This window comes from Gobius niger (genome assembly GCF_951799975.1).
Source record: "Gobius niger genome assembly, chromosome: 7".
Classification (NCBI taxonomy): domain Eukaryota; kingdom Metazoa; phylum Chordata; class Actinopteri; order Gobiiformes; family Gobiidae; genus Gobius; species Gobius niger.
In genome coordinates, this window is record NC_136858.1 from 16022473 (window position 1) to 16144368 (window position 121896).

General features: G+C 41.1%; 1 protein-coding gene across 1 annotated transcript; it reads left to right on the plus strand.

Annotated features, from left to right (window-relative positions):
• Positions 1-23641: 23641 nt before the first annotated feature.
• Positions 23642-120310, plus strand: LOC306965779 (VPS10 domain-containing receptor SorCS3-like). Its single transcript, XM_079560330.1, has 27 exons — positions 23642-24472; positions 58733-58800; positions 74008-74107; positions 75410-75568; positions 75688-75761; positions 80421-80485; positions 82577-82695; positions 84956-85045; positions 85294-85473; positions 87970-88116; positions 90386-90488; positions 92472-92548; positions 92644-92735; positions 93292-93399; positions 95359-95476; positions 96720-96853; positions 97776-97889; positions 98148-98319; positions 99948-100134; positions 102140-102273; positions 103734-103857; positions 104013-104125; positions 105334-105468; positions 106453-106552; positions 109752-109857; positions 110359-110663; positions 119942-120310. The coding sequence occupies exons 1-27, from the start codon at positions 23870-23872 to the stop codon at positions 120004-120006; spliced, it is 3792 nt and encodes a 1263-aa protein (XP_079416456.1). The 5' UTR covers positions 23642-23869; the 3' UTR covers positions 120007-120310.
• Positions 120311-121896: the final 1586 nt, after the last annotated feature.

Genomic DNA, 121896 nt, shown 5'->3' on the forward strand with positions numbered 1-121896 from the left:
AAAAATACTGAAAATAGTAACAATACATCAAACTCTCAGAGCAACACAAATATATCCAAAGACACTCACCTTATGTGGATTAATGAGAAATAAAACAGGAAAGGTCCTGTTTTCTGCTGTTTCTGCTGATGATGCACTGAGGCTGGTCAACACTTCTCTTTTGAATTCAAAACAGTTCAGAGCAACCTGATTGGCTCCTTCTGTACATGTGACATATGACCTGAGCCAATCACGGGCAGCATAGGTTACAGCTTAGTTTTGTCAGTTACGATTACTAGACAGTCAAGTTCCCGTTACAGGGGGGCAGTAGAGGACACTGGGGAGGTTAGTGAGAGTTACTAAAACCATGTACTGGATAAAGAGAAAAGCAAGTCAAGCCAATGTCAAGCCAATATTATTCAAAACGGGCAAATCCTAGTAAGTGGGACAGAATCTTATAATGGATACTTTAGAATGAGCGTGAGCACAACAGGACGACAACTAATCATTACTGGCATCATGTAAAGTTAGTAATTACTGGCAAAACCCTGTTTTTGGAGCAGAAACATGTTGCTGTAAAATGGAAAAGCAATTAATCATAATTTTCTCTTGAAAATGTACCTCTTACATGGAATAGAGGGTTAATGCTGAAAATTTCAGGTCTCTTAGTAATTATAACACTTTATTTCATGTTGCGACCTTAGTTGGAATTTACAGTGCACTAGCGCATCTTTGTGCAATCTTTGAATCTTCTCCAGTTGCCAGTTTGTCGGCAGCTCCCAAAAAGTTCCTCCTGAGATCCTACGTGTCCGGGAAATGCTTTCCTCACCTCTGGATCTCTTGCTCAGCTTAATACTCTCATCGCAGTGAAAACACTCGCATTTTTAAAAAATATATACATTTATTGAAATAGCTACGCAACATAGGGGAGCAAGAGGAAAGGTGGATGAGATTGGCTTATGGGGAGATCGCTCGAAAAACAGGTGTGAGACTACTGGATATTTGGTTTCAGCTGTTTTCTAACCAACAAAGTGCAAGATAATGATAAAGATGTGTTTGACATTATTAGCAAATAACAAACAAACAAACAAACAAAATAACTGCATAATACCCCGTCTTTAAATATAGATGAGCTTAGTGGAAATTCTTACGTGTGTGGGCTGGCACTTTGGGGGGCAATGACTACTGCAATGACTATATGCTAACTTTGTCTAAGTTGTGAGCTGTTACTTCATGTATAAAGTTTATAACAGGACTTCTTCTTTCTGTTTTTGCCAAAATCTCATAAGTAACCTAAATGTTGAAATACTTCACTGGTTTCCAACAGAAGAAAGAACATAACCATTATTTCCTTCCCGGCGCAATAACAGTTATTTAATGTTGCGTTCGGGTAATGTGTTCTCGAGGCTGTGATTGTGCCACCTATTCCTATTTGCTCTCACTTATCTTAATGAAATAGCCACTAGCCGCCTGTGCACTCCCGATAAATGCACGCTATATTTGTCCGCTATTCGCCAGTTGTCCATCATCTCTGGACGGACGCTAAAGGTCACACAACAGAACTGAAAAACCCTGTATATTGCAAGAAATTTCCAACAAAGTTATTTCTGTCATTTGTTCAAGGTCAGCGACTGTTCATTTGAGGAGTAGACGAGGGCCACCCCAATGCACCATTAGTTTTCCCTGTCTCTCTGCCGATGAGAAAATGCATTTTAATATGGGAATTTTTGCAGCTGGTTCAGTCAGGCCTTCAGGACCTTAGAAGGACAATGCTTAGTGGGCTTCGTCATTCAACCATACAATGCCAGCGCAGTGGTTTTCTTTGTCCATTTCATTGCATCATGGATAGCAGCTTTGTGGAATTATGCCATTGCTTAAAGGGTTATTTATTTAAATAAAGGGTTATTTAAGCATCTGAACTCCACCACAGCTAAGTGTCTCCATTGTCAGGTTTTATGTCTGTCCGGTTACAGCCATGAATGTGTAACAACTCAAATGCAGATGACATTTTCACCCAGCTTTGACTTTTATTTCACCAGGATAGTCCCACTGAGTGGAGTCCTGGGCCCAGATGGGACACTATTGTACATATTGTTTTTGGCTGCGGAAACCGGAGCACCTGGAGGAAATATTTTGTCACTTGTGTCAGCTGCCCCAGGCTTGTTTTGACAGAAACAACATCTCATATTGACTGAATTGCAAGTAAATCGCACTCATTGACAAGCTGAGAGATAAGACAAAGTTCTTGAGTAGTCTATCAAAAAAAGACTGCGCTGTCCTGCATTTGACTGTTTCATTGCTCAATTTTCCCACGGTACAGATGTTGTTAAATTGTTCATTAATTTAATCTGCTACCATACTACATGCACTCTCTGTAGGAAACTGTGATATTCTAGTGAACTGCAAGTTAATTTAAGTTAAATACATTTTTAACAGTGTATTGTTTTCAGGAGCGGGTAAATGAGATTTTAAAAAAAATACCTTTTATGAGCATGTACCAGTGTACTGTAGAAAGGTCGTCTGGCATCTATGTTTGATGTATGAAATTAACTGGCTTCACAGATAATTCAAATAGTAAGAATATAAAGACAATATATGAAGAGGCAATACTTCATTATTACTTATTTCTCTGATACAATTGTAACAAAAGAATCCGATCCATACTAGTGCATGACAAGGAGAGACTGATTTGGTTTTCACGCATTCGGGCATCCTAAATAATGTCCTGTCTATCATGAGTTCAGCTCAGTTCGTTTCATTGTCAATTCATGTAAATCACAAATAATCTTAATAATGTTGCTATCAAATTCGTGGCAAAGTGTGTACATCTCCGACTCGGATACTTCCACCTCTGTTTTCTTGTAGTTGTTGAGATCTGGAGCACACCACATCCGCATATCTTTTCATTGAGCGCTTTGTTTGCATAAAAAAAAAAAACACACAACAATTTGTGTGTTTTTTTAAAAAAAAAAAAATGTTTTTGTCACATGCAAGTTTGCCCCACACTCTTTGACACTGGGCTAGAGTGGGACCATCAATATTAGGGAGCTTGACAGTGTTTAACTCACAGTGGGGGAAATTGTTTGTCGTTTGTCCTGCGAGCTCTTTATAAAAGTGCTTGCAGGACCTATCAGGCGGTGTTCTTATAAAGAAGAGGAGAGCGAAGAGGAAGCAGCATGTGCTTGTTGTAGTTAGCGTCTTTGTAGCGCTGACACCCCCTGTTTTCTCTAAGCGAAGCCCTCAGGCAACCGGCAAAAGCACTTGTGCACTGTGGTCTGTACGCAAGATTCCAACTTTGTCTTAAGCAGCGCTGTTGTTGCGCCAGGTGGAAGAACGGGCCCATAGTGTTGCTGAACCTAGACATGATCAACAGCAATGAATCCAGGTGGTTGAAGCAGTGATGCAGCGAAGACTCTGGCAGTGCTAGTAATACAACCAACCATTACTTATTAGTCCAGATTTGGTGGAAGCAGAGTCTTTCTGTCAGTAAATCCTCACAGGCCTATCCATCTGTGAATGACTCATGCACCTCCCTGTCCACTGCTAACTTCCCTCTCGTTCTCCTCTCTCATTTATCTCAATTGGAGCCCAAACTGACCCGAGTTTCATAATTAGCTGTCTGGTCCAGTCTGGCCTTCTAGGCGTGGGAAAGCAGACCTCCAGCACACTTCGGAACTTTTCTTGTAGACCTTTAACGTGCATGGTTCTTACAATAACTTACGATTACTTTTACTATAACTGTTGTAGAACTCATGTAGTATGTACTGCCTTGATTCTGAAGAATAGCCCCATTCCCAGTTCCCTGTAACAAATTAATGAACAATCAATCAATGTAGGAGGGATGGTCATTTTTATTATTAAGATTCTTGTCTCATTATACTACCTTTGTGAGCCTGAATGGTTTTATGGCAATTTAATTGTAATACATATAATGCACATGAAAGGAAAGCAATGCTCCGTGAATTGTTAAATTTATGAGCACTTGCGTGTAATAAATCCAACCTCTTCTTCAGAAATAGAGAGCGCTTTAAAATATGTTATTAGCCTGTCATTGTGTCATTCTCGTTTCCAGGACATTTCCTCCATTGTACAAGAGATGAGAGAGTTAACGTAGTGTTCACAGGAAGCCGCTCAACATGGACTCAAAACCTGCTGTAAAATAAAAACTTAAATTGACTGGGTAAGTGTTGTGTTCTGTATGGCAGAACTTTTCATACTTACATATAGGAAGATTAACAAAACGAAAGCAAAGCAAAGCTTAGGAATATACTGTTGATAGGGCTGTGTAACTTGAGAAAGCCAATAACCATTTTATTCAGTTTTGGGATTCAAAAATGCAAAAAAAAGAAAATCATTAAAACAAAAATCTACTTGTCAACATTAGAGGTTTTCCAAGTAACCGTAAATTATAGCTATGCACATCACTGCAAATATGTTATTGTTTGGTCCTAAGATAAGATAAGATAAGATAAGATAATCCTTTATTGATCTCACAAAGGAGAAATTTACTTGTTACAGTCGGTGTTCAAGAAGATCACTCAGAGTTAATAAAGTGCAGCTGATACAGAGTACAGATTATAGATAGATACAGATTATTGCACATGTTACTTTACAGTCTTATTGTACAGTCTGACAGCAGTGGGGATGAAGGCTTTGCGGTAGCGCTCCGTCCTGCACTGAGGGTGTCTCAGTCTGCCACTGAGAGAGCTGCACAGCTCTTCTACAGTCCTGTGCAGTGGGTGGGAGGTGTTGTCCATGATGGAGGTGAGCTTGGCTAACACCCTCCTGTCCCTCACCTCCTCCACAGAGTCCAGGGCAGCCCAGGACGGAGCTGGCCCTCCTGACCAGCTTGTTCAGTCTGTTCTTGTCCCGCTCTGTGCTGCCCGGGGCCCAGCACACAGCAGCGTAGTGGAGAGCAGAGGCTACCACAGAGTCATCAAAAGTCCTGAGCAGAGGCCTGCTCACTCCGAACGACCTCAGTCTCCTCAGAAGGTGGAGGCGACTTTGGCCCTTCTTGTACAGGGCGTTGGTGTTGTGGGACCAGTCCAGTTTATTGTTGAACTGAACACCCAGGTACTTGAAACTGTCCACCTCCTCAATGTCCTCCCCCTGGATGTTCAGCGGTGTGTGCGGTAGTGGCTTCCTCGTGAAGTCTAGAGATGGGATATTCAAGTTGTCACCTATACTGGGGTGTTAAGGTGACAGATGACGACTTGAAAACCTATTCATTCACAGTTTTACAAAACTGCTGCAGTTCGGCGAGATTCAGGGGGTGTACTCACTTATTTCTCCCTGTCCTGAATCATTACGGCCATTAAAAATATGATAGAATGTAAATGTCCGTGGTATTAGTTCAAGAAGACAGTGTTTAATCATTCTTGTAAGTTTAATAAAGATCAGACAACATTTTATGTCCAATTTAGGCAGAAATGTGAGAAATTCAATGTACTCACTTTTTCCTCCCACTGTAACTTGTTTTGGTCTCATAACAACATTGTCTTGTATAACAGATGCAATGGATTTCATGGAATAAGATGGAGAACATGCTTAACAGCATTCATTGGGAGAGTTTAGTGTCATGAGATTTTATTTGAGACATTCTGTAGCCTACTGCACATTAAAAGAATCGTTTTAGAATCTATAATAATTACAGTGGAGCTGAGCCACACTAAGTGATAGCTTTGATTTGACAGAGCAGGCGCAGCCCCCAACAATCAGTGGATTGAGAGTAATTAAATTTTCATGTTGTTGCCGTTGGAGTGTCATATGGCCTCACCAACTGTGCAGCGGACCTGTGAAAATAGATCCGCACGCTCCAGCTGTCAATCAAATATTTTACATCCCGATAATAAAGGCATGCTCAGATGTGAAGACAGGAAGTAATGCCAAGTCTGAACAGAATATCAACTGCTAACAAAAGACCATGGATTTGCGCTTCTTAATTTCAACTCAATTCAACTTCACTGATTCAGCCACAATGTTCTTAAAACATATATATATATATAAGTATAACAGTGATAATACATTCTGAATGTAAGCGTGAAGAAGAAACAGTTGTATATTTCATGCCCTTTTACACAACCCAAAGGTGACACAGAATAGACAGCCCTTTTTTTTAAACCTGTAAAAACATTTTTACTTGGCCACTAGCATTGGCTGATTTTATTTTATTACTTTAGGTGATTCAATCATAGTTTCTGTCCCAGCCTTGATTAGTTGCAGTTAGCATAAGCACACTGTTGTTAGCATAAGCACACTGCTGTTAGCATAAGCACGCTGTTAGCATAAGCACACTGCCGTTAGCATAAGCACACTGCCGTTAGCATCAGCATGCTGTTGCTAGCTGCGGCATTTTGCGCAGTGATCAAAAATACAATGAATGAATGAATAGTTTATTATTGTGTCTTGCGTACGCACTGTATGCCCAGCTTTAATGGGCTTATAAAACACCAATAACACCAACGAAAGGACCAGATGCCAGACAGTAGGCACAATGTACGATACATAAACTTATTTGAATAAACAAGTCTCCTGCCTCATCCAGGTTATACAAACAAAAGTAGCCAATTTAAACACATTAGAATCAAACACCCATTTCATCTTGTCGTCATCACTGATCCAAAACATTTCAGGCTTTTGTACAAACAATTCACCAAACAATGCATTTCTATTGTACCGTGGACGATATAACACAAAATGAGTTTCACTTTCGACCTCTCCTAACTCACATAATCTACAGAGTCTATCCTCTTCAGGAGTCTGAGTGAACCTGCCAGTTTCTAAGGCCAGGAGAAGGATGCCAGTTCGCAGTTGAGCCATCAAAGATCTTTGGTTCCTTATCAGGTTTGCCTTTACATACAACTCTGTTTCAAATACATCTTTAATTTGTAAGTAAGTCCTTAGCTTTGGCTTCTCCATAATCCCAGTCAACCATTTGTGTTCAAAGTTTGACATTAAATTGGAAAACTGATGGTTTTAGCACTACAGGACAAATTATTCTTCAATACATACTGGAGTTGTGCATCAGCAAAGACAGTCCGGAGCTTTGCAGCCCAGGGACACTTATTATTACTCCATAGAAAGACTTCTTTTGTTACTCTACTTTCAGGCAGGTTAATGAGTCGATTCCACAGTCTCACCATTTCACATTTCCTTGGGACTGATCCAGGAACCCAGCCCATATCACCCTGCGCTGCCAGCACTGGGACAAACTTATGAACCCCCAAGAAGCAGCGGATTGCACGGTTTTCTACAGCATCCAAGGCAGGGCTCAATTGCAGACAATTGCAGAGGTTAAAACTAACTCGGCGCTTAAATTTTCCGGGCTCTGCGCTTCAAAATGACATTTCCATATTGACTGAGGTTTAGTGAAACTTGTATTTAACGAGTTTCTAGGGACCTCTTTCAGTCCCGAAGATATCGGCTTTTTCGGTGCTAGATCGGCCGATAGCCAAGATTGCAAAAAAGTCGGCAGGCCGATGTATCGGTCGTCCTCTAGTTGTGACATGAAGTGTGGCTTACACCTTATGTATCGCTATTTATATTTAGCTTTTATGTTCGCTGCCGTCAGTCTACTCTAAGGCCACTACAATAGTATCTTAAAAGCATCTTCGAGTGCCGTTCGGCTACATAAAACTGATCCATGACCATGATTGATATTATTCTATTCACTCTGCAACAAAACATTTACTCTTATATTCATTGAAAATGCTGCCCAAGCCTTTCACTAAACTGTTTCTTATTGAGCGTAATCCCGAGTTTTGCAGAACCACTTTCTGTCAGCGAAGCGAGTAAAGTTTGCACTGAGCCACGCGAGGATACGCCAGCTTGAGCGCGGCTATTTACGTTTTCATTTGTCCTGGCGCATTTTTTTTCGCACATATTTTTGCACAGTCCCAGTGACTTCTCATTTCTCTAATTCTCCCCACGCCGCTTCAACAATATATCTTGATATCTGCCGGTGCGTGGAGCGGCTTTTGACAGATTGAAACCGAAATCATTTCTCACATCACGCCACGCTGGCCAGTGTAGATTTTTGATTAACAGCTGTAATCGAACCTGAGCCCCTCTCTTTCTGAGCCATTTCCCCTCAGCTGTCCGAAAATGAGGGAATGGAAAAAGAATAGAAGAAGAAGAAAAAAAAAACATGGTAGATTTGGAGCTGTGTGTCAGACTTCAAAAGGGGGCCAAGCGGTGAGAAAAGTGCAAGCGGAGACACACACGCACACACAGAGAAAGAGGGTGGGGCGGGGGCGATCCGGGGCTGGGATTGCACTTGAAAGCCAGTCAGATTCAGAGAGGACGAACACAAAGGATGTGGTTAGGTGGCCGGTGGGAGAAAATATAGATGTCAGTTGTCAAAATCGATGCTTCAGTTTAAGGATAGCCTAATTGCAGAATAATAGGAATACATGTCTGAGAGAATAACAAAAGTATTTAATGCATGTACCACTATCACAACTCTATAAACACTACTTACTCCGAGGTGAGAGAAGTTATAACGTTATCTCTGAATGTTTGAAGGTCCATTATGAAACTTTCTGTCTCTATGATGCTCCAGTATCAGTTGTTTGTAGAGTTTCTGGTAGGTTTTCACTGCTGCCGGACCCTCTCACCAGAAAACCTACAGAACAATTGATCCTGGGGCGTTGTAGAGGCCACTGTGATGGAAAGTAAACCCACGCGTACAGCCATTGGGTCACAAAAAGGTCAATTACGCACAAATATCAAGTTTGTTTTTTGGGATAAAAAGTTCCATGGTGCATCTTTAAAGTGACACACTAGACACAATTCTTTGCTATATTTTTGTGATGTTTATAGTTTCACTTCATTTTTGGACACTGACAGGAAGTGACATAGTTGATGGTAAACATTTTTAAAACTGTTGAGTCAAACTGCTATCGAACTTTACCTCTATCGATGTCACTTCCTTTCAGTAGCCTAATTTCTTCATTGAAATTGCTGCTTAACTAAAATAAAACGATAATTATTACTTACAACAGATGTTATCCTATCTAAATAAGTCATATTTTCAAAAGGATTAAAATCTGTCATATGTACTTTCAGAGTCTCTTCCGCATTTGAGTGAAATCTTTACAAATAAATCGCTGTGGACAGATTGAAACGTATGGGAACAATGGGCCTCATTCATGAACATCTTCTTGAGAAACTTCTTAAAATCCGTTCTTACGAGGGCAGTGTAAGGAAACTGTGCCAGGTTCACGACACGTTCTTAAAGGAATAGTTCACCAGTTTTCCATACTGAGATATGTTCATACCTGAGCTTAGACGAGTTGATGCGTACCTGTCTGGTCTTTGTGCGTGCCCTCAGTTGCACAAAACGACGCAAGATGTTGTTAGCATTTGGCCTCTCCCAATGTATTCCTATAGCTCCAAACGGGGTGAAGTTGGAAGCTACCACGCTCTTCCACCAGCTCAGGTAAGAACATATCTCAGCATGGAAAAACAGTGAACTATTCCTTTAAGTAGGGAAAATACTTTGTAACTGTGTTCTCAAGTTTGTGAATCCCAACTTGGAAGCGTGTGTGTGCGAGGACTAATTAGCATATGTCACAACCTATGAGTCAAAAGGACAAAAAAGTGCTGCGCGCAAAAGGAGGAAATTAGGAATTAATGACAAAACACGAATCCCAAACTAATAATGACTAACAAAACCCCAGAATAATCTGCGCCACACGCTCATGGACCCAACTAAACCTTTGGGCACGCGACTTAGCTCTCATTACAAAATGTATAAATAGATATAACCTGTAAACACTCACTGCTCATTTAGCTCCATGAGTAAAGCGCACTCCTCGGGAACACAAGGCTCCAGGATCAAGGCCTGCATTTGTCTTTCAGGATATGATTAGGGTTAAGAATGACATATGTAACGTAAGTTTTGTTTCACACACACAGATCTCACACATATTTTTAGAAACTAGAAGGTCCTGGCTTTCAAATTAAGTATCACACTGGGATGTAGGCTGTAAGCTCTCCAGTCAATACGCTTTGAGATTTGAATGTAAATAATTGTTCACCCTAACCCTAAGGTGGCAGTTAAGTAGTTAATGCTGCATTATTTGTGAATGGCAGCATTTAAAAGTCTTAGTAGTAATACATTGGTAATAAAGTTGGCTACAAGTGATAGGCCCATTGATTTGCTGTTACCAGTGTCCCATATAAAAGGATCCTCTTCCGTTGGCAAGACACCACTACAGTATACAAAACACAAAAATCAACCATGTAGTCACTTTGCCGATTGCAAGCATTCACCTGCCAGTAAACCCACACTGAATACATCACCTCTGGCTGACTCCTCCTGAAGTGCCCATTTAAAAGTCTTCCGAAAACATTCCATCCAGTATCGACATTTCTGTTACACCTGAAGGAATTTCTCGTCAAATAGCATGGATGTGTTTTTTTTTTTTTGTTAAATGTGCGACAAAATCCATAAAGGCGAAAGAAGACATCTCTCTCCTCTGGCTTCCCTCCTGTCCGAGTAAAATATGACACCTCGCTAAACTGATTCCACCATTACTTGTTTATGATGTCGAGGCTCAAAGATAGAAGACTTAGGCGCTTCTAATCGCTTTTCATTCCGGACACGTACGGACTCCTTTTAATTTGCTATGTTATACCTCTATAAATCTGGGCAGCCATCATACTAAATTCTAACAAGGGGAGAAGGATTTGGATGAAGTTGGCTCCACGTTGGTTTATCACTTTCCTCGTTCGGATCTATGGCGGTTGTTGTTGTTTGCGGTCTGACTATATTTGTGCAATGTGGTCACGCAATCAAAGCTGTATGCCTCAATAAAGCAATGTACGAGGTGTGTGTGTGCACGACATTTACACTGTGTTGCCAAGTTCGCTTAAATTCTGTCCTTAGCTTTTTACAAACATGTACAAGTCTCAATACTTTCCCTTCCTGGAGGAGACGCTTTTACTTGGTCTGTTTGTTCATGGAAGAAGTGAGGATCCACGGCACAGCTGGTGGCTCTTGAGTCTGGTTTTGAAGGGAGCATAAAACCCTGTGTTTGTGCTTCACTTTTATTTGTTGCGCGTTAGATCGAGGACCTATTTGAAAACGGCACATATCAGCGTGACTGCAAAGAACTTGGCTATTTTCTCTGTTAGCTTTGAGTTGATAGCTGCACGTTGTAGCAAAAACCCAATTCGAATCCAATCCAAAATGCAAGTACCACAGACTTTTGGATATGTATGGTGTGTGCTATTTCACATTGGGCCAGGTGACAACGTTATTAATTTTGAAAGTTTGCGGTGACCTCATTACAAACACACTTCGGGGACCCCTTGAATTTCTAATCCAATAATATTTTCCTGCTCGTACTGTTCAATTGAAAAGTGAGAGCAGAGGACCTTTTACCCTAAAGTCATTTCGGTCATTGTATCCGTCCCCATGTACAACTTGTTTTAATTATATATTGCATAGTGCCCTGTTCTTGTACAATGTTATTTAAACTGTTACATGTTTGTCCACTTACTCATGGGATTTTTGAAAATACTAAAATATAAACGTTGACAACGTTGTTGTTGAATGGCGCAAGTAAAAACATCTGTGCTTAATTGTTTTTGCATATCATATTTGCATTCCATATATACTGTATCTTCAAACCATCATCGACATCTATTACTAAACATTTTCAATGAGATTAGGTGAGCTGTAAGTGGGTCAAACAAAAGCATTAACAGATGGTGGTAACTTTTTGCTGGCTGCAACAACCAACCATTGGAACTGCCTTATAATTGGCATTTCTCCTGTTAGTTAGTACTAGTGGAGAAAGCACAAGCAAGAAAAAAACTAAAAAAAAGAAAACAACATGATTTGATGCCATACATGCTCAGGCAGCAAAACTCATTTGGTAGTTTTTTCCTTATTAACCTTACTCCAGGACTTTGAGAGCTGGGCCCTTATGTGGTGCTTGACAAAAAAAAAAGTTGCCAGTCCTTCACAAGGCTGGCAGTCCCTCACTCACTCTGCCAATTTTCAGCCTGCAATCTCCCAACTAGCACTGCAAGAACATGGGACTTGATGCATGGAAGCTGCCATTCCAAAGTAAGGGGCTGCACTGTTTTAATAATGGTGGCACATATACAGGTATATAGCGGTCATTGCTGTGCAGTTATTGTTTTCTGCTTATGAGGTCTTATTTGGGGAGTTTTATTACAACAAATGTTGGGAACTACCTGCTTCTTTGGCACAATAATAAAACGACTAATGTTGATGATGATACAGTGGACATATTGTGCATAATTGTTGCCAAGAAAATGTCCATGGGGTGAGAGACGGGGCAGATAGAGATTTCAAATTTGTCTAGCACCCTCTGCAGGCAGCAGTGTGAATGACATGGGATAGCGAACACAAGCTTTCACTTTTAGCTAATGGCATGCTGACAAAATGACCTGTTCTGCAGGTCAAGTTGTTATTTGTGAGCTTAAAAATGTGGAGGACAGTTTTGTGTTTTGTCTATTACGTGAGTACGAGAAATGCGGACCGGATGGCACATTGCATGTCTGGGTTCCTTATTTGTTTTGCCAAGATTTGTTTTAGTACGCTTTAGGTAGGACAACAATAGCAGGAAAAAGAATGGAAGAGAGACAGTCATTCATGTTGGAGAAACCATTATCATGGCATGCACATATATTGTGTGCATCTGTTTGCTGTAACCCCATATTTCATAGGTGTCTGCGGGGGCTGAAAGAATGTAAAATCCAAAGTGGCAATGGTTTGATTACAATTCATATCCAAGATCCGCTGTCGAGCACCTGTTGAGAAAAATACAGTAACACAATTTTCCTCCATTCATCCAGATAAGCAACGCCCAGTGTGGAACAAAGACATTGCAGAGATAATTGTAATTTAGTGACTCACCAGTGAAGAGCACACTATCTTTTTCTCTGACAGGTCTAGTTTACCGCCGCGCCGGCTAACGGTCCTCAAACACCCCTCCCACTGCGATTTGAAAATGCCTCCTCTCTCATCTACGGTGCAAATAGGAGCCCGCTGCTATCTGCAATAAAAAGGGAAAAGTTGCCTTGCTTTAGTGTTTTGCGTGTATAGGTGTATGGGGAGAAGTGCGCGAGCTGTCTATCTGATGGCCATTACGCTGCCGCTGCTGTTGGTGCGTCTGCTCCACTGGGATCAACCCAAGTGTTGGAACTAACAAGCCAGGGATGCAAGACAGAGGGTGCACAAATGGGATTTTCTGTCCTGAAAGCTTTCCGACTTGGCCCTCCTTGCATGCCTTTGAGTGGTGAGCTTGTACAGCGGCTGTGCGAGTTATGCGCCACCAGAATGAGGTAATTACATCTGATAATCCCGGTAATGATCTGACTCCACTGGCGAGAGAGGAGGGAGTCAAGAAAATGGAATGGTAGGTTTCTTGTTCTCCCGCAAGAACCGAAGAATATGGAGAATTCCTTGTTGCTGGAGGTAGGAAACACAAAGGGATAGGATAGAGAGATGTGTGACTCAATACCAAGCAATCAATACTTAAGATATGTGACAGTGACTTCCAAACTGAAAGAATCAACACATGGTATACACAATATACGAATGTCTTCTTCTGATAATGTTTACTGTGTGTATGTTCTCAGTTTTCCATTGTAGACACAAGTTCTTAAGGCGTCATCTGTTCCAGGTGATGTTGAGAACATTTTGCCTCTCACCCCATGAAGCTTTGTCAGCAACTACCAATCTAACAAATCACAATGAGGTTCAAGGAGAAGAGATGTCTTAAAGCAGTACTAAGTAACTCGGCTGTAAATACTGTTTAAGTGGCGCTAGCCCGCTGTTAGCTTTGCCCGTTAGCCTGTTAGCTTCTTCTCTGTGATTCCATTAGTGTGTATTGGTGGCCCCTACCCGAAGGCAGCGAAGTTGCAGTTGTGGTTTTCTAGCCGGAGGGAGTACTCTTGGGGGAGTTGAAAGATCCCCCAATAATCCCATTAACACTTGTGTAGCCCCCAGAGGGACCACGAAAAGGATTTATTAAGGTAAACAAGTTACTTAGTACTGCTTTAAGAGAGGTGTGAAAACAAAGAACACCTTTCACTCAGTGAGTCTTACTCTGTTTACAGTAGCCTGTCAACCCCAAGTTAAGACAGATGAGTCACTGTTGTCAACGTGCAGATATAAGGTCAGTTACTGTATACTGACACTGTCGAACAGAGGCTATTGAACGAGTTGAGAGTAGCTATCCGAAAATAGAGATAGGTTGTACCAATTACCCTTCATTCAACCAAATTCTACTTGTTCGGTGTTTGCTGACAAAGCCCCTTGACATCTCAGAGGCAAAATATCTTCAACACTAAAACAACCCAGTACAGATAATGGCTTGAGAACTTTTCCGATAATGGTAAGGATCACGGGATCAACTTCATGTAGGTTAGAAACTTTTTTAACTTTAATATCCTTTCTTTCTACAATCCAATTACATTCTCATTTTGACTAAATCTACAGTGTTCATAACTGCATTATAGAAGACATATTTTCAGACGTTCCAACGATGCATTTAGTTGATATTTATGTCAGCATATACTAGGCCTCCTTTAGTGAAATGCACATCAGTCGATCGCACAGAAACCCTCAAATAGCAGCCAGTGGTATTTGGTCTAAAAGCCGCCATCCCACACAGTCAATAACAACTGTGATCAGTGTCATGTTCATGCCGTTCCATGAATTGGACATTAGTGTTAGTGGTGCAGCAGCATTTCCCTCAGAGGCAGTAAACATTACATACTGTATCGTTTCACACGGCAAAAATACTTTCGCATTATGTACATGTAATTGTGCTGCACAGTCAACAGACATGTTTACTCACTTGTTTTGGAATTTTTCTTAGGTTTGTTTTTATTAAATGTCACTTTGAGCTTGATTTTGATTTAAAAACAAAAGGTATCCCCCGATATGAAAAAATATCAAGGGTGTATTTACCCAAGCCGAGAGAAGAATCTACTTGGACATTATGAATAAACATTTTCACCGACTTCTCTAAAAATATATTTGGACCGAGATATTTTTCCCAGAATGATTGACATTCCTCGAATAGATATGTAAGAAGAGTTTTTGTGAGCCTACTGAAATGTCCCAAATATGTTTATGAAGGGACTATTCCAGTAGTGCGAGGGTTTGTCAAAACTTCAAATAGCATGCATTAGCATCCAACAGAATCGTCATATTCCTATTTCAAGGCATTGTTTTTGTCTGGTCCTAATCCTGGTTTACATCTTTAGTCCTAGCTTCCACACTGTTGTCTCCTAAGGCACAAGATTTCCACCAACTTGTCTGTTTGAAAGTGTCAGATTGTGTGGGCGTTGGTCAGCGAGTCCGTTGGCTCGGAATAGAAAGGGACGTCTTTGTCAATCATGCCCTAAAGCACCTATGATGAAAAGAAAGTGGGTGAATTATGTAGATTGTAGAGTCATTTTTGAGTTAACAACAGTCTATAAAAATATCCTGGCTCAGACATGATTTCTATATAATATTCTGTGAAGGTTCTCAGTCTTGTCCCTTAGCCAGGTTTCCTTTAGCATAGGTTTCTTTAGCATAGGTTTCTAGGATGGGCAGCCAGTGGAGCGAGCAGGGTGTGGGTGTGATGTGTTCATATTCGTGCACCCTCATCAGGACCCCGGCAGGACGGTTCTGCACATACTGTAGCTTTTGTATGGGCACCTGCCAGGGATCTCGATGAAGAGCGCGTTATTGTAGTGGAGCCTGGGGGAGACGATCGCGTTGACAAGCTTCTCTGCATCTCTAAAAGTAAGAGATGAACAGAGTTTTGAAATATTGCCTTGGATGGAAGAATTTGCTGAGCTGTTTGATGTGTTGTTCAATGTTAGCTGTTAACCATGTATCATAGCTAAGGGATACGGACAGCTATGACACATGGTTTGTGTGAAGCGAACTTCGGAGGATACCCAATGGGCTTCTTTTTTGTCCTTATGGCAGTGAGCTGACATTGCTGTAATACTTCCCCTTGGTGGCGAGGGACGGCTCCGAAATACACTTGGTAAACAGGGTTCCTATGTAGCTTTGGACCTTGTTTGCACTGCTTAAAAGCCTGGCTCCAAAGGGTTTCTTTTTTTTTTCTAAAAATTGCTATGACCCATAAAACGTTGAAGACTAAATCTATGATTGACAGGCTCTGGAGCACTGTGGAGGCTTGTAGCCGGTCCGCCCTTTTTGCCCTTTTAAGTAACAGGCTTCGTAGGAGGAGTCTAAGCAGCCACGTTCACAGGCCCCACGGAATCATTACTATGAATGGGGCTGAATGGCTTATCATTGATCTCTAGTATACAGTTTATACCGTATTAAAAGTAATCAGTTGGTGCGGTTTGGTCACAGCATTTCTGGTTAAAATGATATGATAAGTATTAAGTTTGTTTATTTATGTTACTGCAAAGGATATTTTTTTACTGCGTGGTTTTGAATCACCATGACCCTCTTATGCGCGTTGCTTCTCTGATTGGTTTGCTGCACATCTGTTCGCCTGTACACAACAGTTTATACAACAGTGCCCACATGTCTTAAATACTCTGTACAGACCTGCTGTGTTTACACCCACACGAGTCCAATATTCTACTTTGAAAACTATTACCTGAGTTGGTGTGACCACTTCAACAACAACCGCTGCATTCGAATCCGTCTCGCGTCTGCTCCAGCCCAAGGTGAGGTCCGATTACAGAGACGTCAGTGATGGATCTGGCTCCTCCCCTACTCCCCTTGCTCTCTGCCTTTCCCTGACTGGACCGACCCACTTCATTTTAGCTCCGTAATGGGTAAACAGAAGTATGATGAGTGCAATTACCCTCTCATTGCAGCGGTGCTCTTGGGGGAACAACCCAGTGGGTATAAGGGCGCACTAAACTGTCTGCTGCATCTGCCTCCCCCTAACCCTGACTACTGCAACCCCCCAATTTCTGTGTACAGGTGCGCCGTCACAGGAGTAGTACTGCCTTGTCATCATTGTTGTTTACATCATCTTTGAAAGCATCTGAAGCAATGAAATGTCTCTCCCGCTCTAAAAATGGATTGTTTTGTGGGGAACTTTCAAGGACACTTTGTACTTTGTGTTGTATGCCATGTTTCACATTGGTGGGATTGCAATTGAACAGTATTAGTATAGGGATTCTAACCCACGGCATATTTGAAAATATATACTCTAAAGTTGTTATTATAAAAAACATCCATAAGCAAAATATACAGTTAAATTATGATGCAATGCAGAAAAATATGAATCATGATGAAAGAACATTGCATCTATTTGGTGTCTGTGAGCATACTCATTTCTCTCCCAAGCACAGTATGATCTAAATCAAAAGCAACAAAACAACTCCAAAACCCCAGTGGACAGTGACATTGATTGGCGGTAATATTGTTTGTGTTGAGACCACCAGCCAAACAACCAATGGCTCATCTAAAGGATGTGACCACTGGCACCAATATTGGGTTTTGTTTTGTTGTTCGTGGCATGATGAGTAGTTGATGCTCTCGCCTCATAGCAAGACGGTACGGGGCTTCCTATCTGTGTGGAGCTTGCACGGTTTCCCTGTGGGTTTCCTCAGAGCGCGCTCCGATTTTCCTAACCTGGATCAAGACAGATTGATGTTATATTGCACTTAACATCAGCACAGCAATCTCAATCTGAAAAGGCTCTGGTTTAAATCGATGAGAATGAACTTATATTTGCTGCTGATGGGATGAAGCGTGCCTTGTTGTAACCAATCACAGGTAAGTCTCAAAATGTCACTGGAAGATTTAAATATTTCGTTTTTAAAAAGGTCATTTGAGTTTGTAAGTCTGTAGCAATAGTTTGTTGTCTTTGTCTGGTTGCCAGGTTGTTACATAGTATCAATAAAAGTCCAAGTCACTACAGACATATTTCCATATAGGGCAAAAAGCAACCTCAAACCTCAAAATGTACAAACGTTTCTCAGAGGGAAGGAGAGTAGTAGGTATAATATTAAAGATTCTTTTGAACATTATAAAAAGGAAGAAAAGAGTTGATTTTGCCAGAAATTATGTCGTCAACATATTGTTTAATGCACAAAGAGTAAAGAGCTTATGGTTCTGTACAAAAATGGATAAAACCAAGGGGAGTTAATGTCGGACTTTGAAATGGGGGTGGGAATTAACAAGTGTTAACTTCATCCCACTCCTTTCGAGCAGCAGTGTTTGACTATCAGTGTCCTCTGGATTAATGTTTTTTATGTTTTTTACATATTGCACATCCTTTCATTGTGGGCTCGAAATGAATAAAACAAAACAAAAAGTGATTGTTGCTGCCCATGTTTCCTGTCTCTAACTATTTAGACAAAATCCCTGGCTGCCATATATATCTGCCTGGTACAACAAGAGCATTGCTCAAGGCAAAGTTGGTGTCTTGCATCTTAGCCAGTAGCCTAAGGGTGTTTTGCTTGGGGGGGGAAGGAGTAGGCGGAGGCGTGGTGTGCTACAAGCGCCTACTGCATCGAGTGCCTGCCTTTACATTAACATCACACGCAGGACAAACTATTTCTCACACTGTGCGTTAAACACTGTCTGTGTCCTGAGAGAGAGAGAGAATATATCGATGGTCCCGCTCTAGTGCCAGTATTAGAGAGTGTGGGCCTTAACACACCGCAGAAATGTGATCACAACACCAGCGCGTGCACCGCCCACAGTAGCAGAAAATATTCCAGTCTGGTACGGTCTGTAGGACGTAATAAAGCTTGGGGAGGGACCACTGCTGTACATCACATCGCCATAGGTGTGTGTCCAGCCTCTGACTGCGCCAGGTGTGAAGTTGAAGATTGCAAAGAGTCAATGCAAAAGATCGAGTCCATAGTGTTTTATTTATTCAATTTATCAAATGGTCAGTGCTTTACACCAGTCAATTCACTGGCAAGGAAGATTTAGTGTCTTGCCCAAAAGCTCAACGCTGGAACCACTGACCTTTGAATCAGTGGGCGATCACTTTATCAACTCAGCTATTGTGCCATGTTCATTCAACACGTTCCCTGATAATTATGTCACCTCTGTTCCTTTTTGCAAGATACATTTAGCTCATCCTCTTATCTTCTTGAGCGTCTGAAATCGTTGTATCTCTATTGTGTGCTACAGGAGATGCACTATTCCACACCGCGGTAATATATTCCAAAAACGTCCATATATGATTCGCCTTTCATTTAAAAACTCTCCGGATCGGCTGAGGTGTGAGATACTGGAGCTCGGTTGGCAGAAAGTAATATCCCTCCCCTTCACTTTTACTATTCCGCAGTAAGTAAATGCCAGGGCTGTTTGACATTTTCACGCAAGACTGGGAAAGTATCTACTGGCCCTAGTCTGGTTGGATCTTGTGTGTTTTTAATCTGGGAATTTATGTCACACTTTCCATCCTAAATGCAAGGACGTGTTCCATGATTCTTTGTGTTGGCGATGTAACGTCGTCCTTGAATGAGATGAGAAATTGCATGTTTGTGGACAGGCCTCGGGCGCCTTTTTATGCAAATGTGCTGGTTATGTGTTTAGTCAGGCTTCACAATAAACTCAGGTGCTTGAAATAGTGTGTATCCGAGTGGCAGCAACATGGAATCCACACCAGGCACGCAGCGGAAGTAATGTTAATATGTTCCTTCTTCCCAAACCTTTTTGGATGCTGTGCTTGAATTCGAGACAGGTTTTTGCGAAACATTAGCTCTTTATATTAGCATCTACTTTTTTAGACAGGTAAGAAGAACTTTTTTCCCTTTAAAAACAAACTAATGTTCAGCTCTTGAGCCATATTGGTTTCTAAACATACAACTTTCCCCTGGAAACAATAAAATGGTCCAACGTACACATGAATCTCTTATTATTTTGAATAAACTTTGAAAACTCACATACAGTACATTCTCTTCTACTTACATGCATGTCAAACTCCACCAAGACAGAAAACCTGTTCAAAGACTGGGACATACAGTAGGTCCCAACACCACTTCACTGTGCCTTTAATTTATTTCAGTGTTTGATAGGTGAATGTTTACACTGGATACCTGCTCCCAGAGGTGATTGACTTGGCAGAAGGACAACAATACACTGTAATGCACTGGGCCAATGCCAATAGACACCTACAACACACACTATTTAAAGATTAGGACAATCAATAATGATGAATAATAGAATTTAAGTACTGCATGTTTTAGTTATATTAGGATGCACTCAGAGAAGCATCGGGCAGAATGTGTCTTTATCGTTCAGAATATGGCTACCATAATAGTTAATTAAGTTTTATTTGAAACCCCACAAACAAATCTTCCTTATTTCACAATGGCAACAATATGGTTTCAAGCGGATGTGATAAACCATTAAACCCAATGTTTTCCAGATGAGAATATATAAACAACACATTGCACAGTAATTCGTATCAAGTCAATGGACACCCCCTTACAGTGGGAACCAGATGTTACCAAACACTTGATGAAAAGACTTTTTTTTTCTCACTGTCTGACATGAAACCAGAATTAGCTTTTATTTTTTTGGGGTCAATTAGAATTTTAAGAATTCTTTCTTTCTGTTAAATGCTAGAAGAATGAGAGATCGATTTTTTTTGTACTTTTTACAAAGTCAGAAGTTTACATACTAGAGATGCGCGGGTCGACCCGAAACCCGCGGTCAACCCGCGGGGCCCGCGGATTTGGTCGGGTCGGGTACCTCAAAATTACGGCAAACTTCAGGTGCGGGTGGGTCGGGTTACAAAGCGCACTTTTTTTTTTGTCCTTATATTGTTGGCTTACTACATACAGTGCATTCTTATCCATAAATGCCACAAAAGTCGACTGTGTTTAGTTGAATGTTTAGTTTTAAGGGGTAAACGTGTCATTAGCATGTTATGTTTAGATGTCACCTGGACGATCGCTTCTGTATGACTTTGATCACCGCTACAAATGCGCCACAATAGCCGTGCCCAAGCACATAAAGACACGCACATGTGATGAAAGTAATGCATCAACAAGAGGCAAGGTGAAAATAATATAAAAGACACAGCATCTTACTAACCTGAGGAGGGCAACTTCTTAGCGTCATGTAAAGCTGCTCCACTTTAGTCCAAACTCTGTTTACTTGACAGAAAGACTCGTCTATGACGTGGTGGAAGTAAAGTCTCATGATAGTTTCTGCTCCTTGTTTCCTGATAAGTCCATTCGCGATTTCAACGGTTCCTCAGCGGTGCAGTAAGTTGCAAAACAAAGCATCAAGTGCTAATTCTCCTGTAAACTCGGCGTCACGTGACGCGCTCCCGTTTGAGTGATATCCAGCTGCAGCGTGACTCATGCAGCAGTTTTTTAATGTGCGCGGGTCGGGTCAGCAAACTGAGAGGCTTTTCTCCGGATCGGGTGGGTCGGGTTTAAATTACAGCGGGTCGGGTTGGTGCAGGTCAGAAAAAAAGCCGACCCGCGCATCTCTATTACATACACTAAAAGTGCTATACCTTTAAACAATTTGGGAAAGTCCAGATGACAATGTTATGACCTTGCAAAGGTCATAACATTATGACCATCGTTATAACCAGACCACAAGTCTGGTCATAACGATGCAAGTCTGGTCATCGTTATGACCAGACTTGCATCGTTATACCAGACTGGTTCATCCTTGGGTGCAATTTGCAATTTCAAGACACTTGAAGGTGCAATGTTCATTGGTAAAACAATGATGGAAATGTCGAGTCATCATGGAGATCAGAAAGAAGGCGGGTTCTGTGTCCCAGAGATGAACGTGCTGTGGTCTGAAATGTGAATATCAACCCAAGAACAAATGCAAAAGACCTGGTGAAGATGCTGCCTGAAACTGAAACTGAGTTTGTCATTATCCAGAGTGAAACAAGTACTGTACCGACATGGGCTGAGAGGGCACTCTGCCAGGAAGAAGCTCTTACTCCAGAAGAAACACACACAAAAAAGAAGCCAGGTTGGAGTTTTCAAATAAAAAAAAGGATAAAGACTTTAATTTATACTGTGGTCTGACAAAAATAATAATAATATTATTATGTTTTGGCCATAATGACCATCGTCATGTTTGGAGGAAACTTGCCAGCTTGAGAACACCATCCCAACTGTGAAATACGGGGGGGGGGGGGGGAGATCATGCTGTAGGGTTGTTTTGCTGCAGGAGGGACTGGTGCACTTCACAAAATAGATGACATCATGAAGAAAGAACATTATGTGGAAACATTAGAGGAACATCTCAAGACATCAGCCAGGAAGTTAAAGCTTGGGCACAGATGGGTTTTCCAAATGGACAATGACCCAATTGACCAAAAAAGTAAAAGTAAATTCAGGTTTAAAGTCAGACAGTGAGAAAAATGTGTCTTTTTATAAATTGTATGTAAACATCTGATTCCCGCTGCATTTATCCATCCTTACGAGTTCAAATAAAATCCTGCCAAGGAGTAGTATACCCTGCCTGTGTTTTTGGTGAGGACAAACCAGTGTTCCTTGTGATATGGGAAGGACATGTTAGTCGTCTTTTAATTAATATTATTGAATTTGGCAGCTTTTTCCTGAGTAATCTTTGACTTAAGGAACAATACTAAAATGCAAGAACACAATTTCCAACATTCACTGACATGTAATTCCAAAGGCCTCACAGGAATTGAACCTGAGACCAAACTTCTTGTGACATCTTTTGGATTAACTTTCTCCATGGGTCCAATAATCTGTGGTAACACGCTGAATAAGACATGAGGCTTTCCTCCGGTTATGTGAGACAGATTTTCTTATTTAATGCGGCACTTTTACCGTTCAGAATGCAATCAGTGACTGTACACTTCCGGGTTATTGTCTAATCAGAGTGTTGTGACTTGTGCAATGCGTTACACCAGAAGCTATTTTCATGAATGCACTGTTTGAGTCATTGAGATTGTATAACTGCTCCTCTTTATGCCCGCCCATGTCGAGGCATAGTTAAGTCAGCCATCACCAGATTCCCCGATAAGTTCCCTCCATGCCCTGAAACCAAAAAAAAGACTGACATTATAAGACTGTGGATTTCTGCAGACAGACGGAGAGCCCTGTCAGCAGGAAATGCCTATTGCCTCTTTTCGGGATTCATTTGGCTGGACTAATTGAAACTAATACCTTTCAAATGGCGTATTGATCGGAAGAAAGCGCCATTTTTCAAAAGCGGCGAGGAAAATAAATGAACAATCAGAATTGTGAAAGATTAAAACCGAGTTGCCGAAGAGTTGTTGGCACTAGAAGTCATTAAGATAAGTGACTTCACAGACTTCTTTGTTTCCCGTTCTGAGCAGAGAGGCCTGCGGGCAGAGTGCGTCGTGGCATAATTAAAGCAAAAAGTCGCGCAGTGTCACCGGGGGGATATTCTCTCTTCTGCTGTTTTTTTTTTTACGCACAAAACCAACACTTGATTAGGGTATCAAATAAAATCCGGTAAAATGCGTCCAGTTGCCGATGCACTTCTTACAGGCAATGGACACGCGCAAATCGTGCGTTTTCATATATATCTCTCTATATAAACAAACACAAGTAGAAAACAGAGAAATGAAATGCACCAGAATGAAATGTTATGCGCAAAACTTCATGGCAAAAAAATAACGAGCTGTGAAATCCCGTCCGTCCCAAGTGGATTTACACGGTGCAGCTGTTGTTGTCCAAAGAGACGCGTGCACCGCGCTCTAACCTGCAGTCACTCTCTCCTCCGTGCGTTTGGCTGATGCGCTGCACCTCCCCACAGCCCCTCTCACTTTGACTAAATCCTAGACGCGAGTGGGAGCGCCTTCTGCTCGTAAACATGGGGCAGATGACACCTTGAATATTTCACTCAAAAAGCAGCAACGCAGTTTCTTTGGGTTTGTTTTTTTTAAACTGCTGTGAGCCGTGAAAGAGAGCGCGCACGATGCCGGGACTGTGGTGGCTTTGGACTTTGGCTGTTTTGGCTCTGCTCAGTCCTTTTCATCCCAAGTTTATTTTTGCCAACGCGGAGATTAGTTCGGCTTTTGCGAATAGATTTTACCTCCACGATGTGAAGCAGAAGGACGCAGGTGCACTCGTGTCTCTTTGGGGAGACGCTAAAGTTTTCGGCGCGTCTGGAGCGTGGTCCGTCGGGGCTGGAAACAACGAGGAGCGGATGGAGAGCAGCGAACAAAGTGGACCGAAGTCTGTGGAAATTAACAGAGGACAGGACGGTGACACCTCCTCTGAAGTTGACTTACCTCCTCTTGAGGGGGAGACAAAGCCGAGGAGGTCGCGCAGCGTGGGGGCATCGCACGCGGACACTATGGAGAGGAGTATAAGTGCAGAAGCGCAGTCCAGAGTGAGGTTTTTGGAAGCGGTTCAGGGTGGGTTTATCCCCAGATCTGAGCACAGGCGCTCGGGGGTGGAAACCCGAGTTTCCAGCTCACGGCCGAATGAGCCGCACTTGGACACATCCACCTTTGCTCTGGCGGGAGACTCTGCGCACAACCAGGCGATGGTGCACTGGTCCGGACACAACAGCAGCGTGAGTTTCAATCCCGTTAAAACAGCCCCCTAGTATGAAATACACTTTTAACAAAGCACACTCGCTTGTGATTGCGCGTGACTATGCTTCAATATTGTCCTTTTTACGCACGTGTTGGTTTTGAAAATAGCAAACACATTCCCCTTCCAAACGGCTCTTTTCAACTGCTTTGGTGGTGTCCTGGTAATGTACATGATATTTCTCCTTTGTCATGTGTTCTCATTGTCTGTGGAGAACGTGGCTCAGTGCGCCATGCGCGCCTGTTCGCTGGATCACAATCCGGGACACTCTCTCGCACCAACCCCGTAGAATAATTCACTCCAACTAACGGCGTGTCACTCCAACTTTACAAGTTCCAGTTAATTAATGTGACACAGTGCACTGGGGAACGTGAGCGTTTTACGAGCGATCACCACGCATTAATTATAAATGAAATATTCAGTAGAAGCCTTTGAAGCAGGTGCAGTTGTCCAGGGTGGCCCAAAATGTGATGCTGATGATGCCATGTGTATTGGCAGAAGAAACGCGCGTTTGTCATTAACATTTGACTCGCTTAATGTGTTTGAACTCAGTGCTGTGTGTGTTCATATAACAAACAAAGGCTTGGCACTTCACAGCATGCAGCGACTTGTGCACTTTTATAATGCAAGATAAGAGTGTGCTTCCACCACTGCATACCCACAAGTCTTTCGCACACCCACAATGAGATTACACACAATTTTATCATCAAAAAGACAAAGTGTGGAGATGCTATCTCTTACTTAACATATGCAGCATGCAAAGTACATTTATCACAAGCAAGATCTTTAAAGTAGCCCGCAGAAGAGGAGAGCCCCCTTTGCTTCCCGTTCAGCAAATCAGCAAGTTTTTAAAATCTTTTTTGCAGAAGAAAGAATAAATACTTTCTTTCTTACTCAGATGTGTCGAGCCCAGGCCCAGGGGCCAAATCAGGCTTTGGATGTGGGTGAACCTTTAAAACTAAAGTCACCTGCCATTTCAATTTATGCAAATCAAAAGAAAACAAAACCGGCATAAAACGATCTATTTAAATGTATACACAATATTCAAAGCGGACATTTATTTATTTTATTTAACTTATCAACGCTTAGAAACCAGTGGACCAAGTATTCAACAATGTTATTTTTAATCGTATTTGTGATCTTTTTTTAGTTATCTAAAGTTAATGTGAAATGCCCATCTTTAATTCTGAAAAGAAGTTTTGATGCTTTTATATTGGAAGAAGCTGGTCTGGTACTTACACAGTGAGAGCTTGCATTCATCCTTCCTAATATAGCTTAGATCAGAATCCCACATTAACTCATCATGAAATATATTAGCCCTATATCTTTTTCGCATAACGTGGTCCTTTGTGAGGCGCGCTCTCCTCGCTGCATCACCACTGATGGGCTTGTCACCGGGGCCTGCCACTGCCCAAAGATTCACACAGTCTCTGCAGGTCCATGTCCCCGAATGCTCGAGTCGCAAACGGCCATGCTGAAAATGACGACATTTCACCATCCAAGACAGCATTAGATATAAATGAGTGATAACAAATCCAATATTAAAGGGACATTTGAAAGGCAAATTACTTTGTTCCCGTCGGCGTTGGGTAGTTTTATCAAACATTCACTTTTGCCTTTGATGTGACCAAGATGTAAAGTCTCGTGGGGCGCGGAGTCAGAAAAATGCAGAAAGGTGACTGGGAAATGGTGCTCGTGGTTCAGATTTGATAAAAGAATTGTGCAGTATAAAAAGGTGCAATGGCTCTGCAAATCGGTCTCCTGCTATTATTTGATTTGTCTGGAACATCAAAGTGGGTATCGTCGTGGCTTTGTGGAGTCGGACTTTATGCCAGAGATAACTGATTGAACTCAACCATGGGAATAAAACATGCATGGAAGCAATTTAAGACCCGGCTTTTTAACCACATGTTTCATTGATTGGGAGCATGTTTCGCTCTGTCTGTCCGTGAATAGAGATGGGATATAATATGAGGCTGACGGCCATTTTGGGGCCGTTTTTGGTGGTGGTGGTGGTGGAAAAAGTGATGAAATGCTGAAGAGGGTGATGGTTGTGCTGCTGCAAAGAGGTTCTTCAATATGTTGCTCAGTTCTTGTCGTTGGATGTGTTGGACAAGACACCTCACCAACAAATGTCTAAGTTTGGTGGGTGTGGAAGATTCCGAAGACCCAGAATGGCAGCTTTGTTTGGCTCGATGCATCATCGTTATGCCCACAGAAGCAGTTTATCCCCATTACGTGTGATGAAAGACTGAATTAAAGTAGTTTGGGAATGTGATGGAAGAGGTTTTTCAAAGTTGTCGACGGGACTGGGTTGTTTGAGTTGTGGACATTTTGCCATCCGTCCAAAGAGATTTCCTCACTATTATCTGATAAAAACTGCAATGATGGAAAACTCTTGGGAGATGGAATGCATAAATAAGTAACAAAAGTGGAATCTGAGAGTCTGTCAATCAAGAACGAACAATCTCTACAGGAATTTTAATAATTGTAATAATAATAATCTTAAAGGCACACTACATAAAATGTTGGACTATACTGGTGCCATCAATACAAAGCATGCTCCTAATGACCAGCTTAACACAGAAAATGCTATTAGTGCAGTGGGTAATCAAAGAATGGATTTGGATGAGAACCTATAACCTATTTAAATCTTTAGTCGACATCTCCATGGAGACGAGTGGGTACGTCTTGTACCCACTCCTGGTAAAGTTACAGTCATGTCTTAGGAAAGGTGAGCTGCTCACAGCAAAAGCACATGTTTTTTATTAGGTATTTTTCAATGATGAAAATGTCTGTCAAGTAAATGCTTGTTATTTACAATTATAGTAATTTTATAGATTGGGTAAAATTCTACACGGTGTGGCTTTAGATAGCATCCAGACCACTTTACATCTATTTATTCTCTCTGTATGTGGTAGTATAGCCACTGCTGCCTTTGTGAGGACTGGCTGAAGCGAGGCTGCTGATCTGAGCCATCGCACCCTCCATCCACTACTAGCCCTCATAGTCTCCCATCCAGGTACAAACCAGGCCCACCCTCGCATCTAGCAGCATCATGCATAGCAAAGCCGGAGTGGTATTAACAAACACAATGAACTGCCCCCTAATGTCTCAGTTACTTATTTACTGTGAAAACATTACATATTGTGACTGAACAAAACTGATAATAACACACTGTTTGTTATTCTGCGAGTTATCTAATCAATATTTGCGTCTTTGCTCTGACACTGGAGCGCACGCTATGATTTAAATTCATAAGTCATCCTTTTAAAAAGCAGACATCTCTCACTCTGGGGATGCACTGGCCCCCGCCCATCTCCGTCTAACCCCTGAAGGCAAAAGACTTAGTGAGGGAGCCAGCTGACTGTTTGGAAGCATCCCCATATTGGCACAGAATGTTTTTTTTTTTTTTTTTTGAGGTTGTGATTGACCAATTTCTTAAGTCCCCGTCGGACGGCTGACCAAACTAGGACAGCGTGCTCGAGCTGAGAGCAGTTAATGGAGGAGTTTGCTGATGGGGCGTCCCGGGTGCTCCAAGAAATGCCAACTTGTCCTCATAAGCGCGCAACTCCAATTATATAACATAAACAATGGATATACTAAAGTAAATTGGGGCTGTGTTTGACTGACCACAATTGTGTTTGGATCATTAGTGTTGGTATGTTACAAATGGTTAGGGTCATAAAAAGTCACCATGTCGTTTGGCCTCTATTATTGTGACAAACCATGTCTAGTATAATTAAGTTTTGAGCAAGATGCGATTTTCTGAGAAGGTAAAGATGTCAGTGGTGTGATGAAGTGAGGGTCCAACGTTGGGTATAAGTCCTAGACACCGTATGGGTAAACATCAAATAATGTATGGAAGACATGGGGAATCCAGCCTGTACACACAAACCCCATTATTGCCAAAAGAGGGTGCACGGACAGGGTTTACCTAGGACTATAGCAAGGCTAAATGTGGGAAAAAAGAAGCAAGTTTAGCCTAAGGGAGGATTTAGAAAAGCTGAGGAGACAATGGTTCAACTAGACACGTGATGAGACAAAGAAGGAGGTTAATTTCAATCTAGCTTTATAAAGTGATATAACCTCTCATGTTTTGTAATTGATTACAGGAAAAGGATGCTATAAGTAGACGAGAGCAACAATTCAGAGATAAAATCTTTCATTGAAGCGCTCAACGATTAAGGCCTTGCAATATTTCGAATACATCTGCTTGTGCATATATAACTTCTGAAAAAATGGGCATTCTTTGGTTCAGACAACTACATGTTCAAAGTGACATACTTCTGCCTGTGGTAAATACTTGTGAGTACTAAACATTCCAGCTTTTTCCTCAGTTACAGGAAGTACACCCCTCTGCATAATATTATGTCGCTATACCATTTGTAATGCCAGCTCAGTAGGTTGCTTACAGCTGCCTTAATTAAAAACAATAATAACCCAGAGTTAAATTAGAAATATTGATCTTTACTATAACACTAGGAGACAAAATACACACCCAATATCTATTTTCACAACTCACTGCTTTCTGTTGTTATGGCGGGAATAGCCTTGTTGACTTACAATGTATTGCAGAGCCAATTCTGTTTAATAAATGTAGTCTACAGTACAAATAGTAATAAACTTGATTATAATCGATTTGCTGAAAGTGCTGAAAGTGGCATGTTTGTTGTACTGGAGTTACACCTACAGTATTTGAAAAAAGGTATAGTTTATTGACCCCTCAGGAAAATTTGTTCTTTGTGTTTGACCCATCTCCAGACCTGAGCACGGTTTTGGGAAGGACTAATTCCACCATTTGGCTTATTTTCTTTAACTTTCCACGAGGTTGGAGTTGTTGGACGGTGCTGAAACTTGGCGTCAAGTCTAAAAACTAGTCTTTTCGACGACTGAGTGGAAATGAGATGTTCCTCCTGGGCTGCTTTGTCCCTGCATTTAATCAGAATGGGGTCGTTATTGTTGCACATAATCTCATTGGTAAAAAAAATAGACAATAAAAGGAGGGAAATGACACAGCCCTGGGGGACACCTGTGTTTAAGAGCGTCTCATTAGATAGACAGCTATTCAATTTAACGTGCCGCCGCTGATTCCATACAAACCCTTTGATCCATAAAATCAAATGGAATAGCTTCCCAATCCGCAGAAGCATTTGGAGCTTTTTTTTTTTCTCTATCAGGAAAATGAAGGGGAATAAAAGCTAGTGCATTAGAGAGAAGGAGAGAGACGGTTTCAATGTGTTGTTGTTTTGGAGATGTCTCAGCAATTCGCTTTTAGACAAATGTACTGAATTTTCAGCTGTTATTTGAAGGGAAAAATGCCCTTGATTAAAGACATAGTCAGAAAGCTCTTGAGTGATATGTGACCTTGTAAAACCTTTTACTGATGCACTTTTCATTACGGCTGGCCTCTTGCTTTAGACATGGCATGTCATCAAACCTGGGACAGACGGATAATTTTATTGTGAAACATTCTCACCCATTTTTCATTCACTGACACATGTACGGCTGCATTGTCATTAACAAACTGTGCCATTGTTGTAAACTGGGGATAAAAAGCACAACGAAAGAAATGGTTCTGTGAACAGGATTTTAGTACGTGATCCATGAAACTTAAATGGCAGTGAGTTAAAAGTTTTCAGTTTTATCCTCACTGTGCATGCTATCATAGTGCCCCTGGGCAAGACACTTCACCGACATTGGAGTGTGTGATTGGCCGTGACAGGAATTTCATCTGGACAAAAATTAAAAATCAAATCACTGTAAAAACCCAAACTGGGGAATAGGTGTAATTATGATAGCCTCATTAGAGATTCAACTTGTCTTTTTCTTTTCAGTTTCTCCTAATGTAGTAGAATTTTATGAGCTCTGTGACCTTCTGTTGAAAATGAAATACATGATTTGGGTTAAAATACTGGGGAAAAAGTAAGCTCTTTTATACTATTATACAATGGTAAAATATACCATTGTATAATAGAATATTATTTTATTTGAGTAACATTACCAAAGGTCAGTTCAGCTTCATTGTCAATTCTCAAAGCACATACACAAAATCAAAGATGCGTTACCCTCAAACTCTTGGTGCCAAAACAACAACATTTAACACTAGAGCTGCACCGATCCAGCTTTTTTGCTACCGATACCGATGCTGGGGTTTGAGTAACTGCCATTATCCGATTTTTACCAATACCAAGAGACTTTCTTAAAAGTGGCTTTCTCTGATTGACTCTTTTCCAATGTAAGATCAATAAAGTCATTTAATTGTCATGTTACAGATCGACTATCAATTATATCTATATATCCAAGATAAACTCTTGGATAAACATTAAACAAGGATTACAGGACTTTTCTACACTAAATATCCTTGGGTATATGACAGGCTTTAGGCTACATTATAAGCAACTCACATTAAGTGATCTGATAATTTCAGATATGTTAGATCAGTTATTTCTTAAACTAAAATAAAAAACATGTAGTCATTTTATTTTATTAGGCTTCTTTAGGTATTTCTATCATAGTTTCTGACCCAGCCTTGATTAGCTTTCATTAGCATTAGCATGCTCCCGCTAGCTTGAGCAAGCTATTGCTAACCGCAGAATTTTACGCGGCTATCAAAAAACGTTCGCAGAGGTTAAAACTGACTCTGCGGTTCTTAGCTTTACAATGATATACAGCATGCCCATATTCACTTAAATTTAGGTGGTAAAAGTTGTGTTTTTAAGGCGCTGAGAGCCAAAACAGGTATCGATTCAGTATCGGATATTTGAAGCCGATACCCAATATCGTATTTTTTTCTAGTATCGGCTCCGGTATCCAATACCATTATGCATGCTTAGTTAACTTATATACTGCATTTTCCGGACTATAAGTTGATCCGGAGTATAAGACGCACTTGCCAAAAAATGCATGATGAAGAAAAAAACAACAGGCTGAATAGGCATAACCCTAACCCTAGCACAATGATGGTTAGCTACATGAAGCATAAACAACAAACTAGTTCAAATAACCAGTTTGGTATGCATAAAGAGCATACCAAACTCACTCCAAATCACTAAATCCATTGAAATTTTCATCCTCGGTGTCACTTCTGAATCGCCTGAGACGGAGGCGTAACTGCAACATTGACAAGCCTCTCCCAACAGCATGAATGTTAAGCTCTCATTGGCAAACTCATTCCTCTAGCTGTGGCCATCTAGCTTTTAGCCCGTGATTAGCTTTGTATTGTTTTCTTCTCTTAGAGTTACCTTTGCTTCTCGCTCACTCCAAACTGTCTTTCTGCTGCTCGATTAGCCTGCAGAGCCCTCTAGTGGCATGTAAAATTATATTTTTGAATTTAAAAAAAAGGGGGGGGGGAATCACATATTATTAGTTGCTCCGGAGTATAAGACGCACCCCCCAGCCAAACTCTGAAAAAAAGTGCGACTCATAGTCCGGAAAATACGGTATGCAAAGCAATGAATAAAATATGTATTCAATAGGGGGCAGCAGAGGGGTGCAGTGTTCAGCTTCCTGACAGCCTGGAGGAAGCTATCCTTCAGTCAAATAGAGTCAGATGCTACTACATTACACACTGTACGTTTCACCATGAAATATACAGTACCTCCAGTGTCCTCCTCTGTCTCCCCCCCCCCCCCCCCCCCACCCCCCCCCACCTGTCCTTCAGCCCGTCAGCCCAACACTCCTGCTCATCAGTCGCAGCTGTCTCCCCTCTTTACGGCCCCCTGTCCGTCGTGTTACCGTAACGCGCTGATACAGCCCTTGTGTAGTGCTTCCACATTCACACACAAAATGCACTCCCCATAATATATTTTTTCCTTCTTTTTTTTTTACCATGCCGTAGCAATAACTCAACATGAATCTCTCTCTTCTTTTTTTTTGCTCCTTTAAATGACATTCATGTGGGGCCCCCCTGTTTTATAAATCACTGGTGGATGTTAATACGGAACCATCAACACAAGCTTTCAGCACTTCTTCGGCACTTACACAGAAGCTTTGTGTTTTGAGGGGCAAATGAATGCCTGCCGTCAAGTCGCACTCAAGAACCCCCCCCCCCCCCCCCCCTTTTTTTTTTTAAGATTCAGGAAATCTTTATATCCGCTCGTCCCTTGATTTTGTCCGATATTGACGTCCACCCTTTGCACACATTCAATTTTAATCAAAGTGACAAAGTGCTTGCAGACTCACGCTCGACAGGTTTTGCATGTGATTAATTAGTTTAATAACTGTCGCTGAGTGGAAGACACATATTATAGCTGTGATTAGGTTATGAAAACAAATTTATGCATTTTCTGATTGAGGAAAATGACAAAATTGAAATTCAAATTGGGAGACTTTATTAATTATCCCACTGGCATTGCAGGAATAAACAGCATCACTTCCATGTAAAAAAAAAAAGAAAAGTTTGGGCTGTTAAATCCAAAATGTCAAAGCTGATTTTGTTTCCTTTAATTTGAATACAGTGTGTACCCGGGGAGGATAGTGACAGCTACGGTAGCCTTGCAGGGACAGCGTATAAACACATCTCTGCGGGGAAAAGGTCAGATGAGGAGTGAAGTTAGAAAGAGTATTTAGAAACTAGAAGGTTTTGTAGATCGTGTAAGCATTGAAGAAAAACAGCATTCAAAATTTTGTATAGGCAAAACTGTTTTTTATCATTCTAATAACACATAAAACACCAGAGCCAATAAAATTAATTATTTCTTCGTGTATCAAATTTCATATCTTTTGTCTCAAAAGATTTGTGTGTGTGACCTCATCAAACTCTTTCAAACAAAGCAAGTCCTGAAGAGATTTATGCGTTGGCACACACAGGGACACGTTTAACAAAAGGATGTGATTTTGTATTGGGTTGAGATCACCTCTCAGGGGCGGATCTAGAGGGGTGGCACGGGATGGTAGCTGCCACCCTATAGTAAAGGTCTTGCCACCCCTTTGATGTCAGCCAGGTTTTGTCCATGTCTGCCGCTTTCTAAATTCTAGTGTCGCCATCAACCTGGCACTTTATAAATGCATTGTTTCAAGGACTAGGTGCAATCCATATCTTCAAAGCCTGATTCGTTTAAAGGTTTTTTTGGCCTGTATAACCAATGTGATGTCTCGCATCTGCTCTAGAAGCTACTACTTACAGAGGCTCACTCTCCGTTAGTACTTAAAGGGACTATAAAGAGTTTAGAAATGTTAAAATTAAGTATTTTCCTCCCCCTACATGTTCCAGCCATGTCCTAATGTGTAGAATGAGCTCAGACCTGTTCACCACAACTGCCTCTAAAATCCTGTACGGTCACTCAAAAATGTGTCACTTCGGCCCGAATTGCCGTCATGCACGAGCTTAATATAGAAGGTGCAGTTACACATATGGCCTGAGGTGGCAGTAGTGAGTATAAAATGGCGAACTTGCTTCCAGCCCCTTTAAGTAATTATAACAACTTTGTAGCTAAATAAGGAGCCAGGTGCCAACTCCTGTGGCTTCCAAGATGATTTATTTATTCATTTTTTCAAAAGTGTACATTTTGCCTGAGTAAGAAACCCCATATTATAGACAATGCTACTATTTTAACAGAAAAAATTGCCTTGCTATCAAGCAAAACATGCGTACCCCCGCTATAAATATTCAACATTGTAAAATGTGTTGTCACCCCACAAATGATCTCTGACCCTGCTTACCACCCCGTCATTTTTTTTCTAGATCCGCCCCTGTCACCTCTAACTAAAGATACAAAAAATGTGTAACATCATTAGAGGTCCGACCATTGGCCCATTTACAATCCCCAAAAAAGGGAAACATTAATTTACACAGACTATTACAATGCACTTTGGCCAAAAACAAAACAAAAACACAGGTCTGGGGTAATACGAAGAAACAACAACAACAACAACAGACCTTTTTTAATACCAATAGTGAAGAGTTAATTTGCAAAAGCAGATAAGTGCCATTGAAAAAACTCAACGTATGCTTGCAAATGTCTCTTTACATAGCAGTGTTTTTCATAATCAGGTCTGTTTCAGTGTCATGAAAATATAAAGTCACAAAATGTACATTTTACTTTAGCTTCACATGTGTCGTCTGTAGAGAACAGCAACAAATATCCAAAACGATTCCGACAAAAATTCTAAGTGGAGATATCTGCTGTTGCAAATGAACTGTAATAAATAAAGCAATAAAATAAAGCTTCTGAATTTTAGATCGTGGAGGAGTTTAGAAACGTAGCACACCTGAGTAGTCTGCCAATACATATATAATCCATCAATCATTATAAATGCTCAAGTGAAAACTTAGCCAACGCCGCCGACTGTGGGATTCAGGCGCTATTAATCAAAAGTAAACTTTAGCTAATAGTATCTTAACAACGACCATTCATCATTGGTGTCTACAGAGGTTTTATTTAACGTTTTATTGTCACCAAATTAGACGTATTACAGCACCTCGGAAAGGACCCAAACAATAATACTTTCAGATTAAAACTTTGGAATGGCTCCTTAACGCAAGCTATTTGAACTGGACCACATGTTTGGAAACAGTTTACACGGCTGAAAACCTTTTTGACTGGAAGTCTCCGCAACGTATCCGCAACTCGCGCTTACAAAGGGCCTGTGTCACCAGCCTGGAGACTTGTTGGCGTCTACAGTAGTTGGAGACCTAGAGTCGCTGCTAGTCACGGAGATGTCTCAGAGATGTCCCCTGGCAATAAGACGTCTACGGGCCAACAGGTCTCTGTAACATTGCAGGGTCTCACAGGTTGAGGACATCAAATAGTATTTGTGAAACAACTGCTTTAGACCGCGTAGACCTCTCGGAGACCACGTGGAGACCATGTGGAGACCATGTGGAGACCGCATGAGACTTTTTCAAGTCTTCATGCAGTCTCCGCTGAAATCTAACTTGTTCGTTTTCACCAAGGCTATCTGGAGACTCGCCTTCTCTCCAGGGGACGCCTCGGAGAAATGTCCACAACTTGAGTCTCTAACTAGTCTCAGGTCGGTGCGATAGGCCCTTAACTGCCGGGTTACTACACCTAACACTCTGAAGTGTCAAATTCTCTATTCATTTATTATTAGTTTTTAAATGTGCCAGGAATCTTATTTGTCTTTGTGGTTGTGATGACACAAACCCAAACTATATTATTTTATTGTTTATTTACATTTACATTTAGTTTGCATGATTTTAATAAAAATCTTAATCTTGATTTCTCTGCAAAATTAGTTTTCAGGTAAAATGAGTTATCAGGCTGGCCTCTGAACGTACACATTCAGAGCCTTCAGCCTTGAGTCTCTCTGAAATGAATGGAGAAAAACATTTTAAATATTTGATTTATTAATTATATTACCATTCAAATGTTTACACTGACAAAAGCCATATTGACATTGGTTTCTAAAGTGTGGCTGTGTGATTTGTTCGTTAGCATTAACCGATAGTGAAATGATATTAACTCTTTGAGGGAAATAAACTGCAATATTTCTCCTCAGACTCAAACGTCAGTGTTGATCTTGTTATCACTATTTGAATACAGTTTGTTCGCTCTGTGCCGGCTGACCCAGTGTGGCAGCATTATGCGCTGGGACTTTGCCGGGCCTTGAAGCGGCGTATATTGCCTGCAGCTACACCCTATTGGTGCGCGCTATCATGTTTAAAGATGACTGGGGCTGCTCAGGTGGCAGTCAGCCTAAATAATGGCTTAACTCGGCACTTTACACTGACAGGAATGTATTAGCCGGCTGAAGAAATGGATTTTCCCATCTAGTGGAGACCTAAAGCGCCACACGCTGCGCAATCAATGGAGATGATGAAAGCCCCCAAATACCGAATGGCACATTTAGGAAATAGAAAAGTCTATCTCGATGGGCGACCTGCAACAAATGCTTTAAAAGAGACCGGACGTGGCTTTGACCAGAACAAAAGACTCCTACAAATAGAAAGAAGAGTAGTTAATCGCGTGTAGATCTGAACTAATTAGATGAATTTCATTGGGTTATATCATGCAATATTGAGCCTTTTTACCGTATTGTTCTCATATCAAACAATATCCCTATTCAAATTTTGCATCAGTCTTACGTAAGCGTCCCCCATTGATCACCACAATGAGCAAAGTCTTGCTCCCTCCCTGTTACATTCAAATCCACTTAGACCTGCCTAGTACCCCACCATAGATCAAGCATCATGGCCACTACATCCCGTGTCTGTTTCTAGAAGTCATTATTTTGGAATGATTATAAATTTCCTTGCAAAGGTTTATTCTTCCTGTTCATAAGAGCATGTCAAAGCTGGCACTGTTCAGTTTTGTATAATGAATGGTCCAAATCCACTTCATTTACATATGTAGCACACCTTGACAACATAACAGTTTCCAAAATTTAAAACCATTGCTTTAAGCAATCGTCAATTATAGAGCTCGGCGATTTGGCCAAAAAATAAAATCTACATTTTTTTTCTCAGTATGGACAATTACAATTTTAATCATTTTTATTGGAAATAAATGTAAAAGAGACTGCTGAGCTTTCATATGAAGAAAACTACACAGAAACCAAAGTTTTGATTATCATTCATTTCAGGCCGACACATTACGCTTCTGCACTGTGCAGGAATCAGGCTGATTCAATCCCTTTAGACTTGATATACAACCCACTAGATCAGGGGTAGGCAACGTCAGGCCTGAGGGCCTAAATTGGCCCTCCATCATGGAACCTTTGGCCCAAAAGAGAATCAGAATCAGAGTCCCTTTATTGTCATTGTGCACAGTGAGGATTTTTAGGAATATTACACAAATTGGAGATCAAGGGCCAGATCTTGTGGCGGCGCACGGGGTGGCGCAGGCTCTTGGCGAATTATTTTCCGAATGGCGGAGCTAGATGTGCCATTCACCTCCGCCACCTGTGAGGGGGCGTCACAAGAGGAGGTGACTGCACTGATGGAAACACGGCTGACATTCACTTCCTCGTTTACATTGCGCTGTCTTGCGTTCTTTCTTAAGCCTTAGGCTCTCACAGGTCAAACTAAAAACTTTATTTACCCCATCGTGAGCTAAACCATGTTCACGTCGAGAGAGAGAAAGAGCTACATCGTCCGCTATGGCGCGGATCGGCCCGCGCTTGGCGCGAACGCGAAGCAAAACAAATGCACATGTTCACCCCCCCACTCCCACACAACCACTCTCCTGGACGCGGAGTCGATCTGGTTGGAGGAATGTGCGTCTCCACCCACTTAAATGCGCTAAGTCTAGAGTGGCAAGATCACAAAGTGCGCTCCTACTGAGCGCAAAATGTCACGCTATCGTCTGCGTTTTGAGACACAAGATTGGGCCCCAAGTATCTAAATGTGAAAAATACGGTCAGTTCTTTTTAATGGTTTTTTAGCAGAACAACCATTTAGGCTGTATATGATGTATAACACTGGCATTATAGAGCTCAACAGTCTTACCCAATACCGGTCACGTGTCTGCATCTGACGTAAAAGATCCCTTTCATCAGTTTTGTGAAAAATGTAACAGCACAATGCCTGCTAATCAGCTATGTGCTAACTCATAGAACACACAAGGTTAAGCTGATTTGTCTAAAATGTTATCGATTGAAAAGTTATGAACTGATTTTGCTGTATTTTCAAGTACTGAGTGTTTTCTTTTTTGTAAACCTTTTTTGCCAAAAAAACCCACAAATTTAAACTCTAAATTTTTTGCCAGACACGTGATTGGCAGTGGGTGAGTGAGCTCAAATAGAAAGTGATGCTTTACTACGGCCTACAATTGTAGACTTCGGCCCTGCACTGTATGGTTGTTCATTTTTGTCCAGCCCATTTATATTTAGATGGAGGAAATAGAGGCCAGGATCAGAATGTGGGAAACCAAACTCTGTTTTAGTGGGGAAAAAAACTCCATCGCACACTTTTCAAACTCAACACGCAGCCTTTGTAAAGTTGCAGGAGATTGCCAGAAAGTCGGTCGGTTCTCCAATGGTGTTATTTCCGTAAACAGTCTCTACAGAGCGGTCTGAGAAGCTTCTAAATTGGCCGCACGGTGCACCTGAGGTGGACATGGAGTGACAGATGTGATTTAGTCATTATCCATGCCGTTTTCCAAAGGATTAATGAATCAAATCAATTCCATTGATCACCCAGCCCTACGTCAATGGTAAATGTTGAATCTGACTTGATTTCTCATATTCATGTCATTTTCATGTCAGGTCTATTAGCTGTGGTACTTCTCTGTGTAAGGTACAGGGCATGTTCCAGGCTGATCAACATGTTCTCATGGTGACATTTAAGTGAAAGATCAGTGAGAGGAAGTGTGAGTGTTATGTAGATAATGAGGTTGATAAAGTATAGAATATTCTGTGTGTAATCTTAAAAATTAGATCAAAACCTCATAGTGATGATGGTATTGTTTTTGTTTAGCATGATTGCAAATCGTTGATAAGGAAATAGGAGCAACAAATTAATTTACCTTTGTATATCATGGTAAAAATGTTTGATCATATGTGACATTGTAATTTCAAAATCATCAAGCGAGGATTTATGGAGGAGTTTGGCACCGAGATCTGAAGCCTCCACCTACACCTGCCTTAAACAAACAAACCATTTATAGAACCACCTTCCAACAAAACATTTTCTTTGTATTTGACTTCTTACTTACAGAGACAATATGTCAGATATTGTGCAAGCTAACAGATTATTCACTCACCCTTTTCATGCAGTTTACAGTGGCCAAAACTAACTACAATGTGTGCATGTTATTAGATAAACAATATACAAACTGCTGACTCGCTAATCAACCTGATTTAAACACTAGCTACTCTGCCTTGTGTAAAAGTCAGGGGGGGAAAGGGGTTCTTAGATGTGTCAATATTATTTAACGGCTACTATTGCGATCCTTTCACATTGTATTTGGGGAGTTGTTGTAATTAGGCCTAACTGCTGTAGAAGCCATGTCTTTAGCTGTCTAATCAATCTCCATTGACAAGAAGCAGGCTGGCCAATACATCAACGCAGCCAAAATCCACCCCCGCACTTAAAATGATCAGTAAGCATTTGCTGATTAAATACCGTTGCAACAAAGAGTAAGACAGTATTTTTTTTTTTTTTACAGTCTCAGCCATTGAACAAAATGTTGGAGTTATGTTTCAATCATGCATGTTTGTTTCCTGGCAAGCATGTTCACAGTCTAATTTGAGGATTTTCTTTTGCTTGTTTGTGGGACTCCCTAATGTTTGGCATTTCAGCCCGGGGCGGGGCTATTTGTCAAATACTACCTGCACTATATAAACTGCTTATATGGATAAGTAGTCCATAAACAGCCCAAACCTGGTCCTACTCCATTTATTGAAACAGATTAAACATTTTCTCATCACAAAAACAAACCCTTAGGCTGCAAATTGTAACTTTAATCATACATTATATTATAATATTTTCAACCTCTTAAACCGCACAAACACTGGAGAAATCATGTCAGTGACAACTTCCCCTTAACCCACACCTTAACCAAGCACATTTTCTCCAGTTTTACCCAGAACTAAATATCCAAAAAAAGCTTCTTGACCTGAGAGCTTACAGCCTCTAGGCCAGTGTAACACCTTATGTGAAAGCTAAGGCCTACAAAACTGAGTTTCTTTCTTTTTTGTCAATTTTTTGTCACTTTTTTGCCACATTTTCGTCACGTTTTTTGTCAATTTTTTGTCACGTTTTTTGCCACATTTTGTCACGTTTTTATTGATTTCTTGTCATGTTTTTTTTGTAGCAACAAATGTAGTTTGTTTAATGTCATGCAACTGATTAAGCCACAAAAATGTGACCAAAACATGTCAAAAAAGCAACAAAAACGTGACGAAAACTAGAAGGACGATCTTAGCTTTCAAATGAGTCTATACACTGGCCTATAGGCTGTTAGCTCCAGTCGAGAAGCTTTTAGATTTGGATAAAGCCAAACTGGAGAAAATGTGTTTGGTCCAGGCGGCGGTTAAGAGGTTAAGCTACATGCAGTATTTGACGTTTTTAAATGCCAAGGCTAATGTAAAACAACACACTACATTCTCTTCTCTAAAGAACATCCTGTCTTGTCCCTTTGCCGTTATCTGGCCATCCCTTAATGTTTTATTTGTCCGGAGCTTGAGGTATCTATCATTTAAGTTGTGCCCTGCCAGCCCAGCACAATGATGACAAATGGAACGAGGCCCGGGAGGCTCACGCGACTGAAAAATGACATTTAAAAAATCAACAGCAATGCGTCTTCCTCCCAAACTCTGTCCCTCTCGCCCCCACCCCGCCATGCCACCGCCACGCGTTAAATGAATCTTTTCCATTTAAAATATCAAGATTGTACAAAGCTGCGTCTCTCAGAAAGTATGTCACTTCCAAAATGAGATGGCGGCTGACAAAAAGCGCTGGAATTTATCAAGTGGCGGTTTTACATTCAAGTCTGAGCACCTCTGCCTTGAAAATTAAAAATAAAGTTTTGGAAAAGTATCACAAATTGTTCTGGTAAGTCTATAAACATGAATGAATGGTTTTGTCAATTTTTGAGATGATGAAAATGTATAAAATGATGATGAAAATGAATGTTCCAATGCAGAAGTTGAACCGGTAGAAACTAAACCCGCATGACTCCTGCTCTGTGTTGGTAACAAAACCCCTTATTTCAGTACATTCTCCAATATTCCTTTCGGTCATTGATGCATGGGTCGGACAAAACTGAAATGAGTCATTTGTAGTGTGTGGTATTTGTGTGAAAGTCCTTTTCCCTCAAACTACTATCTCAAGCATCAAAGACTTGAGTGGGAACATATTGGTAATGGGATGTTTAAGGCCAAGGCGCTACTTTGTTGCAATAAATGTTTAGTGAAAAAAGAGAGCTTGAAATCGGACTGTCTGAGGAAAGGCTTTCTAGTTTAGACAACGGCTAAATATATGTGTCTAATAGTGGTCGAGAAATTGTTGTTGCAGCGCAGCAACAAAGACTACAGGTTCAGTCAAGAAGAGACTTTGTGAAGGGGACTGAAGATAGAGAAATGTTCTATCTATCTATCTATCTATCTATCTATCTATCTATCTATCTATCTATCTATCTATCTATCTATCTATCTATCTATCTATCTATCTATCTATCTATCTATCTATCTATCTATCTATCTATCTATCTATCTATCTATCTATCTATCTATCTTTTGTGTGTGGTTGCCTGGATATGAATATCAAAATATAAAGAAAGTTAAGACCCTAAAGCATTATTTTGCATTGACAACAGTACGTTTTTGTGCGTTTGGAAATCATTTTGTGTGAACTCAAAGTGAGGTCAGCTTGTTAGTTCAAGTTTACATGACAATGGACAAAACACATGTTTCCCATATGTTCATGGATTACATATACGTATGTATACTTCAAGGATGTATACATGTCTTTTTTCTCTCCCTTTCCCTGTCAATCTTAAGTGAATGACTATGGACAGATAGTTTCTATTTCTACATGGTTATACGGAGCTTGTACATTTGGGTATACTTGGTATAGCAGGGCTGAGCGATATTATATATATTTTTGTGTGATCCGAACGAAAGAGAGATGAGCCTTGGTATAACTCTTATGTACCATATGGTGCATTTATTTATTTACGACTGTAAATGTTAAATCCTTTATTTTTATTTTTTGGTAAGTGTAAATGATGAAATTCTTTGACATTTTGTACGATCATAAACGATTTATATCAAGATGTAAGCACAGACTCATGCATCGGTTTCTTGCATGAGTAGAGCGGAAATAAGAGAGATAAGGGGTAAGTTTACTATAAGTTCTTTGAACTTCTTCCTACTCCTTTTGAGCACAAAGTCTTGTTTTATATTTTTTCTTTCTGTAAAATGTTGACATACTTTTTCTGCTCAAATTAATAAATAAATGAAATGAAATGAAAAAATGAATCTATCTATCTATCTATCTATCTATCTATCGTTCGATCGTTCGATCGTTCGATCGTTCGATCGTTCGATCGTTCGATCTCTGAAAATGGAAATTGTTTCTTACAATTACAGGGCCCTGGACATGCCCCCCCCCCCCCCCCCACACACACACACACACACACACAATCTACACCATGCGCCTGGTCATTTATTGTGTTCATTTATTGACTTATGTTTTGAACAATCTGAGATGACCAAACATAAAATAAATAAACGAATTAAACAAAACGAAACATCACCTGTTTTCGGACATAACTTTAGAATAGAAGGTTATGCAGACTTGCGGTTAATTTGTAAATGTACTCCAGAAGTATAGGTTCCTCCTCCTCCTTTTCATGCTACTCATACTCATATCCAAAGTGTGTCCAAAGGGGTTGGGATAGAAAAGCAGCAAAAACAAACAAAAACAAAATACTATAAAATGCTGCTTGGGTGACGAAAAGTCAGAAAAGGCTTTCTGCATGTGCGCTAGAGAAACACACAGAAATATAAATTCATAATATTTGTGATTTTTTTTTTCCTTCTTTATTCTTTGAGCATGGGGTCAAAGTTCAATCTTGCCAAGGGCGCCAAGTTGGCTAGGGTGGGCAGGTGCAGGAAGTGCTCTCGATCAAGTTTTTAGACATATGCTGTTGTATGAGCTGTGTTGAGGAGCTGTGGTTATAAAAGCTCTCACTACTGCAACTATTCCAAGTACTTTAGCTGTACGAAATGATCTTGCACGATCTGCATCTATACCTCACAAAGGAATGTTTCAAAAGAAGTCACAAATCAAACTGATCGCATGTTGCTGTTATAGTTTTGTCTGCTGCACAGAAAGAAACCTTTTTCTTGCTTTTCTTTTTTATCGTCTTCTCGATAAAGACAAGCCAGACCTAATCGTTTCTCCTAATGTAATGGGAGGCATTGTTGTCGTCTGGGGGGAGAGAGAGAGAGAGAGACATAACTGGTCCATCATGACCAACTCTTCCTCCCACAATGGAGCGCGCGTTCGAAGAAGCCAGTCCCCGGTACGGCGAGTCCATTTCATTAATTTCCCCCCAGTAATGGACTGAATTGATTGCGGGGGCCCGCTCAAGCTTAAAGCATCAAGAGCCATATGACCATGGCTCAGAAAGTGGGCCCGATAAGCAAACAGCACAGAGGCACACTAATGCACAGGGGACATCTGACAGGAGCTTACTTGATGAAAGCACTATCCCCAGAGTATGTTTTTCACCCGCAAAAGTACAAACAATCAATTTGGCCCAGTGATAAGATGAGGACAGTGGAAGGCCGCACGCTCTTAGCACACGCATCATTTCTCCTAAAGGACAATGGGCTTTTCACTGGCGTTCTGCATATACCGCCAGCACATGTTTCCAGCTGAGTTAAGGTAGGTGCACGGTCCATCAGTTGCTTTTTTTTTCTTTTTTTCTTTAGCTAAATCTGAATGATAGGACTTTCAAGTGGACAAATGTATCTTTTAAACCTACTTTCACATTTCAACAAGTTCAGTGATTTAAAAACACAGATGATATTCATACCACAAAAACCTAGATATACAGATCAGAGCACTTCAGCAGTCGAGGAAGAAACGACCCGATGAGCAAGATACCTCAAAAATACTCCACTGGATATGTTGTTGTTTTTTTTCTTCATAAAGGAGCAGTGTTATAACATAGTTAAAATATAGTAAAAGCTGATTTAACATCTTCCCTTTTAAATCAACTTTGGGGTTTAGCTCATGAGCAACCCACATTTGGTTTTAGATTAATTAATTAGATACAATTGACAATCAACCTGAAAAGACTCACAGAAACAGAGAGGCTTTAGGAAGTTTTCTTGGACATGAATTGTAATTGGGGCTCAGACCCTGATGGAAGATTGCGTTAACGATATGAAATACATCGTGATGATGAATGTTAGACAGAATCTTCCCCTGGAGTCTGGACACTGGTGCTGATAGAGGATGAGACCTGAGGCGGCCAGTTGACAACGTCGAGCGGAGCCGAGGAGAGGCAGAGGAGGGGTGGAGGAGGGTCACAGCACAGCTGGGAAACAGCTTAGTGATGGACGAGGAAGCTCAAGAAGGGGATCCTGGGCGATGAATGGCTGAAGCAGGAATGAGCAGCTGCGGTGATTGGCTGTTGCAAAGGTGCGACTTGAGATGGGACTGTGATTGGATGATTGGTGAAGGCTGTCTGTGATGAATGAGTGCTGCAGGTAGGTCTTCCAGGTTGAATTTGCACTTAAACTTCCTAAGCACTATCTCTGGAGATGTGTTCCAATTCAACAAGAAGCCAAACCAAAACTTGATTTGAGGGCCACACACTTTGTGCACCCCTAGTTCAGATTATCCTAATGAATACATACAGGAAACCAGTAGTTCTAATGTGTACAATGTGAATTTGATTCAATCGCGTTTTTAGTTGAGTCTTGAAGGTGTTAAACATGGGACATTCTCTTATGGTGAGCGGGCTGGTGTTCCAGATGTTACAGCCTCTGACTGAAAGAACAGACGGCCCAAAGGTGGCACATCTATAAATTTAAAAGCTCACTAAAAGCTACAGGTTGCTTTCCCGGGGATGTTTTTAAAACTCTCAGGCAAATGTGCATCCATATTTTATCACAGTCCTTTATTCTTTCTCTTTGATAGGGAACGCTTGGGTGTTAATTACATGGCTATTAGTAACATGCCACAAACGTATAAATGCTTTGCAGTCCAGCCGATTGAGCCAATTTACCCAAAGATTTGTGAGGGTCATTACTCATCTATTGTGTGTGTGTGAGAGTGCTTATATGTAGCTATATCTTATTCTATTCGTTCTTTGGGGCGTCTAGTTGTGAGTATGCACAAAAGCACATCAATTTAGTCACAACCATTCCGCAATCAACATGTTTTTTTATCCCCCCCTCTCCTCCACCCACCACTTTAATTTCGCCTTTCTCTTTTGTCAAGCCTTAAAGAAAACTATGCTAATTTCCAAAGCGCTATTGTTATCTCTGCAGGTGTTTGTATCAGATCAAGTCTGTTAGATGCATGAATATATTACTCATGCTCCTAAAAGAAAAGATGTTTTTGTATGTGTGTGTGTGTCGCGCGAAACGAGGAAAGCTTTCATCCATTTCTCTCAATTCTATTAAGCTGAACAAGACGCAAGCAAATCCCACGCCTTGCAAGTGATCTCCAAATATCGAGTTTTTTTCTTTTCTTCCTCCAACACACCTGAAATGTAGTCCTGAATGGTGGAAAATACGTGGAGATATCATTAATTAGCTAGTTGACTAGAGGAAAACAGTTTGTCAGAATAATCAGGTGTTACGTTTTTGCCCTTGGCTTTTAATCTACATTCCAATTAATGAAGTAGAGAATGTAATAGGCTTCAGAACAAATCAAATCAGCTATACACACACACGCATTTTATCATCATGTGGACAGCAGAAAATAAAAGATATATACATATTAGGGTGGTTCACAACATGATGGTATAAGTAAAGGTTTTCTTCTTTTTACGAGATCACATTTTGCCTTGTTCCTATTGACTTTTTGAACATCTGTACTAAAAATTTTGCTTCTAGGCCTGTACCTGAGAATGTGTAACTTTTTCACGAAACAGAGACTTGAACGATACAAAGAGAAGTTTGGTCATAAATAATCTCTTCCAGTCTCCTTGTACTTGTGCAAGAACATTGGAACAGTTCAAACACTATATTCGATGTATGGTGACTTTGTTCTCTTTGATACTTAAACTCTGTGTCTTTGCACAGACCAAAAACTGCTTTTGGTCTGCATTTCGTACAGCTTGTTGACAGCGTTTAATAAGGGCAATGCCACACTCCGTGCTGTCGTTGATGACCAATCAAAGAATTAACAGTTAACATGTGAAAAAGTGTGCCACCCCTAAATGTGCAGCAATTGACATTTTTGCAGGAAAGATTTGTGAAGTACCCGAATATATATATAGCCGTTCTAAAGTTTGGGGTCACCCAGGCCAGTTCTAATCAGCACAACAGTTTTCAGCAGTGCTAGCATAATTGCACGAGGGTTTTCTGATCATCAATTACCTTCTAACATGATTAGCTAGCGCAATGTGCCATGAGAACCCTGGAGCCTTGAAATGCGCCTCTGCACACCTATAGGTATTCCATTAAAAATCACGCGTCTCCAGCTAGAATAGGCATTCACAACATCAACAATGTCTAGACTGTATTTTTGATTCCTTTTTATGTTATCCTCATTGAAAAAAGCAGTGTTTTCTTTCAAAAAATTTAAGTGACCCCCAAACTGTTGAACGGTAGTGTACATATATTTTTTTCCCCCTTCTGTCCACAAGATGAGAAAAGGCCTGTGTGTGTAGAACTTTTGGTGGAATAAACAAACCTACAGAGATGGCAGTTTTTGTAATGCCACTTGACATTTAGCTCCCCTTCTGGATGTGTGCTGTGCATTTTAATATATAAAGCAATTTTGTATGTGCGAACAATGACATGCACAGAAATTGAGTTAATCCTGGTTATTGCCCTTGATGTAAAGTGACAAAACAATTACGCCGAGCTAAGACAATTAGTCGCAAAGCAGATTAGCCAATCCGGGAGTGTGTATGTGAGAAGCGTTGGAAAAAGCAATATATCTATTCTGCAGTAATACTTATCACTTTTTTCCCCAAACATGTGCAAGATACCAGCCTTCAGTGGGTCAGATATGCATTGGAAGTATTTTGAAAGGACTAATTTAATATAACATATATACAGTAACTTTCAGCTAGTTTTGGCTTCTTTATCACATGTTTTGAGAAATTTTGTTTACGTTGGTCGTTTCTTCTTCCATCTGGATTTTTTTTGTTGTGTAATAGATTCATTTTCAATTTATTTCATTTTCTATGCTCAAATATTGTTCATGATGGTGCTATTGATTTGATAGGTTGCTATTACCATAAAATGAAGGCTTGTGTCTTCTGTTTTAGCATGTGTCATTCCAAATGCTGCCACCAGAGGGTGCTCCAGGCTAATCAATGCAGACATTTTCAGTTAGAAATTGGAAAATCTGAGGCACCTTAAAGAATTATAAGACACTATCATATGTGATGTAACACTTTATGTCAGTACCCAAACCCCCAGGTGGGTGAAGTGTCTTGCCCAAGGACACCACAGAAGTAAACTATGAACTGGCTAGAACATGAGCCAGGATATCAGACCAGCCAGTGTATCGTATGCAATTTATTTCCAATAGAACGAATATGATCTTGAATTTCTTTGCTCGCGGCATCTATAAGAAAAAAAGTCTTACATATTAACACTCAATGTGACTGAAATAAAATGATTTGACTGAGCAACGTAAACATAACCTTTCCAGGAGAAATATATTTGTGAGTAGCGTGTACTTTGACTTACTTGCAGATGTACCTGAATAAAGTCTTCTCTGATCTGGCAACAGCTTCTTATGATTCACCGGGCACAGAAAACGTAAAGCTGGAAAAGAAAACAAAATGCTCAGAAAGCATTCCTCTATTAACTCCTCTATAATTAATACAATAAGTCTGCAGTTGTATGAACATGAAAAGTTATTTATTAATTTGTTTCATATTTTTCTCAAATGTATTTTCATTTTATTGGTCATTATTTCACATAACAAGATGGCGGATTAAACAAGAATCACAGCTTTTTTTTTTTGTAAAACAAGGCTTGGTATGTTAAGATTTATAACTAATCAAGAGAAACACTTTATTACATCAGAAGGACATGATTACTCAAACATGCATGGGTGAAACACTACACGACTACAGGCATTATCCACAAGAGAACAACAATACAAATGCATTGTATCAGCTGCATAACGAAATGGAAATGATTCAAAGAGGACTGAACACTTTTTGAACCCACTGTCACCATCATATTAAACATGTTGCCAGTTGCTAGCGCGCAAAGTCCCTGACATCACTCACCGTTAGCATCTTGTGGGTCCCTTGGAAATTAATTTAGAGCCGTCAACTACCCCTTTTCGGTTAGGGTTCAAAAACAGTGGCACGTCTCGACTTAAAAGTGGCTGTGTTTTTTTTCCGCATTTCGAACAACGGCGTGCGGAGGTGTGAGGCCAATTAGAATGAAATAATAATTGTGGGGAGCCGACATAATAAAAGCTTTACTGGGGGCTCAATTGTCAATAGGTCTCATTTGTGAAATAAGCTGGTTCTGTGGTTTTGTTTTTTTTGTTTTTTGTTTCATGAATCTAAAACTGCACAAAGACATAATGTTACAAGTGTGCGTGCTGGTGTCGGGGGATGGACACAAATATGCAAGTGCGATTCCAAATGCAATTTTGAGTCAATCACTAATATGGCAGCCCCTCGCGTCAAGAAGTGAATTTGTATGCAAAAAAAAAAAAGAAGCTTGTTATTGAATCAGCGACATGCAAGCGCTGCCTACATGCCTGACTGACCGCGCAAGTTGGATTTGTCGGCTGGAGATATTAGCGTGAGGAGTGCAGGTATCTCTATGTGACATTATGTTGGGTACACCCGCCATAGCAGAGATGGATAGTGCAGTCAACCGGAAGAGCCTGAATCTGTGAATGGGCAACCGGGAGGAGAGGAGGAATCATCATGCGTTTTATTGTTGGTGCAAAGATGGGGAAAACTATAGCGATTTGCAATATACTTGAGTAAATTTTCACGGGCCACGAGATGGTGAGCATGAGTAACGATGGCCATGTTATTGTGTGGGCTACAGCAGGTATTTTCACACTCTTCGATTAGAAAGTCATCAGCAGTTGAAAAGCCAAACACTTAAACAATGTCTCCACTAGTTACTGTAGCTTAGGGCTGCACGATTTTGACAAAAAACATAATTGCGATTTTCCTTTCCCTGACATTCAGAGTACCTCCGGGGGACAACCACGTGACTAAAATAAGTCCGGGATGGAATCACATAGAGTCTATCTATCTAAACGCTTTAGAATCTGCTTTATGGAAAACCTTTTATTTGTTGCAGCTGAACCTGAGATCGCAAGGCTCGACAATTGTGATCGGTGAACATCTATCACTCAAACGCCAGAAACAGAAGAAGAAAAAAAAGTCAGCCTGTTTGCATTTAGCTTCATTTCAATCAACTGTCAATGGCTTCAACACGATAAACACATGTGTGGCTCACATCTATGAACACTGAGGAAATATTACAGTACCAGAGCTGAGCTGTTACTATTAGCTAACCGGTAGCATGCTAACATCTTGAGCAACTTAAACACTGACTCACTGGTTTCTTCTCATAAACGTGCGTCTCAGGGGCTGTGTTTTTACTCTTGTCTTGAGCAATCAGTTGTCTTTCAGTTTCATCCTGAGTAGAGATATTGTTACATGCTGTAGTACTGCATAATTCTACTTTGGTATTGAAAATGGCCGCCATAACAAAAAAGGTCACATGACTGAAAAGCATGTATAGGTACTAACAGTTTTGTCCAAAGCCTCTTGCATGACGTATACACGTGTCTCTTCTGTAGTGAAAATTGAAGCCAGTATGCTCGATAGCCTACTGGGTAAGGCTTCTGCACATGTACAAAGACAATCTTCCCCAGCGAGTGTGAAGGCTTTGCAGGTGGAGTAAATGCCCTGACTGGAGGAGAAGAAGGGACACAGATGATTTTCTAAGCTGCTCTCACTAAGCGCCCGAGGCTCCTATACGGGAGGATGCAGAGCTTGCACCGTCCCACACAGTGATGCAGCTGGTCAGGAGGCTCTCTGTTTGTCCCTCTGTAGAAGGTGCACATGATGGGGCCTGGGGCTGTGGCTCTTCAGTTCGCGAGAAGAAGCCAGAGCTGGTCACCGTCTCGACAGCTGCACCATTGACTGACAGAGGAGCATGCTGGAAGTCGACAAAAAAAACCTCCTTTGTCTTCCCCACATTTAGAAAGAGATTGTAATAGTTCTCATAATATTTTTTTTTTTTACTCTAGTACGGGCAAGTGAAAAGAATAGCATGTGGGGATATAAGGCTGACTAAACCCAGCTGTTCTGAGGGGAGAGCCAATTTGAAAAAAATGATTGGTTGACTTACCCGGGGCAAATCTCCCTCTTTGCTCACATCAATAAAACATAAACATGAATAAATGCGCTGCTTTTGGCCTTCCAGGGTCCTTCCTTAATTTTGTGTATATGGGTGTGAGCGATGATATGCATGGAGAATTGTATTTACCTTCCAGGCTCGAAAATACTTCTTAGGCCCATTTTTTTTGTGTCACTACTATTTACATAAGCCACTGCACAATAAAACCATACTATTATGCTGCTTTTGAAAATCATAAAATCGTAGCAATGGTATGATCACAACGTTATGATGATGATGTATACGTACTACAGCACTGTCTGGACCGTCGCAGGTTAAAGCCACACCGCGTAACATTTCAGCCAATAGATAGACTAAGCATTTCACTTAGTACAGATATTTTTATTGATGAAAAATACCCACCAAAAATGCATGTGACTTTGCTGTGAGCTACTGTAATGAAAGCATTTTCTGTGTCGCGCTGCTCATTAGCAACATGTTTTGTATTGGGAACATAAACATCCAAAATGTTGTGCCTTTTAAACAAAGCTAAGAACATTACCTCAGCCTTTAAAAAAAACATACACCATGTTTTGTAGCTAAAGCGGCAGTATAATGCTTTTTGCAGGTTTTTGGTAATCATTTGAATTCATCCTGGTTAGATACAGTATTCTGTATTCTTTGCTTCTTTTTCAACATGTGCGAAAGGCTCAAAACACTATTCCAATATGCTTGTGTTTTTGTAGTAATGAAAATTGAACTGAAACTTCCATTTTGCATAATATCCTCCCTTTACAGCCTGTAAGTTATAGTGTTTCACAAATGTAATAGATTGCGTATAATTGACGAGAGCAGGGGTCTCCAACCTGTTTTACTCGGAGAGCTACATTCACACATCAAGCACGTCCAAGAGCTACTTGTGCTTCGATGACACTTCAATGTACTATGAACTTAAGAGTTATACTATGATATTTCAACATAAATGAAAAAAATCACTTGAGTTTTGTCCTTATTCTTTACTTTATTTAACTAAAGGTTTGCAGATTCAAAACAAGAAAATGCATCTACAATGTGGTTCATGAAGCGTATGCAGAAATTTAAAAAGTCTTTGCAGGCTACCTTGTAAGGGCTCGAGAGCAACTGGTAACTACTGGTTGGAGATCCCTGGACTAGACCACCTGGGTCTGCCATTTGACGTAACATAAGTGCTAATCAGAATCCTCAGAGCCATAACTTTGACCAATGAAGCGAGCTTTTCCTGTGAACTGGCCTGTCAATCACCCGCATCACTTTAAAGCAGAACTAAGTAACTCATGCCCCTAAAGGCCATAAGCGCCATTGCAGGTGTTGTAACATGTTGCGTTTTTTTAATCATTAATTGTCCGTGAGAGTGAATACTACGCTGACAGAAAAGACAAAGGGAGAGAGGGATATTGCACATCCAATTGGAGATATTTTTTTAAACTAAAACTTGGCTGTAAATACTGTTTAAGTAGCGCTAGCCTGCAGTTAGCTTTGTCCGCCGGACTGTTGGCTTCTTCTCTGGGATTCCATTAGTATGTATTGGGGCCATCGACCCGGTGCAGGGAAAGTTGCAATTGTGGTTTTCTGGCCAGAGACACCAAGGGTAGATGAAACACCCCCTAATCATCCCATCAACACTTATATTGCTCCCAGAGGGACTACGAAAAGGATTTATTAAGGTAACCAAGTTACTTAGTTCTACTTGAAAGGGGGGTATTATGCAAAATCGACTTTTTCAAGCTTTACATCATGTTATTATGTCATTCCGTCATTAAAAACATGCCTGAAGTGTTGCCTTGGCAGATTCACGAGTCCTCCTATATATACACATGTGACTTAATTGATGTCACCTGACAAAAGATGGTCACATGACGAAATAAACAACAGGTACAGGAAATGTGTACTGGCTCCTCTAAACTGTCTGATGAAGGGCTGAACGCCCGAAACATTACACGTGGTGCCACATAAACTGGTGAGCAGCAGCCTGTGCGGATCTTTTGTTGTCTTTTCTATGTTTGTTTTGGTTCCTGCACGGTACTTTAGATCGGGATGTGCTTGTCTCCTAATCCATTTTGTATACACTCAATCATCACCAAATAAAATGAATAAAGTCCCCTTATAGTGCCACCTAAAGTAACACCCATATCACAATTTGAGAAACACTGGATTAGATGAATGTTTATGAACTGTCCGGAGGAGAAAAGAACAGGATGCTTTGTTGCTCTTGAGAAGTCGACTGAATTTACGGGGTTACTCGAACATGAGCGAAACAAAGCTCAAATCTTGTTTTTCGCCCACAAAGAAAACCCATCACTTTAGCCAAATATGTGCCTTTATGTTCTCGTCTTTGATTCCATTGGAGCATGTGACAGTTGGATTCCGCGGCGGTCCATTTGCATGAGTCGCAGTTTGTCCCTATTGACCGCAGCCGCAGATGCACAGCCTATCAATAACGGCGGAGACGTGGGAACACATTGCGCGCCTTGATGTACTTTTGATGCATCCACTTAGGGACAAATCATCTGAACAGTCATCTGCTTCACTAGTCCGCCGCTCCCCCAGGTATAGGCGGGAGCTGGCCCAGTGCAAAGCCGGTCAGTATTTGGTAATGAGCGCAAATAAAGGGACGACTAATAGTGATTACAAAGAGGAAGCAGGGCGGGCATGGTTTCATCATCTGTTTTGAAAGTGCCGTGATAGGATTATCCCTTGATGTCTGGCATATGTTGCTGCTCTGCATGCGTCGCCTGTCCACAATTTGCTACAACTATGTGACATTCATTGGAAGCAGCTGTGAGTGACGCAGTGAGGTGAACGTTTGCCCTCCAATCAGATGACAGTTAGTTCAAAATCTCTCCCAAGTATACGTGCAAAACAAGTCACTTCTGCCAAGTACTCTAGCTGATTGTGTCAGCAAAGCAATCCGGCATAGTGAGGAAACAAATAAATAAAAATGGAAAACTGACAAATCACCTTCATCTGGTAGGATGAAAAGTGGCTTCAAATCAAACACCGGTGCATTATGTTCACTTTAAATTATATTGGTCATTTCGATTATTTTTGAATTGTTGTTTTGCTTTCATACAAAAAGCCTCCAAACCAGTTCAGTGTACTTCTGGTTCCTTTCATGCCCCTTCTGTTTGGAAAAGTTAGACTTCCTATTGGCTATGCCTTCTTTACCTGAATAATTACTCTCACCTGGTTAAATAAACAAGTAGTTCTGCCTTCTGGGTTTCTGCTCCATCCGGTTTGACTCCGAAGTGTTTCCTGCTCAACAGGGTATCGTCCTGAGATGGGTTGAGTCACACTATTATTAAGATTATGCCAATGTGGGGTTTGTTTAGATTTGGGGTGTTTATAGACAGATTCTGAGACGAGACATACCTGGAGGTGTGTTTCGAGCCACTAGCGTATCTTTGAGTATTTTTTGGATCTTCTCCAATGGCTCCCAAAAAGCTCTCCCTCTGTTTGTAAAAAAGCTCCCCCCTGAGGTCCTATACCAAGGGTCTGCAACATGGGGCTCTTCAGCCTCCTTGTAATGGCTCCCTTGACAAAAATAAGCTTTTTGTTGTATGGGTGCTTCAATTGATTCTTGGCTGAGAAAGAAACCCCAGAGGCCAAGAGCCAATGGACATGCACTTGTCACAAACGTTCCCTGTTTACCACAATGACCACGTTCAAGGGGGAAATCATGGCAGATTTACAGACTCTTCCTCCCAGGCTCTGACGAAGCATGTTCCTAAAAGGGGCATGAGCGCAGGATCCTCACTGTAGACGTGTAGTTCGGTCATCGCCGTGCAGCTCCAATGCTAACGGTCCGGCCCTCATTAGCACGAGATTTCTAAAATGTTTCTTACGAAAACCAGCCTGGTCCCTGTAATTGTAACTAACCCAGCGTTATCACAGGAGGAATATCTAGCTGTAGAAAGTTACCAAAAATTAGGCACCAGGCTCTAAAGTTGTTTTTAACGTGTCTAAAGTGCAATGCTTTCCGATGGGGAACTAGCGGCTATATAGAGCAGCCATTAAACCAAAAATATGACAAATTTTGAAAAAAATTTATAGGGTAGCAGATCAATAGGTTTCATGACTATCCAGACAGAGATACTCACATAGTTCTTAATTTTATGTTTAGTTTTTAAAAGCTGCTAGTGCTAGCTTTAATTTTAATTTTACAGAAATATTGGAAGGACACAAATAGACCTGCATAGTTAACTGTTTAGTTTAGGCTATTTCCAAGGCCTACACATGCACTGCACCTCTGTTTGTTGTATTCGTCTGTGGTTGTAACAGGTCAAATTTAACAAAAGATGAAAACTTTTTAAAGCTTGTAACCTGTTTTATATTTTGCAGCTCCAAACTGTTTTTCTTGGCTCTTTTGATAATGAAGGTTGCAGACCTCTGTCCGATAGACGCATCCAGAAAACGCTTTCCTCACGTCTCGATCTCTCGCTAAGCTTAATCCCCTTATCGAAAAGTTAAGACACTCGCCATACCTTTACTACTGTCACACAAGCTTTTATACTCTTACTGGAAACAGCCGCACAGCCAAGGGGAGCAAGAGCAAACTACTGTATATTTTTGTTCTCGCTGTTTTAGATGGCATTTTCTAATAACAGAGATGCAGTCATAAAGATTCGTGTTGGAGTTTGAGTGTCCTCTATGTGACTGTGGCCAGTGGCCAACTGCAGTGAAGCACCTGGGGTCCTGGGCGCCCTTCTCCAGATTTTGAGCCACGTTCACGGCCTCGAGTAGCTTTAAGATTGACACAGAAAGACCCCCACATAGTCTCTGGGAATCGATTCCTAACCCGCTGCGAGACGAGAGAGCCTCTAGTAAATTATTCTGGCTTCAGAGAGTCAAACACTTAATCACCCTATTGATTTTTTTTCTCTTTTTTAGATTTAGGACCTTTTGAGAGCATTCAAATATTCAGCCATTTATTTCATATGGAAACAAAACAACATTGCTGAAGGTCACGCGGCGCAGGTGAATTTATTGGAAAGCAGTGCAGTTACAATCACATTAACAACACTCTTGCCGGCAGATTCAATCCGCACAGTATTGTCAGTAATTAAAACCAGTAAAGCATTTTCTTCAACATTCAAGAAGAGTCGATCGGCTCAGTTTATGTTTTGTTCAATGGTCTTAACAAAAATCCACACACTCCTGATTAAAACGGGAACCGCCGCTAATTGCACAAGTGATTGCATCCCTTGAAAAAAAAAGAGCGTTAGCATTTGCAATCCATTTAATTCGTTCATTTGCGCAGATAGTTAAGCCTCTCTGGTTTGGAAGTTCTAGTTTGAATAGATAAAAATCAATTGTCTACTGGGTTTACTTTCCAGCCCCGATATCGAGCCTCATGGCGCCGTCCATTGTTGTGCGGAGAATCAGCCCATCAACAGTTTGCTCCCACTTTTTTTTCCCCCCTTCTATCCTATCTATTTTTCAAACAAGGCAATTAGGCCAAACATCACAGCCATTTAACTAAGTCCGTCGTCCAAATTGATTCCGACTCCGGCGCTGGACCTCGCAGACACGGCGCATTTAGTTATGCAAATGCTTATCTGTCTGTGTGATTGGTTAATTAACCTGTAATGCAGATAGTCCCCGCCGCCGCGCGCTGGCCGTTTGATGGCTAAATCGCGGGTCAATTGGGTTTTTAACATTTTCAAAGCAAGTCTCCGGGACGTGTCTTTGTTCCTGCGAGTCTCGCTCGGCGCCTCTCCGTTTAATGAGTCGTGCGGCGGGTCCCCCCCCCTGAGGTTAATGCGTTTAAACTCACTGTAATTGAGCTTTCGACCTATCTCTCCCGCCTTTCAGAAATTTGTCATATTAAGCCATGTTTCTGCACTCCGATTGTTATTATCTCCCTGCTCCAGCTTATTCCTTTCACAGCCACGTTCCCTCCTCGAACCCCCACCCACCCCAATCCCGTGGTCCCCTGAGTTACGAGCGTACCCCTGGGAAGTCATTTATAATGCCATTGGAGTGACAATAATGCGTTTGCGCACCATTTCACTCTGCCCTCTGCCTTTTATGGGCCACAGTTTTTACTCCCTCAGAAAGACATCGTCCGACCATCCTCGGGGCACGGGCAAAAACAAGTCTAAGCCAGACCGCTTTTCAGTCAGAGAACAAGTACAGCAACTTGGAAACCTGCTTGCATTTCACACACAATAGAAAATAAGTTGAGAAAAGATTCAATGTGCTTATGGTGCAATGATAAAGTTAGTTATCTCTGCGAGAAGGTTGTGGTATGAAAACCTAGACCGACACGCCTCAATAACTTCGGATGAGTTCCATTTCCTGCGGTAATGTTTGGGCAAAATGCGAGCGATCGCGATGTCGTCACATCCGTTGGCCGTGGTAAGCATTTTATGTTTTCATATTTGATGAAATTTTATTAAAATCCTATGATCGGCAAAAACAATGTCCACAAACAGGGCATTGCTTCTCTTGCGCTGTAACAGATCTATCATTTTATAAAACCGAGTTAGAGACCTGGATCCATCAGCTGTTGCCTACCATTCACCAAAACATCCGGCGAAAATTTGCGGAAGTAAATAATAACGATCGCTCGTATTAGACTTACGGATTGGCTTGTAGAGCAATATAGCCTTTTTCTGCGTTCTCGTTTGACCTCGTTTGAATGATGATCACTGATTGGGTCTTGAATGACTAAAATGTCCAGATATTCAGGCATCAACTAAATGAAACAAAGAGACTAAAATCATCCAAACTTCCAATGACAGTTTCAAAGAGCCTCAAATCATTTAAATTCTCTGCCAAAGGTAAAGCTCTGTGCTTTGTTCATGTGGGAGAAGCTCCATACAGCAGTGGACCTTGACTAAATATGATAATAATACATATTTTAAATGCAAAGACCTTGATTAAATATGATAATAATACATATTTTAAATTACAGAAAATGTCATTTCATTTTTGTCAAAACTAAGAATAAAATGAAATTAAAATATGTTGTCAAAATTGACACTGCCAATGAGAGAGTAGACAAGCCTGAAGTCCAACCCAGTTAACTTAAGAAACAAACAGTGGTGAGCAAGAGGCCGACTGCTATGAAGCGCAGAGCCCCATGATATACACAGTCCAACAACCCAAGGCACTGTACAGGAGCATTCATATACAACACATCACCGTAGTCAATAACAGGCAGGAATGTTGCTTCCACCAACCTCTTCTTTACAGTGAAAGAAAAGCAAGATTTATTTCATAGTAAAATCCAAAAAACCCATATACTTAAAACTCAATGCCAATTAAATTTTCGTGTAGATTTACTCAGATAATCGGATTTTCTCTTTTAACAAGGAGAGAAACAGTTTTGTTTTTTTCTGCATTCAAAATAAGTCGTAGATGGCGCAAGTGTTTCTGCACTTGATCAAAAGCTGATTGAAGACACTCAAAGGCCTTTGCAGGCCTGGGAGCTGAACAATAGATCACTGTATCATCGGCGTAAAAGTTAAATTTAGCATTTGAGCTATTTTTCCAATGCCATTAATATACAGTGTAAAAAGCAGGGGCCCAAGTATGGACCCTTGAGGCACTCCATTTTGGATCTGCAGTTTTCTCCAGTTGGGTTTCCTGTATCTTTTTCCACGTGTTCTTGTTGCCGTCACTTCTTTATTTTATACAGTGTACATTTGTCTTTGATTTCACCGGGATAAACACACACTGTACGAATAACACGAAACAATAACATGAATTAACATGAAGTGTTGTTTGCTTTTAAAGACTGTGGGTCAAAGTACCAGTCTTGTGCCTAGTGTTAGCCTTTAAAACCTTGGTCTCCTAGATTAATGGTGAATCCAATGCATTTTTCAAAGAACATTAGTCACCACTCTTTCAGACACATCACAGCATCCTCCAGATCTCCATTTATGATTTCCTATTTTTGTCTGTGCATTACTGGATTCCTAAAAGCACAATCGACGAGAAGAAAGCAGCCTGACAGAACAGAGAAGTGCGGAATCTACATTTTCTTTTATTGCTCAGTGAACAATTATGTGGAGCTTTGGCTGTCATGTAGCTATCATTCCTCATGCGGTACACACACAGCACACCTGACAGCCCCACCGACGCCTCCTGACAACATGAGCAGCACTTGTCATGAGGATGTTGTTGAGGCTCGCGTTTATTAGTGGAGAGCGGCACGCTGTTTGATTCTGCGAGCACAAGAAGCGGACACGTGATGTGCTGTAAGCGAGCAGTGCTGGTTCATTAATTAAAGGTGTCTGTTCTCGCTCCTCCACAGGTGATCCTCATCCTGACCAAGCTGTACGACTTCAACCTGGGGGCAGTCACTGAGAGCTCTCTATGGAGGTGAGTAGATGTTTCATACTACAATTACTTTTAAGACAATCAAAGAGAGATAAAAATCAGACGCGCCATCAAAGGTCCTTTGCCAGATACCTTGAAAGATGAAAGTTCAAATTCAAATAGTCGTGATCCAATCGCCTTCCTAACTTTCCAAAAACATTTCAACGATGACTTCATATCAATCAATCAATCAATCAAAACTTTATTTATAAAGCGCTTTTCATACAAAGTTGTAACACAAAGTGCTTTACAGATTAAAAGCAGTTCCCGCCCACCCAACCACCCACTCTTCCAAACAGACAACAACACTGCTCACCCCACCCCCTCCCCATAGCCCCTCCCCCCATACACACACGCAGGCACACACACACAGCCACACGCACACACACAGCCACACACACACACGCAGCCACACACACACACATACACGATGAAATAATGGACGTAATGCTGGGTCTGGGTACAGATGAACCAGGTAAGGAAATGCCATCAGAGGAGCCGTCTGCACCAGGAGCGGTACATCAGCTACAGCCACAGGGCACCACCACCGGACACCCAGCGGAGGTGCAGCAGAAGCACCACACCTCCATCCGGGCACCCAGAGGACAGTGCCCACACAGCCACAGCCGACCACCGCTCCCGGGGCAGAGGGCTCCCTCAGAGGAAACACTGGAAATTCTAAAAATGCAAAAATGCAATATACAAATATATACATAAAATAAATAAAAATAATAATAATAATAAATAAAATAAAATAAACATATATATAAAACTAACTAAAAACTAGTATAATAAGATAATTATAAACATAAATAATAATAAAAATAACTGAATAAATAAGTAAGTAGAAATCAGCTAAAAGCTAAGCTAAAAAGGTGGGTCTTGAGCCTGCTCTTAAAAACATGAACGTTCTCTGCAGCCCTGAGCTCCTCCGGCAGGTCATTCCAGAGGCGAGGGCCGTAATACTGGAAAGACGCCTCGCCATAAGTCTTTTTGTTGACTTTAGGAATAACAAGGAGACCTCTGCCAGAGGAGCGAAGGGGCCGTGAAGGTTCATAAGGTAAAAGCAGTTCTGAGAGATAAGAAGGACCAAGACCATTAAGACATTTAAAAACCATTAAAATAACTTTAAAATCGATCCTGAAACACACGGGGAGCCAATGCAGCGATTCTAAAACCGGTGTAATGTGGTCCCGCCTCCTGGTCCTCGTCAGGACACGAGCTGCTGAGTTTTGCAAAAGTTGCAAACCTGAGATACTCTTTTTGGGAAGACCAGAAAGCAGGGCATTACAGTAGTCGATACGACTGGTGATAAAAGCATGCATTAGCGTCTCCGTGTTGGCCCGAGAGAGAATGGGGCGGACTCTGGCTATGTTCTTTAGATGGTAAAAACCTATCTTTGTGATATTCTTAATGTGTGGAATAAAAGTCAGCTCAGAGTCAAAGATCACGCCCAGGTTCTTCACCTGTGAGGAAGGATTAAAAGACAATGACTGCAGTTTGGGTAAAAGTTTCTCTCTCTGGGCCTCAGGACCGATGACTAAAACTTCAGTCTTGTCCTGGTTAAGCTGGAGAAAGTTTTCTGCCATCCAGGATTTGATATCTAAAATGCAGTTAAAAAGTGCATCCATTGGCCTGGTGTCATCAGGAGACATGGAGATGTATAACTGTGTATCATCAGCATAACTGTGAAAGTTGACTCCATGTCTCCTGATGACATCACCAAGAGGGAGCATATACAGGTTAAAAAGCACTGGGCCTAAAATCGAACCCTGGGGCACACCACATGTGATTTTATGGACTTTAGAGGAGCAGGTATCCACACTTACCATGAACGTCCTGTCTGTGAGGTAGGAAGTAAACCATTTGTGTACAGCACCAGAGAGGCCCATGTGTTTTAAACGAGTTAAAAGGACAGTGTGGTCGACTGTATCAAAAGCAGCGCTCAAATCCAGAAGAACCAGCACGGTCAACTTTTTAGAATCATAATTTAATCTAAAATCGTTTAAAATCTTTAAAAGGGCCGTCTCGGTGCTGTGGTTTACCCTAAAGCCAGACTGAAATTTTTCAAGGACATTTTGTGCGGTAATAAAATCACTAAGTTGATAAAAAACAAGTTTTTCTAAAATTTTGCTTAAAAATGGTAAGTTGGATACCGGCCTGAAATTGTTCAGGTCATTAAAATCCAAATTGCTCTTCTTCAGCAGGGGCCTCACCACCGCCCCTTTAAATGCAGCAGGGAAGACCCCTGTCTGAAGAGAGCAATTCATCATGTTTAAAAGCTCGTCTCTAAAAGATCCATAAAATGTTTTAAAAAACGGCGTTGGGACCGGGTCTAAAAGACATGTGGTGGGCCTCACTGAGGAGAAAACTTTATCAAGCATCTCAGCATTAACCAGGACAAAACTGTCCAGTGTTTCCTCTGAAGGCAGACACCCAGATGCATTTAAAACCGTGTTATTTTGGGAGGATAAAATATTACATCTGATAGTGTCCACCTTCCCCACGAAGTGGTCTGCAAATGCGTCGCAAAGGGAGTCAGACACTTTAAAATGGGTTTTGTTAAATTCCGGGTTGAATAAATGGTTGATGGTGGAAAATAAAATTTTGGGGTTATTTTTATGGATGCTGATTAGGTTTGAAAAGTAGTTATTGCGTGCGTTTCTTATTGCGTTGTTGTATATTTTTTGATGCTCAGAGAATATTTGAAAATGTATAGTTATTTTGTCCTTCCTCCATCTCCTCTCCGCCACCCTGCATTTACGTTTAAGTTTTTTAAGATCTTCATTTCTCCATGGAGGAATGTGTTTTATGTTAATGTTTTTTGTTTTAAGTGGAGCAACTGTGTCCAGGGCGAACTGTAATTTGCTGTTAAAATTTTCAACAATAAAATCAGGGGGAGCAGGTAAAACAAGAGGAGGACATTTCTCTAAAACATCAATAAAATTTGCAGCCACTTCAGGGGTAAGATAACGTTTCCTGACAGTTCTCACCGAGGTCTCCCGTTGAATAAAACCGGTGACATTAAAAAACACACAGTAGTGGTCAGAGACAGCCAAGTGGACGACAGAGGACACAGCCGTGGACAGGCCATACGTGATGACCAGGTCCAGACTGTGTCCTCTGTCGTGAGTTGGCTGCGTGACGTGTTGGGTAAAATCCATATAGTTAAGAACATTTAAAAACTCGGTTGCCACCGGATCTAAAAGATTATCTATGTGTAGATTAAAATCACCAGTTAAAATAATCATCTCGTATGAGTTATGAATAATAGATAAAAACTCTGCAAATTCAGTGTTAAAAGCTGTGCATTTCTTTGGTGGTCTATAAATAGTGACGGCTAAAATTGGAGGATTACTAAAAACGACAGCATGGTATTCAAAAGTGTTAAAATGCTCAAATAAAACAGGTTTGGTGGCAAGAGTATTAGAAGTTATTGATGCAGTGCCACCTCCCCTTTTACCATGTCTAACTGAAAATGCACTGCTAAAATTAGGTGGAGAGGCCTCCGTGAGAACAGTGTTCGCATCTGCACCCAGCCAGGTCTCAGTTAAAAACAAACAATCAAGCTTCTTGTCTAAAATCAAATCATTCACAATAAAAGACTTGTTCAGCAGAGAGCGGACATTTAAAAGAGCCATGTTTAATGTGGTGGGGGACTGAAAATTATTCAATTATTATCATAGGCACAGTTTACAACTTTCAGAGTGCAAACTACAACACTAAACAAGAACTATACTGTAGATACAGACGGCAACGCGTCATACAAAGGGGCGTGGCCTCGCTGAGGAAGCATGTTTTGGGAAACAACATTTTTCACTCTTTTAACCTTTTCTGGTGGAATATACACTTATTTAGCACGCACAAATAAATTCAAGTCTCAATCGGGCCCATATGGATGTTTTTTTTTCACAACATATTGTCCAGTAGAAGCAAAATAAGTCGTAGCTAGCATAAGCATGTAGCATGATGCTTACATGAAGTATCATGGAGCATTCTATGTTATTTTTGTAATTATTGGCTGTTGAACTACTACTCCTCTCAATGTCGTTATTTATTTATTGGGTAGAAAACTATATTCATAATTCAGCATTTGTTAAAGGGACTATACAAAGTTAAAATTAAGTGTTTTCCCCCCCCTACATGTTCCAGTAATGTCCTACTGTAATGTGTAGAATGAGCCCAGACCTATTTGACACAACTACCGATAAACTCCTGCACTGTCACTGAAAAAGTTGTTAAAGGACCTATATCATGCTATTTTAGCCATTCCAAAGTTAAGTGTAGGCATTTATATGAATGATTGTACCTCTACCGCTATTGAGCACTCATTTTTGTGATAAATATAAGTGTTTTCTGGAGGTATTTTTCAAACCCGGAAGACACAACGCTTCGATTTAGTTAACTCCGCCCCCTCTCTCCGCACATGCAACTTTACCGCAATATAAATAAACAGCAATAAGTGAAGATACTTCACAATGCAGTTATAAGGACCCGCGTTTAGACTGACTCACCGCTCTGGTCCATCGCTGTTTACATTATGGGACTTGCGTTGGTTATAAAAGTTAATCCACTTTGATTCAGGCGAAGGTTCACCAAACATCCATCAGTGACAGTCACAGAAAAACAATATTTTGGTGATAGTCGCCGAATCCCGGAGAAAAAAACAACTTCAAGTGGCCTCTTCTTGAAAAAGGTTGAATAAACTCCCGTCCTCGTAGCCAAACACGCTTCTTTTTCTCCGTGACATTATCGTTAGGTAAGAATAAAGAACAGGTGTGTCCAGAATAAGTTGCAACGAGCTCCATCTTCACAGCTGCAGCGCAAACATGACTGATCTGTTCAGACGGTCAGGGGATGTGTTTGTTTTGGCCACTGCTGACCTGGAAGCACCTCGGGCACATCCTTTATTTTATTTTTTTCCTTTTTTTTCCCTCTTTGCATCTCTCTTACGACAGAAATAAGGAAAAGGCTGGTTTACAAATTAAAATCAGGCCGTAAGCATAGAATTAAGACATTACATTACAGACGTCGAGCACTTCCGTTCCGCTGTGACGACACAACTGAACAGGTCAGTCGTTCACCAGGAGAGGGAGGCGCAGCTGCTCAGAGAGCAGGATTCAGGAGGATTACTGAGAGCTGCGTGAATGAAGCCACAAACCACTCTGGGGGTGTTTTTGATAAGGAAATAGCATAACAACAGCTCTAAAAAGTCGATTTTGCATGATATAGGACCTTTAATTTGGGTCCGAAGCTCCGTCATGCACAAGCTTAATATAGAAACTGCAGTTACATGTAAGACCTGGGGTGGCAGTAGTGAGTAAAACATGACAACTTGGATTTAGTCCCTTTAAATGGATTATACAGAGTTACAAAATGTTAAAATTATGTATTTTCCTCCCCCTACAGCCATGTCCTAATGTGTAGAATGAGCCCAGACCTGTTCACCACAACTGCCTCTAAAATCCTGCACTGTCACTCAAAAAGTTGTTACTTCGGGTCCCAAGCTCCGTCTTGCACGAGCTTAATATAGAAGTTGCAGTTACACGTTTGACCTGAGGTGGCAGTAGTGAGTATAAAATGGCCACTTGCATCTAGCCCCTATAAAGTAGTTTCTGAGTAATTACAGAAAGTTTAGATTTTTCTCCTCTTTGTTTTCCCCCTCAACTGCTTCAAACATGACCATATATGAGCCATTCCAGAGATACCGTTTTTATTTTATAATTATGCACAGAGCCCTTTATTGCCATACACATTAATGGCAGACATTTGCCATTTGGTTTGCTCGCACATTCATTCATTTATTCATTCATTCAAGTACATTTGTACATTTTATAATCAGTTCATTGCAGATACAACAGCAGCAGATTCACCCCATCTAAAGAAAAGGAAATGGAACAGACCGAGCAACATTAGGGGTTATAACTTACCCAGCTGCTGGATGGCACAGGGTACAAAGGAATTCCTGTACACATTTCTCTTGGTACAAGGATGTCTGTATCTCTGCCAAGATGAAAGGAGCTCAAAGTGGCGGGCCAGTGGATGGCTATCTTCATCTGTGATCTCATGACTGAGACGATGCATTTTCTGACTGTAATGCAGAGACAAATTAGCTTGTATTTGGCTGGTGATTTTTACAGCCCTGTTAGCTTTTTATTTTTATTTTTTATTAAATGGCCAACACCAAGCGACTGTGTTCAAATACTAGAAATTAAAGGATGTATAGTGCCTTTAAAGGGCCCACTTCATTGCAAAACATCTGAACACACGTGGAGCGTTTTTTGTTTCATTCATGCAGGTTTAGTGAACTTGCACAATCCGCCTCCTTGTCAAAATGTCTGCATCCCTATATCTTCCACCAATCACACAATCACCCTCACATGTTCATACATAAACAACATGAACTGTTTAACCCTAGGGCTACATTGGCAGTGTCAGGAGCGGGTGTCAAACTGCCTTCCTCATGGGCAAAGAAACCTCCACTGTCTGAGTTACTACAGCAGATATAAAAGGTGGAAACTGCGTTAAAAATGACATAAAACATGCAGAACCCATTGAAACACCCACAAATCACCTGCACAGTCCAAACCGCGTGCCCTTGCTGGTGCCGCACCGATTGCTCTTTATTGCGGGCCGCTTCCGAATGGCCCCCACTAGCAACTGCATAAATGAAATCTCGCGCATTTTCTGTTTCATCTCCACTGTCAGGTCAAATAAAGTCATGGCAACTTTTGGTTAGCTGTTGCTTTTTCTGTTGAAAAGAAGAAGAAGCTCGACCCGAGTGCGTTCCTCCAAGGCCCCGTGTCTCCGAGCTTTCCACGGCTAACCTACTACATGCACAACAAGCAAATGTCAGTGCGTCTGTAAAAGCTCTTTTCACATTGGAAAAATTCTGTTTTTAGCAAAAGAAATGAACCACCACGTAATATTTTTTAAAACTTCAGTAGGGGGGAACAATTCAACACAAACATCCAGTGGCGGCTGGTAAACTCTAGGTGGGGCTGCACAAGGTGTTCGCGTTTTTCAGATCTACTAAACGCATTTACCACCACTTGTGAGACTAAAAAGAAACCACATATCAGCAAATACCCACAGAACAAGCATTACAAACATTATTCCCAGAACATCAGCCCTACAACAACAAGGTAAAGGTTTACTCTATAGACGGCAGTCAAACAGTTACATAACATCATTTAAACAGCAGAGTACCAAACAGTACATTTACCCTCAGACAATGGCATGAGAGCATAAAGGAGTTGTTTATGCCCTGCTGAAGTTAGCAACAGCACTGAACCCGGACAGATGTGAACCGTGGTGTAAACATGGACTCACATGTAGCATTGAGGAGCATCGCGTCCGCCTAACGTCTGTTTGAAACTCCATAAACACACAGCAGCTTCACCACTTTATGTGTTGCCAGCGAAAAGTCCCGTAGCGAGGAGTCGTTCAAAAAACAAAGAATACCTGAGTAATCCACCGGTGTTAGTTTCCCAGCCAGTGTTTACAGAGATCGTGCAACTTAAGTGAAAGTAACCAATGAAGAGTCTTCAGCCTGGTGTGCTGCTCTGTGATAGGGTCTGGGGCTCAGTCCCAGAGCCAAGTGTGTGTGTGTGTGTGTATGTGCTGGAGGCGGGACCTGCGGCACTACCATATGTCGATCACTGTCATAATCATGTGCGTTCTTGGGACTAATCAGAACTAGCCCTTTTCGTGATCAAATGTATAAAACTACAATGATTATTAGGGCTGGGACAAAATATTGGATCGGATTTGGTTTTACCAGACCCTCGTACATTTCGTACAAGGGTCTGGAGCTTCACAATTGAGCTCCGTTATCAGGTGGGAGGGTGAACTCATTTGAAACGATTGAATCTGATTTTCACTAGAGTTTGGTCGTGACGTACAGTATGTAACGCGCCCAAGTGAGTGAAGCGAGCCGTCATAACTCTTGGGGGCATTCCTTGCACATTCCAAGGCTTCAATTTTAGCCAAGCCAGGACGGATTGAAGAGCTTCCATTTCTATCCGCCGCCATTGCCAAACTACAACCAGAAAATCAGCGCAAAGGCTTGACGTCACCTGCAACACCCGCCTCCCCCGCTCGCTCAATGGTATGTAGAAAGTCATAGAAAGTCAACCGATGTAACGCAGCCACTGAGATCAAACTCAGACGTACATGTAGGGAAATGATTATTGACCGGAGTTTACAGATGGCCAAGACCAGTCTAGATCGCAATACAAGCATCTTACTTTATCAAGTATCGCAATACTGTCAATACTTGTGTTTGGAGGATTTTTTATCACACACTCCTTTGTTTTCCAGTTACAGTTACACAGCTCTTTGTTACGTTTTGTGTTAATGCACTTTTCAATCTAAACACTTCAGTTAATGTCAAATGGCATTTGGTTTATAAACTCTGGACACATGACTTTTTACACATTTTAAGGTAAACATATCACTTGTTATAGTTACTTACGGTATCGCAATACTTATTGGATCAGAGTATCGTGATATGTATTGGATTGTGACGAAAGAAGGATCGTCCCAGCCCTAATGATTATACACAGTAATGACATTAGGCACTTAGTTAGGATACAAAATTAACTATAATAAATGAAAAATATAACTTCTTTCTTTCTTCTTTCTCGACATTGGTCAGAGGGGGGAAAATAATTTAACAAATACTGAATTAATTATGTGCTTTCTTTTACTACATTAAAGATGTAGAGACATGGGCAGGTGTGAAGTGGTTCAACAGCCCTTAAATACATCATTAATCGAGAATGCTAACCATGTTGCAAACCTTAGCACCCAGTATGTATGATGCAATGCTGTCTGTATATTAACCATCTCGGAAATAGCACAATAATCCCCCAAAAATAGTGTCTCATCTAATAAAAAGAGCACATTATCACATTCTTATTTTTAATCTGTCCAAGCAATATCAAACACTTTCTTTCAAATAACTCCGAAGCCTTTTAGAAAACCAGAAAGACTTGCTTTTGTCTCATAGATTTGTCATCTTCAGTCCACGTTACGTCGGTGCCAAAATTTTATAAAAATGCAAAAGCGCAGGGCCTAAAAACATTAGGATAATGTATGCAGCGAGAACGCTCAGTACTGGAAGTGTGATTTATGGCGCTCCCCTCCATCGGGATGCGAACAATCTACTTAAACTGGAAGCCAATATGAAGTATGTTTTAATAAAGCGCTGTGAAGTAGCTCACAACGAAGCATCTCTCTCTGTCTGCGCCTCTTGCAGCGTCATGAATATAACAACTAAAGAGTGAGAGGAGCCTTCAGATGCACAACCTATTTTCTGTCCATCAGAAACTTCCACCACATGCTGTAACTGAGGGCGTTTGACTTAATTATTTATTTGCATTTTGGCCTAGAAAGAAGTACATTACAGTTGTGGAATCACTCTAATGGTGTCACTTTTAGTTTTTTGCACGTTTAAATGTTCACTTTGTGCAAGAAATGTGTTATTATTATTTTTTGCTACTTCCAGGAGCAGTAGTGGTAGTAGTTGTACTGACTGCAGTGGTTGTGGCACTATCACTGTATTAATAATTGGGTTGCACAGCACAGACATGGGGTGAACTAAACTAGAGGAATGACAAGATGACAATGATAAAGCATGTGGATTTACAGTCTTTTTTCTGTGTTAAGGCTCGGGCTATGGAATTATTTCTATGCATCCTGAGAGAAACAAAAACAAATCAGAAAAGGAATCCTCAATCATCCAGGTGGATTTAACATCACAATGTCAGAAATTGAGCCCGCTGGACATCCTCAGAGCTGTATCCTGTTGGTGTCACGTGGCCTTGTGCAGATCATTTTTAACATCTGGGTAACACGGTCATGTGACACCATCTCAGTCAGACATGCACTGAACATGTTTTAACGCTGATGTGTACTCTCCAAAGGCATTTTTGCTTGTCATCCGTCTGATCTGGCAACGCAGACAGACGGACAGAGATATACGGAGACGTGACTGTGATCGGTCGTCACCTGTAGCTGTGCACATAAGCCCGGTGACTCCTGTCTCCAACTTTCTAAATTATAGGAGATTTGGATTGACATTGACATTTGGGTGACTGCCGAAATGCCTTTGGAAAGTAAACTGCAATACGAAAACCATATTGGGAAGAGCAAAAGAGCAATGAACACGTTTCTGTAAATGTAGTATGTTTACAACTGCTGTATTACTTACCCCCCACCTTAATCGATTATATAAGGCCTACAAAACTCATCCTAACGGCGCATTTGTGATGCTGTATTTTCTTTATATATTATTTCTATGTATTATTGTTGATTTTCAGGCACGTTTTTGTTGCTCGTTTTTGCTTCTTTGTTACGTTTTGTTGCGTTATTGACGCTTTTTTCCCCCCAATAAGCTTGGGAACTGTGCTCAGTGGGGGTTAAGACGTTAAAGCTACCCTCAGGTATACTCCTGGAATTTATTTTTGTCATTTTTGTGTGAACCCATTTAGAACTAATTTTACACTGCAGAGATTTTAATTCCCTCGAATGACTCATACACTTCTCTGTGTGTACTTTATGAAAAAATAAAATAAAATAAAAAGACCTGACGGCTGCCTGTAGATATTGGATAAACAACATGGACATTTCATGAGGATTACAGCTGCATCAGAGTAGGTTGGATGTGTCTCTTGTAAACTTCTGTCATAATGCTAAACTCTGACTGTTGCTGCGTCTGCTGCTACAAACCAAACCACAGACTGTTACTGTCAATGCTTCAAACCTTTGCCTCTTGCTGCACGTGTTTGTGTTTACATGGTGAGGCGTGTGTTGAGGGTGTGCTGTGAGGCGAGGGAGGTGCTGCGCTTGTCTGCTTCTGCGAGACAAACTTGAAGCTGTTTTGAAGGTAGTGCATTTAGAGATGCAATGTGGGAATGCAACCATTCCGGTCTAGCAAAATGGAGTAGCTGAGGGCAGTTTTAATATCAGGATTAATCTCTATCAAGCAAAATGGAGTACAGACACAGGATTTTACCGATTGATAATACGTCGCTTTGATAGTAATGAAACCTCAGGTTTTACAGTATTGCCAAAATGGTTTTATCAATTCTTACAACTTACTGTATTTCAGCTCTTTAGTCTGAGCAGTTGTAGACTAAGTACTCAATTTGAGCACTTCTCCCACCCCTGATTCTAACCCATAACCTTTTCGTTACAAGGCCAATTGACACGTTCTCTCCTGTAGGCCCGTAGTAATTCCATTGTGTATGCATTGAGCCCTGAGTTACGGTGGCCTGTCGGGCCATAAATAAGCCTGGAATTCATTACGGATTATACCGTGGGGGCCCAATCCCAAGACTGCGATATGGCCGCCTCCCCGACACCTCCTCCATAGCCTGCAGAGAACTCATTTCAATTTGAAATACAGGTGGGATAGCAGGACCATCGACGCACCAAGCATCCAGTTTGAAATTAATATCTGTTCCACCAGAGGCAGCGCCGAGATTTACACCCGACTCGACACGTTTTGAAATCCCATATTGTGTAGGCTACAGGAGGTCTTCCATCATCAAGGTGTCTGCTTAACAACGGCACAATGACTAAATTAGAGTGCACCTCGGGGGGAGTGCCGCGATCCTGAGCCGAGATTTTTTTTTTTTTTTTTTACAATGTTATGAAAAGATTTCTCGTGGTAAATGATTCTTTTGATCGAACAATAAATGGTTCTGGAGTACTGCTGGGGGCTATACTTTCAACGACACAAGAGATAGGCGACTGTTAGTATCCACAGCTTCAATCAAGCACATTTTCCGTTTTGAAAGTGATTAGCTTTGATTAGCTTTAACTATCATTTTAGTCAGCCTTGATTTGGAAATGGGACCAAACCACACTTGAAGACGTGTCGTAAAATTAATTATCTTTTCTTTCTCTTTTGCTGCCACATATTCAAATATAATGTACACAGCATTGGTACTTTGCTTTATTTTTGTAGATTTTACTGATCCCATTGCATTTAGGCTATACATTTTTTGCATTTGTCTGGTCTTTCCCTTCTCTAGAGTTGTCCTTTTGTGTGTACTATGGGTTCTCTTCTTAATCCGAGTTCACATGAGTGGGACAGGCAGATTAACCACAAAATGATGTTTAGTACCGGTACTTTAACAGTACTTGGTTTTTGATATCTATACTAAAATATTTATCATAAACCAATATAGAACAATAATGTGTGAAAAATGGGGAATAATTTGGGAAAATTTGACAAATGGGGGGAAATAGGGGAAATATTTGTAATAAAAATAAGCAAAAATGAGGGAAACAAATTGGGAAAACAAGATAAAATTGGAGCAATATAAGAAAAAAAAAAAGTAAACACAAAACTAAATGGGGTAAACATTGGACAAAAAATAATAATAAACAAAATGTGAACTAATGTGGGTGAATTTATTTGAGCTGAAACAACCAAGTCACCTCCTTTAATGCTGTCCCTCGGGCCAACATCATCAAAACTTGTATCTAAAGAAAGAAGATTTATTTTTTCGGTACCTGCCTTCGATGTTTTCATTTCTTTGATACCGGTAGTACATAAACTTTTTTTCAAATACTAGACTGGTATTGTTTAATGGTTCCCAGCCCTACTCAGGAAATACATGGTCTATTTGTATCGAAGCAATCATAGAAACACAAGCAAAAAAGTACAAAAAGATGTCACATAGAGCAGTGAGAAACAGCGCCATCTTCTGCCAAATCAACTGGCGAAGCACCAATGCTGTAAAAACAGCTTCTATGCAATGGGATAGTGGAAATGATTTGCTATGAGCATGAATTCAAACAGTCTTGCTTTTAACAAGAAAGGATTCATTAGTGTGATGGTGCGAGACTTTGTGGCCCTTAATCTTTGTCCTAAGGACACAGCTCATGATTGAACCTCGGAAGTTGTGTTTTTTGCATTACCAACAGAAGTGTTTGGTTCCATTGGCTGGTCCAAGCGTCTTTTGTGGCTTTGACAATGATTAGCTATTGGCGTGCCAAAGAAACTTCACATTGTAATAACATCGCAATCAAAAGAACTGCTTCGAGACTGAAAAGGGAAAAGACGCAAATCATGTTGAGGGGCCAACTCTTTGAAAAACAATGTCAACAAGCAAATGGCATCATTCAGATTAATGCACAGACAATGATAGCCGACTCTGGGTATCTATCCAATTATGTGTGGGAATTACATTTGGAGGCAGTCAGGTAGAACTGAGAGAGATGATTGGCCCAGGCTGGCACAGGAGGAAAATGAAGATGGGGATGACAAACACATCTACCCTTGTCAGTAGAGGGGACAGGAGATATCAGAATGTCACTGAGTGCTAGCTAGATATTTGTTAGCGTGTTGAGCGATGTAGCTTAAATATCCCACTTCGTTTCGAAAGACCTGCTAATAAGTGACATGTCTGGTGCTGCGCTTTTTCAAGTTTAATGTGCCTGTTGACACATTGTCGGGCGAGTAATACTTTAGATTGCAGATAAACATTTGCACAATACGAAGTGACACTGTAATATCAGTGCTGCTGGTACATACAAACCTACCATGTAATTAAACACTTGTTTTGAAATGTTATTATGCTGCTATCCTTGTACTGACTTTGTAATCATGCTTTACTTTGACAACTACTGACTGGGTCCAGACTGAGACCAACATTGGTGCAGGACACATACCCCTAAAAATTTCACACGGGTGACAGACAGTGGTAGTAGCTGAATAGACATATTTAGAATATTTAGTTTGAGTAACTGTATTCTGGTGAAGTTACTCTTTCATTTGAAGGTATTTAGAATACAGTTACTTTCTTTAAAGGCATTATTCCTGTTAAGAGTTGTGATGCTACAGATAAGTTAGGGAAGAAACAAATGAGTTTTAATTTAGTGGCTCCCTCTTTCATTGTTTGTAATGAAAGAAATCAGATATAGGGCTTTAACTTCTTAACCCCAGCCTTAGCCGAGCACATTTACTACCCAAATCTGAAAACTTCTCGAGCAAAAGAGTCAAAATAGCGGCGTAAGCAAGGATGAAAAAGCAATATAAACGTGACAACAATAGCGATTAGATTAGTTCTCTAGGTCTTAGCTTTCAAATGAAGGATTACACTGGCCTAGAGGCTGTAAACTCCAGTCAAGAAACTTTTGGATTTAGGTAAAGCCAAGAAAATGTGCTTGGTTAAGATGGGGGTTAAGAGGTTAAGTACATTGCAATACTCAATCATTTCAGTTCCATATTAGAAAGAGAAGAAAGAAAAGATCAAAACTGCCAGGGAAAAAAATAGCTCTACCTCATTCTTGGCTGTGGGCATTTGCTTTTTCGTATTCCTAATAAGTGCTGAATAAGTTTGTAACAGACAGTATTAAGTGTAGCCCACTCCACTTTTATGCATACATATAATGCAAATCGAAGTGAAGGTATTCTAAGTATTCAGAATACAGTCCTCTATTTGGACAAAGTACCGGAATATGCAACAAAATACACTTTAAGGTAAGTAATTACATGAAAAATAATTTCCATGAGCATATTTTGCATCCAAACACCACACATTTTTTGATTTGTAGCCTTATCAACATAGTGCAGATGTCAATATCACCCTCCAAGCCCAGATGTGGCAATACTTTGATACAGCGTCTCACCACAGCAAATGTAATTAAACTTTTGATACAAGCAGATTGAAACTCTGCACCTCACCCTTTCCTTCCCCCTGACCTCAATAGTTGCACTAGTTGTTGGCAGCCAGCGCTGACAGATTCTCCAACTCTGTGCGTTCTTGTTCTTTATTTTTACTCGACCCTCTTCATGCAGGTGCCACTTGTAATGCGTCACACCAGGACACAGTTTTCTGCCATTAAGCAAGAATCCATTGACATCGTTTCCAAATAGGAGAGAGCCATGAAACACAGAATTACTGAAACATTTGTGAATGAAAGAAAACTCTCCTCTGGGTATGTTTTTGGTTTTTGATGAGTAAAAAAAAACCCAAAACAAACATGGTTAAAATGAAAATATAATAGTAGCATTAGTGCGGAGAAATCAATGACAAAGACGTATGGTGTGCTTGGGGAACTCAGTCAGGTAGCACGCTATCGATTTTTAGTTAATGGGTTAAAGTCACCCCTATTGAAATCCTTCTCTTTGGGGTCTCTGGGGTCTTCAAATTGATCTGCTTGGTTAATGTGTTCCTTGCTTGTGTGCAGGTCCAGTGATTATGGAAGCACCTATGTGAAACTCAACGATAAAGTGGGCTCCCGGACCGTGCTAAGCTACTTGTACGTGTGTCCCACCAACAAACAGAAGGTGAGCAAGAGGGGGGGGCTTGTGCAAATTTAAGTATCTCAAGAGGAAGCATAAAAGTGTCATGAAACAACATTTAGCATAAATAAATTCAAATTATGTCCATATCTTATGAAACATAGGACGTATACAAGGCATTCGAGGCGATACTTTACTGTCATTGCTATTGATTAAAACCATACAACGTACGCTACTTTGGAGCCAACTTCAAAATCATCTCAAACAAACTGGGATGGAACAACAGAACACTGGTACGTATGGTTATTATAGAAAGCTGAATTAAAATACACTATCTGACCAAAAAAAAGGTGACACAATTTAATATCTCATTAGACCTGTATCTTACACCTGCTATTAAAACCTGGATAGACTCCGAGACAAAAGCAGCGATTATAAAGATTTATGGACATTTATTATTTAGACCACGACAGTAGACATTGATATACGGATTATAGTTAGTATGGATGGGTAGGTTAGAGTTATAGAAGTCTTCCCCTGTAGCATGGACATTGGTGGTATGGGAGAGGATGTAGCAGGGTGAAGCAACGGGCAGAAGAGACAAGGAAGGGGTGCAGGTGGGTCGCAGCACAGCTGGGAAGCTGATGAGCCATGAACGCTGGAGCTGCGGGCGAAGATTGGCTGGAGGTAGGTGATGCTGAAATCTGGCTATGTGTTTGGTTGTTTTTGCTTTCTTTTCTTTTATTGCTCCCAATGTCCCAGCTGTTTGAGACATACATGTCAAATTTGAATTGTGTTAATATGTATCCATCCATCCATTCATCTTCTTCCACTTGTCTGTTTCCGGGTTGTGGGGGCAGCCGTTGGAGCTGCCCAAATCACATGGCACCAGCCCCTTATGGCTCCTCCTGCAGGTGGTGTGTCCACAGAAGGACGGCCTTACGATTAACCAGGCCAGTTGGTCTCTCACAAGGGGCTTCTGAACCGCTCTTTGTCTGACCCTTCACATAGGACCTGTTTGCCATGGGGGCACCAGGGGCACGAAACCCCCGACAACATAGCTCCTAGGATCATTCAGGCACTCAAACCCCTCCATCACGTTAAGGTGGTGGTTCCAGGAGGGGGTTAATATGTATGATGGGTGAAATATCGCCGTCTTAATGCCGAATATGTACTGTGTGTTCTATCAATAAAAACGTTTTTGACATCCTCTTTTCACACACTGATATCACGCTCTTTTTAAAATTATACTCGACGATCTAGTACAAGCGTCAAACCACACCACCACACTTGTAAAAAATTCTCCCGCATGACAGTGTCTTGACGCCGTATCCCTGTGTACTTTAGATAATGATGCTGAGCGACCCAGAGGTAGAGAGTGCCGTGCTCATCAGCTCAGATGAAGGGGCCAGCTTTGAGAAATACCCCATTAACTTCAACATCCTCAGCCTGCTCTTCCACCCGCTGCAGGAGAACTGGATCCTCGCGTACAGTCACGACAGTAAGGTAAAAAAAAAATAAAAAAAAAGCAAAGAGAGAATCCATCATGTCCAATAATAGTAGGGGGTTTGCAAAAGTGATGGCCATGTCCAAGTGAAAAGCTGTGATTTTGTGTTTTTTCACAGCTCTACAGTTCAATGGATTTTGGAAGAAAGTGGCAGTTTGTTCATGAGAATGTCATGCCGGGAAGGTTCTATTGGTATGGTGTTTTTGTTTTTTTCCTTCAAATATCTGCTTTACGCGCGGCTTGTTGATTATGCGGTGACCATGTACAATGTTTCACAAAGCCCGTCTTTCTCTGCACCTTTCCCTTTTGAGGCAAAGGTACAGAAAAAGAAATATGTATTTGGCCTAAATTTACGAGCAGACTAGAGTAAATGCTTGCTGTAGTGACTGCATGGATTTTTCGAATATTTTCTGCACTCTTTTCCTTTGGAGGTCAGAATAGCAGCACTATTTGTACATTTACTCTGACCATGCGGCTGTGAATTCCTTAATTCATGTATCCGAGCTCATTTTCAATCTGGGATTCATCTGCGATAGTTGTTTACTTCCTGATTGTTTGTCAGTGAAAGAAAAACAAACATTAGTAACAGAGGGAGAGAAGGGGAGAGTTCAGCTTCCAGACAACTTGATGGACGGAGCTGTCTTTTAGTCAGTTGGATCTGGCACGGACGATGAAACCGCGTTGTGTTTAGCTTGCACTTTTCATAGAGAAAGCTATAAACCACACAATGTACCCTCTCCATGTCACGGGAGTCCTTGGACAGCCTCTGACTGAAGTCTATAACAGTCGTGTTTTAAAATAGAACTTTCAGCTTTTCTTTTTGACACCCGTAAAACCACTGGAAGTGTGGCTCATGCCTCGGGGCAGGTCACAGTGAAACAAAACCCGCGCCAGACAGCTTGACAAAGGCAGTGGCCGTGCTCATAGACTCACAAAACAAGACAAGGGTATATGCGGAATAATAAGATGCATAGTTTCATCTACGACACTGCTAGTGGTCTACGGTAAAAGCTAATTGCTCAGTTATAAACATTTTCAAAAATCTTGGATGGAAACTATAGGCTCATAGTTCTGTCTTCCTTCGGGCATCTAGTGGGGCATCACACTGAGGCCAATGTGATCGAATGGCACTGTACAGTATTGTTATGGTTATAGTTCTGGCAGCTAACAAAAGCACTATTCAATGGGAACGTTGAGTAAGAAGCGATATAGAAATGTGTATCACCGATGACCCTGTGCTTCCTTATTTAAAAAGAATATATTTGGAGGGCGTTGCTTAGTAGGAGGCTGTTTGGTTGCCCATAGTTTGAAAGTTGAATGGTTCTAAAATCTTTATCACCACGGCTCGGTTAAAAAGCTTGGGAAGGTCACGCTAATCTGTCATATTAACATTTAATAACCTGGAATAATAAAACTATCAAATGAGGCAGAACATTCATCTTTGCGGTTGGTACCTTAGTGATTTGTGGTGCCCTCTGAATACGCATACAGTCTGGTTTAAATAGGACATTTCATATTAGAAATTGATCATTCCCACTGATAAAGTGTTTTTTCCATACAAAGAGTTTAGATTTAGCTGATAAAGGTATTATAAAGCGGATTCATGCATTATATTTCTCCTCCAGAGCCTGGATTAATGAAAATGAAAAGGAGCATTTCAATATTTTGTAATCCATTTGACAAGATGATGTTTAGACTCCTATAACGTACATACATCCCTATACTGTGTGAGATGGCTCATTACCTAAACCTCGCTATAGTATGCCTTGGCAATGGGGCGGGGTGGCCCTGAACAGTGATTGATGCTATTTGCATAATCACAGCCCTCCTGACCTCACGCGGTCAAAAGTATCCGGCGACCTTTCTGTCAAAAACAAAATGGCTTCGTCGCAGTGAACCGTAAAGAGACGCCAGGCGAGGCTTATTATACCCCTGTCACGTCAGCGTGGTAGCGTGAATACTGTCGCTGTATACAAGACCTCAAAACACGACACGCTGTTTTTGTGTTCACTGTCATTTAACCATCCCAACTGTGCGCTGAATACTGATGGAAGACATTTCATAGCGCGTTTGCTGTGGCGCGTGTCAAAGCCGTCGTTGTCGCAAATGCCATAAGAGAAGGACAGTGCGTGGAGGACATGTATAGTGCGGGCTTTACATACGTGAAATGGACAAGGCATTTCTAAATAACAATAACTCTGCAGTTGTAGCCAAACTGTATAAGATATTTTTCCTTTCCTTAACGTAACTGGCTGTCACTGCAGGAAAACAACAAACATACAAACAAGAGTGGAGGGTTAGTTAACACTAACTTTTGTAAAATGGAGATATGGAGAAGCCAAAACAGTGCTCTGTGGAGCAAACTAACTGTCAAGAGGACAGTGCTTTTTGCCCAGCTGGCTAGTGCGGGAAACTTGGTCTGTTAGCCTGTTCAATGTTTTGTCGTGAGCCATTAGCAGCCATCAAACATCGCTGCTAATGTTTGATGGCTGAATGTCCAGACCTATTTAGATCTCCCATCTAAAACAAGAACAAGAATTAGCGTGTTAATACTGGCCTCTTTGCTAAATGCTGAATCGTAGTTTCTGCTTTTTGTGGGGTCGGATGCACATCCAATAGCCACTAAAGGTCATCATATAATATGTTCATGATAAAGAAAACACATACAATATATAAATGCCATTAGACAAAGCATTTCTCGATATACTTTTACACAGGGACTGCATTTGTGTGTATGAGAAATGCTTTAGTCAGACGAGTCCGCGTGCAATAGCTAAAGGCATTTCTATGCGGTTAGTGCTCGTGCTTGAAAGCTAGAAGGTCCTGGGTTCAATTCCCACCTGGACAGGGTCTTTCTGTGTGGAGTTTACATGTTCTCCCTGTGTCGGCGTAGGTTTTCTCCAGGTACTCCGATTTCCCCTACCACTAACAACATGTACAATAGAAACACCTGGCCATGTTGATCAGGACGAGCACATTGTAATGATTTAACAGAGTAATATGTATTCTTAACCACTAATTGATTATTGAAATAATTGTGTAACTATGTCACATTTGCATAATTTCCTCTGGAGTCCGTTTGATGGGGATTTAGCAGCAGGTTGGCTCTACACCGTTTCATATTTCCCCATTATGAATGTTAAATGGATGAAATAAAATCAATTTACTGGGTTTTGTCCATGATTACTGGTTGTTTTCCATTGTTACCCACTGCTTTTTTGAGTGGTTTCTCTGGAAAATGACGAGAGAGAACAACTAAATAAAGTAAATCACAAAATAGGGAAGCAAAAAAGTTGAAACATCAAAACTCATAGGAAATTCATTATCTGTAGTGATTTAAAACCTAATTTAATAGCCAAATTCAGCAATGCCTTATTTCTACTGTTTTCTAAACTGGGTAAAAAGATTGGTGCAGATATTTGTGTGAGCATCAAAGAGTAAACGTATACATATTTTAATAGAAAAAAGATAGAATAAAGTTTGCCATATCATCAAAGGGCAGCTGCAGTAGAGCCAAGCCGATGTGACTGCCGAGCACATATTGTACCCACACGTAGCACTATGCTAGCTCTTATTTTGGTGGAAAACCAGTGGAAAGTCAGTACGGCACCGAACCAGCGCCAGAACTCGCTCTGAACCAGCACCTTGTTGGAAAAAGGGGAATTACGAAATAAAAGCATCAATTAACAAACTAACTTCTTGCCTCGCAGCATGAGGGTCCAGGGCTCCATCCCGAGTCTTTCTGTGTTGAGTTTGCATCTTGTCCCTGTGTCTGCTCCGGTTTCCTCTGGATGCCCTCATTCTAGATGGGTGAGAGTGTATTTGTGAGTACAAGTGTGGGAAAATCAGTCGGCTTCAAACTTAAAGGGACTATACAGAGTTTAAAAATGTCAAAATTATATCTTTTCCTCCCTCTACATGTTCCAACAATGTCCTAATGTGTAGAATGAGCCCAGACCTGTTCTCTAAAGGTGTTAATTCGGGTCCAAAGTGCCGACATGCACAAGCTTAATACAAAAGGTGCAGTTACACGTATGACCTGAGGTGGCAGTAGTGAGTATAAAATGGCTAACTTGCATCTAGCCCCTTCAACTGCGAACCGCATCAAGTGAACAAATAAATAAACAAAAATAAATATCTAAGCCCATTGCATTTGGGGAACGAGAAACTATTTACAGTTTCCCTGCACCTTTAAGCCTGGGCGCCCCATATTGCAGTGGCCTTTTATTTCATTTTCTTTCTCTTTCTCTATATCTGCCTTGAAGGATCATATGCGGCGCATGTGATGTTTATGGTGCCTCTGATGTGCCGCGAGTTCTGCCTCCTCTCTCCTCGCCGGATTGAGACTAATTGCCACAGGAGGAGTTGAGCTTTCACACTGTTAAGGCTTCAGCATAAGAGAGCTGTCCATCTAAAACGCCTTCAAACTCAACCTCTCTCTGCTCACGGTTTTTCTTTCTCTCTCTCTCCTGCTACAGAACACCCGACCCTGATCTATGAAAAACACAGATAAGACAAGTCTCATCTTTAATGATCTCACTGTGTAGAAATTCTGTTGTTATGGCCGTGTCTAAAGCACAATATAGGATGCTTGCAGTCGAAGAAAATCCAATTTCGTTATGGCGAAATGGTCAAAGGTAAATTATGAGATCGGGGACACTAACTATATGGGTTGAGTAAATGTACAAATGAGTCTTTTTGGTTTGGCGCAAACATTCTAAAAGTGAAGACAGAATTGCTTTCCTCTCAGAACAAAACAACAAAAACGGAAATGAGCTGTCCTCCCACCACTCCGAAATGTTCCACCTTTTTTTTTTCACCCTTCCTCACCCCATCATCTTCTCGTCGCAGGGCCGTGATGGGACTGGACAGAGAACCTGACGTTGTCCACCTTGAAACGCGCATCGCCAAAAACCGTGAGTCAAAGCATTTCCTCCTGGCAAACACAGCCCTCCCTTCCCTCCGACGTCCGGGACCCCTCCGGCCCCTCATTTACAGCGAGGTCACCGGGAAGATGAGACCTGCCCCATGGCCCGCTCGGATTGCTCCCCTAAGTCTAGTAAAGCACAAAAGGCACCTCTCAACAAAAGCGCGGAGTTTTAGCGGCCGTGATGGATGTCTTCTGGTGCCTAATCTTTCCCCCGTGTCTCATAGAACCGTCCGCGACTCCTACTTCTAAACAGCGCACTGCATTCCGTCAAAGCAATTACAGGGCTTTTCCGGTGCTTGAGAATGAGAGGCGAAAAAAAAAAAAAAAGAAGAAGAAAACTCATTTTGCTCATGCAGTGAGAATAACAGCGTCGGAATTAGCATACAATTTCGTTTTTTTTTGTCTCACGAATCTGAACTAGGTCTCAATTGAAAAGTTCCACTTCAAAAGCTCGTGTATTACCGGGTTAAATCTCCTTTTATTATTAATCCGCCCCAGACAATCCTCCATCCTGATTCTCTGGCTGAACTTTTACAATGTTGCGTTACAAAAATTTTCGGCTGGTGATGGGAGGCGCCCAGCTTGAAATGCAAAAGAATGGCAGCGCATATTGGAGTGGGGTGTCATGAATCTGTTATAAAGACCATAGGTACAGTAAATCCTGTCTGAAAATGGCATGTTTCTGTTACGCATATTAAGCACACGGGTAAAGGTGTGCATACAGTGTAATGACATAAACGTAAATCGTGTACCATGTTAGAGGCTTTTATGAATTATGTAAAATATGATTGTTGTATAGCTGATCAAATCTATGGGCGACACTTCAATAGCAAGCACACTATGTCCATGCAATTCATTCACTTATTATTAGTTACACTAAAGTATAAGTGGGGTAAAAAGTCCAAACTGTAAAGTAACCTTATAAAATGAAACAAGATTTGAGCTCAATATATTTCATGTTATTACAATTTAGACCGCGCCCACCTCCCTTTCGTCAGCTAATTGGTAGGAATAATGATGTTGAGTAAATTGGCCCATTTCATTTCTCTTATCCCCCACTTTAACCGAGCACATTTTCTCTAGTTCGGCTTTACCCAAATCTAAAAGCTTCTCGACTCGAGTTTACAGACTATAGGTCAGTGTAACGCGTCATTTGAAAGCTACGTTTTGTTGCGTTGCAATTTTGTCGTTTTTTTCTTTGCTTATTTGACGCTTTTTTTGTCACGTTTTGATCACTTTTTTGTTGGATTTCCATCATTGTTTTTGTTGCTATTTTGACTATTTTTTTCAAGAAGCTTTCAGATTTGGGTGAAGCCAAACTGGAGAAAATGCGCTTGGTTCAGGTGGGGGTTAATTAAAGGCCTGATTTTTTTTTCCCACTGTGAAATCTGCTTCATCCTCTTTTAGTAAACTCATTTGACATTTGAGAGACATTTGTGGAAAATGTACTGCGCATCTACTTACAAAGTGACCCTTAAAACATGCCCAAAAATTGGGCTGCTGTAATTGTGTTAGGAAAGGTGGGAGTGAGTTTTGTAGGGCTTTTAAAGCTGCACTATGCAGTTTTTTTTTTTTTAAAGTGATCTAGTGGGAGTATGGCTTAGTGCCTTTACTTTCCATCCCGGTGGCCTATGATGCTTCAGGATCAATTTAATTTCCCATTTTTTCAGGATTTCTGGTAGGTCTTCGGAATGAAATATATGCGTAACCACGGAGACGGTGCAATCAGCAGTGAAAACCCACCAGAAATCCGAGAAACAACTGATCATGGAGCGTCTTAGGGGCCACCGGGATGGAAAGGAAAGGCACTAAGCTAACCATCCAAGCAGCCACTAGGTCACTGAAAGGTCAAATGCAACTTATATTCAACATAAATAAGTTGCATAGTGCGCCTTTAACTAGTAGCTTTGTAACTAATTTTTAACATGTCATGAAAAGTAAAAAAAAAAAACATAAAGTTTCAAAGAGTTTTATTGATGGAACATTGATTGCAAACCTAATTATCTAAACCTTACCATCCACTTTCGAGTGAAGAACCACCACTGGTATTAAATAACGGTCTATTTCCCGTGTGCAGGTGCCCAGTATGTGAAGTGCCGAGCCCAGCGGTGCAACGAGGCCAACCGTCAGTATCTGTTTCCTGGACACGTGGACACCAACTCCATGGTCGTGCAGGATGAATTCGTCTTCACTCAGGTTTGCATAGAAATCTGATGTTTTGTTTTTACTTCATTACTGTCGCCACCTCTACACACGCACACACTTCTACCATCTTTGTGAACTTTTGATTCCCCTTTTTTCTACCGTCACCCAATCCCATCATGAGCCTCGTAATGATTCCGGCCAACACACCTGTTCCCCACGGGCCTAATGTGTTTTTTGATTATGTGGTTGCTCGCACAGACAGATATGGCGCGCTCACATAGAGAGAACGGGTGTGAATGGACAAGGCTCGGCGTCCTTATACCTGGCGCACTGACTTTGACTCCCATTACGCCGGGTCATTATTAGAAATTTAATTTTACAGCGCCCTCCGCTGTCATTGATTCTCATCCCACGCTTCAGTCATTTTCTCATTCCTGGTCAACCTTGGTGCGTTCAGGCCACTCTTTTAATGCAATAATAGCGCTTTCGGTAAATACGACGGTGAACTTTGGATGTCTTTGCGATGGAGGCTGGGTTTTTGTCAATGCGGGGTTGTTTGTTTGTCGGCTTGTCTGCAAAGCGGCTAAACAACAAATTATCAGGTTTTAGGGGAATTATTTGTGAGGTCAGGGCGAAGGAGACTTTTGTTTCTTTCTCACGCAGCTTATGTAATGATGTATTTCTTTAAGTTCAGTAGCTAAAGATTTCGGCTTAAGTGCATTCTGCTGCCTTTAGGGGTCAGTAAAAAAAAAAAGAAATCAATTTTTGTGCTTTTTGCGGATGCCTATTTGAACAAAACAAAGATTCTCACTCTTTGCACAATCGGCCAAAAGCTACATGTTATTATTGTACATTTAAATTCACTCATGTTGCACATATGAGAAAACGATGTATGGAATGCATTCATTTATTCATTCAACTATTTTGAAGGTTGAAAGGAATTCAGTCCAATGCCATTAGGTCAAAGACACTAACCTCCACCAGGAATAAAACATGAGCAATGGAGGCGTTTTGCCACTCAATAGAAAGCATTTCAGAAAGAGAAAATTCTTACATGTATTTGCAGTGGCGAGCGCATCTTTCATCACCGACATTGAGGGCGATCTGCTGCTTTGCACTGCTCCTTGTTTGGAAAATCGTCCTCAAATGTTTATCTGTTTTCATTATTACCATGCCGAAGTCTCAACCCTGACCCACTTTTCAAATGAATCCGGCTACTTGCTTGAACGGCTGTATGAAAAATCACATAATGGCGCCAGTCGAATATAGAGATTGGATAATGAAAAAGAAAAAAAGAAAAAAAAAAAAACAGAGTGCTCCCGCTCTGTGAAGTTATTGACCAGATAGAGGCGATAGACAGTGGCTGAAAATATCTGGACGCTGGTTGTCTGGTGGCACCGATGACTTTCTTGTGACTTTCATTGCGCGGGGCAGTTGGATTTAACTTGACAAAGAGTAATGAGGTTATCGATCGCGTTACAACGAAATAAGCAGTCTTCAACACCTCCCCAAAGTCTCGGGGGAGCCCGGGAACAGCCAAGTGCAACATCCTCAAAAACGCGGCCTGGGAAAATGCGCCATATTGATTTTCGATAGATTATTCCATTAGGGCCCTAATGTAGTGTGTTGGGGGACAAACACCATCCTTCTAGTTGATTAGAAAATAAGCAATCAAGTGGCGTGGGCTCGGGCTCGTAAGTGGATAGCAAAGCATCAGTGCATTAAGATCCTGATGCCACGTATAGATAAAGGCGACACCGTTTTTGAGTGATCCTAAGCGTGGGACTAATTAAAATAATGGCACTGGTGAGATTTCTTGTGGAAATCAATAAATTATGTGTTGTTGTTGTGGGAGAATGCGAGAACAAACGCTAACCTTGTGTTATGAGTTCTTTTCAGCAGTAAGACTGTCTGGACCCCGTGCTTATTAAAAGTGGGTTGGAGTTAACATAATGTTTTGTTTCTCTAATTGGAAGAATTATGCTGGTCCGGAAGTGCGTATACACTAATAGCAAATATGTGTCACTTTAGTCTGAAAAACACATTGTTAATTTTAGTTTGGAAGACGACGGCTCGGTGTCCTGTAAGTGGATGGTCTTTGGTGCGAATCTGCTGTTGTCGGCTCCATAGGCAAGACATTTAAGTCTATAGAGAAGCGAATTCGGATACTTTGTTTTTTCTCCACCATTCCAAGTGTTTTTCGACAACAAACACCATCCCTCACTCCAATCAAAGTGCATTTCATGTTGTTTTTCTTATGTTTCTCCGTATACAAACGTGATTGACAGTGTCTTTATGTCTGCCCTGCAAGGTAACCAAGTCCGGCCGCACAAGCTACTTTGTGTCCTACATGAGAGAGTCCTTCAAGCAAATGGAATTACCCAAATACTGCCTTCCAAAGGTACGCATCAAAGCGAATAAATAACCACGCTGTAATGATTGCCGCACAACCGTAAAGCTATACGCCTCCATTTGAACATAAGTGCATTTCTACAACAATGTCCCCGGTGTTTTGAAATGGCGTCAAATATTCAATCGCCTCTCTGTCATAAATAACCGCTATTTTGAGTCTGGCTATCTCCCTTTTTGTCGCTTGTGCGCGCTCGTCATTGCGTGTGCCTCTCACCTCTCTCTCTCTCTCTTCTGTAGGACATGCATATCATCAGTACGGACGAGAAGCAGGTTTTCGCGGCAGTACAAGAGTGGAACCAGAACAACACCTACAGCCTGTATATATCGGACTCCCCGGGGGTCTACTTCACCCTGTCGTTAGAGAACCTGAGGACCAGCAGGGGACTGGCGGGGAACCTCCTCGTCGATTTTTACAAGGTGCATATTTCGGGGGTTTACAGTTTGGAAGGCGAAGGTGCAGCATTAGCCTTAAAGGGACAGGGAACATTGTGGCTAGACATTTGGACCTAAAAAGGGAATCAACAATGGGAAAGAGAAAATGTATGAAAGTCACATTACTCGCTATGCATCCACTGGTCCATTTAGTGTGACTTGTTCTAAAACAGATGGCTTGATTGTCAGGTTTAGCTGTAGACCTGCTGTCCTCAACTGGATGGACCCAAAAGTGGGTCACGGCACCAATATCAGGGGGTATTTCCCAGAAAACATTTCTTTCAATATTTATCAACGGAAAAAAGTGCTGAAACGCTACCCGTGTCTGTTCAATGAATGTTATACAGTTGCTTTCATAGTTTCGGCTTGTTAACAAATAACAAATAAATTTTTATGTGGGTTGCGGCTTGGTGTCCAGGGATAATGGTGGGTCCTGAAGCCATATCTGTGGAGATTAGAACCACTGCTTGAAACAACTGTGTGCAATAACAGCCTTAGGCTACATGGTCATAAGGCTGTTGATCTGCCCTATCTGTAAAATTGGCACAAACTGTTGATAGAAAAGTGTCTATGCTGCTATATTTAATGCTGAAATAAAGAAATAAACATGGGACACGGTAATACACAACGTACATGGTGCAAATGAAGACGACTAGCGCACAATGTCCTTTAAGAGTATTCAATTATGTATCAGTGTTGTTAACGAAACCCATCTCTGGAGTAAACACTGGCATGAATAATTCATTCAGATTCATTAAAGTCTTCATTAGGTGTGGCTGGACGACTTTACAGACATTATAAATGCACTGACACACAACTCTATAAAAACATGATGTAATATAGGTCCTTAAACATGCATGTGCGCTCTGTACTGAACGTAGAGAGCAGCCGGCTCCGATGACTTCTCAATAAGCAGCCCCCAGCCACACAGCACACTCCTATTTATCTGTAATTATGAGCAAATTAGTCTCAAATGATTGTTATTGTGGCACCCTGTTCAGCTGAAGCATACAGTAATGCACCACATGATTATATATCAGTATTGCAATTAGCTCAAGTAGTGTACTTGTAACAGAGTCCTGTTAATCTAATGACATGTACAGACTGTAAACGAATGTGTTTTGTAAATGTTTACTTCCTTGATCTACAATCGTAATGCGTAGAACTGGTATGGGAATGAATTTGCTGTGTCACACTAATGCTGATTCACATTCACACATCCAAAGATTATGCAATGTTGGAAGCAAAATCTCCATTTATGCAAAACACTTGTGTGAGCATAATCTCAACTTCACGATGTTTAATAAAATTGTAACACGTTTTGAATAGTCGCTCCAAACTGCCCCCACTGCTCTGTTTGCAGAATAACAGGGACACATAGTACGTCTGTAAACAAGAAAGAAGAAAATGAATGGATGAATATTAGTTGTTCAGACTGAATACGTTTTGTTTATCTTGACTGTTATTACTAAATGCAGTAGTATCAGTTTAAGCTGTTTTTGGAGAAATCCTATATTGACAGACTATATTATGCCCATATGGAAATATCTCAACCACTGCTGGGGCTTATCTCCAGATTATTAAACAGGACAAAGATTACATAACATATTTGAGTATATTCCATTTGTCAGTTTGCATGCATTAACTACAAATAATAGAAGTTATCATTAACCTCTTAACCCCCGCCTGAACCAAGCACTTTTTCTACAGTTTGGCTTCACCCAAATCTAAAAGCTTCTTGAACAAAGCGTCAAAATAGGAACAAAACTGAGAGGGAAAACGAGCCAAAAAAAATGAGGAAAGTGTGACAAAAATGTGACTAAAACGCAACGAAAAAGCCACAAAAGGAAAACAGAAAACGCAACAAAAAGTGACAAAAAAGCGATTAAAAAAAAGTGATGAAAAAGTGACAACAAAATGCAATAGAAAAGCCATAAAAGAGCAACAGAAAAGTGACAAAAAGTGATAATAATGTGTGACAAAAACGCAACAAAGAAGCCACAAAAGAGCAACAGAAAACACAACAAAAAGTGACAATGTGACAACAACGCATGGAAACGTATCCGTTTAGATGAGTTTTGTAGATTTGGGTAAAGCCGAACTGGAGAAAATGTGCTTGGCTTAGGTGGGGGTTAAGAGGTTAAGACCATCTTCGATAGAGGGAAGAATGAATGGGAGGACATATAACTGTCCGAAGTCTCCCAAGGGTGTTGTTTTTGCTACTTTTGATAATGATCTTGTTGGCATCGTCGGTGTCTGGCGTCCTGCCCCAGTGTCCCGTGAAGACATTTGATGCAATGGCAGTAATGGCGGCGCGACCCCTGATTTCCTGTGGAAGGTTACCCTTTGACCTAATTTGTCCCCACTGTTGTCAGACACGTCGAGGAGGTGGTACATATTTGTGGGGCTGATTGGTTCATTGGACTTGGGCTTGGACTGATTTTTTTTGTTTTGTTTTGTTGCTGCCTCTCCCTGTCACAGGTGGAGGGCATAAATGGCATGTATCTGGCCAACAAACTGGTGGATAATCAGGTGAAGACGTTCATCACCTACAACAAGGGGCAGACCTGGGCCCTGCTGCCCGCTCCGACCTTTGACGCCGCGGGGAACAAACTCCACTGCATCCTGGTGAGTGGGAACTTCCTAATGCTGGGAAATGAAGAGAGGACAAGTCAGTGGAAGTTAGCTGAAAAGTTTGGGGAATTCTCAACCAACAGTGCTTTATTTATTTATTTATTACTTCTCTGCTCAACATTGGTTTGTGGCATTTAGAGATGTAGACTTTAAAACTTAAGTCTTCACCCACAGAAAAAGGCAAATACTTGAGGTACTTAAAGCCGCATTATGCAACTTTTTAAGCGATATTTGAGTTTAAGTTGATATTTGTGCATATTTGACATTGTAGTGACCTGGCTGTACGAGTGGTCAGCATGACGCCTTTACTTTCGATCACGGTGGTCTCTACGACGCTCCAGGATCCCTTGTTTTGTAGGATTTCTGGTAAGAGTCTGCAGTGAATACCTGCCAAAACAATTTATCCTAGAGCGTCCTAGAGAGCACTGTGATGGAAAGTAAAGGCGCCATGCTGACCACTCATACAGCCACTGCGTCACTACAATGTCAAATATGCACAAATATCAACTTTTTTTTTTTCACATAAAAAGTTGCATGATGCAGCTTTAAACAAGAGATGGGTAAAATGTTAGCAGCAAGCCTTTTTTTTTTTTTTGCCATCACGATGCCTTGACTGGAGATGTCTATACTCTATCTACTAGAAGTGCTTCTTTACATGTTATTTCACAGTCCGCATTTTTGAATGTTTGTAAATCTCCTGATAGTCTGAATGAAGTGAAGTAATGCATGGAGAGCAACGCATTTCAAACAAGTTGGACCAAGGCAACAAAAGAAAACGTTAGCTCTGGTTGCGCTTCATACGGTACACTGCATGTTGTAAGTAATGTCACATTTTTTATTAGCCTAGAACAGGTCCGCAAAATTTTCTTTCATAACTTTCGACACATGTCCTGGGTCCGGACGTATGCAGTCATTGTTCTTGAAAATGTTATAACATGATCGCAGGTTGTCTATTTATATAGCAGAGTTGATCAATGAATCAATAATTTTGCCATTTTCTTTCAATGTTATTCAAATTGTTTAGATTATTTTTAATTCAGCCATAGAATGTTAAGTATATTGAGAGGATGAAAAGGCTTTGGGGTCCGGACTAAAGCTCCTGGAGGTCTGGATCTGGACCCAGTTGGAGACCCTTGGCCTAGAAATATAAAAGGATTGTGCTGAATGTATGGCTGGATTCCCTACTGCAGAGGCTCCCAAAGTGGGGCTTCCTGGGGTTTGGAGCTGTAAGGGGACCCCTGCTCTACTGAACACACCCAATATCATACATTAACCATTACCAAAAACACGATCACTGAATAGAGCACTGACAACCAACAGACTTTTTTTTTCTCTCTCTGTTAAGTTGCATTGAGTTAAGTTCCTATGTTTAGCATGTCGGCACCTTCTCCTCCGCACTAACTCTCCGACGCGATGCCTGCACGCTCTTGTGCCATTATCCATGGGCAGCCCGCAGTGTCTTTAGCTTTTGGGGTCTGGCTTCCCATTAACCTCTGAGATTTCAATTTACTACCTGCAGTCACGCCGCTTAATCAACATAAGATTACATTATATGACCAGCGCTGCTATTCACAAAGTGTTATTCCTACCTTACCCCTAACAACTAGGTTCTTAACAATTTATCTTGTGCACATAATAGCCGGTTACACACCGCTGCGCACAAATGACCGCTCTTCTCCTCTCCTCTGTTTTCCCTGACCTCGCTCGCTCCATGCCTGGTTTCTGAAAAAGGTTTATTGATGTTTTTTTTTTTTTTTCTTTTTTTTTTTTGCCTTTTTTTTTTTTCTTGTCTCTCGCCGCGCTTCAGACTGAGAGATGAGTTGAAATGATTTGAATCAATTTCGCCCAGTTTTATCTGTGCATCTCTGTGAATTTTAATTACATGCCTTGTTTGCTTTAGAATGAAACAATTCGAATGCCCTTTTGTGTCCTCCTCTGATGCTCGGAGATGTGAATTACGCGGGCTTTTCTTTTTCGCAAATGGTCGGCACTTCTGTCACAATGGGAGAGGATAGGCAAAGTCAATCGTAATTACACAGAGTGAGATTGTCGTGAACAGGCACGTTTCAAGCTTTGTTTTTTTTTGTTTTTTTGTTTTTTGGGAGACCTGGGCAAAATTGTGTGTGGCGACCCCAATTTGCCCCCTTTGTTTTCACGGCCCTGCTTCATTGATTTGTCACTTTTTTATAAATACATAAAGGACAAAAAAAAACAAAAAACAAGCTTCACTATTGTATTCAAACTTTGAATTTTTGAATTTCAGCCGTTTTGCTCACTTCACCTTCACTTGGAGATGTCCGAGAACCCTTACACTTCTGGGCCGGTCACGAGCAAGAAGTTGGTTCCTGGGATCATTGTGGCCACAGGTAATGTTAACATAATGTGAGATATGAATTAAGCTGCCCAGATTGTAAATGACAGAGGTGGTTTGCATCACTTTGCATGATTTCACTAAAGTCATATCCGCTCTGTCAGATAAATGGACTACAGGAGTGAAAGCTAATGGCGCACTCTCCGTCACCCAAATTAGAAATGTAGCTTCGGCTTAAAATCCAGCCGCCTTGATTAGGTTAAGGCAGTGAACTTTGCAACTTAGAATAGTTGGGGGTAACTGGAAATGTTTCGGGTTTTTGGGGTTGGTTTTAAACTCATTTGACTGATGTCTGATGGGGTTGTAGGGCGACATGTGCCAATGAGCACTGGCTATTAAAATGAATGGATGCCCATGTAAAGTGGCCTGTATAGCAGTGCAAATTTTTCCCTTTGTTTAGAATGCTTTCTGTGTCCTGCTATTTCAGCCTGCTAGTTTAAAAAAAAATGCTGGTTAAATATAATCCTCGGCATGACCTCACCACGGCACTTTCAATCAAGTAGGTTCCGTAAGAATGTTTTTTTCGGTTCTGGGACTAAACAAGGCCGAGTTTGAACAAAAGATAGATGATCATTTTGCACTGGGCTTAGAAAAACTTACGAAATGAAAGAAAAATTGCTGTTATTTGAAGGCGTCTGACAACTGGCCTATTTACAGGTATCATTGGAAACCATCCTGGAATATGACACTCTTAAAGAACTTTCTAGGCGGCCAATGGGATTTTTTTTTTCAAACAGTCTGAAGCAACATTTATGCCAAATTTGCTACTTGTATCACAAAGTGAAGGATTTGGCAAAAACCTCCTCCAATATACAAAAATCCTTCTCTTTAGATGCTGTATGTCACTTACAGAGAAGACATGCCTTTTTTGCCAATGCATCTGCATATTGCTACTATAATCTTGCACCACTGAAAATTACATTTCCTCCTAAACTCGAACTATATAGGCTCCATTGTTGGAGCCTATATAGTTGGAGTCTTTGTGAAACTTGTTTTCCATGTACTGTAGTCTACACTCCACTTCTGTTTTGAGTTTCTGTTACCAAGTCTTTGTACTGGCCACACAGTGCCCAAACATCATTACCAGCCTTTGGTGTTTTTCAAATAACTGCATTCACACAGTGTGCTCAGCTGACCCGCGCACACAGGAGGAGAGCCAGCTCAATAGATTCAGTCAGTCTCCATCACAGCGGCAAAGACGACATGTATATATCCAAGGCTAATACTGTTTTCTCATAACATGATCTTGAATAACCCGGACCACAATATTTAACAATTGCTGAACTTATGTTTTGCCTGTCTGTCGGTCTGAGATACTATTGATTTTTTTTTTTTTTGCAAACAGAGTTGTTGTTTGGCAAACACAGTGTTTCCTAAAGTTTAGTTACAGCATCATCTGTCTTCTGACATAGTTTATTTGCCCACTTTCATTCGCATAAATCACAATTTACTGGTGATCGCTTTAATTATAATGATTCAGGGTATAGCTTTAATAAAGTAAGAGGTTTATGACCAGTAGCTTGTGGGAGAGACACTCGGCAAATTGTTGGAGTTTTGAAACCAGAAAGCTACGAACAGTGTTCTGCCATATGTGCTGCAGTTTTAACTACTAGACTACAGTATTGGTTGCACATGGCTTTATGCCTGTTAAAGTTTTTCCCTTACTGACTGCTGGGTTAGCTGCAATTCTTTTCATTTATATGGCAAGAAAATATATCTACTGTAAAGCAATACAGAACATTACATTTTATGATTTTGAGCTTTTTCCATTTCTTTATTGTTTCAATATCTGTCATGGCAGACATGGTGGCATCATAGGTCTTCTGAACCCTGTGTCTACATAGTCAAAATAATCCATCTGGCTTCAGATCACCTTGACTATTCTGCTGAATAGAATAGAATAGATCATTCACATTCAATCAATACATCACCTTGCTGTCTTCCTATGTAGTTTAATACTGCCTCGTCTTTTGCCCAGGGAACATCGGCAGGGAGCTGTCCACAACCAACCTGGGCATGTTCATAACTGCGGACGCCGGCAATAACTGGCGACAGGTGACCCCCATCTCATACCTATATGACAACACGGTTAATCCTTTGTCCCTTTCCCTGACGGCGTAAGTCATAACTAATCACACTCGTTTATGCAGATCTTCGACGAGGAGCACAACATTTGGTTCCTGGACAACGGCGGGGCCCTGCTGGCTGTTCGGCACGCCACCCAGCCCATCCAGCAGTTGTGGTGGGTGGTTTAGCGACATCCTCTAACTTCGTAATTACGGCAGATGCTTACAGAGTGCGGGGGGGTGGGTGGGAAATCACCTGGGTGCAATTCCATTCCCGAAGCATGATTACGTTTAATGTTTTGGAGCCGCTCGATAGGCTGAAGTTTGAAAGGAATCCGCCGTGTAAAAAAACAAAAAAAGTGCAGAGGGCTCCGTTACGGCTTTTGTGCCGTGATGGGTTGAAGTGCTTTTTATGCAAATTTGGGCAGAAAATATGACGCGCAGAATGGACTCATAAGTCGATTATGTAGTGGGAGGTGAAATGCTATCTACTGTCCCCACGCGCACGAGCTCCTGTCAAAAGTGATTAAGTCTGGGGAGAGGTGATTTGAAACTGTCGGGCAAAGATTTCGATACAAAAAAAACACCTTGATGTTCCACTGTTTGTCATGTATAGGAACATTTGCGCGCAATTGCCTCCTAGCGTGACCCCTCTCTCAGATGTCTCATTGTACACGCAAAAATATCAATGTACAAATGTTTTTCTTTTTCTTTTTGGTGTGTCTCAAACAGGATCAGTCTAGACGAAGGCAAGAAATGGGATCCGCACACTTTCTCTTTTGCGCCTCTGTACGTGGATGGGGTTTTGATGGCGCCCGAATCAGAGAATCACATTATCACGTAAGTAACCGACTCTCAGAGAAATCCATGCGGAGTGAAACAATATCAGTCTGGGGAAATTAACCGTATCGCAGGCATAAACAGGCAAAACATCTCGGTGTGTGTGATATGATTGGCAGGTAAAAGCTGAAAGAAACGAGTGAAAAGCTTATGTACAGTTTTCAAGAGAACATGCACGAGTCGCTCATGTAATGACTTGGATAAAGAAGAGAGAAAAATGTACAACTTTGACGTGCAATAGCAAAGTGGCTCAGTGCCAGATTCTAAACCAGAGGAACAAAAACAAAGCAGCTGTTTACAGGAAATAATGTTTTTTTTAAATGAGTGTAGTGTGATGCACAGCTTATTGAATAGAAGAGCAATATAGCGTTAGATGTGGCTGATGGTTCTGCTGCTGCGGTGATGAGGTGAAGGTTACAAGACATGAAGCAGCAGAATGGAGAAAGAGTGTATTTATATGAATTGACGTCGACTGATATGGGTTTTTCTAAGGCTGATGCCTATTTTTGGGATATTTTTGACAATATTTTTTGGCCAATATTTTTGGCCGATATTTTTGGCCAATTTTTCCAAATGCTTGGTCTATAATTCTGTAAAAACATAAATACTTGGTCACTCCAGCAGTGGCCAATTTTGTTTTATTACTTAAGTTGATTCAATCTTAGTGTGTATTCAGACCAGAAAAGTCCTTTGGTCTGCTAGTTTGGTCCAAGCCTGGCCTTAGCCATCCGTAAACTGCGGTCAATTATAATTTCCCTACATGTACGTCTGGGTCTGATCTCAGTGGCCACGTTACATCGGTTGAATTTCAACCTACCATTCAGCGAGCGGGGGAGGCGGGTGTTGTAGTTGACAATGGCGGCGGATACGAAAGTTATGGAAGCTCTTCAATCCGTCCTGGCTCGGCTCCCAAATATCCAGAAATTAAAATTGAAGCCTTGGAATGCGCAAGGAATGCCCCCAAGAGTTATGATAGAGCTGCCTCACTCACTCGGGCGCATTACATACGTCACAACCAAACGCTAGCGAAAATCAGATCCAATCATTTCAAAGGAGTTCACCCCTCCCACATGATAACGGAGCTCAATTGTGAAGCTCCAGACCCGTGTACGAAATGCAATGAGTACGAGGGTATGGTAAAACCAGGCTAGTTTGGTCCGGACCAAAAGCTGACTTTTTTTCCCCGTATGGTGCGGTTCGCATTCAGACTGTACTTTTGCACTATATTTTGTAAACACATAGACGTGTGTGACGATCGATGCTCCCATTGGACAGCAATGACTACAACAAATTAAATAGAAATGAATATTTGACACTTACTATAATAATAAAAGAAACGTCTGTCTGGTGGAAGAGGCGTTTTCTGCGGATGAAGGGTCGTCTGCTAAGCTGTTTGTTTCTATTATGTCCACGGGACAAACTGTTTGTCTTGTTCCTCCACTTTTCGTCTCATACTTTCATTTAAGTTTGGCGACGTTTTTTTCACTTTGACCCCTCTCCTTCATTTTCTCACTAAACATGCTGAACACGAACACATCTTTGTTCTCGCAGTTGTGTTAGTACATCTGCCCAAATATCCAGGAGTCAGTGTCTCCTCGTTGCTCCAGGTCTGTCCATGGCTCATTGTTTGTCGCACCCATCCAGTATTAGCGGTAGCCGCAGCGAAAGGCTAATTTTTCCCAAGGTGCCTTGCTACGGTGGCTTGTTAGGCCCAAAAAGTTGCATGTATCCTGGAGTTGTTTCAGATCAACAGTGGTTTATATTCACACCAGTCCATTTGGAAGCGGACCGAGACCACCTGAAACAGTGGGTCTCGGTCCGGTTCTTTGATCTGCACCAGAATTCGTTTGTTGTATTCACACCTGCATAAAAGGTCCCGAAACGAACCCTGGTCCGTTTAAAGTGGACCAAACGTGCGTTCCTGAATGACTCTCTTGCGCATTCCCCCTCTGTCTTCAGGTTTTTCGGGCACTTCAGCTACAGGTCAGAGTGGCAGCTGATCAAGATCGACTACAAGGGCATCTTCAGCCGGAGATGCATGGACGGGGATTATCTTACATGGGACTTGCACTACAAGGTAAGGGCAGTATCGAGCGGTATAGATTAAGATAATGACATGCACGCACCGGTGTTGACTATGAATGCACTGTCCTCATATACAAACAGTACTGGGTAGCCTATACAGTATGAGGCTTTTTTCCCCTTATTCTGTTAACTTTGGTTTCACTTTGCTCAAACTTCATATCATACGTACATGTAAAAAAAAAGGAATCTCATTTGGTGAGTCATAATTCTAATTGTTGAATTTCTGTCTATGAACTCCCACTGCGACAAGCTTCTCATTAACTCAAGTGAAAAATCGTGATGTGCGGAAGGGTCTGTGAGAGCTTGAAACCCATTTAGGCAACAGCTGAGAGATTTTGATGAACTACGTACGACTTTCACGGTCTTGAAAGCAAGGGCGTGAGATGTCATAAATAGTTACACAAAATGTCAACTCAGGGCGTAATCTCACTCCTGCTGGAAAGCGGTTCAAGTAACAATGATAGCAACCAACAAACAGAGTTCGCCCGTGGACAGGATTGGAACAAGTAAAGGGGAGGAAGGGAATCTTGTTTGTATACCGCTCATCACCAGACAAAAGTCGCCAAAAGAGCTTCACAAAAAAAGAGAATGTTTTTGTTTTTCATTCACTCAATCCTGAGGGGTGTGCCAGGGCACAGGGCCCAATTAAAAAACAATGAAAGAGGAAGCCACTAGATTAAAATGTTAGTTGTGGTTCAAACGCATTCTTAAATTCTCTAACATATAATTAATATTCTGATTCTTCACAGGGTTGAGTCTCGAGGCATAGACTTGTAGGGTTCACTTTTTAGGGTCACTGTCACAGAAATGTTAGAAATCTAAATTTACACTGTACTAAAGGAGGACAAAAATACACTACTAGAAAAAAAACCCTCCATATCACTCACAGGCTACCTGTTATTCCTTTACGGCCCAGCCCTACTTAGCTTCCAAGATCTGACTATATCACGCATTTACTAGGTGGTATAGTAAGTGAAGGTGACTATAGAAAACAAAGAAAGAGAAACTTGGCTTTTTTAGAGTGAAAAACAGACACCAAATAAAAATACTGAATCCATGAAATATGCGCAACCAAAACAAAAATTGGGAGATTTTTCCAGCAAAACATAACATTGCAAGCTCAAACAAATGGATGTTGCACGATATATATGCAAACAAAGCAAAAAGCAACAACATTATGTCCAAAGGTGTTCTAGGCCAGAATAATCCAATCCTGTACTGACTGTGTGCGACAGGGCGAGCTGTGCGTGATGGGGGAGAAGCAGGTGTTTCTGAAGCGCCAACCAGGGAACCGCTGCATGCTGGCCCAGGACTACTCCAGGACCTACTCTTCTGAGCCGTGTGAATGCACCACCTATGACTTTGAATGGTAATGCTTGCTTCACCGGGACTCACACTGGGAGAGAGAACCATACTGGGCCTTTGTTCTGTGTTTACCAAACCATTTCTCTCGCATGAAAAAAGGATTGCATCATGTTTGAAAATCGCAGGTGTCATTTTGCAAGATTTATGTCTTTTATCCAAGATTCCTCCTAACAATAATACAACAGGAACTTTTTTTTTTTTTTTTTTTTTTTTACAAAGCAACCAATCTACATTTATATTGCAAAAACTAGATCACATTAATGCGTAATGTGAATACGCTTTGCTTTAAATGAATGTAGAGGAGCTAGGGAATGCAGATCTATATAGCATTAGGTCTGTTTTACAATGAACACATGACCCACATTGGGAGCATCTGGAGAAGGATTGTAAATTCACTGGTCACAACATAGATTCCATTACTTATCGTGCTCTAAATTATGGAAAGACATTCGTCTCCGGGAACTTTCTGAAGCTGCCGTAAACTTTGTCCATCATTTCTGTAACAACACTCATTTAGGCGATTAAGCGGCCGCGAGTGAGCAGTCAGCGCCTGTCAGTTTAATAACTATGTCAAATTGCAGTGTAACAGGATCAGCCGTGGATCATTCTGACGGATCCGAGTGAGGAACCTTCCATCACGCCGCTGTCATTTGCGTAATGTGGGGACAAGTGGCTTTTTAGAATTCAATTAATAATGAATGGAAGAAATTAATTTTAAATATCTCTTTATCCATCTGTGCTAAATTCTGTTTGATCCTGCGTGTCTGACAATCCTGACTTCTCTTAAATTATGCCACCGCGCTCCAACTGCGAAGTGTTTGCCCTCGCGCTGAAGAGATATCTGAATACGGCTCTTTATAATTTCATGAAGTTCTGTGTTACATTTTTTTTTTTTTTCCTCCTCCTCCTCTTCTTTTTTTTGGCAGCGATTATGGGTGGGAACGCCAGACGGACGGAAAGTGCTCCCCTGCCTTTTGGTTTAATCCAAATGGTGCTGCTAAGAGCTGCAGCAACAGTCAAAGCTTCCTTAACAGCACGGGGTAAGTGGCCTCCGATGCTCAATCCATCACAAAAGGGTGTTATTCCATCCCGCCGCATTTGTCATGTGGACGTATAAACAATATCTGCTTGTTGTTAGGGGGGGGGGGGAGCAGAATGGAAATGTGTCCTATTTTTTTCTGTATTTAGAACAAGCATGGTGCCCTTGAAACTGGCACACAAGACATAGCCCTAGAGAAGTGAAAAGATGTTCTGAAAAGCATACTTTAAACTACTACTTACCTGAAATGTGCATCTAGGTATCGCAAGGTTCTGTCCAACAACTGCAACGAGGGTGGACGCAACACTTTCTCCCCCAAGAGGCAGACGTGTCAGCCCAGAGCGCCGCGCGGCCTGCGTCTGTCCACCAGCAGTGGAGAGCTGAGCGCCAACGTGGGGACCAACGTCACCTTCATGGTCCTACTGGAAGATGTGAGTCGCCTCTTAGACCCCTGCCTTACTGTAGCATGTCCAAAAGACGAAGGTGGGTGGAGTAGCCAAACAATTTGATGAAGTAAGACTGGGAAAGTATTTGGTGAAACTTCTACGGACGAAGTGAGTAACACGGTTTGAGAGTAAATATCTGGGTTTCTAGCGCGTTTGTGATATTATCCTAAAGACTTTACAGTGATACACTAAATAAAGAGCGTCATTTGTGTGGAGGGTAATCTTTAGTTTCATCATTTAAGCTCTTCTTGAAAATGACTGTATATATCATTAAAGGGACAATACCTAATTTTGAACCTTTTTAGTCAAAATGTGACGAAATTGATATTTTTACCGTCACAACCGTCCTTCGTAGTCAATATGTGACAATAAAGGTAAACCCCTTTTCGTCACATTTTGACTATTTGGGTTGACCATATACAACATCTATAAATCATAATTTTGCGCAAATTTCACAAATTGACTCCCTACCTCCATCCACCTGCTGAATAAATGACTGTGTGGACCTGGGTCTATCACAGGCCCACTGTATTGTTTTTAATGTATTGATTATTGCATTGTTGATTGTGTTGTATGTCTGTGGATGTACTTTTATCGGGCCCGTACTGGCACTTCTTCTGCAAATGAAGTTCCTAACGGATAAATAAAATGAATTAGATTTTGATTTGATTCTGAAATGACTACTTTACAACATACTTTTATTGGGCTAAAAATAATTTTACCTTGCAAAAAGAAAAAAAAAAGTCAGGTATAGCTCCTTTAAGTAAAGCAACCACGTCATCAGCTGTCTATTTTTTTTTATCAAGTCAACTATAATAATAATAATACATTGGTTTTATATAGTGTTTTTCTGGACACTCAAAGACACTTTACATTGCATTATTCATTCACTCCATACTTGGTGGTGGTAAGCTACAATTACTAACCACAGCGGCCCTGCAACTGACGGAGGCAAAAAAAAAGGTGGTATAGCCCTCTATAGGTAAATTACATTTGCCCTTATTGTCCTTGTAAATAGTAAAACTCTAATACAGATGTGCATAGTTTTTTAACTACAAATCAAACCAAAATATACAAAATATGCAATACAAAAATAGCATAGAAACATTGTAGACTTGGAAAATGGATTCACAAGGAAAGCTCATCTCATTGTACAAAGTTGTTGAACCGGAGATTCTGATTGGCTGCTGAGATCAGCAAAGGGAGGGACTTTAATTAATGTTACTTGTGTCACATTCAATTCTCCATCATCATCTATTACATTTGTAAAAATTACAGACAACCCTTTTAAAAGTACTATTACTTCTAAACAATGCTACGTAAAAGTCAAAAAAAAAAAAAAAAAAAGTACAATTTATGTAATAGGTTACTCAGATGAATGGACTTGGCTGAAAAGATCAAACTCCCCGCCCCTGCAGATGAAGACACTCTACACCTCTGCACTTTGCCAGCTTGAATCTCCATAGCATTCTTGTCGTCTTTCATTGATACCCGCCTGCAAAGTATTACTGACATGTCATAGGAGGGGACTGGGAGGTGTGAGCACTTTAGTGAGCCGCAGATTCATTTGGGTCCTAAGCCCTCATGACAGGTGCCTGTGTCTGTATCCCCAGGGAGACTCTCAGCGGACTACCATGCAGCTCGACTTCGGAGACGGGATCCGAATCACATACTCCAACCTCAGCCGGACTAATGACGGCATCAAGCACATCTACAGGGCCACGGGGATTTACCGAGTCGCGGCACACGCCCAGAACAGCCATGGAGCGGAGAGCAGCTCCCTGTTCCTCCACATCACCAGTATGTGTGAATGAAAGAGAGAGACGCATTAGGGGTTCTACAGACTGTGAGCGTAGCAATACGGGATCAGGGGGGACCGTCGTGGGAGGCGTCGCTGGCTGGGCCGGTCATGCTTGAGGTCTCGTGGTGGGTTTTTTGGGTCATGGAAATACTGGGGATATTGGAGGGTCACAGCTATATTTTGGAAACATAGGCTTTTTATAGCTAGTACCACTTAATGCAACAGCAGCACCTAAAGCCTTCAAGATTTCCAGGATTTTTGAAGTCCCCTTTAAGAAAAATCTTTGTAATTAATATATCATATTTATTTTGTACAAATTGATTTCTCTTTCAATTAAATTATTTACCCTATTCATCTGTCAGTGTTTTGCCTCAATAACTCCAATAATAAAACTGGCTCTGTGAGTACCACCAGATCTAAAGCACGTCTTTAAAATGATAGTCTAAAAGTGAGGAAAGATTAAATAATAAAGTAAACAATCAAATTTGTCCCCTCTATAAGTTTGCAAAATGAGGAGAGGAAGAACAGGATTAAGCTCCTCCCCCTCCCTCCTGATTGGACCTGACAGACTGGTTCACAAGAAAAGCTTGTCTCATTGGTCAACATGGGAGGATACTAGTTAGTTGCTGAAATCGGGGAAGGAGTGACTTTGAATATTAAAAATAATATAAAGCTATTATGACTTACTTGGCGCATTCATGGCGCCTTTATTGTCGATCACAGTGGTCTCTTGGACGCTCCAGGTTCAGTTGCTTGGATGTTTTTTTCACTGCTCTCACCAGAAAACCTACAAAACAATTGATCCTGGATTGTAGAGGCTTTCGTGATCGAAAATAAAGGCGCCATGCTGACCACTCATACAGCCGCTGGGTCACTACAAAGTAAAATACGCACAAATATCAACTTTATTTTTTGCATAAAAAGTTGCATAATGCACCTTTAAAGGATTATACAGTCGTCAAAACATAACAGGAACAGGAACCAATGAACAAAATAAAATATTTTTTTGTTAATTTCTGTTCAAGACCTTATGTTCCACAGAAAGAGGCCCATGAATCACCAATGGGACCCCGGCCATACTTTACAACCACAACTATAGAACATACCAAGCCCCACAACGGATCATGTGTTGCTCTCAAAGTATTTCAGGTATCAGTGGCTCAGGTGGTACATTAGAATAATGGTGGGTGAAATCTTGTAACTACTGTACTGTTCATTGGGCAAGACCCTGGTCACATATTGGGCCGGGCTTGGTTATGTATGTCCCAATAAAATGAGAAACTCCATGGGTTCTCTTTGCGAAACTGGATTTCAAACACATACGATTCTGATGTTCCAAGCTATTTTCAGGCATTAGCAACTTTTCTAATGGCCATAATGAATATTCAGAAGGTTGGTGTATGTCTGTATGAAGTCAGTCATTTAGACATTTTGTGACAAATACATTTCACACACAGAGCACTGTTGCAGAATTGCAAATGGTTGAAAAGGGGATGCTTGATTTATTTACCGCATTAGATCAGTCTTTGGCATTGTTAACGTTGCTGTGTTATCAGCTATATGAAGATTAATTATCAACTAATTTATTCCAATATTTTATTTCACATGGGTTCCTTCCATAATGATATGTGTGTCCAATTAGCCTCCTTAAAAACCGAAGTCTCATGTTGTCCTGTTCATTTTAATGACTTAGTGTTTACATGGTTATGCTCACAGAGATGCAGTGTTTTCGATGATGACCTGTTGTTGATGTTTTTGCCCTGAATGCACCACTTTGATCAGCATAGTATCTCAAATTATTTCAACAGGAATTACATAACCTTTTGCAGACCCTACGCATTACTGTCATATACTGTAAAACAAAGTAGATTTCTCAATAAAAGAACTAACTACATTCACCACTGGAACATTACTGGACTGGTAGCTTTCCACTCCAGCCTCATTGTATTATATAGTCCGTAGAGGTTAAATATTTTCATCTCCTTGTTCATGTGTGCGCCTCAGGTCCAGTGGAGCGCATCTATCTCTCAGCTCCCATTGTGACTGTCCGGGGGAAGGAGGCCAATCTGAGCGTGATGGTTTGGCCCAACCACACCAGAACCTTGACCTTCTTCTGGTGGCTCGACAACAGCTCCGAGGTTTGTAAATATGGCCGCCTGTGCTTCTCGATCTCCTCCAGCCTCGTACACAGTCAGAGTTTCCCAGTATGCACTTATAAAGTTGTTGCAGCATCGTTTAGTACAATTATTTGCCACATGCGTTTGTAAATCAAGACTGATTTATGTATTTTTACTATTTAAAGGAATAGGCCACCGTTTTTACATACTAAGATATGTTCTTACCTCACTTTAGACGTGTTAATATATCCCCGTCTGGTCTTTGTCCGTGCGCTCTGCCAGGCAAACGAAGCACATACGCAGCCTCTCCCACATGTCACATAGCTCCAAAAAAGCTCACGATAGAAGCTACCAAGCTCTTCCACATGTTCCCTATTTAAATAAAGTTGCGTGAAGTGTTTTCATGCGAAGTATATTTACACAGAAATGTAGCATGTCGATTTTATAAGCAAATAAAAAGGGGGACTATATTGTGAGGCGTAATGATACGAGGAGTAAAACGTCCGCGCAGTAACTCCTAAAGGTTATTGACGGAAGTGAGCGGGGGAAGTCTTTAGGAGTTACTGCGCGGACGCTGTGCTCCTCGTATCATTACGCCTCACAATATAGTCCCCCTTTTTATTTGCTTATAAAATCGACATGCTACATTTCTGTGTAAATATACTTCGCATGAAAACACTTCACGTAACTTTATTTAAATAGGGAACACGTGGAAGAGCTTGGTAGCTTCTATCGTGAGCTTTTTCGGAGCTATATGACATGTGGGAGAGGCTGCGTATGTGCTCCGTTTGCGTGACAGAGCGCGCGGACAAAGACCAGACGGGGATATATTAACACGTCTAAAGTGAGGTAAGAACATATCTTAGTATGTAAAAACGGTGGCCTATTCCTTTAAATAGATTTTTCTGTACTCAAGTCAATGTATGTTGCATTGAAATAACAATACCACAACAGATATATATATATACTGCTGTATGAAGTGAATCCATGACACACTATATCATTGATTTTGCCATCAAGGTCAAAAACACATCGGGACATTTTCAAATACTTCTACTTTCACTGCTGCGACTATGATTGCTGCCACTTCTGCTTCTTAGTTCCAAACACCCACACATGGATAAAGGAGATGTCTATCATTTGTGTACAAAGGTCTGATGACTGCTACAAAGGTGAAAGCGCCATGTGGTAAAACATGAAAGAGTGACACGCATATTTGAGCCCGAAACACAAGACTCAAGGTCAAATGTTTCCGGATGCTCTATACTTTCATAATTACACTTCTGTTAGTTTGAATGATCATGTTTTCATTATCATGCTAAATGCCAGGATGTTACTGTAGTACTTGTGTTTTACCCCAGCCTGTTTTCCCACTTGCTTATTATGCATTGTGTCAAGGTCTTCTGTTTCGCATATGCTCTTCTTTTGTTGACTTGGAGTGTTTACTACTTATCCTCGGCGCTGTTTCCCTTTGATTCCAGCCGCTCATAACCTTGGAAGGGAGCATCTCGTACACTTTTCAGAGGGCGGGCAGAAACAAGGTCACGGTCCAGGTGGCCTCAGGGAGCGACGTCATGCAGGACTCCCAAGTCATCACCGTGAAGGGTGAGCAAAAAAATGAGGATTTAAGGCGCTCTAATTGGGAGGAAGCAGTAAACATAACAATGCAATCTGGAGGAACATTGTGCCTTCTGGATACTACTAAACCTAGCCTCCATTTTTCTTTTTCGTTCTTTTTCTTTCTTTTTTTCTCCACTTAGAGTACTTCAGGTCGCTGCTTCTGTCGTTCTCACCAGCACTTGACGAGCACAACCCTGACATCCCGGAGTGGAGGGAGGACATAGGGCGCGTGGTGCGGACAGCTTTCTCACAGGTACACCGCTCCCAGCCTGTCCCCGAGCCATTCCCCTCCAGCTAACACCCGGCTACGGTGGCTTTCAGGGACATTACTTTTTCATAGCACGGTCTGGCATGATACAAAATTCATCACGTTTTATGGTTCACATGACAAACTTTTAGCCTGGTTTTTACTTGACCTGTGTCGTTGGTAAATGGACAAGGCTGTATAATGTACAAGTCCGTCGAGATTTTCTGGCTTGATTTAAAGATGAACATATGGATTTGGTACACGAGGCACGAGGCACGAGGCACGATACCGGCGGGCAGAAAGTAAACTTAAAATAGCTAAGTGGACGTTAAAGGTGCATTATGCAACTTTTTATGCGGAAAAAAAGTTGGTATTTGTGCGTATTTGATCTTGCAGCTGTATGAGTGGTCAGCATGGCGCCTTTATTTTCGATCACAGTGGTCTCTACAATGCTCCCGGATTCCTTGTTTTGTAGGTTTTCTGGTGAGAGGGTCCATCAGTAGTTAAAACCTACCAAACAGTTGATCCTGGAGCGTCCTACAGACCACTGTGATGGAAAGTAAAGGTGCCATGCTGACTCATACAGTGGCTGCCTCACTACAAGGTCAAATACATACAAATGTCAACTTCTTTTTTTCCATAAAAAAGTTAGTATAATGCAGCTTTAAGAAAGCTAGTTCCCTTTGCATTTTTGTTGTTGTTTTTTTACTTCTTTTTTTTATAGCTACTGTACTTACTTCGTGCTTACTTACAACAATAACCAATGTATGTAAATACTACTACTGCACTGAGGTTTTTTAGATATGATCTAAATTAAATCTTTTCTAACACAATCCCAAGACCTAGTAAGGTTTACAATATTTAGCCTCCACCAGGATAGTTGTTTTTAGCATTGTTGCTGCAGTGCATCCATGTTTGTTTGTGTTTTTCTTCTTAAATGTCTGCAAACAAAATATACTGCACAAGGTAAAATAAATAGGTACAGCTTCTTTAAACTAGGATTAACTCTAATGCTACTAACATCAGGAGTGTTAAAGCGACTGCAATTACATTTTTGTCACCAATATTTCACAATTTACTACTGCCAGTTATTCCACATCTACTGCTGCTAGTATTAACATAGCCAACAGGTTAATAAACAGATGTTTTCTGCATTAGCCCTTTATATTTCCCATGATTTAACTCAATGGTGCTGCTGATGTTGCTGCTGAAAGGTCTCAGGTGTTTCGGAAGACCAGCTGCTCGTCTCCCTGTACCCCGGCCTGCCCACCACAGCCGAGCTCTTCATCCTGCCTGACGCACACGAATCCGGGGAGCAGAAGAGGCGGGGCGATGACAAACTTGGCTCGGTAAGTCGTGTGCTCAGAAAATCCATTTTTAGACAAATAATAAATAAATAAGTAGGTAAGTAAGAACTAATAATGTGATCACCACACCATAAAATTAAATAAATATATAATGAAAAAAATGAAAACTCCCAGGAAGTGAAGACCCCAACCAAGGCACTGTGTTTTTCTATAGGCAGTTTTAGATCTGCGCAAGATGCAGGGAACAAAAGTGTTTAACATTTTTACAAATGACTACAATGAGTATTTCAACACCCAATGTTTTCCAACTGTACACTGGTTCTTTGGGGGCCTACATGACTAGAGTTTGTTTTCTCACTCTTGCAATAAAAGCCTTTAAGAATGATGTAAATAATAAATGTATCACAAATGAATCCACCAAAAGCTGCATCATGGCGCTAAATTGTAACAACTCCTGTGGCAATATTTGCACTACAAGTTTGTAAACAGTTTAATCACCAACCAGAACCATAACAAGATATAACACGTCACCTGACAACCTGAGAACCTCCCTCTGTAGTGGTATCAGTGTCACGGCCAAGTCTTGCAAGTGACTCATTTAAGTGTATACTCAATAAGCAGATTGGCAAATGGGCTTTTAGCACTTGTCGGCAGACTCAGTGATGCTTGTGGGGGGAATAACAGGCTGTGAAGGTAGATATGCACCATGAACCACACCACATCTAAGCTTTCATGTCTAGAGTGGAGAATTTGAAATCCTTTTCAAATAGTTTTTGCCCTTTTGTTGAGCCTTTCATCTTTATTTTCATCCACAAAGTCCAAAGAAGCTTATATCCCTTTTTAGACAAGATCATCTCACTTGAAATAAAATAAAAGACTCGCCTTAGCTTCACTGCAAACCATAGACTGTTGGACATTGGAATGCAAAATGTAACTCTCCTTGTTTACTTGTCAGAACTTCTCATGCTTTATTATCAACTACAGTATATGACGTTGAACATGTTGATTTCAATTGTTTGATTTCAGATATCAGACACCTTTGTCACTGCGCTGAACCAAGGCTTGGTCCAGTTTGAACTCAAAGCCAACATTCGGATTGTTGTGTACGTCACTCAGCAAACTTTAGGTAAGTTTCACCTCTATAAGAAAAAAAATCACACTTTACATCACATTTACATAGCATGGTGGCTAGAAGTGTATAGTTTATCATGGTTGTGCATTTATTCATACCAGTAACCCAGGATGAAGAGCATTGTTAATTAAAATAAATAAAAAAATATGAAGGAATAAAGATGGCTGAAGCCTATCCCAACAAATAGACTTTTGGTGGAGTGGCCAGATGACTGCAGATGAGACACACATAGTCACACCTAATACTGTATTATTAACAGATCTGATTGATGTTTTCATGAATTGTGAATAAAAGAGGTTTAATCCAAACTTACAGGGTCAAAAATCAAATGTCATGTTGAGTTAAAACCAGTCTAGCTGAAGACCAGGAGTAGAATATCTGGGCGGAGGTTTCCCCAGCACAACTGACAGATGGTTCAGATGCAGATGAGAAATTTCCCAATGGGGTCATTAAAGTGGGCTTTATCTTAACCTCTTAACCCCTGCCTTAAGCAACCAGCTTCTCAACTGGAGAGTTTACAGCCTCTTACAGACCAGTGTCACGCCTCATTTGCAAGCTAAGACCTACAAAACTGATCAAAGATTTTTCCGCTTGTTGCTGCGTTGTCACTCTTTTTACATATTTTTTTATGCTTTTCGTTTTTTTGATGCTCTTTCGATGCTATTTTTTCTCGTTTTTGTCACATCTTCTGTGTTTTTGTTGCTTTTTCATCCTTTCACGCCTTTTTTCAAGAAGCTTTAAGATTTGGGGAAAGCCAAACTGGAGAAAATGTGCTCCGTTCAGGCTGAGGTGAAGAAGTTAAACTCAAAAATAAATATGAAAATCATAATGGAGCAGATTTTTGCTGTTGTGGTGCTGTCGTGGAATATTTCACCTAATTTTCACTATCGATTTCTCCTCTTTTTGAAAAATCTTGATGTTCTTGCACTTTGCTCTTTCTCACCTTTGGCCACGACACTGTACCTTTCTTTCAAATCACCCGATCGATGGCGTGACTGACAAAGTAGGTGCTTGGTATGCCGCTCTGCGTGTGGGCAGGGTCACCGTGTGATTAGCATATCGCCCCAAACGTGTCGATCACAGACGCGTGTCTTTACCCTTTTCATCCACCAACGGATCTGTCTTCATTTGTGTCGGCGTACAAAAGGTCTGGCTTGCCTTGAAAATGATCTCCATCGCGAAAGGTCAACACACTTCATAGGCTTCTGTCTGAGAGCAGAGGGGGCCGTCGCAGTACTTTGAATATTGCATCTCAGCATTTAAAAAGCCATGACTATGCATAAGGCACCTGCGCTTAGATCCCCGCCGAGGCACGGTGGACCTCCTGAAGGTTCTTTTAATATCCTCAGGGGGAAAGCTGACAGGGGGGCAGGCGTGCTAGTAAAACATGCTATTGTTAACTGTCAGAAGTAATGAGGCGTCTGCGCGGCTAGGTGGGATGAGAAGTGACGCGGGGATCAACAGTTTAAAGAGTGATTCAGTCCAGACTTTAGGGCCCACGGGCAAGATAGATGGGTGGATTCAGTGTAAAGTGTAGTAGTGGATAGGAGTGTGCTGAGCTGCAGTAAATCAGTACAAAGTGATGAAATATGAGGACCGTTACCACAGCAATTAACGGAAAGAACTCATCCCCGAAATGGTGGCCATAACTGAAAAAAAGAAAAAAAAATCATAAATCCATAAGAATAACCTATACTTCCATCCATCCATCCATCCATCCATTTTCTTCCACCCTATACTATAACCTATAATATAACCTATACTTGATTGATCTTATTTGTGGAAAAAAAAATATAGTCCATATCTAAATACAGTTTTATCAATCGTTAAAGGGACTAGATGTAAGTTGGTCATTTTTATACTCACTACTGCCACCTCAGATCTAACGCGTAACTGCAGTCTCTATGTTAAAGGGATATTTCAGGATTTTTGACATAGGGCCTCATTTCCTAGTTATCCAGAGTGTTGTTGATTCTGGAGATTTTTTTTTTTTTTGTAATTCATGCAGTTCTTATATTTGAAGAGTTTTGTGGTGCTAGGCTAGTGCTAGGCTAGTGCATGTCTATAGTAACTAGTAGCCTGCATTAAAAATAGTCTGACCCACTCCACAGTGTAGAAATGCGCTAACCTTGCATTAGCCTAGCACCACGAAACTCTTCAAATATAAGAACTGCATGAATTACAAAAAAATGTCTCCAGAAATCAACAACACTCTGGATAACTAGGAAATGAGGCCCTATGTCAACATTCCTGAAAAATCCCTTTAAGCTCATGCATGACGACACTTCAGACCCGAAGTAAAAACTTTTTGAGTGACAGTGCAGGATTTTAGAGACAGTTGTGGTGAACAGTTCTGAGATCATTCTACACATTAGGACATTGCTGGAACATAGGGGGAGGAAAATACTTAACTGTAACATTTTTAAACTCCGTATAGTCCCTTTAATCATCATTTTGTCGGACAAAGCTGTACACACACCCAAAACACATATTGATCAGGAGATTGTGAGAGCTAAAAACAAGTTGGCAGTGTGAGGAAATTGTTCAAACTCAACTGCCTCCTCCTGTCACTGTTCCAAAATGGGTCAAATCTGGTTCTCTAGCTTTTATATTTAATTTTTACATTTTCTGGGCCTCACAAATGTGTTTGATGCTAAATGACAGATGGGGGAAAACAAAACTCCACCAACACTTGCTAGCTAGGGGATTTAATGTCCTTCATTTGGTGCAAATATCTATGTAGTGAAACAACCTGGTGCAGGGGAAGGATTTTTGTTATGTCTCAAATTAACAAATCATTGTTCATTAAGAATAGACTGTGGAAAAAAAAGAAAATCTCTTGTGAGTAATCAGTGCTTCAGACAGTGACCTGCTCTCTGATGACAGCATTATGAAATCCGTGAATAATAATGGAGGCTACTGTTCAATTCTTGCTCTGTTTCATACCGGCAAAGTGTGTGAAACAAATAATATGAATAAGATGAATGATGAATGGGAAAAAATATATATATATCTTATTAATTTTAACACCTCTGGATTCATCTAAAAGTCCCAAACCTGCACCACAATGTGAGCCAGCCAGCTTCCAACTTTGTGATACCGTAGTCTTATTTTGCAAACTATCAGTATACAGTATTCAGAATGGGGATTTGTACATTTGTCAAGTGCTTAGCCACTCTCTGTCCTCTCTCAGCTCCTCTGGTGGACTCCAACTCCATTCACAGTGGTCCGGCCATGCTGATGCTGCTCAGTGTGGTCATAGTGGGAGTGGCAGCCTTCTTCATCTACAAGTTCAAAAGGTGGGTTGTTTCTGTGCCTTCTGAAAATAACTTTAAATAGTTTCCATTGCACTGGTTACAGATTAAATCCTTTGCAGTAGGTGAGAGTAGGTATTCCTTTAAATAGATTGTAGCGAGATGTTGTGAAAGATCATTTTTAATCCTGTGACACAGTGCAATGTTCTGGACATCAATTTGAAGCTACAACCATCCCCATGGCAGATCCAATCAATCATTTAGTTCCTACCGGAGAAATCGGACAGAGTGACGAGACTCATCCTTTTTAGGCCATTACGGTTTTGCTTTGTTGATTTTCAGATAGTTTTCTGGGTAATGTGCAGTGTATTCGAATTTATATTTGCATAGGTTTATTCAAATCTACTTATGTTTTCAACTGCCAGCTACTAATGCTTTACTGATGCGTTAAGAAGGCAAAAGACATTTGTGATAAAAAGCTGCTGAAGTGATAATGAGCTTTCATATATTTGATACGTTTTACGATTTATTTATGCATGGCTACAGGAAAATCCCCTGGATCCACGTGCAGACTGAAGACACCCAGGAGAAGGAGCCGGAGGTGATCAGCACAGTCAGTCCCAATGACAACATGTCCAACCTTTCCAACATGTCCAACATGTCCAACAAGTCCAACATGTACACCATGACAAACCTGTCCAACATGTCCACCATGACAAACCTGTCCAACATGTCCACCATGACAAACCTGTCCAACATGTCCACCATGACAAACCTGTCCAAGGTGAAGCTGAGCGACTTCCCATGTCACAAGGAGCTGCTGGAGAAGGAGCTGGAGGCCCAGAGCCGAGGTGAGTCCAGTGAAGCTTCTAACTACAAGACTATTCTATAGAAATACTCTCGTATGTGCATACATTTTATTAATTTGTCGAATGAGGTAAGATTGGATTCATATGGATTTATATGACACAAGTTACCAAAAGTGCTTCACATAGTATCGGAGATTTGTTCTTCCTACAATCCACACAGGGTGGTGGTAAGCTATGTACTTAGCTTCAGTTTTCTCTGGGGTAGACTGATGTTGTCTCGATTGCACACATCTGCACCAACCTTTACATCTATACCACCATTTATTCATGCACACACACACGCACGCACGCACATCATTCATCCCTATTGTACATGTTTTTAGTGGTAGGGGAAACCGGAGTACCCGGAGTAAACCTACGCAGACATGGGGAGACATGCAAACTCCACACAGAAAGTCCCCACCCGAGGATCGAACCCGGGACCTTCTCGCTGTGAAGCACGATAAGGGTTAATATAATCTACATAGAGTTTTGTAATGGATAGTAATACTTTTATCACAAAAGCAAAAGTATACATGCCTTTCAGTCACATGACTTTTGTTGTTAGGGCTGCCATTTTGAAGACCTCTGCCTTGTATCATATCAAACTATGCTCCACTGTCAAGATGCTACATTTAAAAATAGTGCACCTAGTGCATATGAGCAGAGCTGATACTTACAAACTGTCTGGAGAGTTACTGATACCACTTAAAAGCAGCAAAGCTTGCCCTGGATAACATTTGTGGATATTAGATACAGCTGCTGAGCTACAGGTCACACAAGTCTCTCCAAGAGAAAGCCCTTTACAAAACTCCAGACATCTAGCCTTGGTTACAACATGTGACAGATGTAAGAGCTAAGCTTTTAATGCAGTCTTTCCTCAGATAGTTCATAGATGTCTTTTATGTGTTGAGGCGAAATGCTAAACGTGGTAAGATGCGAACTTGAGCAGCTTAAACACTCACTCAGAATGAGGATGAGTTGACATGACGAACTGTAAACTTCATAGAGAAACTTTTTCTGTTTCCTCCTCGATGTGTTCATTTAGTTTGAGCAGTGGCTCAAGCACATCTGTGGCAGAATCCTGCTGCAGCTGGACTGACAGCGCTGCTATGTATTTGCCTTCTAAGTAACAACATACCTGGTTTGTTGAATTAAACGTGTGCTCTCTGAGGCTAAAACTTGAGCCTTTGCAGAAAAAGAACTAAAAACTCAGGTTCTTTTTTTTTTTTTTTTTTTAAATATTCATCTATTTGTCAATAACCCAAAAATAACACCACATTGTCAATTTCATCCATGTGGTTGGAATTGACTGTGGTTTGATCGGATCCTGTTTGTGAATCATTTAGCACTTAAAAAACTCTATTGTAAGGCCCTCCAAACAGTGTGCTGCATACACAGCATCACACAACTAGAAACAGCCCTGGGTAATGTTACAATATTTACTACCTTTCAAACATTATGACCAGGTTCAGAGCTGACACAGAAATTTATGTCACACAGCGTTAATTTCAGATCAGAAAATTATGCCGACTCCATTTTGCTTGACGGGAGAGGACCGTCGACAGACGATTCATCAGTGTGTACAACAGCGAGACATTAATATAGGATTTATACTGCGTGCCTCAGTGTGGAAACTGATCCTGATTAAGATTTTATCTTCCAAAAAAAAAACATCACCCAGCATCTGCTTGAAATAAGTTTAAAGTAGCTCTTGAGGACCCTTTCACTGCAGGGCTCCGTCTTTCTCTACTTCTGCTTCCGAAAGTTAATTTTCTTGTCTTCTCAGTGAAACGCAGCGAGTGAGTTATATGATTCACCAATAGTGTAACAGAGGAGTATGACTACTTCCAGCAGCACTTCCCATGTTTGATTTTCTTTCTCTTTTTTTGCAAATCGAACAACTCAAATGCAGCATCCACACCTCTGGCTCGACGGGTGAACTGTTTGATTGCTGCGCCTGACGTCCTCCTTGATGCCTTTTTCCATGAATACCATTGAGCTGACAAAAGTAGCGCTGCCGCACTCCTGACAGACATGTTGCGGGCTGCGTTGCGCGATGCGTTTGTGGTCACTCAGCAACTTTTGGCGGTTCTTCATCTCTCAGCACCTTTCCGCCCGAGCCTACGCTGATGTGAGACAAATGAGGCGCGTTCATCAGCCATCAGAGGTGTTTATTTACAAAGAGAGCCGCAGCGTGAGGCCTTTGATTGGAGGCTCTCTAGATTAAATTAATTGACGGCCCGCTGGCTGAAGATTGCGTTGATGCGCGGGGCTCGGCGGGGCTCTCATGGACGCTGATTGGGGCAAGCTTCACTGGGTGTCTGTTTACGCTCGAGCTGAAATGATATCTTTGGAAGGAGAAAGCTTACTGTTGCCAGACAAATAGGCTGAAGACGATGGCAGGATGATGGAGAGGTGAAAGAGTGCGTTTATATGAATAGCTCTAGAGGTGACTGGTTGAATTTTGAATTTCCATAGCCCCTCTGGGGACAATACAGTAGTAGTGTTAATGGGATGATTGGGGGTCTTGGATCTCCACTGGTGTCTCTGGCCAGAAAACCACAATTGGAATTTTCCCTGCACTGGGTCGGAGCCACCAATACACACTAATGGAATCACGAAGAAGCTAACAGGCTAACGGGCAAAGCTAACTGCTGTAAAAAAAACAAAAAAAACGCTACATGCTACGACACCTGCAGTGGCGCTTATGGCCTCTAGGGGCATGAGTTACTTAGTACTGCTTTAAAAGAAATTAAAAGCCTCGATTTATTCTGCCAACAATTTTACAAAGAGATCAACTAAACTCACGTATTAGCAATTAGTAGGGTGTTATGTTCAAAATGAATCCAAAATATTCAAACGTTTACACAATACACACTAATGGAATCACGAAGAAGAAGCTAACAGTCTCCCGGGCACGGCTAGCTGCATGCTAGTGCCACTTAAACAGTATTTACAGCCAAGTTTGAAAGAAAAAAAGATCTCCATTGTGTAATTGAGTTGTGGCACAATGTACAATGTCCCTCTCTCCCTTTGTCATCTCTGTCAGTGTTGTATTTACTTTCATGCACAATTAATGAGTAAAAATAACGCAACATGCTATGACACCTGCAGTGGTGCTTATGGCCTCTAGGGGCATGAGTTACTTAGTACTGCTGAAAGCTGCACTAGGCAAGGCAAGTTTATTTGTAGAGCACAATTCATACACAAGGCAATTCAAAGTGCTTCACAGTTGCAAAAAAATACAAGAAAACAGATGAAATCAATAAAAAAACATCAACATAAAATTAATCAATTACAGCAAAGGCAAGAGTGCAAATAAAAATACTTTCAGTTGTCATATGCACAAGTAAAAAGAACTGTTTTCAGCCTGGATTTGAACATTGTCAGATTTGAGGCCTGTCTCACATCCTCATAAAGACTGTTCCAGATTTTAGCTGCATGAAACTGAAACACAGCCTCACCGTGTTTATTATTGACTCTGGGAACCACCGGGAGACCCCTCCCTAGGGTTCTCAGGGCCCGAGATGGTTCATACGGCTGCAACATGTACTTCGGCGCTAAACCATGAAAAGACTTGTACACAAGCAGAGCTGTTTTAAATTCTATTCTCTGAGTGACAGGAAGCCAGTGCAGAGACCGGAGCACTGGACTAATATGGTCATATTTCCTGGTTCTGGTCAGGACTTGAGCAGCAGCGTTCTGGATGTACTGCAGCTGTCTGACAGCTCGTTTTGAGAGGCCTGCCTGTATGAAAATTCCCACTTCAATTTGTGGAAGCCAGAGGGCATAAACTCTTAGCCGTGGCCCCAACTCATTTCTAGCTTCCAGTGTCGCTCCCGCACCCCCTGATTCAATGCAAATATCAGGTGTTATTTATCTTAAAGTCTTAGTGAATTTCCAATTCACTACCACTGCAACAACGCTTACTCCACAACCAATGTAACAAATGTAAAAGAAAGCAAGAAAAAAGTCCCATTCTTCAATCGCTTGTAATGAAAATGCCCTTTTTTTTCAATCTTCTCCTTTGGGTTTAATTGCTTTTGCTAAGTAAAAACGTGTCGCCGTGCTGGTAGGAAAAAATCAAAAACACTAACCATACTCCGCTACATCACTTCTAACAAGTCTATTAAAACAAAAGATCATTGAATATGTGATCAAATAAAGAAGAGTTTGGCAAAGCGTGCTGCAGTGACAAATGTTTCCGAACCAGCTTTACTGCACCAGGTTGACAGATTGTCCCAGACAAAATGTGGAATTAATTAACGTTAAAAAATAAAATAAAATTAGACTGCTTTAGAATTCTGGCAATCATCTTGAGTTGTCCCGGAGAGTGATTGGTGCAGTCTTTGTGATTAGCCAGAGGAGGGGCTGGGGGCGGGAGGCAGGGGAAGGAGGGTAGGGTAGAGAGGAAAGGGGAGACATTAGAATAAAGGGAAGTGTTATTGGAGGTTATTTGGGGTTGTGGGACGGATTCTCGCACTTTCCGTCTCCCGCTCCAGTCACTTCTGATTGGTGTGAGCCGCAGCTGGAGATGAGGCGCCTGCCGCTGTCACCGCTGACCCACGAAGGCAGCGCTCCTGTTATAGGACGCGCTCGCTCTGATGGGGAAAGAAAAGATGGCAGCTATCTGTGGTCAAGTCATTTTGGGGTTTAAAAGATCGCGTTTGTTGCATAGATTGTCATTAGTTTAAAAATGTTTTACTTACTTGGGATGGATACGGTCAGCTGTTGAATAGAACGAATGTGCAGCATCTTTTAAAGAAACAAGGCAGGAAAATCCTGTCTGGAAATATTTTGTAAACACTTTTTTCCTGAGGTTTCTGATTTCTAAATGGCTCGTTGTTATGTTCCAAATTATTATGCAAATTGTATTTCAGTGTCAAAAAGGTAAAAAAAAAAAGTTTTTCAATTAAACTCATGGATGGTATTGTATTATAGCCCCATGTTCTAATGTTGATAATCTGTTGGACTCTTACACATCAAGGGTCTTAAATGTTTTGGATACTATTGCTCCTGTCAAGGTTAAAATGGTTAACAATAGGCAAAAGGCACCTTGGAGAAGTGAAGTTTCGGTCAGGGCACAGAAAAGGGAGTGCCGAAAAGCCGAACGGAAATGGCGCAAGTCAAAGCTCCAGGTTCATTTTGAGGTTTACAAAGAAGTACTTTGTGTGTTCAACCAGATTTTGCGTGGAGCAAGGGAGAAGTACTTCTCTACAATCATCTCAAACTGCAGAAACAATTCTCGTGTTCTGTTTTCCACAGTAAACAGATTAACTAACCCTCCAGTTTCACTGCCCCTAGAACTAATCTCGACATCTAAGTGTAATGAGTTTGCAATATTTTTCTATGACAAAGTCCAAAGCATTAAAAATGCCATAAATTCCACAACACAAAAAGAAACTCTGCCACCAGATAAACACCTTGAGCTGACACATTTCACACCTGTTACTGACAAAACAATCGAAGAGGTTATCTCTGGTCTGAGTTCATGTACATGCTGCCTTGATGAATTACCCACTAGATTTCTGAAGTCTGTGCTGACCAGCTTGTTACCACAACTTGCTCAGTTAGTTAACATCTCACTCCAGACTGGAGCATTTCCAAAGGCCTTGAAAACAGCAGTCATTAAGCCTCTTCTAAAAAAGAGCAGCCTTGATGCCAAGGTAATGAACAACTACCGGCCCATATCAAACCTGCCATTCTTAGGAAAAGTCCTAGAGAAAGTAGTATATCAGCAGCTCACTTACTTTCTCCTGTCTAACAATGTGTTTGATACTTTCCAGTCAGGCTTTAGGCCCCACCACAGCACTGAGACAGCTCTGATCAAGGTGACAAATGATATCCGCATGAACACCAACGCAGGTAAGGTCTCAGTTTTAGTTCTGCTGGACCTGAGCGCTGCCTTTGACACAGTGGACCACGGGATCTTACTTCACAGGCTAGAAAACTGGGTGGGAATCTCTGGTACTGCTCTAAACTGGTTTAAGTCCTATCTCGAGGACAGGACGTACTTTGTTGAAATTGGCAACTGTGTCTCAGACAAAATTGCCATGACCTGTGGAGTCCCCCAGGGGTCAATCTTGGGACCGCTCTTATTCAACTTGTACATGCTTCCATTGGGTCAGCTAATAAACAGCAACAATGTGTCGTACCACAACTATGCAGATGACACTCAAATCTACGTGTCACTGACGGCTGGTGAACATGGGCCTGTAGATACACTCTGTCACTGCATCCAACAGATCAGTTTGTGGATGCAAAACAACTTTCTCCAACTAAACTCAGACAAAACTGAGATCATTGTTTTTGGCCCACAGGCACAAAGACAAAGTGTTGTCAGTCACCTTGAGTCTCTCTCTCTAAAACCAAAAATCAGGTTAGAAATCTAGGAGTGATCATGGACTCAGACCTGAACTTAAACAGCCACATCAAAGCAATAACATCAGCAGCTTTTTACCATCTGAAAAACATTGCTAAGATCAGAGGAATAGTGTCAAAACCAGACTTGGAGAGACTTATCCATGCATTTGTCTCCAGCAGGTTAGACTACTGTAACGGCCTACTCACTGGCCTCTCTAAACGAGCTATCAGACAACTACAGTACATCCAGAACGCTGCTGCTCGAGTCCTGACAAGAACCAGGAAATATGACCATATTAGTCCAGTGCTCCGGTCTCTGCACTGGCTTCCTGTCACTCAGAGAATAGACTTTAAAACAGCTCTGCTCGTGTACAAGTCTTTTCATGGTTTAGCTCCAAAGTACATCTCTGACATGTTAGAGCCGTATGAACCATCTCGGGCCCTGAGAACTTCAGGGAGGGGCCTCCTGGTGGTTCCCAGAGTCAATAATAAACACGGTGAGGCTGCGTTTCAGTTTCATGCAGCTAAAATCTGGAACAGTCTTCACGAGGATGTGAGACAGGCCTCAACTCTGACAATGTTCAAATCCAGGCTGAAAACAGTTCTTTTTACCCGAGCATATGACTGAAAGTATTTATCTGCACTCTAGCCTTTTACTGTAATTGATTAATTTTATGTTGATGTTTTTATTGATTCTATTTGTTTTCAACTGTGAAGCACTTTGAATTGCCTTGTGTATGAATTGTGCTCTACAAATAAACTTGCCTTGCCTTGCCTATTGTGTCTCAGGGCTCTTTGAATTACTGACATCAATCACAGACGCCTGTGATGATTAGTTGTCAGGTTAAGCCCAGTTAAGAGAAAAACTACTGAAAAAGGGTGTTCCACTTTATTATGCAGATCATCATTTTCAAGCAATATGGGAAAGAAAAAGGATCTCTCTGCTGATGAAAAGCGTGAAATAGTTGAATGCCTTGGTCTAGGAATGAAAACGTTATTTCATGAAAGATGAAGCGTAATCATCATACTGATAAGAGATTTGTGGCTGATTCAGAGCACACATGGGTTTGTGCAGATAAAGGCACAATGAGGACAGTTTCAGCTAGACAAATAGATCAGATTAAGAGAACAGCTGCTACAAAGCAGCAAACAGGTATTTGAAGCTACTGGTTCCTCTGGAGTCTCCCGAACATCAAGGTGTAGGACCCTCCAGAGGCTGCAGTTGTGCATAAACCTTCTATCCGGGCCTCCCCTAAACTGGTAATTGAAGCTTTTGAACAGAAACGGCTGCAATGGGCTCAGAAATACACAAAGACTCATTTTCAAACAGTCTTGTTCACTGATGAGTGCCGTGTAACCCTGGATGGTCAGATCAATGTAGTGGATAGTTGGTGAATGGCCACCATGTCCCAACAAGGCTGTGACGTCAGTGAGGAGGGGGCGGAGTCATGTTTTGGGCCAGAATCATGGGGCGAGAACTGGTCGGCTCCTTTAGGCTTTAGGTGTGAAAATGACCGCGGTGTAGTGTGCTTGTCAGAATCTTTGGGTACATTATGTTCATGTTAAATGTTAATACCTCTTAACTATAGGGCTGGGTCCCTATAACGAGACCAGTATGGTATTGAAAAAAAAAGGTTTAGGTACTGCTGTACGTCCAGGGGCAGCATTAAGGAAGTGACTTGGTCGTTTCAGCTCAAATAAATGATTCCCCCCCATTTTTGCCCAATTTCTTTTTTCCCTATTTATTTTTCTTCCCCACAATTCACTATTTTTTGCTCATTTGTTATTACTAATCTTTTTCCTATTTCCCCCCCAATTTCCCCAAATTTAATTCCCAATTTTCACTTATTTTTGCCACAATTTGCTCAATTTTTCCACAAATTTATTAACACTGGAGATGAACCCGATATTGTAAATGTGCAGATCTCCCACACATTATTGTTCTGTTTTTTGGTCCTAGATGACAAATATTTTAGTATTGTTATCGGAAAAAGTATCGTTCAGGTATCGTAAACCAAGTATCATTTAAGTAATAAAAACAATCAAATTAGTGACGAAAATGAGACAAAACGAGGATGAAAGAGAGCGTAAAAAACGTGAGAGGAAAAAAAAAAACGATGATAGAGTGACAGAAACGCCACAAAATAGCAACAGAAAATTGACACAAAAAAAGATGAAAACGCAACAAAAAGTGTGAATAGGCTGTGACCTTATAGATTTGAGCAAAGCTGAACTGGAGAAAATGCAGTTGGTGAAGGCGGGGGGTTAATAGGTTAAATAAATAATGAATGTCTGATGTTTTGGGTCAAAGAAGAGCCTGTTTATATTCAGCGTCGTGTTTCTCTCTCCTCACAAAGACAGCCTCTTTCACTCCTCTCTCAAACCATCTCTTAGTCTAGGTCTGACAACTGACTGATCGCTGAATGCGACACACTAAAACGAGATGGATTGAGCCTGAAAGCGTTTTCCGATAATCTGGTTTGTGGCTAATTACAAACAACAAACCGAGAGCTCGACCTCCCTGTTCAGTTTCAGAGAAAACTCCCTTCTTCTCAGCTTTGAGCAACAGAGGCAAGAAAAGTGTGTTTTAACATCAACATAAATAAATGTGTTTTGAAAAATCTGGACCACTTTTGAGGCCAGTGCGAAACCTAAAATGTTCGCTCTGAATGATGGATGAAACGAACCAATTTTACATCTCTCCCCACGTGTCACCCCACCAGCACATGTTCAATTTAGGCTGCTATTTTTGCACAAGAAGTCATTTCAGCATAATTGTTTCATGATTCATTCCTGTTTGCCTAACTCAGGGATGTTTACTTGCTCTCTATAAATTGCGTTTACTTGTCACTCTCCAAACTGCTTTCCCGCTGACTCTGTTTGATGTTTTGTTTTTCCATATTTGGTTTGTGCAGGAACTCTGGGCCGGAACATGGATCGAATTGTAACCAGGGAGTTCCCCAACTGTACCAATGTGTAAGGCACTCACTGTACACACTTGAAAGTACAGGCTGTTGTGTTTTGACTTGTGATAAAACATTGTCGACATTGTTATTTACAATATTGTTATTTAAATGACTTATCGGTTTCCACGCTGCTCAACTGTATATGTTTTATATTACTTTGTAGTAGTAGTAGTATCTACTTTGTAATAGTATGACAAGAGTCAGGTCTTGTGGCCACTATTTTGAGGACAATGAATGTCACAGGAGCTCAGAAGATACTTAAAATGGCTGGGACTAAAGTATGTTTTAGAGAAAAAAAAAAAAGTAAAACTATATTTTATTCACTATATAATGTAAAAAGGTGTTTCAAGAGCAGCAACACATTTCAAAGATTTTGGCAGAGAGACCAAATTAAATAATAATTAAATACTAATAATTCTCCAGAGCCCTAGAGTAGACCATTATTAATTCACGACCCACACTCGACGCAGATAAACCAAAGCTGCCCTAAGCCTGAATGATAGAAACATAGCTGCCAATCTGTGCAAACGGCCTCCCCAACCATCGCTGTAAAACAATATGCATTGGTAGGAGCTTTGTTTTACCCACCATCTTTAAGATGACCACTATACTGAGTCACTGAGATGATCAGTTATCAATATTTCATCTTCAATCAATCATCAATATTTCATTCTTCGATAACTCATCAAATATGTCAGATCAGATACTGGTTTATTTAAATATTTGACAGCAAGAAAAAGGTTTTTTTAAAGCGGTACTAAGTAACCTGTTTACCTTAATAAATCTTTTCGTGTTAATGGGATGATTTAGGGGTCTTTCATCTCCCCCTGGTGTTTGGGGCCAGAAAACCACAATTGTAGCTTTCCCTGCACCGGGTCAGAGTCACCAATACACACTAATGGAATCATGAAGAAGAAACTAACAGGCTAACGGGCAAATCTAACTGCGGGCTTGCGCCACTTTAACAATATTTACAGCCAAGTTTGAGTGAAAAAAATGATCTTCATTGAGTAATTGGATGTACAATATCCCTCTCTCCCTTTGTCTTTTCTATCAGCGTAGTATTTACCCTCACGGACAATTAATGAGTTAAAAAAACGCAACATGCTTCTACACCTGCAGTGGCGTTTATGGCCTCTAGGGGCATGAGTTACTTGTACTGCTTTAAGTTTGTTGGTATCAAAATGCCTTCCTAACATGTATAAGCATTTCTAAGCTAACAACTAACAATACAACTTCCAGTTGCAGTTCCAGTTTTGGAATATAATAGATTTTTGCAAGCTGTTTCTTTTTAATCAGACAGTTTGGTTTAGTGAGAGGGCAATGAACATTGAGCAATCAACCGTCAAAGCACTGTAGAAAGCAAGTATAACTTTAATTGCTACTGTCAGTGAAAGGTTTTACAATTTACTTTGGGGCAATGGTTCAACTTGAAACACAGACTAGCAATAAATAAATAAATAAATAACACCACTACAAGGGCATGCAAATAGAAATAAAAAAAATAGCACCGACAAAACAAAGCAATGTGTGCTGGGTTAGGTAACATGTAACTAAGTGTTCATGAGTTTGATGGTAGCGAGAAAACAGCTGGGCTTGTGGTATTAGGTTCTGGTCCAGGTGGACCGTAGCCTCCTGCCTGAGGGGAGAGAAGGGTCAGCTGTGATCCGACCTGCACACCCCCGGGTCCTGGAGACGTACAGGTCTAGTTGAGACGGGAGCCTAGCAGCCGATCACCTTCTCAGCAGCACACACAATACGCTGCAGTCTGTGCCTGTCCCTGGCAGGGGCCCGAGCTACCGGCTGGTGATGGAGGAGGTGAGGATGGACTCGATGATGGCCGTGTGGAACTGCACCAGTATCATGGTTGGCTGTTCAAGTTTCCACAACACAACCTCTTGGCC

Excerpts from the sequence above, each read along its gene's own strand:
- LOC306965779 (XM_079560330.1), top strand. The coding sequence starts at position 23,870 with ATGCCGGGACTGTGGTGGCTTTGGACTTTGGCTGTTTTGGCTCTGCTC. Across the intron at positions 85,474-87,969 it reads TCCTCGTCGATTTTTACAAG|GTGGAGGGCATAAATGGCAT; the intron begins GTGCATATTTCG and ends TCCCTGTCACAG. Across the intron at positions 90,489-92,471 it reads TGGGATCATTGTGGCCACAG|GGAACATCGGCAGGGAGCTG; the intron begins GTAATGTTAACA and ends TCTTTTGCCCAG.